This window comes from Fistularia commersonii, chromosome 27, assembly GCF_037954325.1.
Source record: "Fistularia commersonii isolate RoL2024-O1a breed Wild chromosome 27, RoL_Fcom_v1.0, whole genome shotgun sequence".
Lineage (NCBI taxonomy): Eukaryota > Metazoa > Chordata > Actinopteri > Syngnathiformes > Fistulariidae > Fistularia > Fistularia commersonii.
The window spans coordinates 6,833,574-6,949,167 of record NC_141310.1 but is presented as its reverse complement, the minus strand read 5'-3'; the positions used below and the strand labels follow the sequence as shown (position 1 = coordinate 6,949,167).

General features: G+C 41.0%; 5 protein-coding genes across 7 annotated transcripts in view; 4 read left to right on the top strand and 1 right to left on the bottom strand.

Annotated features, from left to right (window-relative positions):
- The first annotated feature begins 1,059 nt into the window (after window positions 1-1,059).
- urb2 (URB2 ribosome biogenesis homolog) lies at window positions 1,060-16,200 on the top strand. The gene is made up of 12 exons (XM_086175255.1): window positions 1,060-1,115; window positions 1,773-1,929; window positions 2,302-2,478; window positions 3,078-4,186; window positions 4,281-4,419; window positions 4,525-7,006; window positions 7,514-7,674; window positions 7,891-8,001; window positions 10,752-10,994; window positions 12,135-12,231; window positions 13,275-13,408; window positions 15,712-16,200. Exons 2-12 carry the CDS (start codon window positions 1,804-1,806, stop codon window positions 15,907-15,909), a joined length of 4,977 nt encoding a protein of 1,658 aa, XP_086031381.1. The 5' UTR covers window positions 1,060-1,115; window positions 1,773-1,803; the 3' UTR covers window positions 15,910-16,200.
- Window positions 16,201-20,278: 4,078 nt separating this feature from the next.
- galnt2 (UDP-N-acetyl-alpha-D-galactosamine:polypeptide N-acetylgalactosaminyltransferase 2) lies at window positions 20,279-79,992 on the top strand. 3 transcript variants are annotated; one of them, XM_086175072.1, is made up of 17 exons: window positions 20,279-20,863; window positions 22,889-22,989; window positions 52,679-52,766; window positions 59,614-59,767; window positions 63,328-63,426; window positions 63,536-63,603; window positions 63,708-63,773; window positions 63,869-63,990; window positions 66,112-66,199; window positions 67,103-67,190; window positions 67,335-67,438; window positions 69,022-69,148; window positions 70,710-70,802; window positions 72,363-72,446; window positions 73,637-73,763; window positions 75,307-75,426; window positions 75,581-79,992. In XM_086175072.1, the coding sequence occupies exons 2-17, from the start codon at window positions 22,900-22,902 to the stop codon at window positions 75,734-75,736; spliced, it is 1,674 nt and encodes a 557-aa protein (XP_086031198.1). In that variant the 5' UTR covers window positions 20,279-20,863; window positions 22,889-22,899; the 3' UTR covers window positions 75,737-79,992. The 3 variants fall into 3 exon arrangements, with proteins under 3 accessions (XP_086031198.1, XP_086031199.1, XP_086031197.1); XM_086175073.1 differs by having other exon boundaries at window positions 22,889-22,993; XM_086175071.1 differs by lacking the exon at window positions 22,889-22,989.
- Window positions 79,993-80,506: 514 nt separating this feature from the next.
- On the top strand, window positions 80,507-90,015 carry smyd2a (SET and MYND domain containing 2a). The gene is made up of 12 exons (XM_086175181.1): window positions 80,507-80,758; window positions 82,026-82,089; window positions 82,169-82,279; window positions 83,038-83,098; window positions 84,371-84,498; window positions 85,314-85,381; window positions 85,754-85,856; window positions 85,965-86,075; window positions 86,399-86,519; window positions 86,649-86,823; window positions 87,317-87,425; window positions 87,700-90,015. Exons 1-12 carry the CDS (start codon window positions 80,586-80,588, stop codon window positions 87,781-87,783), a joined length of 1,308 nt encoding a protein of 435 aa, XP_086031307.1. The 5' UTR covers window positions 80,507-80,585; the 3' UTR covers window positions 87,784-90,015.
- Window positions 90,016-91,286: 1,271 nt separating this feature from the next.
- On the top strand, window positions 91,287-108,937 carry cenpf (centromere protein F). The gene is made up of 37 exons (XM_086175120.1): window positions 91,287-91,448; window positions 92,037-92,162; window positions 92,568-92,638; window positions 92,808-92,935; window positions 93,126-93,217; window positions 93,292-93,565; window positions 93,716-93,918; window positions 94,003-94,128; window positions 94,230-94,358; window positions 94,615-94,737; window positions 95,017-95,152; window positions 95,234-95,363; window positions 95,454-95,733; window positions 95,911-96,117; window positions 96,254-96,462; window positions 96,589-96,718; window positions 96,841-97,110; window positions 97,294-97,881; window positions 97,978-98,151; window positions 98,521-99,404; window positions 99,505-99,719; window positions 99,818-99,929; window positions 100,033-100,168; window positions 100,381-100,489; window positions 100,602-100,861; window positions 100,980-101,088; window positions 101,274-101,479; window positions 102,437-102,655; window positions 102,796-102,939; window positions 103,334-103,523; window positions 103,599-103,696; window positions 103,800-103,841; window positions 103,953-105,053; window positions 105,643-105,772; window positions 105,907-106,524; window positions 106,786-106,907; window positions 108,107-108,937. Exons 1-37 carry the CDS (start codon window positions 91,287-91,289, stop codon window positions 108,290-108,292), a joined length of 8,439 nt encoding a protein of 2,812 aa, XP_086031246.1. The 3' UTR covers window positions 108,293-108,937.
- A 5,677-nt stretch (window positions 108,938-114,614) lies between these two features.
- kcnk2a (potassium channel, subfamily K, member 2a) overlaps window positions 114,615-115,594 on the bottom strand; it is an 11,363-nt gene continuing 10,383 nt past the window's right edge. Inside the window, exon 9 of the mRNA XM_086175231.1 lies at window positions 114,615-115,594. This exon is cut by the window's right edge and continues 2,157 nt beyond it. The gene's annotated coding sequence lies outside the window, so the exon portion shown is untranslated.

Here is a 115,594-nt window from a genome sequence, read left to right as displayed (position 1 = left end):
CAACTGTACCACTATCTTTTCTAAGTCTATAGGGGAAGTTTCTCTTTTGTGACGACTGTATGATGCCCTACTTGCTGACGTTTTGTTGACAACTCCATAATCAGCCTTTTCTCCACCCGTCGACACCACGTGGTTGTCACACCTCTAAAGCTCCACAGTAATCTAATGTTACAGACTTATAGTCATGGAACACGAGTGAATTTTCACTGACCTAAATGGCTAATATTATAAAATAAATGAAACTACTAGAAACATGCTTTCTTCACAAATATTTCTAGAGCTATTGTATTGATGTCAGTTGCAGACTTACGTGTTACGATTAGGTTTAATGTAAATGTAAATGCATCAAACGGACAATTAAAAATGAAATGTGGTGGTGCACAAGTTAAATAATTATATAGAATGAATGAATAATCTCCACACCTGGGGGTAGGGGGTAGTTTTGGTTGGAAAACTGAACGTAAAGTATCAACAAAAATGGCATAAGGAGGTTTAAGTCCTCAATGAATTGAAATTTCATTGACAACCTCAAGGGAAAATGAATTTAAGACAGCAGCCACATCAGGTTAAAGTAGAGGCCATTTAGATCATTTGATCAGCACACTTTAACAGTTGAGACAATTGTTTTGTCCTCTTTTATGCTATTATGCTCTCCACCTTGGTCTCAAAGTAATGTGACTGTTTATTGTTATCTAGCTTTAACATATGTAATATCTCAAAATTAACATAACGTGCAAATGTCTAGAGTCAAGCGATGCACTTTGGAGGCTGACAGCTTTTGATTCGTACGTTCGGCACGGCAACGACACGAACCGCCTTCAGACGTGACGCATGCGCATTACTCTTATGAAGTTGCAAATTCTTTTATTGCACTGGTCTATCTTTTCTACAATTATTCGATAAAGACAAATAATTATTCTTCCTCTAAAGTATCGAGGTTTGATGAGAGGCCGACATTACGTATTATTTTGTCATTTCTGCGACGTATGGCTAACAGCCGTGCTAATCGTGGATCGATTAATTCGTGCGACTTTCTATTGCTTTTGCCTGGCCCGCGGGTTGAAAGTTGAAAGTTCATGCAAGGAGGAAAACAAGAGGCACGTGGAATTTTTGTTGTAAGTTAAATTGATGTAGATTGAATCGAAGATAGATTTGTTGCTTAGACGACGGTGAAGCCTAGGCTTAATGACAGTTCCTGGCAGACACGGAGAATTATGCAACTGCATTCGTCTCGTCTGGTGGAGCAAATTGTTGGCTAACTATGCTAACTGGCTCTAGAGACAGCATGATACTCTGACAGGCTTATTGATGAGGAAATCAGATTTGCTCTGATCTTTGAGACTGACATTTATTGATTTCTAACGAGTTGCTAACATAGACATTTATTTTACAAAAATAGAAAATCGTACGTACCTGTACAAATGACTTATCGGAAACTTACGGAATACTTCGGTTGTGTACGTTCTATATGAACACATCATTCTGTGTATTTTGTAGTGAAGAAGTATTCCCTGTATATTATTGTCGGTTGGAGATGGTGGCTCTTTGCATTAATATGAATAATACAATGAGATTGAAGATCTCTTAAAAATGTACTTTTAATTTCCCCAAGTTAAAGATGATTGACCTGCGAATCAAATATCTGTTTTGTATGCGTCCATCTAGCACTTTCCAACATCCAGTGAATGCACCACTCCCTGTATTTGAGTAGTATTTAGATTGATTTCTTATAAAAGTCAGCCAATGTTTTTTTTCAACTCTCCCTCCCTCAGCATTAGCCTTGAGGAAGAGCCCTGTGAAGTGATGGCTGCCATTTACTCAGGTATTCATCTGAAACTGAAGAGTTCTAAGACTCCCTGGGAGGACAAACTGAAGCTGGCACGATTTGCCTGGATCTCCTCTCAGTGCTTGCTTCCCAACAAAGAACAGGTAGCAGTTGAAGTTGTTTCACTTGACACGAATGGTTTTTTTGGTTTTTATTTGTTATTTTACTCCATGGATTTAAGTAAACAATGCAGTTTTACTGATAAATATCAGCAAATGTAATCAAGATGAATTATGCTTCCACCGATACATTTAAAAAATGCTGTGTGTTCCACAAAAGCAGCATGTCAAGGAAGGTGCTAAATTTCAAAACAGCAGAAAATTAGAGCATTCTGGGGTACAGAATATGAAATAATGATCATTTCCTTATATCATGCTTCTTGAAAATAGCTCAAATTTGGTTTAAGGGGCTTAATCTTTTCTTCCCTCTATGCATTTATTTATTTGTTAAATCTTTCTCATTTTCTGTCCCTGTAGGTCCTGCTAGACTGGTGCAACCATGCTCTCACTGGCTGGTATAATCAAAAAGTCGAGTTTTCTGAAAATGTATTGGAGGGCCTGTGGTGCTACCTCGATGACTTGCTACACAGCAGAAAGCTTCACACCGCTCTTAAGCAGGGCAAGACCATCAGTGTGAGGCTCAACATGGCACAGGTATGTGGAAGCAGTGACATAAAATCCCCAAATGGAAGTGCGAAAAAGTGGAAAGCAATGTAAAGCTATGCGTTTGTCTGATAGCAGAGACGTCTCCCGTTTTCGTCAGAAAATTAGTGTCCTTCATGGTCCAGATGGGGGAGCTATAAGAACAACTTTTTTTTCTATAACTTTGTAATTTTCTATTCCCAAGTAAATGCTTATTCATAGGAGTATATAGTAGCAACCTCATATGGTGGACACATTGTGACCTTGTATACAGAACAATCTGGCAACAGAGGAGAGATATGATGAACACATGATTGCGCATGATTCATGTCAAAATATTATAACACAACAGCTTTTGGACATTTAACATTTCCAAACATTTCTAATTAAGTGTTGTTATTACATCCAAGTGCTTAAGATGAGAATTAAGAATTAAGAACAATTACTGTATCAATGTATTTTATAATTCCACATTTCCCTAGTTGGCTTTGCACGTTGTTTGTCATATAGACAGACCAGCTCTAATATCTACCTCGTGCCAAGATATTTAAGAATTAAAAGAATCACAAATGGATCTTTCACTGGCTTCTCTTCCTTTTGTTTGTATCCAGCTGCTGCTTGACCGTCTCCAGGAGTGTGTAGGTGTTGGCACCAGGCCACCAGTGAATGTGCCCACCCTGCTTAGCGTGTGTCAGGTCATCCTCTCGTCTCCTGCTCTTTCGTCCGTCTTCACCACGAAGTACGAACTCCTGGTCAATCTGCTGGCCAAGGTCTGCTGCTTTGTCTGTCATGAGCTACAGAAACCATCTCTCACAGGAGCTGCTCCGCCTGAGCAAAGCGATCTTGACACTTCCCAAGTCGATCATCAAGATTGCTCAGTGATCACAGAGGACGCGGCCCCTTCTAAGCCAAAGGAAAGCCTTGCTTCATCTAGTCTGTTTGAGTTGATGCTTCAGGTGTTGTCAACTTATTTATCAGTTCAGCGACAACAAGCCAACGTAAACAGAGTCTTTACTTCAGTAACCAACCAGCTGATCCAGCCTTTAGCGGTCCTCAGACACTTGGTAACCTCAGGGGAACACACAGCAGTGCACACACATCTGCAGCTCCGTCAGCAGCTTTGGAAAGACATTCGGGTCAAGATAGACCTCATCCTGCAGTCTGCTTTATTCCCTGCCGAGCACCTAATGTTTTACATGGCGGAGCTTCTCCCTTCCAAAGACGATAGTGGGAAACGCGGCTCTGGAACAGCAAAAGGGCAGTTAAAGCCTGTCAGCACTTTGCTTTGTAAGCTAAGTAATGAGGGCTACTGTGAACCACCAATGCACTACTCAGTTAAGTCAAACACAGTGTCTTTGCTTTTTAAGTTCTTTCTGGAAAGCTACAGAAAACGTAGAGGTGATATCAAGGAGGAGCACGAGATGCTGTGTTTCCATTTCCTCACCAGACTGGTGCAGGCCCTGGATTTTGATTCCGATGGGTTCTTATTTCCAAGAGCTGACCGTACTTTCTCGTCATCCCTGGGCAAAAAATCTCTCCCAGCCTCAGGTTTAACCCCAGAAAACTGGACCCTGGCCCTTCTAGCTCTCGAGTCCCTGCTAAGCCAGGCTTTATCTGGTGATATCTATAATGTAGCAGCTGACAGGATAAGACATGGAGGGGTCCAGCTTAACTTTTACCAAGCTCTGGGAAAAATCCTCTTCAAGCAGGCCCTGCCAAGGTAACAGGGATTTTTTTTATTCACTCCCAAGCAAAATAGCCTTGTCTGCGTGATATCACGTTATAACCCATGTCTCTCCTGTCTTATCTGACAGCACACCCGCATGGTACCGCTGCTTGAAATTGCTGATGAGCCTCAACCATCTGATTCTTGAACCAGACCTGGACCAGCTGCTTTCTTCAGCCTGGGTCGATGCTGACTGTATGGAAGCGCGAGTCCAACGCGCCAGACAGGTTCTGATAGTTCACTGTACATTCCAGTACTTCATTATGATTTGAATGTTTAGTTGTAAATGTATTATGGTTTACTGAGGGGTAAAATATGCTGTTTCCCAACAGCTTTTGTTGTGCAGTCTGTTCCAGACGTACACCAAACTCCGTCAGCTGCCTCGCTTCTTCTCTGAGCTCTTGTCTGTGATCTGTCAGCCGACCCCAGACAAGCCGCGGTGTTCTCTCCTGTCCGATGGGGTGTCTGCCTCTCTCAGGACCTGCATTATTGACACACCCCCTTCCCAGGGACATGAGATCTGCTCATTAGTGCTGGGAAGCATTCGGACCTGTGTTCTACCTGACCTGATAGCAAAGGACAGAGAGACAGAGAAGATGGATGTCGATGCAGTTGAAGGTGGTGAGAAGAAACTGATAAAGGTGGATCAGGAGAGAGAAGAGGCATCTGTGAAGCTCTGCTCCCTCAGCCAGCTTCTTCACGTTGTCTTATTTAGTCTGAAGACACTAGACAATGCATCTCCTCTTCCTCTAATCAAGCAGTCCCAACGCCTGATGGAGGAAATGCAGCAGGTCATCTGTGACTTACTGCAGGTACTGATAACAGAGAAGAAGGGAGTAAAAACCCCTGGTCGCAGGCTCCAGAGGAACAGCAAAAACAACAAGGGCCAAATTGACCATGTGACACATTGGCAGCAGAGGACTCAGGAGGCTGCTCTCCTACTAAGATACTCCTGGGTGGAGGTCGACACGCTCTTTCATATCAGTTGCGGCAAATTCACCTCTTTCGACTCAGCCGGCATCGAAACTAATAGCGAGACCGACCGGCCCCTGGCCCTGACGCATATTGAGAGTATTCTCTCTGGCAAGGTTCTTTCGGTTCCTCTCGCGCTGGCAGCAATTTCTCCCTCCTCCAGCCCAAGGAGCTGTTTGGGGCTCAAACTCCTAATGCTGCAACAGATGAAGAAGCTCATGTTAGATACAGCCTCACTCTCCGAACCTAGTGCCACAGCACTGCTAACCAGGGCAGCTTGGTTCGTTTTAGGTAAAGATGAGAGCAAGCTGAAATCGGGGGAGCAGGTCTGGGACAGGCAGATAGGCAGTGTGGATGCCAACTCATATCCTGTAGCACACTGGTATCTTGTCACATCCAATTTGCCTTTGATTACTCCCTACCTGGGTGATGAAGATGTGGCCGACATAGCGAGCGTACTTGTCGATTCACTACTCAGCGGCCCAACAGCCAACTCCAAAGACTGTCTGACTGTCTCCGTCATATCGTCGCACCTTCTGGAAAGCGCCATTTTACCCGAGTTGCCGTCACTGTTCTCTGCCACAGTTTGTTCCCTGGCTCAAAGGATTATGGAAGTTCTTGTGGCAGCGTGTGCACCTCAAGTTTGTCAGACGCTGTTGAAAGCTAAGGGTGAAATGGGAAGAATTGAAGAAAGGACAGAGGGCAGCCAATGTCTGTCATCGTTGGTGAATAAAGAGGCTATAATCCAGGATATATTAGCCTCATCAGAGAACAGAGAGATATCTGTACTGCTGAGTGACGCACAGACCAAAGGGCTGGTCAGTGTGCTGCAAATCTTAATAAACCTCAACCCAGACGGGATGAGCTCAGAGGATCTCGCTTCCATTTTCCTCCTCCTCCTCTTTGTTTTCACATCTACCTCCTGTCATTCAGACCCCGGGGACAAGAACCCTCCCGAGTCTGAAAGCGATGCCGTTTTCAAGGGAAAGATCCTCAGAATACTGGCTCATATGGCGGCAGGAAAACATTTTCCAGGTGTCCTGAAGCTCATTCGTGGCAGCACCCTCCTGCAAGCTGTTGTATCCTCACTTCTCAAACACTGCAGTGTCAGAAGATTTCACTCCACCGGCAGCGCCGATTGGTTGGATTTTATCAAAGCAGTGCAGGACTTTATCAGCTCTATGGTCCATATGTTTATAGTAAGAAGCAGCAGTGTTCGCCTAAATCTCGACCACTTTGCCTCTTACCTCACCACCACTGCGAACATCGAGATTTCCAGTAAGCAAGATTCTGGGTCGTCCATTTTGTCCGTTCACCTACTGCTTGCATCGTTGACCTGCTTCTCCAAGGCAATGGTTTCTAACCTGGGAAGGAATCAAACACTGGATCAAATTTTGACCCAAACGCTCACGAGAACAGCGTCCTCTCTGGGAACGGCCGTGGAGTCTGTGTTGAAGGCCCAGGCAGTCGGTCAGTCAGCGCCCCAGCCAACTTGCACTCTCAGTCCAGCCTTTCTCGTGGAAGTCGTCACCGTCATGCTGCAGTGTGAACTCTCATCGCTGCCAGAGATGGACAAGAGCGATGGCGCCGCGACCGAGCTCATCCTGATTCACGCGACCCTCTATTGGAGCTTCTGCCGGCAGACCCTGAAAGAAATCAGCTCTGCTGCCAGACCCAAGGACTTTCTGCTTTCATCTCTCCGTTTTCTGTCAACGTTCTACACAGCAGTGGAGAGGACTACAGGAAAGCAGCAGGAGGATCAAGGAGAATCAAACAAGGGAGAAAATGATAGAGATGAGTTGTATGATCAAATACTGCAAAATGTGCATCGACTTCTTGCTGGTAAGAGAGCCATTATCAAACTGCATTGGTCAATATCACTTGAAAATGACAATATTTACTCACAGCGATAAGAAGTCTGCTGTCAAGTAAAGCATAATCATTTTGCAGCTGCAGTCTTAAGTTGTTTTAGAGTATTTTACTTGATAACTGAATCGATAAGGTGAAATGAAAGTTGTACAAATATACTTATTAGTTCATCATGTCTAGGAAAAAAATATGTTCGTCCATCACACATCTTTTTTCCTTCCCTAGTCTTTTAATCTATAAAGTTAACTGTCTCTTAAGTGTTTGTTTACGGCTCACAAAAAGCAAATTTTATTTATTTATGTATTTATTTTCCCTTCTAATTTGTTGTGAAGTAGAATTTAACTTGCATGGTTTTGGTGCATCTGTTCTGGACAGTCAGAGGAGCACATTAACCTCAATGCAGTTGTTTTGGCTATTTATTGACACTGGTTATATTTGACCAAATTTTAGTACTTTAATGTTCATCATTTGTCGCCACAGCTCCTTGGTTAGATGTGTCTGAGGCATGTGAGCTGGAGCCTGCCATCCAGGAGCTGCTCCGCCACCTGGTGGAGAAGAGCACTACAAGTCAGTTCAACTTGCTGATGACAATGATAAGACAAGGCCTGGATCCCGGCAAGCTGATGGCAGGAGAACACAAGGTGATGCATTGATATTCATCTTGCACATTTTGTGCGTGCCGATTTTCATTTTACACTTGCGTGTGTCACACGGACATCATAAACTCCTCGGGAGGAACAGTTGTCGCAGCCATGATGCTTTGTTGAGACCATGCATGAGTTATGCTGTCACGGAGCATCTGCCTCTGTCAAATGAAATGTTTTCTCACATTACCCTGATCCTTTACTGTTTTCCAGGAAGCGCTTTCTGCAGTAATCATCATTAAGCTGCTGTCCTGTTGTCAGCTGCCAGAATCCTCCTCTAAAGCTTTGTGGCTCATTGCACCACAAATTATATCTGCAATGGTGGTGAGAACAGCACACTCGCAAAACAAAAAAATTTGGCTAAGTGAAAACACAGATTCAGTCAGGGACACACTTGATTCCTAGACACGTGCACACAGTCATTTTTTCAAGATGTTGCTTGGGTCTGTCAGTAACTGTTCGTAAAACTTGCCCTGTTAGACTAGACTGGATATATTTGGGTTTCAGAACTTCCCACATTGGTGCTCAAACCATTTTAAACTTTTGAACTTTATCAAATACCAGCCAGAGGCATTTTTTTCCCTCATTTTGAATAAGGAAAGGTCAGTTTAATGAAGATTGGTTTCCGTGTTGTCATTGAACTAGGTGGGCAACCCACAGAATGTTTAGGAATTACTATCTGTAAATAGTTAGTATTAAGGAGTCTCAATGATGAATGCACAAAGCTTGACGTCCCCAGGGTTTTAAGTGAAAGTGCTCTGTTTCTACTGTCTGAAGGTAAATGCTTCTATTATTTCTGTAGTGAGTGAATGGCTATGGATAAAGAAGCAAACATAGACAACCAATTTGATTTACTTGAAAGTCCTTGTGCACTAAAATGGTTCATACAACCATTAAAATGGCCGTCAGAGCATTCAGATGTGATGCGTCACAATATGTCTTTGGTCATCGTAAACTTAACTGATCACCTCTCTGAGCTGAAAGCCTCCAATCTGCATAATTCCAGGATATATTTTTTTTGATCTTCAAAGATTTATCAACCCGTCTGACCTGTTACCATCAATCCCTCAGCTTTATCCACTGCACAATGTGAAGAGTTTGTCCCATTTTTCCAAGTAAAAAAAAAAACGGGCATCCCTGACTACTCTATCATTCTCTCCTTTTGATTGACAGTTGGTCAGTTTGTGGCCTGCTTAAAAGAAGAGTTACAGTTAGCCTTCATTTTGTCAAAAGGACATTATCCCAAATAAACTGTTCAGAGAAGTGATTGATGAAATTGGCAGTTTAATGCTCACACTTTCGAAGGGCTTCCTGCACAATGGATGTGAACCAGAGTTTTATAGCCTGTTTTCTGCCAAAGCTGAAGGGAACTGGCCTCTATCCATTTACTTTGAATCATTTCGGGCCAGTCTCAAAAATCATTTGTGAAATTCCTGAAAATATGCTTTTCAACGACTTCGAGAAGTGCCCAAATGCAACATCTTTCACGAGTTTCAACCTTGCATTCTCCACCCAGAGACCTGATCATTTGTCTTTTAAGACTGAAATCACCTGAATGCAACCAGGTGTTTGTGCTAGATTGTGCTAGATTACACAAAAGATTTTCCAGCGTATTTCTGATAAATAATACTGAGCACTTACATGCATTTACACGCTTAACTTAAAATTTGTGAACTGCCAGGGATTTCTGTCGAATCTTGACTCAAAAACAGGAGAAACATCTCTTCATAAAGTAGCCTTGTCCTTTGCCTCTCTGCTCTGGTTAACCATTTTTTATTTATAAATGCCTTAAAATGTTAGTCTTACCTGACAGGGCTTGCCAGGCACAAGGACACATGAGTGAGGTCCCGCCTCTTCTTTTTGAAGCAAAGGGCCTTTTAGCTCTTCTAAATGAGGCCGGCGCTGTTCCAGAATCCAGCTTGAGGTCAAAAGGGGATCAAGCTTTTTACAGGCTTCCAATTAGTATTTGGTCTGCTCACAGTGTTTTTGTACTTAATTCCTGTTTTAAGGCACATCTCTTTGGACTTGCCCTTTTCTAGACCGTTAGTTTAAACTATGCACATGTATAATTATTATTATCAATAAGAAAAAATGGAAGTGGCGGTTTCTCAAAGTAGTAATTTAATAATTTGACTATACATTTGTCCTCATGTTCTCAATTCGTACTTGCAACTTTTTGTTTTACTCTAATTGCATGCAGTCTGGCCATTCAAATGAAATTATCATTATTTATTCACTTTTCACACCCGCCATCACCAGAAGCTGCCTTGTGCCAGCCAGCTCATCAGGAGCAATTAGGGCGCTTCAGCATGCTCCCTAAAGGAGCTGAAGATCAAACCAGTAACCTTCCATTTATTAGACAGCCACTCTCCTTCCTGAGTCATTCCACCTGACTGAACATTTTTAAAAATGTCTTAATGTGTTGTCAGAGGGAAAAATCACAAAGCTAAACTGCTCACTATAATTAGCTCAACTTCAGCAGTCAAGACAATCTGGGAGAGTATTTTTTCTGTTTGTTCCGAGGCCTTCCCTCTGTTATCATTTAGTGACCGTGCTGGATGGAACTGCGACAGCTGTCTTCTGTGACTCAGCAGCCAATTGACAATCATACTGTCTCAGTATCTGTCCGTTGTTGTTTTTGACCGGGGCTGTTGTGTTCAATATGTTTTCCATCAGGCCCTGCTGGGTGAAGCAATCACATCAGTCTGCTGAATGTTCATCTCATCATACACACAACATAACACACACACCAGTTTGATCTGCTATAATCTCTCATCTGTCTGATAATGACAGAAATTCTCCTAATTAAGGACTTTAATTCCCTAAATGTAAGACTAACAGTGATAAAGACTTTATATTTGTGCAGTTCCCTAAAGGCCTCTGTTGGTTCAATATGCTTTCAAGATGGTTTCATCATAACTCTTTCAAACTTTTAACCTATGGCAAACAGTTTCATATCTATAATTAAGTTGGTTTGGGGTTAAATGATTGTTTAACCTGGAGGACGTCATATTTTGCGGAGTGCAATGTACGCACGGGCCGTTTTACCCTAATTCATGCATTCTCTCTGTCAGTCGGTGGTGAGGTCGTCCAGTCAGGACACTTCCCTGACCCGTCCCTTTACCGTTCCCGTGGTAAACGCGCTGACGTCACTGCTGCGCCAGGGACAGGGCCTCATCGCCAACCCCCATCATGTGACCTTGGTCCTCGGGGCACTGCAGTCACTGCCCCTTGTCCATTTAACCCCGATCGTCTACAAGTCTGCATTCTTGGCCATTCACGAAGCACTTTTCACCATCATCCAATGCCATCCCCAGGTAAGGAGAGGAAATGAAAGTGGCAATCAAATGAAATTTTATGTAAATATATTGTATGTAACTTTAAAGGCTCACCAAGAAAGTTTACTGACAATATGTAGCTTGATCAATATGAGACCATAAACCTTCCACACAAGAACAGCTCAATGTGCCTAAAGTGTCATTTTTGCTACATTTTTAGTTTTTGCTTCATTGGCTCGACTCACTGTTTAATAGACAATGTGGTGTGTGTCTTTAAACTGCTGAGCCCACATGATGCCCCAGAGGAATGTCCCATTAAACCACGGCATATTACAGCTGCATGAAAAGCTCACAGTGTCCACATTTTCAGTGTTTGTGCAATACGCTTTTTTTCTGTTAAGTGAAATCAACCCCATTTCCACACACACACACACACATAAACACTTTTGACTTTATATTGTAGATAGCTGTTTAAATGGTTTACCACCTCTGTTTGTACTAAAATAGTGTAATGAGTGATCATTTTTGAGTTTGTTCCCATGATAGAGCTGAAGGCAACAGGGGCAGCTGCGTCAAATATTTCAGGGCAAGAACCGGTTTACTGGTTTCAGATGTTTGTTGGGACAAAAGACAACAGTGAAAGAGACCGGCAAGGGGGAGCGAGCTGAGGAGAGGTGTGATAGGACAGGCAGGAGGGAGGAATGGGAGCTGGCACACACTTCAAGTTGGCATGGATCTGGTTGACATCATCACACACGTTTTTATTTGCTCACCCTCATCCTCCCTTTGTCAGTCCGCTGAAATGGAGAACTCATGGTTGGAGATGCAAACAGAGCTCGAGGAGAAATTAAACTTTCAACTAGAATTGCTGTGTTTTGCATGCTTTTCAAAGTACGATAACAAAAATCCATCCTTAAGACTTGCTTGTACAATTTTCTCTGCTGTTCTTAATTGTCATGCAGTGCTACTCCTTGACAAGGGAAACTCTTGACAGCTTACTCACCTTTCAATTGTTTTTTTTTTTTTTGAGACATTTCTTTTTTTTCCCAGTCTCCATCTATCAGTGAGGCAGGATGAAAGTATCATTATGATGTTTAACCAAGATTTGGTGTGTTTTAGTAGCAGATAAAGGACGGCGAACAGATTTGTACCTCATTTGATCCTCCTTATGTTTATCAGGTCATGTTGAATGCGGCACCATCATTCCTGAATGTCTTTTACCGTCTGGTGGTGTCAGTGATGCAGGAGGGTCGACAGAGAGGAGACAACAACACAGGTGACATAAGACATGTTCAAACTGAAAATGACAAAAAGCTCGAGGAGGTCCTGATCTTTTTGCATGAGACCAAATATACTTTGGTGTGCCTGAATACTTTTTCATATGAACCGGGAGATGAATTCATCAAAAGACTGACACATTTTTACACTGTTTTATTTATTTTATTTTTATGTGTGTGTGTGTGTGTGTGTGTGTGTGTGTGTGTGTGTGTGCGTGCGTGCGCTTTTAACCATGTCTATTTGACTGAGCTGTGTGTTTTGATGTGTTCATGTGACGCTGTGAGCATGTATGAGACCAATTTCATTGAAGACAAAACTCACATTGCATTTGCAATATACAATGAAAATGAAGCTTTTCTTTTCTGCTGAATATGAAGACTACATTTTTTTTCAAATATTAGCGGAAAGAACGGGATCTTACTGCTATCTGTCAAAATATTTTAGATATAATTTTTATTGACTCATCTTTCAGTTTAAATCCATTTCATGCTTATTGACAAGTTACCTGCCCACGGAGAGGTGGGCGTGCTGTGTCAAGACTGTACACATGTCAGCATGTCAAAAGTCATGGCCCCACTTGACATTCAGTTCCATTTTGCCATGGCTTGAGAAATGTCAAGAAATTGAACATTTTTCACTCAAAAATCAATGTAAACCTCTAAAGTCAGCTATGGCAATCCACACAACCTTCACAGAAATTACTTCTCACAAGCCAGCAGGACAGCTGTGCCAGCAAGGATGATTTATTTTGACCTTTATCCATGAAGTTGACATCTTTTTATCTAATCACCCCATTTCTTCATGACTTCGAAATAGCTTTATTACTTAAAATGTTCCAAATTTTACCAGGCAATTACACTGTTGTATCACATGATTAATAAAGTAAAGGAAACTTAACAATATGAAAGGCTTTGGAGCAAATTCAGAACAGTCTGTCTCTCTATTTTGGTCTACATTTACTTGTGGGTTTGGTGTTAACCAGTTCCAGTTTTTGCACATAAAACAGGATAAATGAAGTGACATGAATGTCCTTGTTTTAAGTTCCAGACAGTGACGTGTATCTTCAGTGCGCCAGACTGATAGAAAGGATGTACTCGCACATTGCTGTCATCGCTGAGAACTCCACCACGCTGTCAGTTTTCATGGTGGCTCAGTACGTCACTGAACTGCAAAAGGTACGCACGCACACACACACTCGTACTTTACAATGCTCCCTGTGTTTTATTTTTGCCAGTATTTGCATTGGAAAATCCCCCCCCCAAATGACTTTTAAAACTTGGTGACAGCGCAAAGAAAATGCACGACCAGACAAACACATCATACAGAATCCTCAGTCATAAGGCATGTCCTTCTGTCATCCACAGAATATGTCTCTAACTTACACACACACACACACACACACACACACACAATGAAACAGGGAACCATTTGATTGGTCCAGGTGTCTCAGTCTGCGTTTAGTTGAGCTGAATGACAGAGGACAAAGTAGATCTGGGATTCACCATCATCTTTATTATAAATGTTCATAAAACTCGGCGAACCAAAATAACTGTAACTCCACACGCTGGGAGCCAGCTTACGGGTGGACAGACCTTCAAAGCAGTGAGTCACGTCTGGTGCATGAACACCTCCACTCTCTTTTACTTTACTGTAGTTCACGCTACTCCGGCCTGACTCAGCTTTTTCCAGCAGAATTAGGCATTGAGATGAGGACGTGCACCCAGTCAGAGAGACAGACAGATGATTGAGCAGGGGGAGAGAAAAAATGCACGAGAAGGTATCTGGCTGTTTTTGTGCCGTGACGAGGCTTATAATGAGAGCCGCCGAACAAAGTTAGAACAGGATTTGTGTCTCTTAGTGGGGCCTCTCAAAGAGACAGACACTTATTGTCACAGGTAATTTACCTCTTTTTACCTCAGTGTCTCTGTGAAAGCTACTTCTAATGGCTCTTAGCCTGAAATGAACTTCCCACATTGCCGCCAGATGATGTTTGATCAAAGGAAATTGCATGAAATGTGCCTTTTGTCTGTAGTCACTCAGGGTAACAAGCTGTTCTCTCATCTGACTAAGCTGTCAACCCTCTGTGCTGCTTTTCAATAACTTTTTTTGCATAGACTGTAACTGGTTCTCACAAGGAGGGAGATTTTCCCTGACCAATACCCATAGATCAAAGCAACCCACCCAAATCTTACATCGTTCAAAGTCGTGAAGAATGCAGCAAACGCTTCCCCTTTGAGCGAAGGACCACAAGTTAGTCCACAAGTACATGGTTTGACAACAACATTGTGCCACTTCAGATTCCAAACCCCTCTTTGGAAATATCTGTTGGGGCCAATTGGCTAATTGTTAGCCCATTTGGGACCTCAATGGATAATGACCTCTTTTCAACCAAGAATCCGCAGCCATGTGTCTTTTGACGCCAGACCAGAGTCAACCACCTCAGACAGGTGGGAGAGATTCCAGGTCTGGACCCTGGCAAGCTGTTAGTAACCGCATTGGAGCTGTAGATGGTAATGGAACCAGATGTTGAACTGGATAGTTTCAAAAATGGAGCATTTCAATGTCTGTAATCATACTGTGTAAATTTTATTTATATAGAAAAAAAATATATGTATGTATTAATTTTCTAAATTCAAAGCTTTCTAACTCTATGCAGAAAATGCAATGGGACTAAGAGTTTTCATGTCTCTTTTTCCTCCTCCACCGTTATTTGAAATGAGACACATGTACACGTATTTACATTACCCCAAAACTGGAGGGACAAGTACAGTCTTTAGATTCCTTTTAAGAGTAATCGAAATAATTAAATGATTTCATATGAACCAGATTAGCCATGATTGCATCTTCGATGACCTACTGTATTGTTCACACTGACACACTGTCCTATTCTTTGTTTTTTCAAAATGATTTTTCCTTTTCAAACCGCAGTAGTGCAGTGTTTTGCCAGCTTCAATGTCAGCATTACCGTCAGACTAAAATTAATGTTTCCATCACCGGAGTCCACTGCTGCTTGGCAAAAGTTTGTCTGCTGCTCTAATAAATATATATATACACATATAAAAGTGTGTGTTTGTGTGTGTGTGTAGCTGAGAAGAGAAATGGTTCATTTTTATTTTATCACTTATCTGAGCAGCAAGTTATCTCCACGCCGCAGAAATGGAAGATAAAGCGCCTGGAAGACATTTTTACATTCTCATGCCACAAAACATCAGATTTTCAGTCTCAAAAGTGAATTCAGTTGTCAGTGTGCTGAAACTGCGCCGTGCTATTCCTTAGGCTGTTGAGAATACGCACAGCCTGTCAAGTTTGCATGTTATTTTATTTAACTGGGAAAGATGAACAGATGCAAGTGTGGAAAATTGCCCAGTAGTGTATATGCTAAAACTGTTTGAACCATATCTTGATTCGTGTTAACGTTTTTATCTTTTTCAGTGTGTATTCTTTCCAGCTGTGTAACAGCCTCTAATTGCTTCTTCAGGTTACCCTCCGACCAGACATCAAGCTGCATTTAACAGAGGGGATCTATGGGATACTGGACCTGTGTTTAGAGCAGGATATCAAATTTCTAATGGCCGGATTGCAGACGGGAGTCCGAGAGGTGTTTAATGAGCTCCACAGCAACTATACTCACTATCACAAAGCCCAGAGACAAGGAGAAGACAAGTACACAGTTTGAACAGCCTTTAGTTAAGGCCCACTTGAAATAGAGGAAATACTCTTTTTTCCAAATATGGTTGTCTGTAATGAACAATATCTTTTTCATCTTTTTCAACAGAGGGGAGTTTTGTGATTCTCTGTAGATTTGTTTCTAATGGCAGACAGTGTACTGCTGATTGTGTATTAATTGTCTTGATTTTATTATAATGCAAAAAACAAAACATGGATACATAACTGGTACTTTGTTTTAAAAGTATTTTATGTGTATTTTTTGTTAATAAATTGACTCAATACCTGTATTGAATACCTATACGTGATCCACTTGTTTTCCTTGAGTATTTTGATTTGAAGCAGAAACATGGCCGACACACAGAAAACCAAAATAATGGAGTTGCTGTACTCGTGTATGTAGAGACTAAAGTGATTTGCGCTGCCCAGTTTGTCAACAGTTCCACATGAGATACATTAGTTTGTCTCAGAGATAAAAGTAAAATGGTTTTAGGATGGTTATGGTCCTAGTCATGTTGGTGAAAGGTGTGATAGGACCATACCAAAGCGGTACCATGTCTCCACTCCTTCACCAAGAGTCCTGTCTCATATAAGGAGTGAAAGTGACCTTATTAGTTTCTGACCAATACCAGCACACTAATTGATCCTATTACAAGATTAAAACATTTCAAAATGATAGATTTGATTATTCATATCTGTAATAGGGTAAACGTGAGAAGCTCTGGGTGAATCTTCACCATGCATTGGCTCCATGTTTAGCTCTCAGTCATTTGACATCCTGTTTTATGCAGAAACTCTTACTTCCCGGACCTCTTACAATCCTTGGAATGTTTGATTTGAACAGCTGGAGAATCTTTTCAAAGATAGTTTAAACTTTGAGATAGAAGCTGGCTTAAGTGCCCATCCTTCCTGTAAGGCCCTTGGCCTGACTGCATGAACTTCTCCATATTGAAGAATAATTCCATTCTCAAATGAATCACGTTCCCACCTCTCCCGCATGAGCTTAAGACAACTGCTTATGTAAATGTTTGCCGAGCTGCAAAACACCAGCACTGCGGTGTAGGGGTTGGGGGGGGGGTGCTGGGTCCTAAATGGCATGTCACTGACATTTGACTCAGCTTTGGGTCATCCAAGGAAACGAGTGCAGGTTGGAAGTTCTGCGTCACGTGCTCTGTTATCCATCGACATTATGTCGAATCACGACAGGAAAGGATGACAAGGCGATGAAATTAGTTTTTTCTGGAGGGTGACTCAGCTCAGCCCCCGAGATGTGGTGGGGAGCTGGAATGTTCGGAGGAGGCTCAGTGGGTCATTCATCTGACTAGAGTTTCACTAGAGAGCCTCCTCTTGTGTTCCCAGGATGCCACTCTAGTGGAAGACCTGGCAGAAGACCATGAAAATACCAGAGATAGCATGTGTGGGTTCCCTGTCCCAGATATTCATTTTCCTAAAGTGACTTTTACTGAAACGTAATAGATGAAGAAGAGCAAGTCAGCCGCTCCAGAATAGGCACATACAAAACTTGGTAGCCTACCATTTGTATTATATTCACCCATATTCATTTGCCCATTAAAACAGTTTCCTTTACTAGTTGTCTCTTTTTTCTTATTTATTGAATATTTTCAGAAAAAAATTATTTCAATCCTTTTAGCGCCTGAAGTCCAGTAACATCCTGCTATAATTTTGTGGTTGGCTTTTAACCTTTTGATCAATAAGCAAGAAATTTGTCTTCCGGTAGATCATGGGGGGGAGGTTGCTCTCCAAATTACAAAAAAAAAAAAAAAATTTAAACAACCAAAGTTCCCATTTTATCTTATAAATCACTGCAACTTCTAGTTTAGAGTATTGGTAAAGAGTACTACATGAAATGTATGCCCTACAGTGTGCCTTGCTTTCCACTGTCAGAGGACCAAAATAAAACTTTAAAAATGTTAACTTATTGCAGTTCTTTAGACAGACAACAAATTCAGTCAAGACACACACATGAGCCTCTCTTTCTGGAGGTCAAGTAGAATCCTCTACAGGCCAAACCCAATCCTCTTCGAGAGTAATTCGAGACCCTCCAAACAAATATTCAGGACATTTGAAGAAAAAAAGCAACACAGACAAATCTTTCCAACATCTGTGCCGCTATAAGAGCATAACTGTTTTTCTGCTTTCTCCCCCCTCCACCTCTCTTGGTTTGACTTCCACCCATCCATGCTCCCGACACCACCGTGGGTAACGTAAACACTCTTTCAACCACTGTAGCGCAGTGTTCTCATAATCCTACTGGGACACTGGGAGGCAGAACACAAAGTGTATATTGATGGCAATTTTTACTCTTGACAGCAGGGCATTTCACTTGGGGGTCTCCAAATCATGTTGTGATACCATTCATAAACATTGGTTGCAGAAGAAGGCGTTCCCTTCTAGATGTTCAGCCAAATGTGTCTAAGCAGAGAAATAATCTAAGCAACACAAATGCCATCACTTTTGCTTAAAAATAGTTAAACGTTTGTGAGTGGGGGTATTTAACAGTCTTAACGTTAATAGTGCATCACCTGGAAGATCAAGAGAAGAGCTAATGCTCCCTCTTCTTAAACTAAAATATTTCCATCACTGTTAACTGGAGGCCCCTTTCCAGCACTTGGCTTAATCTCTGTGAACTTCATTATTGTGACATCTTTTTTTATTAGGAGTTTTTGTACAACTCATTATAGGATGGCACCCAATTCATTCAAACCATAACCTTTACGTTACATCACATCACATTACAGTCATTTGGCAGATGCTTTTATTTAAAGCGACTTACAAAAAGTGCATTTCAGTCACCGAAGATCCAAAGTACCCATAGTCGGAAGTCAGAAGTGACCACTCAACCAAATAGCCATCTCAGAATCATATACATACATATATACATTCATTTCACCGTTAATGTTTTTTTTCTCGGGGGGGGTTGGGGGCAAAGTGCGATTAGTAGGGTAGTGCTTGGTGAAGAGGTATGTTTTCAGCTCATGGCGAAAGATGGGCAACGACCCCGCTGTTCTGACCTTTTTCGGGAGTTCGTTCCACCACTGAGGAGCCAAGTCCGAGAAGAGCCAAGACCGTTTCGATCTGCAGCCGGGGGCTCTGAGTGATGGGGTGGACGGTCGCCGAGAGGTGACAGATCAGAGGGGACGGGTAGGGACATGTGGCTTGACTATATCCTGGAGATAAGACGGGGCTGTCCTATTCACTGCCCGGTGGACGAGCACCAGGGTCTTGAACTTGATGTGGGCGGCTACCGGTAGCCGGTGTAGGGACATAAGAAGGGGACTTGCGTGGGAGAATTTGGGACGGTTGACCACCAGGCGGGCTGCCGCTTTCTGAATAAGCTCCAGAGGCCTGATGGTCACCGCTGGGGCACCGGCAAAGAGGGAGTTGCAGTAGTCCAAATGAGACATGACTAGAGTCTGCGCCGTATCCTCCGAGAGGAATATGCGAATCTTCCTGATGTTGTAGAGGAGGAGCAGGAATGTGCAACTGCATCGACGTTTGCTGAGAATGACTGTTGGTTGTCTCGGACCACATCCAGGTTTCTCGCAGTTGTGGATGCCCTTACCACGGTGTTGTGGATGGTGATGCCCAGGTCTCTGTGCGGACAACCTTTCCCTGGGAACCTCTCCTCTCAGGAGGGATTTGGTTGTTCATATGTGACCAGGAAAAGGGACTCTACAATATACAAATATCGCAGAGAAAAAGTTGTAGTCAGAGCTTGTGAAACAATTTTCGTCTTCCTGAAAACATGGGTGGGGAGTGGGGGGAATCCCCAGGTTTTAAATGTATTAGATTAATTTTCTTTGACTGCACATGCTGAATGGAGGGGGGGGGGGGGGGGGGTTCAATTCAGAAATCAAAGCAATTCATCGATTTGAGGAAAATAGGGAAAGAGAAAGTGCAGAATGGGTGAAAATCAGAAGCATACACATATTATAGTCAAATATTTACCTGTGGGATTACAGATTACCAGCATATATAACACCTTTACTTTAGGGTTTGAACCAATATTGATAATGTTTATGTTAACATTGCATGTATTATAAGAACTTTGATAGAATGAAAAGCATCCTGTGGATATTTGGGGTCTGGTATAAAAAGGAAATGTTATATATTCGACCTGGAAAATTATTTATTGCTCATTTTGGACCTTGCCAATAGATATTATCCATGCGGAGCATCTTCTAGTCCCTCCATCCAAAATGTGATTCCTGTCTGTATTTCTATTCTTCCACGAACAATCTCTCAGAGGAGGAGGAGTGATGCTTTTCAGGCGGCTGTATGTGAACGCCTCCTCCCGGGGTAGAGCGGACTGAACCGCCGCCCCGTTCCCTCCCACTCCAGTCGGGTTGTGGTGTCTCTGGCGCCCCTAGCCCCTCCCTCCTCCGGGTAAGTCGGCCGCGAACGGTGAATTCTCCGCGCTGGACGAGCGCGGATCCCCGTCGAACAGCACACGTTACCGGGAAATGCTCCTGCTGATCGGGGCGCAGCGGTGGTGACTGTCCCCTCCCATCAGCGCTCCGGCTCGGCTCGGCTCGCCGCTCGCCTGAGCCCTCCTCGAGGGCTCGTCTCCTCCGGAGTGTGATTGGATTAGAGCCGGTGAGCACTTTGCCCTCTCACCCCCGCCGATGTCGGCAGGCTGCTTCCTGCTCCGTCCGCTCCGCTAACCGACCGACGAAGCCCGCCGGAGCTGCACGGCGAAGCGCCCCGCGCGGACACGGACGACCGGGACGAGCCGCTACCGACCAAAGCAGCAGACGGGGAGCCGCGGAGGGGGCAGGCGGACGGAGGAGAAATAATAATAATAACAATAACATAAACCTTCCAAACTAAACAGCAAACGAAGAACCATGCGGAGGAAATCGCGGATATTGTTGTGCTTCGCGGTGCTGTGGGTGCTGGGGATCGCCTACTACTTCTACTCGGGGACAGCGCTCAGTCGGAAGGTAGGTCCCCGTCCTCCGCCGCCTGGTTGTCGGCCGCGAGGTCCGGATCGGTGCCGGTGCAGAGGGGGGCGGGCGTTGGCGGGGGGTTCTTCTGGGACAAAGCGAAGATGGATCAGCAAACCACGGCGCTTAGAAGCTTCTGATATTTTTTACTTATTAATTTATGCATTTTTTTATCGTTTGGCTTCCCGGCGGCTGCCGCACCGATGCTGCGAGAGCTGAGGTGACGGGCCTGCTCGTGTCGGCGGGGCGGTGAGTGAGGACGGACGGACGGAGGAGGAGGAGGAGGTGGGGGCGGCCGGGTTGGCCGGGCGGCGAGCACCGGGCTCCCGCTGTGCCGCCGGATCGCCGTAATAACGGCGGCGAGAGCGGAGCTCAGCACCGGGCGGCGTGTTAACAACTCAACGGTTCCGGTAGCAAGAGGGGGGCGGGTTTAAGGTGAAAGCATGCCGAGTAATTGTTCCGAACAGCGGGCTGCCGGCCTGCCTCCCAGGCCGGGGGCTCCGCTCGGAGAGCACGTCAGCATTTACCGGCGGCTCGTCGGTGAAATGAAAGAATCAGGAAGTGATCGGGGTTAAAGAGCCGCCACAGCATGCCATCTTTTCCTTTATTTTTCGGTTTCCCCCCCTTTCCTCTTCTTTTTTTTTGACAGAAGTGGCTTAAAAACACGAGTTTAGTAACCTGGATTCAGCATAACACCCACCGCCGGGGGAAAAACAGGGGTGCTGGGCTGTGACGTTTTCCATTATCCCTGAACACATAGGGCTTTGACCTGATAAAACAACATTTACACTCACTTTTCTGCTTCTCACCGCCCACATCAATAAGTGTATCGAACAATTGGGAAATCATCAATTTAACAGCTGCACAGAAACGTGTATTTTATCAACTGATGACTAATCCATGCCATTTCTAATTAAATGAAAAACGTGCAAATCTATTTCCTGTCACTGTTTTAACTTCTCCTGAGCTGATGGAGTCAATTTATTTCAAGGGTAGTTGTAGTCAGCATAGTAGCAGCAGTAGTAGTGAGTTGAAATGGACTTGCTGTATGTGGAGACCTGGATTCCAGAAGTGCCAGGCCTATACATGTAGCTGTATGTCACAAATGACAGAGCCAGTCAATGCTCTCCAAGTGTTCATATGTAGGGGAAGACACGTTTCCTACCCTAGGAATACTCATCGTTTGTGTCTGAGCGAGACGCCAAGTGACGCACAGATGGAGCGCAGTCCCTTTTTGTGCGGCAAGAAACCTTCATCTGTGTGTTTTGCCTTGAAGAATACAAGCCGGATATGTATCTGTGGAGGTTCTCAGTCATCCAGGTCATGGTGAATTCTTGTCCAAATCTTCTTGTCCTTGCAACTGGACTTGAATTTCTTCACTTTAAGATGTTTCACCCCTCAACCGAGAGGCTTCTTCAATTCAGAACTGTTAAGACAAGAAGATTTGGACAAGAAGCCGGATATGACTTAAAAAAAAAAAAACGGTTTGGTCTGGAATCTAGATCCTGGTCTGGTTTGCTGAATCCACTGAAAATCCAAATGGTCTTGAGTATCTTTTACCGACTGCAAATAGATGATACCTGTCTTGCGTGCTAACTATGTGGTTAAACTTTTACTTAGAAACAGTGACAGCGAAGATGAAGAGTCAGCCGGCAGCGTGTCCTCATTTTATTGACCGAGGTGACAGCAGAGCTTGTTGCAGTGTAAGACATAATAATAAAAAAGATTGCAGTGGTTCTGAAAAGCTGTGTGGGCCCCGTCTCGCGACAGTAAACAGGAGGGGGTACTTATGGATCTCCGATCATCTGGGGAATTTCAAATTCGATGTAGTTCTCTGAAGCTTAGTGAGCCTGTGTTTTTGAAGCAGCAACCGTTACTCTTCGCTCATTCATTTGTATTAACTAGAACCTTTATGGAAATGAAGGACAATCCGGTATGACGTGACAAATATGACAAAGACCGGATAAATTGTTGTCACTGTAAAATAAAGGATTTTTGCTTTTGTGCTGCTTATGTCTTCAGAAACATATGGCATGAACTTGCCACCATCTTTGATCTGGTTTGAAGACCATGAGCAGACGGACAGACAGAGCGACAACAGTACAACCTACCCAAGAAGTCGGGTTGGTTATACTATGTATATTTTTTTGCACTGTGATTGTTTGCACCCGGTGTTGGTCATGAAAGCTGGAAGAGTGCCTTCAGTCTAGAAGGGAATACACTCTTGAGAAAACTGATCAGGAATCACTGAGGGGATCAATAATGAAACAGGCAGATAGGCATACTTTATCAATGGCAATGTTAATCAGAGGCCGCACGGTAGTGTGATTAAGGATGTCATCGCTAAAGCTGAAAAATGGATTTTGACGTGACACAACGTAACAGGAAGCCGTAATTTTTCAATTTGCTGTAGTTGTGTTGACCATTACGCTCAGTGGTTTGCTTTCACACATCTAATTCCATATTTTGCACCTTAACCTACAGAATGAAGAAGCAGAAAAAAGTGGTTTGTTTTATAATAGGAAGAAGTGAAAACTCTTAAGATCTTTATTCGATGCCATCTTTCCTTTGGATTTTGAGCTGATGAAGCCGCAAGCGTAAGTTCAGAGATGATTGCTTGGTAAACTCATACCACGTCTTGTACTTCCGGCCTCTTCGTGGGCAGTTTGTGCGTGACAGCCTCTTGTTTGAGTCTTGGAATAAACATATCATCCCGCTGCCTTCGGTTGCCAGAGACTGGAGATGAACTTTTAAGTGGTTACTGCAACATTTGACTGTGAAACTGAACCAGTGCCCACACCAAAGAGACAGAGCCTGGTTCGGGAAAGAAAACCCCACTACTAGTTACCCTGTAAACCTTGCAATGATATTTTATATGGCATCTCCAGAGCATTAACAACATCTGAACCCACGTAGCTGTCCGATCGAAGAATCAGTTTCCTATTTCTAGATTAAATGACATCAAGGTTAGTGACCGAACCTTTTTCTCACAAGTCGAGAAGGGAGTCGGAAATCTCTTGTCACTTTTTCTGCGACAGTCGGTTAGATTAGATGTCGGGGACGTGACATAGAGACATTTGCTTTGATCGACAGTTTTTAGCTTCTCTCATACGCTAGAATACCAACCAAGGAATGGAGGCTCCTTCCTGTACATTTTTCAATAAAAAAACCCCGCATAAAATGGCTGAAATCCATATATTTCCGGGGTTCTATAAGCTATGAAATACCTGCAGTATGTATGTGCATAAGTATAAATAGCAGCTGACTTTTAAGGTTGTGACCCAGCAGTGGGGTTGTGCAGAACACCATTATGTATCATTTTTTTCTAGAATCTACAAGTGTTGACCTCTACCAAAGGGAAGGTCCCTGCACTTCTAAAGCATTTGGTTCATGTGGCGATGGGGGCGGAGCGCTATCCAACACAGGTATCAGATTGATAGGCTGCCCATGGTGTGTGTGTGTGCGCGTGTGCGTGCCTGCGCGCACGTCACCTGTCTCTTGTCTTATATCGGTTACCATGTGTTTACTTTGCTCCAGTTACCCAGAGCAGCCTTTTTTACTTTCCCATTAGACCGATAACTGTGTTTGTGTGCTTGGGTGTAATGGTTGTTGAAGGACAAAATGAGAAAGAAAAGCTGGGTTTGCAGATCAAGTCCATATCAGAGCTTAAGAAACAAAAAAAGTATCAAGTTGTTTTTTTTGGTTGGTTGGTTTGTTTTCAGTTTTGAAATTCTGGTGATTTTGTGAAATATGACAGCATTTTTTTTCATGTATTTTTATTTTTGGATCACTGGATTTATTCTGGTTTACTCTGTTGTCAACTAATTTTGATGTCAACATGTACTGAAGGCTTTGCCATTATCATGAAATAATTCCAAATGGTGGTGGCGCAAAATGCGCAAAGGTGCTAAGAGTGTCCAATGCTGTGTGTAAGTGTGTTGTGTAGTGGCCTTGGGAAGTTCTACAGGAAAACATCTACAGGTAAACATCAGGAAAAATAATTAAGACCTGCTTGTTCTAGTATGAGTTATTCTTAGCTTAAGTGTCTTTACAGGGGGTGATTTCTTTAGCTTAAATAAAGGTTGGTGCCCCCCAGGTAACGGTTTCCCGTTAAAGCAGAGCAATTTAAGTACTTTTCAAGTGCCTTAATGAAATTAACTTATAATAAATATCTTTAATTGAGGCATCTTTTTATAAATTCTGTGAATTCATGGCTCATGATTCTTGGACTCTGAAATGTGTAAATTTGACACTGTAACTAGGAGCGGTGTACTAAATAATATTGGATTTTGTTACTGTTTGAATTGATCAGAATGAAAATCAGGATAGATGTTGTTCATAAAATGATACTTGCTCTGCAGTCATAAACTTGCCTGCATGTCTTCAACATAGGAATATTCCATCTTCCGGAAGGAGAGATGTTCAATAGCTAAGCACTTCTTTATTTATTCTAAATGAAAATTCTAAAAAAGATGTGTCTATAAGTTAGGCTGAAAAATTGCTGTTCAGATTGCCCCATCCAAGGGTTTGGCGTCACGGAGCTCGGTGCTGCTGTGTCATCGCCTCTGACGAGGTTTGTGGTGGGTCCAGATTTTCTGGTCCAGCAGCTCCATTGTCTAGCGGCCTGGCAGGTCTTACTCTATCATAGCAGCTAATTCAAATGCCCGCTTCCGAAAAAACTGCAGGGCAGAGTCTCTGGCAATGCGGCGTGTTCAGCTGGCTCCCGCGTCTCTGCTACACAAAAAACACGATTCTGTGGCTTCAGATCCAACACCGCCCCCTCCCCTGCCCACCTCCATTCGCCTGCAACAACAGCCTTTCCACCCAAATGGCACAAATGCAACCCATTTGAGAGAGATGTGTCAACTGTTTGAGTGCCAGTTTGGATATGGATATATATATATATATATATATATGTTTTTTTTTTTTCCAAGTCGGAATCATAGCCCCGTGACCGAGAGCTGTCTAGTTCATGTGCAAGAAGAAGTGATTGTGACAATTTTTCCCTGTCCGCTCTTTCAGCAAAGCAATACATTTAAGCCCACATGTCTTTGTCTATAGCACATCTCTTTTTTTTTTTTGACAAGATGTTCTTAGTACTGATCATAAAAGCGGAGCTGCTGAATGTCAATAAAAAGGTTTTTCTTTTTCTCTGTTCTGATACTCCGTGGTGTTAACAGCCTCAGAGAGACTGTGTCAGCCTTGGGATTTTTACAATATGGGGACAAGGAACTCCAGCTGAATCCCCCATGAGCAGTTTACATTTAGCACTGCATGCCTCACTGTGAATGTATAATAATGCCCTTTTTTTTAAATCTGGGAGATTGGAAAGTCAAAAACATCAACAGGAATACTTTTCCATCTCTAGAAAAAAATTTATATATATTTTTCAATATTGAAATTGTTTTTGTTGGGTCAGCCTCGGTTTTTAACCCCTGTTAGCATTTTCCTGTGGATTTGTTTAAAACGGAGACTTCTCTTAACAGATATTAGAGCAAGGATTGTATTTATTTATTTACCCCTTTTTTAACAGGCAACTGTTGAGTCTCTTTCTGCTCAGCAGCAGCAGAAAGTGCGGGGTGGCGCTGAATGGCACGAAAACGTAGCGGTAGAACGTCACAAGTTGTTTTACGCGAGACAGATGGTAACTGAAAGCTGTTAACAGTTTGGGTAATGTGACCGCTTGTCAGCCAAGATGTTAGGTCGATGTGAGTAGAATGTAAAAATTCGGGTTGTGCAAGCAAACCTAAAGTACCGCCGCCAACTGTAGGATTTAATCATATAGCAATACACTATTCAGATATTTAGCTCGGTGTATTGGTGTAATGAATATTGCCATAACCTCTAATAAAGTGAATAATCAGTTTAAAATTAATTTCTTTTCTCTGTCTTGTCCTGATTACTGTGATATGATAAAGCTTTCAGGGAGCACTAAATCATTTTTGTTTTAAATCCAAACAGCCCCCGGTTTTAATGATGACACAAGGGAGCAGAAATACGACACAGTATTGTAGGACAATATTTTGACAAATTCTTTTGTGCTTAAGTACTTAAATAGCTGGCATAGTACTTTTGAACTGGAGTTATTATAGTTCAAGAAAAAGGAGGCCATCTGTGTGTTCAGTAAACTAGTGTTTAAAAAGAAAACAGAGAAAGAATAAGAAACATTGTGCTTCTTGTTTCCACCGTATTAAACCGTGAACTCCAAACTGAATTAAGTGCTCAAGTGAAATGTTTGTGTTCCATTACAACGCTTGTAAAAACCCCCTCATGTGAGTATCTGCTAGATTCACATTGACAGAACAATAGTGAGAAGAATGAGTGAGAAGCTAAGCACATACACACACACACACACACACACACACACACACACACACACACACACACTGCACAGAGATGTACAAGACACATTGTTCCGTTTGGATGCGGGGCTCATCCCCCAACCCAAGGTGGATCACAGCAGTGACTTGTGGGCATTTCTGACTCGGCGGTGCGAAGCCAGAGGTTTTTCCTCGGTTTTCCTGTGGGTGACGGAGGTGTGAGGCATCGGCAGGATCCAAAGACATCTGTGCTTTTTCTCAAAAAAAAAAAAAGTAGAGCGCACGCAAATCCCCTCAGTCGGCTTCTGAATGTGTAACACTCACTGGTCCAGAACTTGTGAGTCTGTTGTCTGCCGCTTGTGGCGTTTCATTTCCTCTCGTCTGCACACGTCTCGAACACTGGCCCTATCAATTCATATATCTCTCATCGTTGTTGGTGTGACTTCGCTAACTCTCATTGCTCCGCTTGTTAAAGGCAGAAAATGTTTGAAAAAAACATGAGCAGCCCTCAGATCAGTCAAGGCAGGACAAGAGGGTGATGAAGAGGAGCCCTGTGTTGTTTTGGACTGCTGTTAGGGATCGTTGTTCACCGAAAAACAAGCGAAAGGTTAGAAATCAATCTTCAGAAATGCCTCGGTCGTAATTAAAAATCTACAGCGGTCTGCTTGAGCTCCATCTCACATACACACAGACACACAACGTTAAATCAGGCGGAGACGTTTGCTCTGGATTTCTCCCCCCGTAAACAGTCATATCTTAATGTGCATGCAGGTCTGCTCACACACTCAGCGTGTGTTCTCCTGTTGTGTAACTGCAGTCATGTGGCTCAAAGACGTGAGGATCAGAAACAACCAGAGCCCTCGGCAGCTCAGTGCGTTCCAAAGGGCAGGGTATCTTGTCATTTCTGCGGGTGAGCGTAGAAAGTATCGCTGAGTAAATGTACCTTCATAGCTTCAGCAAACACTGAATCAATAAAGCTTAAATGAAGCTGGGGATCTCTGGGTACTGGATCGTCCTCAGAAACACACTTTGAAGTATTGACTCGTGTGTGTTTATGTAAAAATAAAAAACAAATGATCACTTCTTGCAGATGCTTGACTCACCGGGGATGTGAACACAAACAACAGACCTCTTAAAAAAAAAAAAAAAAAAAAAAAAAATTTGAAAAGGATGCCATTTTTGAATGTACAGTTAAAATCCTCAATTCCTGGCCGGGCTGAACTCCTGGGACTGCTTGTCAGAGAAAGTCCATCCTTCCTCAACTCCATTTGCCCACCCAAGGTTTCCCCAGCTGATATTTGGAAACAGATTAGTTGCTAGTCTCATGAAGGGGAGAGATGGAGGGAGAATGATGAGAAGGTGGAAAAAAGGGTTGCAGGAAGAGATCCAAGTGAGGAGGGATGTCTGGTTTCTGCCGGTCTGGCAGGTTTTATTTCCATCAGTCAGAGGGAGTTAGCTCTCCTTCAACTGGCACGACAACTATTGCCTTTCAGCCCCGGAAAGACAAGTAGTTAACAGCACCGCGAAGGAGGGTGTTTATATCGAGTTGTCATTCGTCACTTTATCCGGCTCTGCAGCCGAGCTGCTTTTTTTTATCGACTCATTTTGCAGAGCTTCCCCCTCATTCCCTTATTTTTCGTCCCTCTATCTCTCCTGTATCCACTCTCTTCGTCATCGATAGGTTCTCTGAGGTTCAACGCCCCGCTATTTTGCATCTGTGGAACCAAATTGTTTCCTGCCGATGATGTTCCTCTCTTGCAAACACCTGGAAAAATCTAAAGGGGGGATGCACACATTGGAGGAGAGAAAAAAACGCTCTTGAAAAAGAAAAAGGAAAAAAAAATATGGAACCTCAATTCAATTTTTGTAAATCCATGAGTCAAGTCATAGCCACCAAATGATAATAATATTAGTAATATTAAAGTGGTTCTGAACTTCCCAGTGGACCAAATCAAAAGCAGTCTGCATCCCCTTTATCAGCCTACGCCATTCAAATAAGTCCAGCTGACAGTGCAGGTGGTCACAATCTTCTGTATGTGGCCTTTATCAAACAGCGGCATTCAAATGAATAAATATTCTCAAAGACGGGGGTTCAGCTGATTGCAGTAGTTCCTCTTTCTCTCGAACCTACCGACTATGATAATGTTTTAATCTCACAGAACAATTAAGCAGATAAATGCAGGATTTCTTGAAAGAAATGGTGGTTTAAGTAACCACCTGAAGGACGCCGTGCTGTACTGATAGGGCGCTTTACAAAAAAACAGTGAATTTGAAAATTTTAAGGTTACGGTGCTTTACTTTTTGACTCTTTACAATCAGCAGTCGTGATCGCTTTCTGCTTGAAACCCAGTGAAAGACAAACAGTCAGGGACTGTGCCAGCACCACAAAAAATAGTTCGGTTCATCTGGATTCAGCGTGTCTTTTAAAGGATGTTGTATCCTTGTGGGCCCTACCATCAGCCGGGTGTCTGTTTGGTTAATTTACCCCTGACTGACGACAGATAGAAAACTTTCTGGATGGGTGATAAGATTACAATACTGCAATTACCTAATATCCCATATTTGTCAATACTTGATACTTGATAGCCTTGAGCTATGTGAAAATTGTAATCAAACAATTTTTAGAAGTGGAATTTGAATTATATGTATCATGACGTGGTTGTATTGAATTTTCACTCAACCCTAGATTATAGCTGGTGCTTCATGTTGACTGTACCCAGGTCAGAACCAAAGCTATGTGGAAGATCCGCAGCCACCAAAGTTTTGTATGTAATTATTCAATTTCCAAAGTGTCACGTTAATATCTACCTGTCTGCTTTAGTGAAGGAGGTGATAAATTATCATGATAAATCACATCATGGATGTGATTTTAATTATGACTTTCTTCCTACTTAATAAGAATCCACTTGCTGTTAATTCTAGCATGGGACATTCTTGAGGTATTTTATTTTATTCTCATTGCTTTTCTGCATGTTTGCACTAAGATATGATATAAGGCCCCTAGTAAACCCCTAGTTTATTTTATAAAAGTGCGGTATGGGCCTTTGCTGTTGGTTGACCATGTACAATTCTGGAGTGGTTGGTGTAAAGAGGAAGTATTAGATATGTGTAACTCCGCGAAGGATGCGTACAACAAGAAAAAGTTCAGAGGTCACTGGTACTCTGTAGTCCTATTGGCAAATACAGCCAAATGGAGAAGTGTATAAGCTTATTTTACAGTATACTGAAATGAGGTTCAGGAAGTGAAAGGTGCTGACTCAACTCTTGGTGTTTCTCATGAAAGGGAAGTATCCTGGAGAATTGTTTGATTGGTTGCTTGACTGAAGGCAAAATCCTCATTTTAAACAATATTTATCTGCCTATTTGAGCCCGTTATGACTTGAACATATGAAGAATTGGCACACTGTTTGTTCTTCAATCACATGTTCTCTCACTGTGTTGTGTTCTTTTTCTTTTTTTTTCTGGTCCATGTACAAGGCCAGGTCTCCTCCAAGGGGCTATATTTTTGAGACTTTCCCATGTTTATAACCCAGTTATTACCCCATCTGACAACACGAGACAGAGAAGGTTTATTTCTACAGCAAACCCCACTCGCTATGCCTTGAATACAGAGTGAACAGGAGTGTGTCCAAGGTTGAAGGTGAGGTGGCTTAAAAGCATGATATTTGCATTTTCTACGAAAAAGAAACGAAAAAAACTCCCAGACGCTAGACTCAGACTGCGCTGGCATAAAGCTGCGGTTAAAAACACAACAACCTTGGACCGCAGTTCTGTTAAAGAGAAGCATGTATATAATCTGATTGTAAAGTATGAGCTGGTTTTTTTTTAATGAAACTTCCCTTTAAATGAATTGAGTCCAACGTTTCTGTCAGCCGAATTTATGAGTCACATAATTCCTCCTCTGCACAGTCCTTGCCACTAATCGTGTGATTTCACATACAGTAAACTATACAAAAGCATTTGTTACTTGAAACCCAACATTATGGCCATTGGTTTCAGCCAGAAATACCATGTATCTTGCTAAAGCTAAGATTAGAACTGGATTTCTTGGTGCTTATATTTCTTGATTTCTTTTTTTTTTCCTTTTTTTATCAGTAGGGGGTAGTTGAAGAAAATTAATGTTTGTTTGATCATAATAGCACGTTTGTTTTTCTTGTATGTTGTAAAAATGTTTACATTCAGCTCACTGGCTCATTAACTTAGACCATGACTAATTCTGGGTGGACCTTGACTAATTCCAATGTTTGGAAAGAAAAAATTAAACAGGGATAAAACTGACTGTATTTGTACTGTGTGCGAGTGAATAAACACAATAGTTGATATGGACAGACGATATTGTTTGATACAAGTTGTGCGCAAACTTCAACGCAAAACCTGAAAGATGCCAGCGTAACATTGGAGAGACTGCGGCCAAGTCAGATGTTGAATTTTTGTCTGAAATGAAATTCACTTTGATGTTCAAGTCCAGTGTTTAACTGAAAACAAATGAATTTCTGTCATCTCTTTTCGAAGTTTGTGGAAATTTTAAGTTTGGAAGAACTTGCTAAAAACACAGTACATGACTAACAGCTGTTGCTGGCTTCTGATTGTTTTAGATTTGGCATCCTGACATTGGAGTCACAACCTGTGTTCAACCACATTCAGCATCAACCATCAATAGCAACATCTACAAGTACTTACTTTGAAACAAAGTTTTCATTTTTTCCGATGTTTCGGACATAGATTTAGATTAGTTGCAAAGAATGCTGATTTTCTCAAAATATTAATAGTACGTTTTTGGTTTGAGCCTCTAACTGAATGGATTTCCATCATTGGGCATTACATTTTTTTTTTAACAGTGAAAGCTGACAATGATTGATGACAGAAAATTTTGACGACCTGTAGATTCTAAATTCTGGATCTGAAGCAAGAACGCAATTTTTGCTTGATTTTTAACAGGCCATGTGGTAAAGAATTCACTTCCTTTTCAACCACCTCTCCTGGTGTACTGTCACATTTGGTCTTGCCCGACACTTACTTTCTTTGATTTTGCTCAAGTCTGCTCTTAATCTTGATGACATGCTTTTTTGCTCTAAATGGGGCATGAATTCAGCCAGTCACCTCGGGAGCAGGTAATGTAAACATTCTCTTCACGTATGGGCCCACTTGAGGCTCCCTGTGACCCACTTTCGGGCTTCACCCACAGTTTTTGGAATCCTTTGCATTGACAGAATAACAGAATTTCCAGAGCTGTTGGGCTTCCAGGCATCATATTCTGTTTTCTGTGTTTTTTCGAGTGTGTGTGTGTGTGTGTGTTTATGCCTTAAAAGGTAAAGCTCAATTCACTGTTTGTGCTTTTAGCTTGGCGGGGGTGAGGTAGAAGTGATCATCACTTCGGTCTAAGAATAGCTGGATCTTTCGAACACATCGGCTGGACCTGGTTTGAAACGGGGCATTTCTGGGCTCAGAATGGATCCGCTGGGGTCTGAAGTCATCGAGGAAATGAAGCCAAGTCAGCGGCGAATGTAAAGTTTAATGGAGGTGCAATTGGTTGAGGGAAGGAGGTGTTTGGATGGTGTGGCGCATGATCTACCCTCCCTCTCCATGGACGTGTTGGTTACGTCAGTACAATATTCTGTGCATCGGCAATGTTTTGTGGTATCATACCTCGCTGTGGTGTCCTTATAGTGTGTCAGCTGTGGACTATGAGATATTCTCAAAGGTCAAGGTTCGCAATCCTCCCCTCCCTCAGATGGCTTACCTATAAGCCAATCGGCTTATAGGTGGCTGTGTGGCTCATGTCACCTGACTGATTTAAAATGCAGTCATTACTTATTCATAACAGGAGAGCCCTTGCAGCTTCCACCACATCTTGAACATCTGCAGTTTCTTTGCGGTCACAGCAGATTTGTTTGTTACAGTACAACATCGCCGTGAGCCATCTTTCTGTGTACGTGGTTGTTGGGTCGAGGTGACAATTCCAAGCAGGTGAAGAAAAGGCGAGGTGTTTGTATCTAAAAAGAAGCTTCTTTAGTGAAAATCTAAACCAAACAAAAATATATACTTCAGTCACCATAAACATGAAGCCACCCAACAGGATAAAAATTGCTGTAGTTTTTTACATCATAGACCTGAAAATGTCATTTCAAAAAATCCAGTTCTGTCCTTCCATTGTATCCAAAACCGATGTAATTAACAGAAATTGCATTTTGATATACACTGTTTTCTGGATATGAAATAGCCTGTTTGAGACTTTTTGTTAGATTACACAGCTTTATATGGTAATATCTTTGAAATGAGTCTGCAATGAATATAGTATCACAAAAAAAAAGCAACTCAACAATAATCAAATACTGACACAAATAATGTCTGAAGCATCTGGATACATGCATACCTTAGTGAAAAAACAGTAATCAGATTGTTTTTGTTTTTGCAGTGTTTGGAAGATGTTATGTTTCAGTTTCAAAGATATTGACAAGATGTACAATCATGTGACTAACACAGCCAATCACAGACACAGCGATAAATACTGTGTTAAGTTCGATGCAGCACACCCTTTCTATGTATGTGAAACAGTTTCATACATTGCGTTGTTAGTCTGGTTTTCAGCCACTCTGCTGGGTTGTTTTATGTGCAGAGAGGGTGACAACAGTTCAATATCAATCAATGCAAAAATCTCCCATGAAGTTATAAGGATATATGTTCTTTGAACGAAGGCTACAGCTGATAAGTGAACAAGCTAAATTGGTGTAATATATTATGCTGCTCATCTCATTTCAAGATTGTTTAGCAATGGGCTGTGAATGTCAACTGCAACTGGAAACTTTGTGCTCACAAAAGACAATAACAGCATCATTGGATGTTGTTATTTCAGGCCTTTTAATTTCACATTCAATTAAGTCGCCGTTGCTGAAAGTCAGCCATAAATTAGATTCAATATGGATGAATAAATTAATTTGGTTATGTTTCAAATTTGGCCAGCCACAGTCGGATCACACTTTCATCTTTTTTTGGGAATGTCATCATTGCAAAGTGGACCACAATTCACATGTGTACCCTTGTGTTGTGTTCACACTGTACCAAACCCCTGACCGGTTTAATCAGTCTGAATTGATCCAAGGCTGTGAACAAAGCAGAGAAAAATGGTCCACAACGGAAATAAACTGCAAATAAATTGCCCAAGTGAACATGAATATTTGTGCAGTTGATGTGGAATTAAAGGTGTCATGTTAAAAACTTGAATCCCTGCAGCCAGTATGACCAAATATAATCAGTTAGCCCTTTTCAAGGGAGTTTTTCCCTTTTTATGGTTGTGCCCCTATGGGTTGATGTGTCCCAACTGTCTACATTCGTGGAGATCTTTCTGAAATAAAAAGAATCTTTCCCGAAGCAGAAAAGTGGCAGGGTAGACACTCCAGTTGATCAGCGTGCAGCTGAAACCCAATCGTGCCCCTTTTAAAAATCCCTTATGACTTACAAACATCAACTCAACTGCAACTTAGTTGAACTGACCAGCCAACGGGCTCTTGCCAGGGAATGTTGCTCCTCTGTTGCCATTCTGCAGCCAGATTTGCTAAGTAGCTGGATATAAACCTACTTCTGCATTTTAATTCAGTCCTTTAGTTGGGGGTGAGGTCATTTCTTTGCAAAAAAAAAAATCAGGACAAATGACACACTGTCTGCACATGACCTTAGTTGAAGCACCTTGCTTGGTTCGTTTTAGGATGCAGTAACATGGCACTGCCAGCCTGCCAGCTGCTGTCAACCAGATGCTGACATATTCCTCCAGCTATCCCAGGCGGAGAGGAGAATTTTCAGCTGGATCCAAAAAAAAAAAAATCTTTTGCTTTTAGTGAATTAATATAAAACGAGAATAAAAAATCTTGACTGCAACCTGTGACTTCATTTGGACTTCATGCCGTGTTTGACATTTTAATTGCATGGTAACTACCTCAAACCTTTTTCATTTTTTAATGATTCTAAACAACCGTAATATAGTAGCTTTCAACATGAACTGTCCTTTTACTGTCTCGAATCGTCAATTTTCATGCCTTAATAAGCTGAAGATATGTGGTCAGTGACCAGCTGGATCACCAGACTTCATCACATTTAATTTCAAGAATTATCACTCAGTCAGTCTGGCAAGATTTCAGTAAATCCAGCTGCACATTGGACGGAATTCAGCTCAATACCTCGATGAGATGATGATTTAAGACATGGCAGAAATTATTAAATTAGAAAGCACTAATCAAGTCGAATATCAGTCTGTTTGAGAGTTTTGATCTTTTCATAAATGAGCAAGCGGGTATGTTACTTGCTTGTATGTCGCTGGAGTTGGGATAAGGACGCTGCTTTTTCAAATGGCTCAGCAGCATAGTAGAGAATGATAAATGAAACATACCAAGATCTAAATAAGACCTGAAAATGGTTCTTGATAAAAGCCTGTTTTATGTCACTGCCTGCTTACTTCAACGATAGGTTGTAATAACTCAAAATGAGATGTATGTCTTTCTCTCGGGGAGAGCTGCATGAAAGCAATAGTTTCTTTCAAAGCGGCCTGTATCCAATTACAACTAAGATGCCCTTTCTGTGCCAAAGGAGTTCTAGATCAAGAGTTGAAGTGTAATTATTCCTCATTAAAAAGTCTGACATCTGCTTAACGTCTGCAGCCTCACCCGTCGAGGATGTTTGTGAAGGTTAACGTATTTAAAGGGTTGGGGCTCATGTTGTGATCTTGGCGTGCGGCGAGAAGCTGTGTTTCGAGTGTTCTAACGCAAACAGTGACAAACGCAGACACTTTCACACGCCGTCCGATCTCCTTTGGGACCTAATGTATTAATAAAGACTAAGTTTATACGTCGACGTTTTAGTCGACTGATAACTCTTTCACTTCCCCCTTTATGGACACTGACTGGCATTTGGGTCGACTTTGTGTTTTCAGTGTGCACCTTTTCACTGCATCTTAACAGGTTTCAAAAGCTAATAATCATAATTAATATCAAGTTTCTGAGTTTTAAGGGCAACAATTCCCATATTAAAAAGGACAGCTGGAGGGGACGGTTGAAGGTAGACAGAGGACAATCGTCATCTCCAAGGGACACTGCAAACCTGCTGAGGGAAGATTCAGGGATGCGGAGAAGACCAAGGTCGATCTGAGAGATTGAGTCGTCTTGAGGTCAGAGAGAGGAGGTTGACGAAGGACTTTGTTGGTGAATAGCAATATTTTCGCCATTGACTGTATTGCAGTGATCCAAAAGGGAGAAGAAGGTTCAATGAAGTCAAATCTTTCTGCAGTTTGCCATAATGCCAAATTCTTAAAAGATTCAACATTTTAAATAATGCATAATGAATTATGCATTTCAATATATTTGTTTAAATTGATATACACTCGTACCCTGTGAGCTTCAAAATGATACGGTGATAGAAAGTCGAGGCAAAACAATCCCAGCCTTCTCCATACATTAAGAATTTAGACGATTTTAGTGCTGCATCTTTACTCCAACATTTCTTGCATCTTTTGAAGCAGAAAAAGGGGTTGCGATAAACTTCCGAACCAATTTAGTCATACGGTTGGTGCCCATTTTATATTAATTACCACGAGAAAAATAGTTTCTTACACCGCTGGTCATATTTCACCGTGACAATTCCTCCGAGGTTTTTATGTGTATTAAAGAATCACACATCAGTGCCTTTGGGGAAAGGGATTGTGGTTAGTAAAAAATACCATTACAGGTATTGAGGGAAAATGAATGCAGTGCAAGGAAGCAAGCCATTGGCCAATGTATTTCACATCTGTGAAACTCCTACTTGAATAAACACTGGGATATACCCAGGGGATCATCGCGTTACCTTTCTAGCAGATTTTCAATCTATAGCAGTGTGTATTAACAGAATGATTGCTTTGGCTTTTTATAGACATAGCCATGGTTGAAATTACCTGGTTCATATCCAGGCGGAGGTTTTTCAGCAGACATTAGAACACAAAAGCGGGAGAGGCAAACAGCCCTCTGCAACTGTAAGTAATAACTACAAGAAGCATTACTGTGCATATATAGAACATGTAATTCTTTGGACCTATACGTAATGCATTATGCAGAGCGCGTATGTCAACATCGTCATGGAAAATGAACTCTTGGCTGTGGATCAACCTGCACACATTTAAACACCTCACTACATCCATACATGAATCAAACTCAGGAAAATGCACATTCCCTGCTGGCAGGCATACAGCAAACTTCTATCCTTATATGGGGAACGAAATATTTATAGAATTACAACATCTTACTCTACCAACCCCACTGCCTTCACATGCCTGATATGGGATCACATGACTGCTATCTGTACCATAGCATCAATGACCTCAGTCTGGATTGAAGGGTTTAATGTAAATTGACTTCAAACCTGCTAAAATCTATTACTCTTATCCATTTCACAGCGGTGTAGTGCATTGTACAGCTCTCTGGCAAACAGCAGGATTTTTTTTTTTTAGGAACCACTATTATTTTCATCTAAAAACGTAGATGGGACTGCACTTCCCAACATGTAAGAAGAAGGCTGGGTGGTTGTAATCACAGACTTTCCACTGTGGTGGAGGAGGGGGCAGCCATTTACTTATGTAGGGTGGAGGCAGAGGAGGGAGAGGGGCATCAAGGCTGGCCGGGAGGAAGAAGGGGGTGCAGGGAAAGAAAAGAGAGGAAGCAAGCGGTTGATGAAAGAGTTTGTACAACTGAATTGGGGATTTTAACATCCCCACCCTGTGCGCCCACCACCCTGACCTACTTTTCCCCGAAACTGACACTCGGATGATTCAGCTCCTCAGTCCTTCTCCTGCTACTCTCTCCTCCTCCCACTCTTTTTCTTTCGTTGTCACAAGCACCCCCCCCCCCCCCCCCCCCCGCCCTCCCTCCCTCCCCTATCCAACGCCAAATTCAAAAGTTAAATTTGCAATTCTCTGAATGAGGTTATCGTGGAGCCCTGGGTATATTACAAAATTCAGAAACCTCTATTTCTATCTTTGTTTATCCAGTCAAGTAGATTGGTCATTTTTTCATTGGGAGAATTTTAGTCACTTTACCTCAGCATTACCACAATGGCGAGGAAATGTAACCATCGTCGGTGTTTGAGCTGTAGCTACCTTTTAATTCAAAGAGTTTGATAAGATTCTTGCATCAACTGTTATCGACATTAGCGCATTTGCATGAGGTCGATTGCAAGACAAACAAAGATGAATTAAAAGGTATTGTTTGATACGTCGCAGTATTCCTACAGAGTTGACATGGGCTTTTAAGGCGGCGACCTTAAGATGCTGCTTCGCTGTCATGATAATAGCCTCTATTTCGTCTTCAGTAATGAAAAAACATGTCCTTCTCCCCCCCCCCCAAGGTGACTGACTTGGCCATTGAAGAATATCCCATTTCCTCTCTGTCTGCATCGTGAACCGTGCTCTGTCAATTTACTTTTGTAACGTTTTGCAGGATTGAAGCAGAGAGTGCAGCTTAAAGCACTTCAGAATTAATTTAGCTGTTTTCAGTGGTCACATCGTAACAAAACCCCTGTGGCCTGGTAGCCATACATGTCAGTATGTTAAACTTCCTCCAGTATGTTTTGGTACACTTCAAATCATAGGCTACACCCTTTCTTTTCCATACGTTCCCCCTCCTGTCATTCTGGTACCAGTAAATCCAGGGTTTGTCTGTCCCAAGAATTTTTATGGCTGAACTGTAGGGGCTTTTTAAAGGTTTTCTGTCAAAGTCTAATCTGGCTTTCCTGTTCTAAGTGTTGCCAGCTGTTCGAACCTCATTTTAAACCTCCTGTTTAGATTGATTAGAAAGATTTCATTAAACTGATTGTAGAGTCAGACAGTTATCCTTCCACCTCCAGGGCGCTTTGACTTGATCAAAATTTTTAGCGAGGGTTTTTCCTCACCAAGGGAAGAATTCTTCGATCATCTCCTCTAGTTTCGGTCATGCTCCTCCATTGATTTAGCTGTTCTGGGGCTTGACAGTGAACTTGTTTTTAATAACATACCAAATTGTTAATTCACCCATTTGTTATGGTTTCGCTATCAATTTGATAGATTTATTTTTGCTTCCTGAATTATCATTTTTCCCCTTGACAAATCTTTGGACCTCATGTTGACAGTTCTCGAGAGCAGTTTTCAAATTCAATACTTGGAATAAACTGGCGTTTTTTTATCTGCTAAAGTTATGGACTATCAAGAGAACAACATGTAATTCCTGTGATACTGATTCATCAGCACCAGAAAGTAAGGGTCTGTTTCTGAAAAGATTATTCCAATATTTTCATTTAACTTCTCACATTATACAGTTAAGTCAACCTTTCAGTCACATCTTAAAAATAATCAGAAAATGTGTTATTGGCAAACTTACAAGCCAATAAATCACATGCTAGATACAAAACAGAATTAAAACGTGTCAAAGGTCACTTCAGCTTGAAGAGCGATTTAATTACTCTTTTAAAGGAGATTTTCGTTCTGATTTCTTTTTTGATAATCTTAAGTTATTCATCATTGTTTTTTTGTTTTTTTTCAAGTTCCTCGGTACGTTTTTGGCTGTGAACCCCCTGCTTTGAACTGATCACAGATAACACAGATTAGGGATGAGGGGTTCTAGTTAGTTAAGACTTGGATCTTTCAGCCGTTTTTGCAGTACACGCAAGGGTTTCCAGGTTGGATGCTTTCACGCAACAATTTTGGCCCCATAGAAACAAACAGCAATTTATCTTGTTTCTCCCCAGTGCATCCGTCAACACCTTTGAATCACCTCTTCTGCCGAGCTATGGTTTATGTGCTCTTTTTCCACTTTGTTTTGGATGCCGTTTCCTGTCAGTCCCTCAGAAAACAGAGCAGGTCCAATTGTTCATCCCTGTTAGTGAACATAGAAAGATCTGCCAGTATGCTTGAAGGATTGCTGTAGTGATACAATAAAAGATGTAATCCACACTAAGACAACATGAACTCTTCTTACTGTGCCTGTCGAAGCATCTTGGGTAGTGTTGAGGCAGAAGAACTGGCAGTTGTTTGTCCTCGATTGTGGGATGACAGAACAAAATGTCCGTCCTTGATGCTTATTCTGTTTTTGATTATTCTGTTTTGGGTCAAAAATGTATAATCAAGATAATTGTGTATAGTCCAAAATGACCTTGTGAAGAGAGGATTATTTGTTTGGTTTACAGATTACAGATGTCAGTGGTATATTTCTCTCCAGCTGTCGTGACCGTAAAGATCTGGTATGTATTCTATTGCAAAAACAAAATGCCATGGTGTGCATATTTAATAAATGGAGAACAAGACCGTGTGTCACCACTTTGCCGTCAGAAACATAAATCAAACAGATATAACTGCCAGGGTCAAATTTCATTTCACTCAGATTTGTCTCACCCCTCCAATTAAGTCCAATTTCCCCAAATTAAGTGAAGACCGGGGCCTATCAAATGCTTATCTTGGCTGGGCGGGTTTGATAAGACTACTGCTCAATAGTTATTGATGAGGGGAAATTCCAAATGAGGCAGGCCCTTTTTTTTTTTTTTTTTTTTTTGGATAAACACAACATAGCTGCCTCTGCCACCATAGAAGTAAATTGAATGATGTGGATGGCTTATTTACTTTAAATTATTAAAACTCCCCCCACAATAATATCAATGAGAGGTAACATTTGGTTGCCGCACAGTATTCCATGGCTCTTATTTGTTGTTGTGTCGTGTACTCATCTCTGGTTCTGGGTCAAGCCCATTGTGACCCAGGCAGTGTTTAATGTGTGTGTGACCATTTTTATCACTGACTAAAACCTTAAAATGAATGGAAAGGAGACCTGAGCTTGAGTGGTTCAGGGCAACAACGGCAGGTTACACAAGCATTCGTAGTTTACTTTGCACTTTTCTGTAATACCTGTACAACTCATAACTACGTTGTCTTAATCAAATTTATGCCTAAAGAGCTGGATAAAGTAATAGCTGGGGTCTCAGGGGGATTACGTGACACTAACAACTTCCATTACAACAGTTTGGTGCACTAGAGAGCAAAGTGACATCACTGCCTTAATGGTCTACGGAGGTTAAATGCTCAGGTCTTAGTACCAGTTAGCCAGAAATAAAGAAGCTTCATGGACGGTATTGTCTGACTTTTCTCCGATATTCAGATTATGTGTGGCTGTTTTTTTTTTCTGCTGAAAGAATGATTCAGGGTTACTTCATGACAAAGCTGGTATGAAGCTGGCAGCATGTCATGCACTGTGCAGCTCAAGCTGACTTGTGTCCAAGTGAATTTGTCTCAGTGTGGCAAATGCAAATCACACACAGATGCTAAGATCCACCTTCCGCTTTCAAATCTGCTGTGTGAGGAACATTTCAGTGGATCAGATGAGGATAACCTGGCTTGGACTCCTTTTCAACTCTGTAATGTATGTTTACATTACAGCTTTACATTACATTTCGTGAAGACATTTCAATGATAACCTGCCAATAATTCTGTGATCTTATTCAATGTAACTGTTTGTTTTCCAAAATACTCACATGTAGTGCTTAAAACATTACACTTGAGCATCTAAATAAATCAGAAGTCCAGGGTAGAGCATTGACGTCAATTTTTATTTTTATTGTATTTTCATTTTTTCATTGACTGTGTTCAAGAGTGTTTGATGGGCCTCTTATGGTTTTGTAATTTGTAATCACTTAATTGGGTTATGTGAAGTGGAGTTTTTAATATTTTGTTCAAAATAGTTTAAATTCATCAAGCAGACAGAAAGATTTAAAAAGAAAATAAAAAAAATGTTAAAATTCCTGCAAACCAACATTCGTTTAAACTAAATAATAATCTTAGTAGGGTTTTTTAAGACCTCAGTGAGCGTGTGCCATCACTGTGTGCATCTCACAAAATTTTACTTCGTCCCAATAAATTGCAAACGGTGGAGCGTGTAGATTTCTTTTTCCGATTTTGTTGCGGAACCAATTTTAACCAAGTCATTGTGTTGAGTGTGGGTTTAACCTTGTGTGAAAGGCTCGGGGGTCTGATTGGGTTTGCCGGTGTTCATCAGTGAAGCGAATCCACAGAAATCAAGCTGATTTTGTGTCAATCGCTGGCTTTTTGTGTCCGTGCGTTTAAACGCGTTTATACAGCTATGCGTTTTATACGTGGGAGAGTGTGTTTTTTTTGTATGCCTCTTCTCTCTCCTTCCGTGTGCGCGTTTGTACGTGCACGCGTGAGCCTGTGTAAGATGCTGATGGGTTTTTTGGGAACGACTCCTGACACATACAAATGGTCCATTGAGCACTCAGAGTCAAACATACACTTTCTCCAAAAAGCCTGGGTGTGACTTGTCACAGTTTGCTCAGCGGTGTATGAAATCTCCAACAAGTGAAGTCAAAGCAGCTCAGGGGAAGATGTCTTGTGGATTTAACCTCTTTTTTTGTTGTTTTCATTGTTGTTTCTTTTTATGGAGATTTGACATTACTCTAAATTTGCACAACCCCCATGGGCTCCTTGACTTTTTTGTACTGGAGCAGTTGTTACTTCAGCATACACACTACTGATAGCACTGGCATGTTTTTGATATCTTCTACCATCTCTTGTGACTCATTACATGCTGCAGAAACAGAGAGACAACTAGTGTGTGCACATTCTTCCTAGTCTTTCACCAGTTGTAGTGAGCCCACATACTTCTCTGCATTTGACTAATCTTTACCTACTAGCACTATTGCTGTAGGATGACCATTTTTTTTGTTTACTCGTATCATAGCAGGCATATACGCTCGTGTATCTTTGATGATCCCCTCATCAGTGATGCTTCTGCCCATTTTCCTGTATTAACCAGACCTTAAAGGCTTAAATATGGATGAATGAAAGCTTGTTTCACAAATTGACATTACAATTACAATACAATACATTACAATACAATAGATATGATCTATATTGGGTTCAATTATATTGAGAAAGGGCTGAGGGGAAAAAAACAACTTTAATTTATATGTAAGATTTAAAAATAAAGGAAATAAGTAATAAAAACCCACCAATACACCCTACACAAAAACTAAAACGCAGACAAACATTGCCATTGGCTAAATGTGAATTTTAAACACCCCGCGAGCCCTGAATTTGAAATTGACGCGACTCCGACTTCTGTCACCCCTGCAGTCGCTTCATGTTAACACACTGGCAGAAAATAAAGTGTGTGTGTGTGTGTGTGTGTGTGTGTGTGTGTGTGTGTGTGTGTGTGTGTGTGTGTGTGTGTGTGTGTGTGTGTGTGTGTGTGTGTGTGTGTGTGTGTGTGTGTGTGTGTGTGTGTGTGTGTGTGTGTGTGTGTGTGTGTGTGTGTGTGTGTGTGTGTGGTCTCGGGACAAATAGCCTGTACGGGAAATAGTTACTTGTTCTTTGTTTTAGAATCTCTCATAGACAAGCAGCTTGCCAAGGACATTGGCGTAGCTGCAGGAAGGTTGATGCAGGGACAGTAACGCTGACATTATGTGAACGCAGGAGCTCCGACTCAATTGTTCACCGCTGTCACATTGATTTTGAAGTTCGACTGATCCGGGTCACCATTTGTGTTTCTTTCATTTTTTTTTCATAATCAAAGGAGAATTTTTTACCGAAAACGGTGATGAAAACAGTGAAAACAGAACCTAGCTAATTCATCTACGTGTCAATATTGTCAGACAATGTGAGGATGATCCATTGTAGGGTTTCATGGCCTCAGTGTGACATTGTAAAAAGGAGATTTTATTCGGGTTATGAGAGTGGATGTGTAGTTTATCGTTCAGGATGTAGACCAAATATGCACCCAATGTAGAATGAGTGCAATTCCACAATGGACCAACCTTTTCTTGGTAGCTCTGTGTCATTCTTGACTAGCTGGGTGTACGAACCTTGCGATCTCCGTCATAAAGGGCCTGTAGAACATGGCTTTACAGTAACCAATGGAGTATCACAATTCAAGATTTCACTTGTCGTATATTATGCGTATTATATTTGCAAATCAAGCAAGAATTTGGAAATCCTGTTCGTAAGGAAAAGGCACGGTGTAATTACGCAGTGTATCAGATCATTTACTCCATTGTATTCATTTAGAATGTTGACTGATCAAATGGAAAAACAATCTGTATTTCTACATCGATCTGAATCAATGTTTTGCTTTTATAAGTAATAATCGGTGCAAATGGAAAACATCAACAATATTATCATTTCACATTTATTTTGATTAAATAGTATTTGCAGTTACGTGTTACATACAGAACCGCAGATTTTTTTATTTTTTTATTTTTTTTTCAGATTTTATCTGCTTATCGATTTAGAGTTAATATTATTTGAGTAGATTTTTGTTGCTACCTTTCTTTTGATTCTATTTTATCTGATGTGTTAAGTGGACAATTAACCTCAGAGGAGATATTCAGGCTCCTGATTTGAATCTTGAATCTTGTATTGTGGTGACATTATAATGCTAGTATTATCAACCCTATGACTAATAATTCCAACTCTTTACAATGACCAGATTTTGTTTTTCACCCTCCCTCAGTATCCAGATAATAGGCAAATGTCATTTGTATATTCCAATTGTAATGGTCATCATTTTCTCACCTCACACTCACAGAGTTTCAAATGCAAATGATTGACTCGCATGCCGTCTGAAGAGAGGTCTGGTCAGGTGTGTCATTTTGATGTGATGAAAATTGACAAAGAAAAAGCACATCCAAAGGCCGCGTCACGCAGTCAGCTAGTTATTGTTTATGCTGTGATGCAAGATGGTCAGAGACTCACAATGGGAAGTTTTCTTTTAAACATGTTTGAGGATTATCTCAACAGACAGATCAGTTTTCAACTTTTGAAGTAAGAATCAGTAAATATCAATAGTGATGTTTCCCTGTTTTCTGTGTCCAGGAACGCTCATCTTTGATGCTCCAGGGGCAAAACAACAAATAAAATAACTGCATGTATTTTTTTTTTGTGTTTTGGCTTCTAAACTTCAGGAGAATGTTTCTCACTTGACTTCCCAGGAAGGTCAGGGGCTGGGCTCACCGAGCCGCGACCAAACACAGATGCTGCCTGTCGTAAGGCCTCGAACTTAAACTCTCAACAAGAGCACTGGCTGTCGTATGGATGAATGCATTTGCAACCAACACACAACTGAACAGAATGTTCATTGTCTTTATTGGACCAATGAAATCATACTTTCGTGTGAGCTTATCTTAAGAGGTATGGAAAATTTGAGTGAATCCCGTACCGTACCTTCAAAATGAATCAGTTTAGAGGAATAAATTAAATTATTTTTTTCCCCTTGATTGGGTTCTGTTCTTAGTCGAAAAAACAAATGTTTTTGTGGAAACTCCAGGCGAGTCTTGGCTCTCAACCAGCACAGGATATAACAGAGTAACAAATTCAGCAGGCTTTTCAGTAGTCATGCCAACATTGTGTGCTGCTGTCCATTAGTGTGTCTCATTCACTCCTCGCCCTGCTGTTCTGGATAGTTGATGTGCTAGCCCGGTATCTCTGTGAGAATTTTTTTTTTTTTTTTTTAAAGCCTGCAAAGCAAATCAGATCGTTTGTGCTCATTATTATGTAAGAGACGCAGCTTAATCTGGATGTAGAATTTGAAATCCACACAAATTCTGCTTTGAGTTAAAAATTATGGAAGTAAAAATCTGTTTCCTTATTTTTAACACCCCCCCAATTTGGTCTGGACTCTCATGTGACTGACTTTACAGAATATGAATTCACTTTCTGTGGGTTCTGTGTGTCGAATCTCGGCTCCTCTTTTAGTTACTCTATCAGTGGATGTTTTCAGATTACGGGGGGATTATATTTTCGATATTAAATCCCAGAACAAGAATGAAAAGCATGCAAAGATATGGAGTCTGCTAAAAAGTGCACTTTTATATTTGAGCTTGAGCAGCAGGTTTGAAACGCCCATCAGTGGGGCAGAGAACACAAAAAAGCTACTTCTGAAAATTTTACATTTAAAACTGCTATTAATTTGTATCTGTAATTTTAATCATGAATATAATAAATTTGCTGATAAGGGTCCAGTCGAATAAATTAGTTCAACTTCCACATCAACTTAAGAAATAGAAAAAAGAAAATAACTTAATGTTGACATATTCATTTCTGGAAAAGGCATGAAAAAGATGTCAAAAATTCGCAAAATTTTGTGTAAAAATGACCAAACCACCTTAATATTAATGCAGCCATTTCTCAAATTCTAACCTTTATTAAAAGCCACCTGTCTCTCTTGATTCAGTAAAATGATGATCATCGCAATCTTTATGAAGTAAGTTTTTATTGAAAACATGAATTGTCTTTTTCATTTGATAATTTGCAAGGTACAACAAATATTTGTAAGCGGGTGTACTACGAAGATGTTTGGAGGGGATTTGCTTCCCCGATGTTATAAGTAAGTAAAAATTGGGTTGGAGTGTTTTGCATTTTGACTAAGTGTAAATTAAAAGTTTTCCACGGTGCTCAGAGCAGGAGTGAACCGCGCCGCTGAGCTGTCTTTTAAAGACTAGAGACTGAGTGAGGATGAGGAGTCAGGCATGCGTTCAGTCAGATCGGGTGTAAATGAACTGGCTGCTTTTGATGTGTTCAGCGGGGAGATTCAGGCAAAAAACGCATTTCACCTGTTCGGCATCTGATTTGAATATTGAAATTAGTCCTGACAGCATCAGTATATGTTCTTTGTTAGCCGAGGATTTAGGTGCTTTGACGCAGCACATGTACCTGTCACATCGGAAGACTCTTGTTTGTTACTTGTCACATTTTATTTTTCACGGCCTGCTTATCATTTTCCTGTTCCGTTGCAGCGTGGCACCAAAAGTTGTTTTTCTTTTCATTAGGAATAAACAAGAAGTCTCCGCGGCAATAAGATACTCTGTATTTTCTTTGACTTTACGAAAAATACATTTTTCTTGTTTCCATTTGTCTTGAGGCCCAGAACGCACTGACTTCGCATTACTTTATCGACGTGGTAGATTTTCATGCATTTCTCAAGAAATGGATGCGTGGGCAAATCCTCTGCAAACGTCATTCGATCCAGTGCGTCCTGGGCCTGGAGGGGGAGCGTTGCAGAACCGACGGTCTCACAGTGTTTGTCCGGATTGGCTGTTTTTCTTAGTGCTTCAGGTTCACTGTGGTCAGGCTGGGACATCATCAGGGAGAGATGAGATGGTCCAATCTGCAACTTGAGGGCTGCTAGCTGGTGGTGGCGTCTGCTGCAGGGAGAGAAGAGTGGCAGATTCTCCGCTATCGGTGACTGTCCAAAAATCCACTGGGAGGTTATGTTTTTGTTGTTTTTTTTTTGAACCCTTTAAACTCTTCAAAACCAGTTAATGGCAGCCAATGTGACACATCAGAGAAGAAAGAGAGATTCTGAAAAACCGAGAAAACTACAAACACAAAAATCGTTGAAGAAGCACAGAAGCCAAAGCAAGAAGTGCAATAAGAATCTAAAATGTTTGATATTAACGTTGATATTTGAACAACCTGCTTAGCTGCATCCAGCAGATGACTGGATCTAAAAACAAACAGGCCAGGGGAAAAAAAAAAGCAGCTGGGAAAAACTGTGACTCTTAGTTGATGATTCACATTTCTAAATGTATTTGTTAGTTCATGTTCATTCTTTTTCCTGCTTTTTATTCCGGCAGTGAGGAGAGAGTATTTGGAAAGTTCCGAGATGAAATTGTTGACACTGAAAATGTTTGTCTCAGTTATGAGAGAGGACTCTCAATCATTGTACCGCCAATCATCACGGATCTGAATCGTTGAAGAATATAACTTTTCGTAGCCCACTTGTTACAAACCGAATCAATGGCAGCTCTAACGGGTTTAGTTAAATCTAAACAGCATAATTTTTAAACTGTGTTGATGTTTGCTCAGTATTTGCAAACATACGTATTCAGTGGCTATAAATCCGTGTTTATTATGTTCCACAGATGTTTCAGGGTTGTCAGGAACTTGTGTTACTGTACATATAAAAAAACTTGACAATGTTTATCAGCTACAGGTATTAACCTTCAATGGTTTAAATTACAACCCACAGTATTATGGAGCTCAGTACAACTTTGCGCAACAAAAAACTGTGTTCCCGGCAAACTGACAAATGTAAAATGGAGACCATTTGTTGGTATTAAAATTTGATCATTGACCAACAGTTAGCCTCTTGTACTTTTATAATTTCCTACATTTCCCATGAAAAAAAAAAAAAAAAATCATTTGAGATTATCCTATCTCCTTCAAATACCAACAAAAAATACTGAAAGTACAGCAATAAATGGCCCTGAAATCGGTAAAAAAAATAATTAAAACAACAAAAGAAACTGACTAAAAACCAGGGAAACATTTTTGGATCGATCACATTAGTCGCCATGCAAATGGCACAGCTGCCTTTTTGTATTTTCAGCTGCATATAAATCAGTGTTAATGCAAAACATCATCTGTGCAGTATCTGCATTGTATATTTCTACATACAACAATTGAATATTTCAGCCTTCACACTGGCAGGCAGAGTTTTTTTTTTCCTGTTATACTTTTTACCTCTGACATCAGTATCGCCTCCAAAAATGTCTACCAGTGAGGTCCTAACAACAACCATCTGTTCTTAAATCATGAATATATGTTCTGAAAGCACTCGGTGTCTTCATCTCCCTTTGTCTTCTGTCCCGGTGCGATCTGCGATGGATCTGCAATCTAAATAAATTTCCAGGAGGTTTAGTCAGGAAATGGGCAACTCTTCTGTCGTTGTCTCCCACAGCTCTTCTTCCTTAACCTCATTCTCCCCTTCTCGTGCCTTGTTCTATGTTGTGTATTCAGTTGTAAAACCTCAAATGAGTTTGTTGATAAAAGCAGCAAACGTGCATCCATGCACACATTTAGTCATGCAAATGTGTGCACATACATTCATGCAATATTTGCATTTATTTTATTTTATTTTACCTTGACTGATCCTCTGAATTTAAGGTAGTTCTCTTCAAGCACCCCTCTATCTGTGTGACACATTTTATTTTGCAATTTGAGGAACAGATTCTAATTTTACGGTAAATAAATACACAATTCCCATTGCTTCCCTTTTTCTTGTATTTATTTTTCAGTTATACTGATGTATCATGGATGAAATGTTTGAGTTGGATTGAGTCTCTGTTGATTTTCAGCTAAATGTTTGTAATCGGCTTGCAAAAAAAAAACAAAAAACTACTCATTAATGGTCCAACTGCTTTGTGCTGAAGGTGTTTTCACATGGGAGGCAGAGTTTCCACAACAGTTTCTAAATGTAGCTTCTTCTGGGTGGGACTGAGGAACTTCAAGAAGACCAAGAAAAGTCATGGGACAAAATGATACAAATTATCAATTGGATATGAGAGGTAGAGACTCCTTGGCTGACCGTTGCAGCTGCTATATCAGGTCACAGCTGATTATACGGGCCTTGAAATAAAAAAAAGGATAAATGACTACAGCATTGAAAGTTGCAACATTTGGTGACGATTATGCTTTTTACTAGAAGCCATTGGTGTCAATGCACTTTCTCTATTGTTGAGCTTCCTATTACCTTATAAGTAATTGATATTCCGTGTGTGTGTGTGGAGGGGGGGCGGGGGGGATTAAGAAATAATTGGATTTGATCCAAATGACCCAGAGGTATTACCTCCGGGGAAGTATCAAGCAGCAGCTTTTTTGTGCTTTTCCAAAAAAACATTAACATCATGGAAACATTATGCAAATTAGTCCTGTAGATGGCACAGAGATTCTCCTTGCCTCACCCTTTTTAAGTTTTCTGCAAAAATCCTCAACAATGCCTTGACCTAACCATTGGTCCATCAGTCATAAACTTGCTTTTATGACTCAGTCTTGAAGTGCAAAGAAATTTAATAGTCCAGAACACCATCAACCAAAAACTGCAGCTGTAAATGTCCTTTGATAAATGGAAAAATCCTTCGGGCACGAAGGCCAATCAGACATGCTCAGTCCTGCAGGCTCCACCCCATATAGTGAATATATTCTGAGCAAGGAGCTTTTGGTGCTGTTAAGGTGCTGCAAAACTACTCCAGATCCTAGTTCCTGCTGTGAAAACAAAAAGGTACCTAGATCCATGCACCTTATGCATTATGGAGCTGTTTTATAATCAGTGTTAAAATTGATTTTATATAGTGTGTGTGTGTGTGTGTGTGTTTGTGTGTGTTTGTGTGTGTTTGTGTGTGTGTGTGTGTGTGTGTGTGTGTGTGGTGGTGGTTCAGGTATACAAGAAAATCTCTGCTGTTTTACTTGGAACTGATTAAAAATTGGTCAAAGTAAACTATTTGTAAAGCATCAATTTGCATTTTCTTCGTCAAAAAAGGAATACATGTTTCCCGAATGTTATTAAAAGGCGGGATATTTATTCTATGTAACCAACAAGCTGCTCTTTGGCCAAGAAAGGGCACTTGGGAGTAGAGTGTCAAATACATGACATTCCTGGAATTAAAGCCCACGTTACACACAGAGATGTTTCAACAAGTTGTTGCTATTTCGACATTTACTTGAAAAGATTGTTTTACGGAACTTACTACCGGGGCCGATTTGAAGCCGCACATCGGTCCACGTCTCCTCCATGTTTTCGCACCACTTAAGTACACAAGTTTGCCTTCTAACTGTCACACAAGTCGTAATTGAAAGGCAAGATGGAACTAGATCTCCAGCAGGTTCTCTCTTCAGATCCCAATGAGAAGAAAATGAGAAGACAAAAGCAACTGAAACCGGCAGAGCTGCTGAATTATTTTCGGTTTGAAAAGCACGACTTTTAAATGTCATGCTGAGACCAGAGCATTTTCTACAAATAAATAAATAAATAAATCCCAAAAAGAAAAAAAAATAAATAAAAAGCCTGAAGCAAAATTTGATCTGTATCTTACCTGAAAAGTCTCCTGTTATTGTTTAGAATCCATCAAACTGAATTTAGACAACAGATGTATAGCTTTGTTTTCCATTCCACCATGAGCGTCACCATCCAACTGTGCACATATCTGGCTTTTAAGAAAAAAAAAAAAGATACAAAAGGATCTTTTATAGTAGATTTGTGTATTTGACAGTTCAGTACTGTTCCAGGCTCTAAAAAATGGCTGTCCAGATGGACACCGTTGCCAAAACAGATGAATTGACATGCTGGCAAGCACACAACCACTGACAGCAGCAGAAGTTATTTTGCTTCTTGGGATTTAAAGGCAGGAAAAGAAAGGAAAAAAAGAACAATCAGCCATCCTGAATGCTATATGGAAATGTTTTTGCAACATCTTAGATGTAGAGAGCTGTTGGAACTTAGCGTCTGATCACTTGGCTGAAGCGGCGGTTGCCGAAGTTACGTTGTAACGGTGGTTTGAAAGGCAGCGAAGAGAAGAACAGATCAATACGACATCTCAGAAGTGGTGAAAGAGAACTACTGGACAAATGAGAGCTCTGAATGTTAGTTTCCTGAGGTAAAGAGCACTAACAGCCCTGCCTGCACACGTATTGATTTTGTGGGTTTTAATAGTAGCTTAGATGAACAGAAGGAATGAAGGCCTCTAAACACAGAGAACAGAATATGACTCAACTCATTGATGAAACTACCGGGATAGCATGGGGTGGTGGTGGTGGGGGGTCTGGTGAATGAATGAAAGCCTATGTGGAGGAATGAGCTGGTATGGATTTATAAATAACTTTTGAAGAGTGCTCTTATTTTTTAGTGTAGCCAACAGTGCGTGTTTGCGAGCCTTTTAGTTATCTAAATGGTCTCCAAAAACCATGTAACATTAAAATGTTTTACTTGTTTGGTGGTGAGCGTGCCATGGAGAGATTATGATTAAATGCAGACTATCTTGTTAGCATATCTAGAGGGGATCTTTTTCAATTTAAAGTTGCCCTCCAGTGGCAGCTAGAATTTAATATTCAAACCTCTCTCTGTGGCTGTTATCATTTTAGGTGACAACATTTTTCATTTTGACCTTTCTGGGGCTGGCCCAAGACCGTCATGTGTGACGTTCAAAGTATTTTGAAGCACCTGATCACATATTTAGCCACCTCAAGTCTAAAAATAAAATGAAGGTGCTTTTAATTTTTTTTTGTTCCCCAGCCATTATATACTTTCCAAATAGGGAATACTCACTCATTTACATAATCAGCAATTCTTATTGGGTTGAAGATGTAAGGAAAGTAATGTGATTATGCTCTAAGCAGTCTGTTAAAAACTTGCCACATACCTGCATTAGTATTTGATAAGCCTTCACACTAGTATGAAGTTATTCTTTAGAGGAGATCACTAAAATTGTTTTTCATTTTTAATTTAAATTGTATTTCCATATCAGTCTGAACCGTGCAACCTTTCAGAACTATTTAAGGTCCAATTATTGGGCTCCTCCCGTCTCAAAATGTAATCCTTGCATCTCAGTTGTTTTTTTTTCTACGCTGTTGTTTAATTAACATTCATTTAGTTAACACAACCAAATATTTGCTTAGTTTCGGGTGTGTGGACATGCGTGTGCTAATGTGTGCATGTCTTGTTTGTACCAGGATGACTGGGGAGCCAGTGACTCATCCAAAAGAAACAATGCACACAACTCCGATGACAAAGCCCACAGCCTGGAGACTCTGCCGCCAGGTAGGAATCGTCATCTCTCATAATGCAACAAATCACGAAGTTCAAGTTATCACACGGCCCCACACACTAAGTTCATGAGTATTCACACGTTTGGAACTGGAATGATGTGTGAAATGTAAGTTGTTATTTTCCAACATTGCATGCTATTATCTAAAATTTACAAATGTTTTCCACCTCTCTCACCCCTGTCACATGATCAAGCCCCTCTTGGGGGACCACGAGGCGTTCCCAGGCCAGCCTGGAGACATAGTCTGTCCAGCGTGTCCTTGGTCTTCCCCGTGGTCTCCACCCAGGTGGACATCCCTGGAATACCTCCCCAAGGAGGCATCCAGGAGGCATCCTGACCAGATGCCCGAGTCGCCTCATCTGATTCCTCTCCATGCATCTGAGCAGCGGCTCTACTCCGAGCTCCTCCCAGATGACTGAACTTCTCACCATATCTCTATGGGGGAGTCCAGCCACCCAGCGGAGGAAACTCATTTCGGCCACTTGTAGCCGCAATCTTGTTCTTTCGGTTACTACCCACAGCTTGTGACCATAGGTGAAGGAGGGAACGTAGATTGACCAGTAAATTGAGAGCTTCACCTTTTCGCTCAGCTCCTTCTAGACAGACCAGTACAGAGTCTGCATCGGTGCAGACGCCACAGTGATCCGCTTGTTGATCTCCCGCTCCATCCTTCCCTCACTCGTGAACAAGACCCCAAGATACTTTAACTCCTCCACTTGGGGCAGAACGTCTTCCCCAAGCCGTTTCCATTTGAACACCATGGTCTCAGATTTGGAGGTGCTTATCCTCATCCTTCACACTTGGCTGTGAACCGTTCCAGTGAGAGCTGAAGATTATGGCCTGATGAAACCAACAGGACCAGATCATCTGCAAAAAGCAGAGACTCTCCTCTCCAGAGTCCCCCGGCTCTGCTTCCTCATTGGAAGGCGTTTCAACAGGGTTGAGGAGGTCTCGGAAGTATTTCTGCCCCCAATCTACAACGTCTTGAGTTGAGGTCAGCAGCGCCCCGACGTCTCGAGTTGAGGTCAGCAGCGCCCCACTCCCACCGTACAGTGTTGATGGAGCACGTTTGGGTCTGCCGGGTCTGACCGGCATCCTCCCCACCAGCCAGCTCACCACCAGTTGGTGATCAGTTTACAGCTCTGCCCCTCTCTTCAGCCGAGTGTCCAGAACATGCAGCCGCAAGTCCGATGATACGACCACAAGGTCGAGCAAAGAACTGTGGCCTAAGTTGTGTTGGTGCCAAGTGCACATGTGGACATTTATATGCCTGAACATGGTGTTTGTTATGGACAATCCATGACGAGCACAGAAGTCCAATAACAAAACACCATTTGGGCTCAGATCGGGGGGGGCTGTTCCTCCCAATCCCGCCCTTCCAAGTCGCACTGTCATTGCACACGTGAACGTTGAAGTCTCCCAGTATAATGAGGGAGTCCCCGGTACTAGCGCTCTCTAGCAGCCCCTTTAGGGACCCCAAGAAGGGTGGATAAACTGAACTGTTGTTGGATGCATAACCACAAACAACAGTCAGAACCTGTCCCACCACCTGAAGGCGGAGGGAGGCTACTCTGTTGTCCACTGGGTTGAACCCCAAAGTGCAGGCGCCGAGACAGGGTGCAATCAGTATGCCCACACCTTCCCGGCATCTCTCACCAGCGGCAACTCCAGAATAGAAAAGAGTCCTGCCACTCTCGAGAGGCCTTGTACCAGACCCCACACTGTGTGTCGAAGTCAGTCTGACTATATCTACTCAGAATCTCTCAGCCTCGTGCACGAGCTCGGGCTCCTTCCCTGCCAGAGAGGGTACAATCCATGTCCCAAGAGCCAGCCTCTGCAGCCGAGGATCGGACCACCAAGGCCCCCGCTCACACTACACCCAACCCCCTTTGCTCTTCCTGTGGGTGGTGAGCCCAGGGGAAGAGGGACCCATGTCGTTCCTTCGGGCTGTGCCTGGCTTAGCCCCATGGATAAAGACCCGGCCATCAGGTGCTCGCTGCTGAGCCCCATCCCTGGGCCTGGCTCCGGGGTGGGGGTCGGTGAGACTGCCCGGGCAAGGGAAAACTGGGTCCAATGATTTTCTTCTTCATGGGGGGTCGCCTGAGCCACACTTTGTCTGGTCCCTCACCTGGGGCCTGTTTGCCTTGGGTGACCCTTCCAGGGGCATCAAGCCCTCGGCAACATAGCTCCCAGGATCACTGGGACATGCAAACCCCTCCACCGGGGTAAGGTGGCAGCTCAGGGAAGGGACCGATGTTTTGTCCTCCTGTAAATCTCTGTCCTCATCAACCCATGAATGGCATTTCCAACAGTCTTGCACAATTAAACACATGGATTATTTTTGCTCTACTGTTCAAGGCCTTTGCAATCTCATGTCGAGCGTAGTAGCTGTGACTATCAGCTCACAAACGTAAGAGTGAGATGATATGAATTAATCCAAGACTGAGTTCATTAAAATGTGGTGAAAGACAGTTCTTCACCAAGCAACAGACTCAGACAAATTCTCAGAGGGATATAAAACGTGGATTAATGTTGTTTCACAAGGTACCAAAAGGTTAACTTCTTTGTTTCATACATTGTCGATTCTGAATGATCTGGAAATGCCAATAAGACTTTCTTACATCTAGTAATGTATAAATTAAATTAGTTTTTTGAAAAAAATCATACATTGATTTAACCAGATTTTACCAGTTTTTATGACGTTTTTAATAATGTTTAGGTGGTTTCTTAACACCTTCTTTATAGCTTTTTTTAAATTAATCTTGTCTTGGAATTAATGACACATCGAATATGGTCTGGGACAGTGACTCAGTCAAAGCAGTCAGTTAGTATGAAAGCCTGAATCACTCCGAGTTTTTTCAAGTTAAAAGCCGTTCGACGTGAAGTTCTTCGGCCTTTATAACCTTTCAATGTTTCTACATGCAGACAGGGGGATGACAATTCAATTTCATCAGAACTACGACTGGAAATCCTGTTTAATCTGCTTGCAAACCCGACTATTCGTGTCCACCCACACCTCTGAGAGTCATTGTTTGAGCGCGGCAGCCGAGCAGAGAAGTCCCAGCAGAGCGAGCCGACGAGAAGCCATTTCTCATTCAGCTCTCGTCCTCGCCTTGCTCACTGCAGCCCTCCCCAACCCCTCCCTCACAGGCCAGCGACCTGCGAAAGTTGAACACACACTCTTTTATCTGATCAGCGGTGGAAATGGATTCTAATTTAAATGTTGAAATGGGAGCATTTCAACTTCAGGGTGACTTTACACTTAACGATGACAGTCTATCACAACATTACCTCCAATACACACTCAAAGGGCTGTGGGAGAGGTGGAGTAAAAGAATGAGAAATGGAGAAGAAGGGAGCAGTGGAGTAGATGAAACAGAGAAATTTTTAAATTTAAAGCGAAAGGGGAAAAGGTGGCTCAGGGTGAATAATAAGAACACGGATGATATTTAAAAAGGTGAAATTTAAGAGCCAGTCGGAGGAGGCGCTCCGCTCATCAGAAGGGTATAAACGCTTTGTTAGATACTAACAAGGTAGGCGTGTACCTGACCCCATCACTGTCATTTGAAACTACTATCAAAAAAGCACTTTGAGAGGGGAAAATAAAAGAATGAGTCCAGAATCTTTTCTGGTAAAGTTTCATAATGTTTTGCTCTGTGCAGCCATTTCACTTTTCAAAAATTATATTCATGCTCAGGATGAAGTAGTCAGATGCCTTTTGAATGCACGTTATTACATTTTATCGATCCTTTACCAGGATGAAAAAAAGTCCCCTTGAATTAATAGCGGTTTGCATGTGTGTATAATGTGTGCAACAAGAGGTGCGGGCATGTGAGTGAAAGACGTATGCAGGCAAAAACTCAGCATGGATAAATAAAGTTAGCAGCGTCAGTGTGACCATAGACATCTTTCATTTCGAGGATGTAATTAAAAAATTTTTCCATTAATTACTTGATCTGTCGTGACCCCTTCACCGTTAATCAGTACTTAATCTTCATGATCCCAAAACCATGTCTATGACTGCAAAATGTTTTTAATACTTTATCCTTAATAAGGCTTTTTTATAGCTATGTCATGCCCAAAGCATTTAAATAAAAAAATAAAAAAATAAAAATGAAGGAATTTGCTAATATAACGATATCATTTTAATATTAAAACCCTAAGTCAATTAAAACGTTGTAATTAGAAATATAGACAAAGTAGACAATATGATCTATTATAATACAAAAGAACCAGGAAACAAGTCATTTTTTAATATTTGCTATTTGTCTTTTTCTTCCAAATTTGTAAATATTTTGTTGAGAGTAAGTGTTTTGTTGTTTCTTTTAGATACAGTACATCCCCTTTCCCAAAATCCCTGGGAATTGAGCCTGTGACAATTTTTTTTGAATAAAGCTGAAAAAGTGTGACAGAAAGAAACAACATTTTACCTTAGAACGTGAGCAATATATCAGAAATGATCCCAAATATCAAAAGAAATTGCCTCTAAATTTTACAGAAGTCACCTCCCTAAATTCCGAATTGAGCTGCTCCCTGCTGCCTTATGCAAGGAACTGTTAATTTAATTTCTGTGATTTTATTTTCTTATGTTTCTTTTTTACCCATGCTCATCTTGTTCTTGAGATGAATAGCTTTTTTTTATTTTTTATTTATACCCTTTTCAGGGCAATGTTTGTTCAGAAGATTCCTCTGGTTCAGGCTCCAAACACAGCTGTTTGCTCATGATCTGAAATGTTTCTCAGATCACTGGTGTGGTCCACCAAGCCCAACAAGAGCTCAATTTGGAAGCATTTTTTCCAGTTTAATCCCGACAGGCCTTCACGGAAACCATAATTTGGCCCATTTCCCTGTGTGGTGGTTCATTTATTCTTTAACTCTTTTTTTTTACCTCCATTGCATTGGATGATGGGTTGAATTTTTTGAAGCTATTGTAATGTATGGTGATAGTGAAAAGGATGCCGCTGAGCACCCAGGATATCTCAACCACCGATCTAAAGCAGTAAACTGCCGAGGGACGCAATGATGGTCCCGATAAAGTTGCCTCAGAGGGAGCTGTAAAAATGCCCAGTGTCTGTGATACCCCAGCAGTAAATCTCGACTGTGTGTGTTCCGGTATCCAAAGTGGGATTTCGGACCTGTGCGGCGTGGAGCTAAAGACGGGGCGAAATGTGATGAAACATTAATTTCTCGACATTAATTACTCCCTGCCTTTGATATCGCAGTTATCAGCAAGGACATCAAACGCTCTGACACTTGCCACCGTGTCTCCGAGGCAGTGTTATGGATTCACAGGCAGATCATCACAAGCATTTGATAATTAGCATTCAAGACACATACACATGCTGTCAGGCCAGACACACACACATACTCACGCACCCCTACACAAACACACACACACTCGTGCACGCAAACGCACACACACACACACACACACACTCGTACACGCAGACACACACACACACACACACACACACACACACACACACACACACTCCGGATCTTCACAGCTCCTGAGGCTCCATTTCTCTCTCTTGCTGTCTGTCTGTCTGCCTGTCGCGCACACACTCATCCATACTGACGGATCGTGTAATCTCACACTGCCATATGTTTAACACAGGTCATTAGCATAGCAGCTGCACCCGGCTAATTAGTTGCATTATTATTGGTGTATGAGTGTGTATCAGTACTCAGTGATAAACTGTGAAATTAAACATGACAATTTTCTTTGTCTAGCATGCCTGGTGATCTTGTAATATGTATTGGCAGATCCACCGTTCGAAAAGCGATAATACACTATGATCTACACCCCCCCCCCCAATCCCTCTAAAAAAAATAAAAGGAAAACATAAAAGTATATTTAAAGCAGATGAAAAATTTTGAACTGTGAACTCAACGAATGATTAATAATTTCTTGTGTTTTCTTGCTTCGCCAAAAACAGTCTGGTCATATAGCCGGAATTTAGCTCTGCATATGTTTGAATATAAATTTCATGTTCGCTTTCCTCCCTGCCTTGCGGTGCAGCAGCTTGAAGCGTCGGGCTTCCTTTCCTGTCTGCTCTGAGGGATTCTTTCATCAGCCAGACTGCTCTTTGCATTTTATTTTCCCACTCATGTATAATCCCATTCTTTACTGAGATGCATTGTAGCCTTTGTGTAGGTTCACAAATAATCCTTTGTGGTGGCTTTTTATATTTTCCGGATGCACTGTGCAACCACGTTTATGTGAATTCATCTCAAACGGTTCGAGCTCCTCAATAAAAACCCAATACACCTGGTCGGCACCGCCGATTTCAGCCTTCAAAATGAACATCGAATAAATCAGCATCTCTCAGAGACATATTCGATAGAAACTGAACTTCATAATCCTTGTGTAGTGAGAATTTATGGTGGGGCTGTTTATTGCTGTGCACTGGTTTTTATCGAGGCACATCTCATAAATTGTCAAGTGAGTGTATGATTTGTTTTGTACTGGTTAATATTTATGTGGCCATTTTAAAACATTCAGTGGGAAGTGGAAAAATGCTTGCAGCTGATGTGACTTTACCTATTCTCATTGGCTCCTAAATGTACAATGTACAGAGATAAGACGTCCTGGGTCAATGATCAGGGACATTTAAAAAAAACAAAAAACATCATAAAATACATTTATTAAAAGAAAAAAAAAACCCATGAGCTTAGCAAGGAGAGTTGAGCAACAGCTGAAAGAGTGAAGGTAAATGCCAGTGTGTATTTAAAAACCATGACATACTTTAAACTGTGAGCTATGAAATCTTTGCATGTGTTCAATAGTCAGTCCTAGTAGTGTTTCTGTGGTTAATGTGTCAAAATGTGTGTGTGCAGGCAAGGTGCGCTGGCAGGATTTTGACCAGGATCTGTATGTGGGCGCCACGGTGGTTCGACCGGGGCAGGACCCGTACGCCAGAAACAAGTTCAACCAGGTGGAGAGCGATAAACTTCGTATGGACAGAGCTGTACCTGATACCAGACATGACCAGTACGTATCTATTGTATAGCACAAAGCATCTACCATGGACACACCAACACACACACACACACACCTTTATCAGGATTAAGAAGACTCTCAATCCTCACAAGAGTTAATCTGATTGTAAACCAATATGCTGTTCCTTTTAACCTTCATTTTCCCTGTGTGATCGCCCAGACTGCGTTTATACGCAGCCTTTGTTGCTCGCCTGTTTAACTAATTGCTTCTAGAATGGATAAGATCTGCTGGAAACTCCCTCTATTGTGATCCATCAGATGACACAGGAAATAGCCGACAGAAACACACTGTTCTCGGCTTGTTCAATTTGTAACACAGGCTCCTGCTTAAGGCTGTCGATTGTCTGCGTTTTAAGTGGATGATGGGAAACAAAATGGAAAGAATCCAAAGCTGATGCCGACAGGCTGGTCCTCATTAGAATATATTTCTCAGATAGTCACAACCATTTCCTATGTCAATGTACGTGTTACCTCCTCAATTACTAAAGGATATGGTCTCATACAAACGATAAACATCTCATTTTAATTCTGAATGCTGCCTGAGACCCATCACATCGAGGTCAAAGAAGGTGAAGTCTATCTCTATGGCACTGGCAGTGAATGAGTCATAGCACCTGTTACTATCTTTTTGAATGAAAAAAAAAATTCAAATTGGATTATGCATGGCTGTATTGCAAATTTAAAAGAATGCTAATTTCCCTTTAAAACATAAGAGCATTTGTTTCCCACATGGAAAATGAAGCTGAACTTTGAAATACTACATATACATATATGCTCCGCCTCATTTTCCAATCCCACTTCCTTCAAAGCAAATGACTTTTGAGTGTTTTAAATGCATTACACAGGTACAATGTTCAGAATCTTAATTGTTGTATAATTAAACATTAGATTTTCTTGAATCTGACACCACATGTATCTACTACAGCCCTACCTCTTTTCCATCAAAAGCCCATATTTTGTACACAGGTGCTTTTACAGTTCTTTTTTTTCTGAAGGTGATTGAAGTTGATCTTTCTAGCCCGTGTGTTTGTGACACCGCAGGTCCTCATTGTACATATTTTGCCATTTGGCTGCTAAGCAATTGTGGTAATTTGTTCATCCAAATTTAACCAACAAAGGAGCCCCAAAATCCCTGAACCTTTTCTCAGAAAACCTGGTGATACTATTTTCTTGCCCTCCTGTACGCAAGAGGAAATCATTGTTTCCTGGCTGTGTTTCAACCTGCTTTGGAGTCAGATGGGAACACTAATGGCTGCAAACAATTACTCTTCATATAAAAACTGATAAATCCCTTGTGGTTCTTATTCGTGCTGGAAATCGGATTGGATGTGATTGCAACTACCTACAGTTGCACTGTCGTGACTCCCGCAGTGTTTCACCTTATGTTGTCAGACTATTTTTATAAAGGCAGTGTTGTGGCTTCATTGATGTGCTGACCTGATGAGAACACCCAGGGCCATTAGCCCACTAAAAGAGCATGAATGTTTCTCCTATTGATTTGCTGGTGATGTGTCATTTTGCGGAGCTGTGACTGACTGTGAAGGAAATGGTTGGGCTTCTTTGGCCACATCGTCCGTGCTTTCAACACAATACCAAAAGGGATTCAAGTTTTATTGTATCAATAAATAATTCACATAGAAACTGGCTTTTTTTGGCTGCTACAAAGAGGGTAAAAGAAAGTATTGACTGAAGATTGATGCAGTTGCGTATTGACTATTTCCCCACTTCCAAGCTGATGCTGCTTTGACAGTTATGGATCAGGCAGAAATGGACTGTAAACATCCAAGCCAATTCAATGACACATTAAAATAGCGCTGTCACAGCAAAAGTGGCCCTGGGGTTCTCTAACCCTTCACACCCTGGCTAAAACAATAGTGACATAGAAGGATCACGACCCCAGGCACTCTCAAATAGGCCCTTACAAAATTTCAACTGTGATTATTTTCATCCTTACTATTTTTATTTGCATTTGTACAGTTTTTTTTCTTTCTTGTCTCTAGTTTTTTTCGGGATGTGTCTTTAAATGACGTTTAAGTAGTCTCATCTAATATTTAACAACAATAATAATAATAATGATAATGATTTAGCCTTTATTAATCCCTCGTGGGGAAATTTGTTCTCTCCAATTAACCCATCATAGATGAACCACGAGCAGTAGCCTGCCGTCTACCAGTGCCAGGGGAGCAGTTTGGGGTTCAGTGTCTTGCTCAACAACACTTCGACATACTAGCAGGAGCCGGGAACCAAACCAAAAATGATTGACAACATTCTCAATTGTTTTTTGGGCAAACTCTGTCTACTTTTTCGATAGAGAATTTTCCCAGTTGAGTGATTCCAAACATTTATTAATAAAGGACACTTTCTTTACATGTGTTAGACATTTTTTTTCTTTGTCTTTTGTGAAACTTTGGCTAAAGTAGGCCAATGGTGGATTTCAAAAAACTCCTTTAGTTACAGTACCTCCCACCGGGGTTGATCTTGTGCATGCGTGCCATTACAGTCTGTTAAGGCCACATGTAAATGTTTGATTTGTGTGAATGACAGTTCATCCGTGCGATGCTCAGAAATTCAAAGAGCATTGGGTTTTAACTCTGAATACATAGGATGGTGTAGCCACACTGTACATGTGATGGTGGATGGTAAGGAGGTCATGCTGCGCTTGCAATGTTTTTTTTTTCTCTCTTCATCCTCTTTTCTTCACCCTCTTCCCTCTCCGCTCTTGTCGTTCTTGTTCCATGAGCCTGACTTTTTAAGTCAAGGCAAGATTTGTTTCTGTCACACGCACACGCACAGGCATGCACACTCACAATCTCGTGAATCTCATGGTATTTTGTCCTGCAGTCTGTGAAACTCACTGTCAATCCCAGCCTCAGCAGAGCATTACTCTTCATCCCTCATGTGTATGCGTGTGAGTGTCAGTGTGTAGTGAATCCCGTTTGTTGGGTTCTTGCCAGTCAAAATTGGTTTAGCGAGGGTTAGAGTTAGTTTTCAGCCTGCAGCTCAGCTCACACATCCAGCTGTCGTTCAGGTTTGTTAAAGACCGCAGACTGCCATCCGACAGGATTTTTTGCTAAAAAAGGAATCCTCGCAGATATTTTGGTCGAGACCGCATTCAGACATCGTGCGGAAGAATTCACTCACCAGAAATCTGATCCGGCATCACCGGTCCTGCCCTCAAAGACGATCAATTATTTGTGTTGTAATTTTTTGGGGGGTAAATTGTCTCTTTTTTTGCTCCTTTTTGCTCGTACCCTTTTACCCATCCAAAACATTTTACTATTCTCAAATACACTGGAAACTGCCAGGAGTGTTTTCTGCCCAAATCCCTGAAACTTAGCAAGAAATTGATCAAAACAATGTAATTCTTTACAGATAGGAACGGCTTTCTTTCAAATAATTAACAATGAGGAACAGCTTTCTAGTGTTTACATTAATATATGCCTCCATAAGTCTTGTGTGGACCGTATCTCAAGAACTGACAGGCAAATATAGTAAGGAGTGTAAGTGTTTACTTGTAAGTATTAATCTGTTTTTATGATTGGGTGTGTACAGTTGCAGGCATAAACAGTGGAAGTTGGATCTGCCTGCCTCAAGTGTTGTCATCACCTTCCACAATGAAGCTCGCTCTGCTCTGTTGCGTACTGTGGTCAGGTGGGTGAATGATTTTTTGCTGTTGTGCTTAAAAATATCAGATTTCAATCTGAAGGCTGTGGCTTGCTTTCATTGCCTCTTTGTCAATATCTCTGCTTCCTGTTTTCAGTGTCTTGAAGAAAAGTCCTTCCCACTTGGTCAAAGAGATCATTTTGGTTGATGACTACAGTGACAATCGTAAGCATGGCACAGTCTGCACACACACACGCCCACACACACTCACACACAAATAATATTGTGTAGAATCTTGTGAAACTGACAGTTTTGTTTGTTCATTTTAGCGGAGGACGGCGCGCTGCTGGGGAAGATTGAGAAAGTGCGTGTGCTGAGGAACGATCGCAGGGAAGGTAATTAAAAAATGGGGGTTGCTATGAAGAAAAAGTGTTTGAAAGAGCATTGTGTTCTGGTTGTTTTTCTTTCTCACAACTGATCTCTCCCCCAGGTCTGATGCGATCGCGGGTGCGCGGCGCAGACGCTGCCACAGCGCCAGTCCTCACCTTCCTGGACTCCCACTGTGAATGTAACGACCATTGGCTGGAGCCTCTGCTGGAGAGGGTGGCTGAGGTAAACACTTGTACCAAATTTTTCACTATGTTTTCATATTTGTATCCATTTCTAACCTAAAAGCCCAAATCAGACACTAACTAATTGATATTCTTCTCAGTGTGATGGAATTCAAATGATATCTTCTACAAACAATATTCCCTAAATGTCTGGTCCTTTCACAAACCGGCCGAACACCTGAGAACCCCTGGAAGTGACACTAAGTGGGGAGGGGAGAGAGAGACACACACCACTCACAGAGGAGCCACACAGCGAGTGTGTCTTGCTCTTTCCAAGTGAAAGCAAATCTCTGTCTCACAGCAGCATTTGATGTCAAGAGAGCGATCAATCACATTTTCACACTCAAGCTTGATTCGGGCCTTGAAACATTAATTATTTGCTTGTTGTGTTTTTTTTTATCTGAATCATGACTTCTTGATCAGACACAATCATGAGACTGAGATATAAGAATTTGGAAGTATTGAAAAAAAATAATCCAAAATCGGTTGTTATTCCACAACATCAAAACTTGTCTGCAAAATGTAAATGCTCACATTCTGCAGAAAAGCCTGTTTTTTATTGATAGCATACACTAACACACACACACACACACACATATATATATATATATATATATATATATATATATATATATATATATATATATATATATATATATATATATATATATATGTATGTGATGGATGAGCAGCATCAAAACTGACATTTGTGCATTTAGACATATTTTGCCTAGAGTTAGTGTAATTTAGTGTTATTTCGTGTTAAGGAACCCTCCGTTTCTTCACATGGCACCATGCAGTTTCAATGCCAGCTGTTATGGTTTGGACTAACGTAGTGTATGCTCAGCCTGAAAAGGAGTGGAAAAACAATTTAAATATTGGTGTTTAAAACAGAGTTTAATTTGCCTTTGCATATAAGTCCTCAACACCTTGCACATCCTTGGTACAGTTCTTTTTTTTTTTATAAACTGTCAGGGATGAAATAGAAGGAGCCGGATCTTATAATCTGGCCTACATTTATTCAGTTGCCAAGCAGTGATAAGAAAAACACACCAACCAAACCCCAAAGAGCCCTGTGTCAAATTTCAATGACACAATAAAGTTTTATCAAGTTACACTACATTGCATTACATTACAGTCATTTAGCAGACGCTTTTATCTAAAGGGACTTACAAAAGTTGAACCGCTCCCCTCACTGTATCTCTGATTTGAAATGCATGCTGCTTTTCAGTTCTTTCAGTGGCTTCATAAAATCTACTTTAGATCTTTGTTGTCTTTTGCTCCTTCACATAGAGGTCAGAGGTCAGCTATGCACCCCTGGGGCTGTTTGGTATAGTCAGTGTCTTGTTAAGATAATTTTGAAAAATGCGTCTTTAGGAATGTATATTCTCTCATTTCTAAAAGAGATACTCTGATTTCCCTGTATTGACCACATGGGCTTGACAGTTTATCTTGTTTTTAATAATATAAAGATGTGAGGCATTGTGTTGACACATCCTATTTTTTTGGTAGAAACACTTATGTGATACATATCACAGTTGTCAGTTCAAGACACTGTTTTTATTTGTCTTTGAAAAGCTGAAGCTTCCATAGGCATTTTTCCATCTTCACCACAATGAGATGGGAAAGAAAAATCCTTTAACAGAAGAAACATAAGTAGAACTCCCATCATAGATTCAAGGTCTGTTTGTAGTCATTTAGCATTCAAGGGATGACTGCAGAGGAGGCGTTGTGATCAAATTAAATCTTAATTCAACGTGGGACCCCTTTTGCAAAGAGAAGGTTAAACTTTTATGTGATTGAACATTCTTGTTTCTAGAAGAGTCCTGCCAAAGGTGTTTGGATTCATTCGTCATTCCCATGGTAAAAAGGGCCTTCTAAATATACAACTATTTGCTGTAAGGGTGATCAATGTTTCCCTTGAAATAATATCACTTCAAAGGGAGGAAATAAGTGTCCTGTGTCATATTCAAAATTACTTTTTTTTCTGCTGATTTGAAGAGGCAAACAAAGGTAGGACATAGGCAGGCCCATTACGTTTTTTTTTTTTGTTTGTTTGTTTGTTTTCTTGAGACACAAAGGTGCATTTAATGTTTCTTTTTTCTCCATCTTTACTTTCCAGGATAAGACCAGAGTAGTTTCTCCTATTATTGATGTCATCAATATGGACAACTTCCAATATGTAGGAGCATCAGCTGATCTAAAAGGAGGTACATAACAACAAAGAGGAACACACACACATACAGTGAGCATAGGGCTTATAGAATGTGATGATGCTGTTTTTTGTTTGGCAGAGCTGATCCATGTTTTTTCACACTAAATATTCTGCCTGCAAAAATGAAATGCTTACTATTCTGATGGTAAACCGACTTGGGGTGCAAATTCGTAGTGAGATTTCAGAATGCGGTTATCAGTAAGTACTGTAGTACATCGAAGTTTGTTGGGTCTTATGTCGGGATGAAGGAGGTTCCCGTACTCGGGACTCGTCAGATAAGTTGTATCAAGGCATCATTCTCCACCCAAGACATCATTTTTTGTGAAAGTAGCAGACTGTTATGAGACACCTCCCGCCGACCCATCAGCCATGGTTGAAGTTTCTCTACAGATGAAACTTGCACTTTCATTAGTTAGTGATCAACCAAAACATTTTTTTTCTGGCTCAAACTGTCTGTGACACCTCAGAAAATATCCACCTGAAAATGCTTGAGCGCAATGTTTTATTTATATTATCTAAAGACAAGGTACTGCCTGTGGGTGGCTGTAATTGAAATTATCTGTGGGAGCGAAATTGTCTATTAAGAAGGTCCAACCCTGACTTTTTATCTGGATAAAATAAAGCCGGAACCTTGTGCGTTGGTTTGCTTTAAAACTACAGCAAAGAAAAACCTTTGAATACACATTTCGCCTTGATGAACTACAAGGTTCTAGCTTATATATTACTTTTCTTTTCCTCTTTGAGTACATTTTGAGTTGATACTTCTATTTCTGTGTGAACTTTTTCACGATCAAACACACTTGGCTGACATGCAGTCTAATATTTTGATTATGCTGAAAGGAATTATGTAACCAGAGTGTTCTTAATCCTGTGTGCGTGTGTGTGTTTGTGGGGGTAGGTTTTGACTGGAATCTGGTGTTTAAATGGGATTACATGACTCTGGACCAGAGACGAGCCAGACAAGGCAACCCCATCGCACCCATAAAGTATGAATATACCACTCCACAGATGTGATTATACCACTGCTCATACGAAACTGGCACACCTTTGTTTGTCTGCTGTAACAAGCCCTCTACAAATTATGCCAATGTTTTTACTGATTAATCCTTCTCCTCTTGTTGCCAAACCAGGACTCCTATGATAGCTGGAGGCCTATTTGTCATGGATAAGGAATACTTTGAAAAGCTGGGGAAGTATGACATGATGATGGATGTGTGGGGAGGAGAAAACCTGGGTGAGTGCAGAGCTTGTTTCCATGTAAATGTCACAGTGGATCTTAATTGATAGACAGGCATTAGTCTGGCATGGGTGTCTTCAAGTTACAAGGCAATTCTGCTTATCACGGTACAGATAAAACTTGAAAACTATGAATTTATGTAAAGTGACAAAGAAGAACCGTTAACATTGCCGCTGATGAGGGCAGTGCTTGCTGCAAGTTAGGACATACTGTACAAAGCACATAGTGTATGCAGAGCTGTGCAAGTCGCAGGGTTTCAGATCATGTATCCTGAAACAAAGGAGCCAAAGATGCGTTACACAGTGTACACACACACACACACACACACACGTACACACACACGCACACACTCACACACACACCAGCCCATCTGAATGTTACATATAACAATATTTATTTCAGTCATTTGTAAATGTTATTTTTGTTGTAATTGTGTTAGTTTTTGTTGATTTGAGGTGGCAGAGTTTTATTTAGTCATTTATTTAGACTTTTAAAATAATGGGTTGAATTTGTGGAGAGCCTAAGTAAGCCAATGATGGGGAAAAAAAGTTCTGAAGTTTCAAAAAAAAAACAAAAAACAAACATAGGATAATTAGCAAAAAGTAATATCTTATTTTCTAGGTAATCTCTCAATTTCCATTTTGCAATAATAATGGCATAAGCGGGCTAGTCCAAAATGATTGTTACATGTTTTCATCATTGAAATTAATAATAGTAATAATAATTCATTCTTTATCAATTCCCATGGGGAAATTCATTCTCTGCAATTAACCCATCATGGATGAACCATGAGCAGGAGGCAGGCTGTTGACCAGCGTCAGGGGAGCAGTTAGGGGTTCAGTGTCTTGCTCAACACCACTTCGACACACGGAGGAGCCGGGAATCAAACCAGGAATGTTCGGTTCCAAAGATGATTGCTCTACCTCCTGCGCCACACCGCCCCTAAATTCATCACGCAACTCCCGAAAACTTCCCAGATTTCCACTAAAGAGCTTAACTGACTTTACTGTTAGATGAATTCATATTATGCTTACCCACAAACCTCAACACGTCGCTCTTCCTGCCGAACAAACATTGGCATTCCTGTTATAAGTCCACTGTCCCGTGAGAGTTGTTGCTTAAATTACACCCTGGACGTTTCCTGCTGTGATTAAGGCATGATGTCATCAGTGTCTCCAGGCCAAACACATGAGAAATAGCAGCAGTGCTCAGGTCACATTGAGTCAAAGTCTTCTGGAAACCAGTTGATCTGCAAACATTATTGCAATAATGTGAAAATGATTCTTTGTGCAGAACAGAGATCACTGGCAAATGTTGCGAGGCGGTAATAACAGCTGTGTCCCCCCTCTTTCAGTCATTTGAATTTAATTGGAAAAATGTTGAAAAGTCACAGCTGCAAGAATGAATCATAATATAGAAGTGGATTTTTAGTTTTGACACTCACTTTACTGTTTTCATTCATTTGATGGATTCGGGCGCTGGAACCTGACAGTTCTAGTATCCTGGAAACATTCACAGGATGCCGAAGCCTTAGCTTGCTCACTGGCTTGAATTAACTGTGCACGTCTGTTGCGTTTCAGAGATCTCATTCCGTGTGTGGCAGTGTGGTGGAAGCCTCGAGATCATCCCATGCAGCAGAGTTGGACACGTCTTCAGAAAACAACATCCTTATACCTTCCCCGGGGGGAGCGGCACGGTGTTTGCAAGGTGACACAAACACGGCACGATGGACAAAACACTCACCAAAACAGACATGGAGCGCTACTCTTTATTTCTCTCCTGGGTGTCTTCAGTTCTGTAATGGCATCCACTGAGACTTCAATAAGAATTGAGGAAATGTTGGCATTTCCTCAATTTGTAATTGAAGCCCTTTATAGCCCTATGAGAAGGTACTTGAACATTTTCTCCTTTCAGTTTCTAGATATTTCATGGCATGAGTTTGCCCGGTTGTTGTACCAGTGCAATTCACATTTCTCCACCCCGATTCCTCATAAAACCCATTTAGAAAATGATCTGATCCAACTGATCAGTCAACAGCTGTACTGTGACCCTCTGGATTGGCCACTGTTGAGTTAATATTGTAAGCCATATTTTCTTCAACAATAATTTTTCAAGATTATTCTTTTCATTTACCCACTAAATATGGAGGATCTGTCTTTGCGTGTGTTGCTCTTCAGTGTGCTGCAAAATCGGATGGTCGCTGATCAACAGTGTTCTATTGTAGGGCTGACTTCTCAGAAAACCGATTGTTGATGTTTTGTTTTTTATGTTCTGCTTAGTTGCATCGACCACATTGTCATTAGATCCCTCGTCTGTTACATAAAGTTAAGCTTGGTAGTTACATAATCCTTTCCAACAAGTCAAGATATTATTTATTTATTGATGAGCACTGGGGTGTTTTATACGTCAGCAATAATGAGGCCTCCGACTGCGGAACGGCTGTGCTTTTGGAGGCATTTAGTTTTACATCTTGGCTTCAAGTATTATGAAAAGACGCACATCCCTGCTTTCTCTGTTGGCAGGCATCCTGTGTACATGCATGCGTGTGTGGTTGGGGGGGCGTCATTTATTTGGATGACTTTTTATTTTTTCTTACAGGCGTATACTATATATCACACCAGACATGCTAGATAGACGTATAAAAATTAGTGTAAAAGCACTTTTAGGTACACAAAGTCCTAGCTGGGACAATACATCTGTATTCAGGGTAAAATCGGGTTGAACTACAGAGACTTCTGCCGGTAGCATTGTTATGCTGGTCTCGACTGACAATAATGAAAGATTTCATGCATAAAGTGGAAGGAACTCTTTAGGATCAAATTACTGTTGGAATATTTAAAACTGCATCTGGTGTCGTTCTCAGTCGTGGTCAAACTGAATATTGAATTCAGTGCACATTTCAGCCCCTAGAATCCGATTAAAAATTATTCATCTAGAAAGTAATGTGGTTTTGGTAATGATTTCTGACATCATGATCAGAAAGGATATACTGACAAAAATCCTGCTGATAGCGGCTGCTTACATGACATCCCAAAGATGTTACTCTGCTCCAATCCGACACATTCCTCCATCCCGCTGACCTTGATTTCTGTCTCACTCTGCTGGCCACTTTCTCCATTCTATCTCATGGTTTTCATTCTTATTTCCCTCCTTATCTTCGTCTCCCTGGCTTGTTTTTTCTCTCTTTCACTAACTTGAATCCCTCATGTCTTGTTATGTCGTCCGTCACACCGCCTTCCATGTTTTTCCTTTCTTCCCTTCCTCTCAGGAACACAAGGAGAGCAGCAGAGGTGTGGATGGACGAGTACAAAAACTTCTACTACGCCGCCGTCCCTTCTGCGAGAAACGTGCCCTACGGCAAGTAAGTTCCCCTATGACTGAACCCCTCGGATGTGGTTAGACAAATGCAGCTAAAATTGGAAAATTCAAAGGCTGCCACAAGCACGGGGTCATTAACTGGGTTTCTAATTAGCGCTATGTCCACCGTAAAAAGGAGCCATTTACAGCTTTTAGGCAGCTAATGTGCCTCTAAAGAAGCTAAAATGTGGGCGCCTCATTTGCGATGATCAAGACTGCCTCATTGTCTGATGTGCAGGGGTAAGAGCGTTGAAAGTCTTTCTGCATTTTTTTCAAAGAGGAGAAAGTCAAAATTAACTGCGAGGATTAATGAGAGGATGGATGGATTCTGAACACGATGCATTAAGTTTGAAGGCTTGAAGTGAATCAATTTGTGTCTGTATTAAAGTATTTCGAACGCTTGAACTTACATCACTAGCCATGGTGAGGAAATTAATGTAGATCTGACTGTAGCATCAGTTGGCTTCATCTCCAACCTTTGTGTTCATATGGGTTTATTATGTCAACAGCCATTTGACATTTTTTGTAAAATGCCTGCCTTTGCGATAATATTTGATTTATCGTATCACTTTCTTCCAAAATTAAAGGACAAGAATAATGGCATTCCCTTTCTCCATGGTTGTTATTTATTACTAACAAGCAAGTGTAACTTGATAAAGTAAGAGGATTACGAATGTAATCTGCTGTTTGATTTTTTTTTTTGGGGGGGGGAATTGAAATAAATTGAATAATTAAAATGGATGGGAAATAATATAGTTATAATAGTGTAACTACTGAATTATAAGAATACTAAATTTAACATTTTTGTTTTGTTTTTTAGAATCTGTAGTATTTATATTACTCAATAATGCTACCTAAAAATCGGCTTTGTATGGTCCAGTGTTGGTGTCGGCATTTAGTTAAAGTTCCACAGTTCATAGTTAAAGTCTGACAGATCTTGAACATGGCTGCAGCATTTTTTTTTGCCTCATTTATAAATTTAGCATTACAAAAGAAATCACAGTATTTCAGGAGACTGAACCCAGCTGCCAAATGCAGTTATAATAAATGTCATTGTTTTACATTCTGGTGAAAGGCAGCCTGTCAGAGTTGGAGTGCAAAGCCTTCGCTTCCAAACAGCGACCCATACTTTGCCCTCTGAACAAGGTTTCGGTGTCACACAATGTTTAATTTCAATAAATGTGGATCCACTATTTCAGAACAAATTAAAGATGAGAGGAAGATACAGGTATATATGTAATCATTTAACGACGCTGTGTGTAATATGTCAACCTAATGGGCCAGTTTTTGTCTTTACATGAAAAATGTTTGCTTTTTTTCTATTTATACTGATGTACTTTTATATTAGTAAATGCTGCCGTGAAGCAGTTTCACTTTAGCGCAGAATTTCTACCCAAACTTCCAGCGGAAACACATAAGGCCTTTCCCTTCCAACTACAGATGAGAAAAGGGACTCCCTATTCTGTCTTTTCAGTAGAGCTATAATTCAGTCACATTTGGAAAAACCACAAGTGAGTAACCTTCTCTTTCTTGTTCTCTTTCTCTTCCTTCCTCTCCCCGTCAGTATTCAGAGTCGCTTGGAGATGAAGAAGAGATTAGCCTGCAAGCCCTTTAAATGGTACCTGGAGAATGTTTACCCAGAGCTGCGGTAAGACAATGAGTGTTTGAGCTTAGTAAGCTAAGGTACCTATTGTGGAATTACATACTTCATGGACGCATGTAGTGAGGCTGTTTTTCCGGTTGTAATCAATTTCTGCGTTTGTCTGAGCTGCGGCTGCTGCTGGCTCTTCGGTCTTTAACTTAATTTTACCACTAAACTATTAGATAAACAAACATGTAAGTCATATGAAGATCTCTTTCCTAAGCTTACATTTCTTGCTTACGTTTCCTTTTTAAAAGTGATATTTATTTAAATGTCACTGATAAGATTTATTCAAGAAATACTTCCCTTTTGGATTAACTCAATACTACTAGAGTAAATACTTTTGGAATTACTGTGCTATTACAGCCATACCTACTATGTAGCACTCAAATGCCGTCCGGGTTGGATTTCAACGGTATGTTTAATGGCAATGTAACAGTTCTGGGTGTCCACTTAACATATAGATTCCATAATAAGCTCTGTGTAAATAATCATGTGACCAGTTGGTGTGTCATGACGCACAGCTCTTGGCTAAATTATCCGTACCAGCTATATTTTGAATTAGAAGAAGGATTTACACTCGCTGCTGTATTCTATCCTTCTGGTGTTCTTTTGGATCTTCACCCAAAACCTGCCATGGAGACTTTGGGTTGAACATGTCACTTACCTCCTTCAGACACTCTAGGCGTGCACATTAACAGGCTCAAAAACCGGTGACCTAGTTTCAACCACAAAATAATTTAACAAGTACAAGCAAATGTAGTTGCCATTCTGAATGTTAAGATGAAATGTATTTTCTAGTTGTCGGTAATTACAACATATCTATTCTGAACCACTCACTTACCGACACTTTGATGACAACAATAGTGTTTTCCACCAGACCAACACCAGATCCTGACCTAGAGTCATTAAGATAATAGATTTGTGCTTCATCATGAATGCAGGCGTTGAATCTGTTCAGTGAATCTGTAATTAATCAGTAATTTCATTGAATCCGTAATCAATTCAGTAGTCAAAATTAACCGAAGACTTTTTTTCCATGTACTTGTTCCCTCTTCTTGCTTAATTGCTGCCAGAGACAGGTGACGTGTCCATCACACACCATAATGTGTTTATCAATGACATCTGTCTGAAAAGCAAGAAGAAAGATTGAGCCTTGCTCAATTTACGCTCTGCCTCCTTTTTGTCCTCCCCAGGGTCCCGGATCACCAGGACATCGCGTTTGGAGCCTTGCAGCAGGGAGGGAACTGTCTGGACACCCTGGGTCACTTTGCTGACGGGGTGGTGGGCGTTTATGAGTGTCACAATGCAGGGGGAAACCAGGTAGTGTTACCACAAAGACAGACACAGGTCAGCTTGTTCGAACATTACTCTGGATACCTGGGTGACGGGTGGTGGCACCTGTGGTGAAAAGACAAGTACGTATCTGTAAGGTGAACTGTACTGACACCACAAACCCTGTGTGAAATATACAGTTAGTACCGTAATGCTGTGCCTTTAAGGCTTGTAATGACAGTGGATTTACACGGTCATAAACTAAATGCCTGCTTGGAGGTTGCAGAGCAGTGGACATCTCCTGTATTTCAATTAACCGCTAGGACTTAGTGAGTGAGGGGGTGTTCTGATATCGGCTTTGCTGATACAGCCCTTACCCACTTTGCCAGCACCGTGGGAAGCAATAGGTGTGGTCAGGCGCCTTGTGGGTGCATTCCTGTCATAATGCAGCATTTTATTAATTTCTCCAGCAAGGAACAAAAGAGGTAGAGTTCACTGTGCCATATTTTTACTGCTCTTTAAAGAGCACAGTCAAATACACAAGGATTGGCAAGTGCACAACATGCTTATATTTGGTATATTCCACACACGGAGGGTGCCTCTGCCTGCACAAGATTTCAAGTAACACTCAACAACATGTAACATTATTTTGGGTTCAGCTCAGGTTTGGTAACTTCCTGTCAATAACAAACTTGCATGTTTACTGAAGTCGCAGATAAATGACTGGTGTTGATATGGTTTGTCGGGAAGTGATCACCTCTGGGAGCACTCTAGATATGGAATGCACATGCTAAGTATGAGTGTCACAAAGTGGAGGAATGCGACAGTGTGTTGATGTCTTCATGTTTTGAAATAGTTCATTCCTGAAATAGACTGGCTGGTGTATACGCCTCGCACAACAGAAACGGCATTGCTTATTTTTATACTGCTGCCTATGTGTGTGTGTCGCAGCAAAATGCATTTATGTCAGTCACTGCAAGTCAAAGACATTCGCTATTTAAACTCACCAATTTTGAGAGAGGACAAGGACTTACTTATGAGTTTTAAGTAATCAGAGAGAGGATAGTGTTTCAAATGTCTTCTCTGCGTGAACTGTGTTCATTGCTTTCATTGTTTCATTAAAAACACATTTTCACACAGCCCATTATAAAAAAAAGTCTGAACTTGTTTTGCCAGAGTTTAAATAGAGCCCACATCAGTGTGAAGAATCTGCTTCTCAACACTCTTTTCAAGGGATGTTGCCACAGGCCCCCAATCAAAACTACTGCAGAGTTATTAATACTGCAACACCTGCGGGCCATCCGCTCACTCATCTTCTCACCCACTGTGTTATTTAATTCTCCATTAAATAGCAAAGAAAGTCGTAGATATTAATTGACTACTAATTCTCCCATTAAATTTGCATCCTCGGCATTATTTTTCAGGTAATAGACTTAGTCATCGCATGTGAATTTTACCGACAAATGTTCTCGTATTTCATGTGTTTGCAGCAACAGAAAATTAAGAAAAACAGGGTCTCGTTTGACCCTAGGTTTATGGAGGTTGAAGAATATTGTATTGATTGATGTTTGCGCTCGTATTTTTTGTGAAGGAATGGGCCCTCACCAAGGACAAGTCAGTCAAGCACATGGACTTGTGTCTGACGGTGGTGGACAGAACAGCCGGCTCGCTCATCAAACTACAAGGCTGTCGAGAAAATGATAGCAGACAGGTAAACCACTGCCCTTCACTGCTGCTGCACTTTTCAATCAAAACACGGGGCAAAAAAAAAACCTGTACACAAAACCAAAAGTGCTTTGCATTTTTTTCTCTGATATTTTCACTGTCAAAAATCTGTCGTTACATTGTCATAAACCTGTCACCAGAAATGGGAGCAAATAGAGTCAAACTCGAAGCTTCGTCACGTGGGCAGCAACCTGTGTCTGGACAGCCGCAGTGCCAGGATGGGCGGACTCACTGTGGAGGTCTGCAGCCCCAGCCTCAACCAGCAGTGGAAGTTCACCCTGAACTTACAATCCTAGAGTCCAGCAGTGAAAAGAGACACCAACAGACTCAGACATGTATCAGAGGATGGATGTAAACTCAAGGAGAAAGACAATCTCGGCAGATGAATTAATCCTTCTCGTCAGTCAAAGATGCAGCCGATGATGTCTATACCCCTCTCCACCCCTCCACCTCGTCCTTCTCAACAAAGAGCCACACACATTGGGGGAGAGGGGGTTTAGACCCGGTTGGACTCAAGATGAAGCTGACTGTTAGGTGGATGGGGATGATGAGGAAAAAAAAAAAGCATTGATGAGGCTTTCCATCCAAACCACATACCTCAGTGTTTGTTCATTGATGGTTCCAGAGGCAAACAATGTGTGAATTTTCTTTTCATTTTCTTTAGTGCTGGGGACTTTGAACTCTTTCATGTTTTTACTTTATGATAATTTTATTTTCTTAATATTTTTATTTCTTTCGGTTAATTGTCTATTTGGGGACGCAGATGCTGTTTCCCTGTCTCAAAAGAATCATGTGTTGTCGCACCTCCTGGCCTGTAACGACAGACGGCCCTTGGGTTCTTCAGGTTGTCAAGAAGGTTGCGGAGTCTTGTGAGTGCTGGAAAATGTCTCAGTTCCCCCAAGCTTTTCCTTCTCCTTCCATCTATTCTTAGTGGTTAACCGGATCAACAGAGAAGATGGATGGTTCTCAGAGAAAATCAAGTGATCTGTTTATTTTCCTAAATTGTATCTGAAGCGTCTGACAAAGTTAGGTGTTAAGGAAGGGGGACCAGCACTTGTTTGGTTTGGGTTGTAGAGTTCCTAAGGAACTCTGGCAGACCCTCGGAGCCCACGCTGATAATTCTTTTGTCCCCAGGCTGTAGCACTGGCTGCTACGCCACAGCATCTTTGCTCCTAGGTCACATCTCGAGAGAGACTACACTGAGAAAAAGACGTCTTTTTTTTTTTTCACCTTTGTTCAAAAGTGGAACCGAATTTCAAAAGGAAATATTGCGTGCTCCCCTGGAAAACAAAATCTTTTTGATGCTTATTCTTCATTGATGCTGCTGTGATTGTTCGTCGAGGAGCGGCTGTTTTCAGCGTAGGCCACTTCTAATCACACCCCCACTTTCCCTCCAGAGTTAACAAGAATTGCTCATCATTGCATCTATAATATCGCAATAATGAGGTATCCCATAAGATACAGATTCATATTACACACTGCCTGTTCTCACAGGTCCCACCTTCTCTTTAAAGCCTCAATTACTCAAGCTTGCCTGGGGAGAAAAATGTAACAAGAAAAATTCATGGGATTTGTATCATAATTAATTATGTAATCTCTTCATGTTAAAAAATATTGTCAGCTAATCCATCATGTTATTTTTGAAAACTTGGACATTAATGCGGGCCTTAACCATCCAACAACAATCTGGTGCTTAACTCGGTCAGTGGTGTTTTTGGTTAATGCTCTTCTTTCCTTTTTCTTCCTTTCGTTTGTAGCGTGACAAAAAAGCCCACATTTTTTTTGTACATTTTAAAGTGCCACAAAATGTTACTGTCTCTGCTCAAACTGTACTTAGTTGTGATCGTACAAGCAGGACAATGCGGGATTATTTGAGCAACCCCCGTTTACTAAAACCATTAAAACAATTCCCATACTTTCCAGTATGTTTAAGACTGGATCTCTAATGGAATGTTGTCACTTCTTAGTTTAACTTAACCTAAAAGTGTCACTAGGACCATCGGCAGCACTTGACTCTCTCCAATTTCATGATCTCAGTGCAACTTGTAACTATTCTTTCATGAGTTTTACTGTCACTTTTTAGTCACGGCTCTTAAACCGGATAGTTGCTCACTAATCGGAAAACAGTAATGGTGGAGGACTTACCACTTGGCAGCTTGAAGGAACCTGCATTTACACAAAACTTCTTTCAAGTTATATTTGAGACAGATATTGCCCAAAAATTGCATTTTCCATATCCTACTATAGTTCAGCCTCAAGGATCATTAATATCAAATATCCCGTATTTGCATCTTTTCTTGTAAATGCTTCTTTGTTCTTGTTGTTTTCTTGAACTCCCAAATCTGACAGATGGCTGTGTTTGATGTATTATAACTCTCATGCCATTCTCTACCTTTTTTCTTTTGCCTTGTCTTACATTCTTATACACACACCCGTCTAGATAGAGTGAAAGGGGTTCAGAAGGTTAGCTGAAACAGCAGCTGCTTAAAAAGCCTGTCCTGTGACTTGATAGGTTACTGCATTGTGCTACATGTGTGGCCAGAGTGGGACCCACCCGCTACCCCGGCTTCGATGTCAGAAAAGGGGAGAATGGACAGTGATCAGAGACAAAGTCGCAAATCAGATTTAAGTTAAGATAATGGAAGAGAATATTTTTGTGAATCTGTTTGCAAGAGAAAATTATGCCTAAGTTGTCTGTATTTTTGCATATGTATAAAATATTACAGAGAAGTTGCTCAATTGTGAATCGGGTGGTAATTAGAACATTGGTTGACACACAGTCCCTTTCCATGGACCAAGTGTGAAGATGGCGGTGTCCCATTCACATAAATTCCCATTTACTGCTACATGGTGCTGCACATGCATACTACTTCAGTGAGGCTTGCGATGTTTTGCAGAAAATGTTTATTTTACATCCTTTTCTCTTTTTGAGCATTGTAGTTCATATGTTGTTGAGCTGATCTAAAGTCTTACAGGGGTTAGTCAGGTGCATTTGGTATTGTTGTCAAGTTTTCACTGAAATCTCCTTCACTGGTGTGAGAACAATTGTCATGTCTCAAGCGCGTAGTGGAATGCACTGATAACATCGAAGAATGAAGCATCCATGATGGCTGCAATAGCACAGTAGCAGGTTGTTTCCTCACAGCAAGAACATTGCAGGATATCAGATTTGAGTCTTTATCTCTGAAGCTTGTTTCTAAAGGATGAAATGCTGTTGCTGTTTTGTTTTTTTCTTTTCAGGGTGTGTAGCGCCCTCTATCGTTATGTGTTTTGGAGAACCAGAAAAGGGTACTCGAGATAATAAACCAATGATCCACCACAACAGCATTTCATACTTTATTCCCATCCCCTTTTTTGTAAACTGTTCTTCAATCCTGCTCATGTGGCCAGATGATGGAGAGCCTATTAATGCCACAGAACAGGAACCAACTGCACACACCTGAATGACCATTGCAATAGTATCTGCTACGGTGGTTTATTCAAAGCCTTTTGATTTTTATTCTTATGATGATGAAATTTGGGTTGTTTTTTTTTTATTTTTCTTTAAATACACAAAGGAAATGACTGTAATAATTAAGTTGTCCAGCGCCTGATTTTTGATAGGATGATTAAATGTTTACATCTTTAGCACAATGTGCCAAAGTCCCTTCCTGTTTTTTCTGTGTGAGGAATACTGAGAAGGGTGAAAACAGAAAATACAGGATGAGTTGCACATAACTCATTCAGTGTTGTCACATTACAGTATGGTGTGTATTTCATAGTTCTTTCTGGACTCAGTTCGACCTTGGCGGCTCTCAGCTGCTGGAAATGTGTCAGTTTTACACTTCACCATGAGTATAAAACTTGCAGCTTCCTGATTTAATGTGACAAACACCCTGCAATATAAGGCATCCTAATGGGCAAATGTGTTTGAAACTAAGGATGCTGGCCCAACTCTGGGCATGTGTAACACTGTGGAAGTGGCTTAATGCATCGTTGTAATACGGAAAAGAAGAACGTTAAACTTGCAGACAAGCATCTTCTATAAAGTGAATATGAGCAAATTCAACGCTGGGATATAAAATAGGATTGATATATCTCACAGAAGACAGTCCTGCTGAGAGATTTAGCTCAGGACTGATTAAGCTCAGCTCAATTCATCATCTTTTAGTTTGACTGAAAACACTAAACGTGTGCTGGGTCAGGAGGGTTGAACGTAAACAACAAACCAAATTAGTCAACCAACAATGACTGACAATGAGATGAAATGGTAAACCAGTGGGAAGAGCATGAGCTACTGGGTGATGTGGAATGTGGCTTCTTGTTAAAATTATGAGGTGAAAGATACAACATGAGGAGTCACACTTGTAAAAGTGTATATTTTTGTATATACCTACATCAGTGTGTGTACAGTATGTACATATATACACAGTGTACTCAGCCGCAGGTTCCTAGTTTTGTTGTCAGACTGTACAGCGCTTCTAACTGTTCCCTGTTTTATAGATACTGCAGAAATTCAACTTTGAATGAAGAGAAATGATTAACTTAAATAAATGCATTTATATACATAAAAGTGTTGGTGTTCTGGTCTGCTTTAGTTGGTGACGGTAATTATAGTTACATGGGGCTTTTGGGTATTGCATTTTTGCAAACTTTGAGTTGAGAATTTTCAACAAGAAAAGTGACTGTCTTCAAAATAGTAGGAATAGTCTAAATAGTAGAAATGTAAGTTTGTTAATCACTTTGGGCTGGAGAGCAAACTGAATCTTCCCTACTGCTCCTCCACAGCATCACTTACAAGGGGACACACAGGGGGTCAAGGTGCATTGTGTATTGTTTTCTGGTTGGTATATAAAAGCAATTCAACTTTCACACGTGAAAATGCCTCAAAGAGAATACATGAAAAGTAAACATTGCAATTACCGTTATGGAAGGATACTTTGGGGATTATATTCTTGTTTTCTAGCTGGTGAGGGTCTCCGTGTGCAGGGTTTGTTGTCGCCTGTCCAGCAGGGGGCGACAAAACCAACCCCAGACACGGAGAGTACCGGAGAGGAAGAAGGCGCTCCGCCTGCCCTGAAGCTGATTAGTGAGCCCAGTCAGCAGAAACAGGTGTAGTGTCTTTCTTACTCTCGTCAAACCGTGGACCCGTAAACAGAACAAACTATGAAGAACGAAGGTATCGAGGGGACAGAGAGGTTCCTGAGTCCGGACAGAGGTCGGGGCCTGAGGGCGCTGAGGGTTTTCGCGGTGGGGGAGCTGGTGTTCTCCTGCCCAGCGTACGCCTACGTGCTGACTGTGAATGAGCGGGGAGCGCACTGTGAACACTGCTTCACCAGGTACCACAGCACATCACTTCCTCCCCAAGTGGCAGAAAACACACTTTTGTATCTATTACCTTCCGGCTGCTCTCGCTTTCTTTTTTGAAATTTGTCTCTATCGTAACGTAAACTTCAAGTAAGTTTCGAGCCATGAGCTCTCCACTTAAGTGCTGGCTATCCCTCTTACCTTGCTAGGTTAGCTTGCAACCTTCTGGACCCCTGCCTCGCTGGTGCAGACTTTAAATGGGTCATTGCAGTGAGGCTGCTCACCTGACGGACGCATTGCAGCGCACAGAATATTGTCTTTCGATTTTGAGCTGAAATAATACAATCCGGCTTTATACACGCACAAGAAATACACAACTCGTTCCCATCCACTCAATGAAAACTTATGCAAAGTATACTTGGCTTAGGGAACAGATTTTTCTCCTAGTTTTCTGACTAAGACAAGTACTACGTCTTTCGCTATCTGGCCTAATGTCATAAAAGGAAGAGTCGAGACTTTATGCTTTCCCTTGTTGACGAATTACAACCCGACGTTTAGTGTCTTCATTGATATTTTCTGCCCATCTTTATACCAGAATAGATCATTGGAGACAGCGAGGAGGCATCAGGAGTCCAAACTGTGTGTTTTCTGGATGAGGACAGAGGACAGACATTTTCAAGGTTCAGAATGCAGTGACAGTTAAATCGGTTTCCATTCAATACACGTTCATATTTTGTTCTCACACACACTTGTCCTACCAAAGCTGTATAAAGGTTTGTAGAGCAGTAAAAGGTTAGGGTGCTAAATATAGTTACCCATGTGTCCAAGGAGAGGAGGGGCCAAGAGATGAGAAGGCCAGGGGTGCCTGTGTCCAATTGGGCCTCAGCTTTGTGTCTTAACGTTTGCCCCTATACAGAGGAGAAAGTACTCTGCTCATGTTCATCGTGTTTCTACATAAGTTGTTTCCGTTTTGTAGTCACTTCCTGCACAAATCCTCTGTGGTTTAACTCTCATGGAGGGTGTCAAAGGTTTTTGATAAAGGATTGATTCCATCAGATGAAAACTTTCTTCAAGCATTTGATTTGAGAAATGATGTGACAGCAAAGTCAGTCGTGTCTCATAGTAGAGAATTTATGGTGCCCTAACCAGCCACCTGTTGAAAGCTAAGGTTGAAAAATGAATATGCACAGTGGATTATGTGGTAACTCTATGATAAAACTGCCCCAGCCACTTCTTCATCACATCACATTGAATCATTGGGTTAATAGACTAACATGTTGTCTTTTTACATTATTACAGAAAAGAGGACCTTTCCAAGTGTGGCAAATGCAAGCAGGCCTATTACTGCAATGTTGACTGCCAGGTAGTGTGTGTGTGTGTGTGTGTGTGTGTGTGTGTGTGTTTTCCTTGTAGGCCATTAACCACTTTGTGTTTTTTCACAGAGGGGTGATTGGCCTATGCATAAACTCGAATGTGTGGCGATGGTTGCCCATGGGGAAAACTGGTGTCCCTCAGAGACAGTCAGATTGGTTGCCAGAATCATCACAAAACAGGTAAATATTAAAAGATAAAACCATCAAAAATGGGTTTATCAGTTATTTTGCACAGAGTGACATCAGTGATCAATATGAATGAAGCTTGCATAAAAGCAGTAATTCAACAGTAAGCACAACTGCTACTTTTTTCCAGCAATTTTATTTCTAAATTATGGACAGGCCTGATAAATTCAGCCTCGGGGGGGGACAAGGCAGTATCTGTCGGAGCAGGTCGCAAGTTCAACTACATGTAGAGGGTTGCTTTGGGAAGGGTATCAAGCATAAAACTTGTGCCAAAACAAAATATATGAATTGAACTTACAAATCTCATAACGGATCTGTCGAGGCCCGGGTTAACAACAACAGCCTTTGGCGCTGTTAACCTACAGGGTACTTGAGGAAATTGGTACGTGTTGAAGAAGAAAGTGTTTTCGGAAGCAGAGAGAGTCGAAAATGCAAGAGTCTAGGACTGAGAGTAGGGACCATGAATATTGGGACGACAAAATGTAGAAATCTTCACAATGGAGAAGCGAGTACATTTTTACTTTCCCCACAAAAACATAAGTACATACAATTATTGACTAATCGTATATCAATTATAGTGTCAGACAGCCTGTAGACCACACACTAACACCCTACAAAGTCCACCTGTGTTTTACGTCTTCTGAACAAACATCACAGAAAACAGATGAAAAAGCAGGTTATTTATCTTGTTTTATGATTAATTGTACCTTTCGTGACAACACTGATTGCGTGTTGTGTTCCTTTTGTTTCAGAGAGTCACAACAGAGCGCACTCCTTCAGAAAGACTGCTACTACTCAAAGAGTTTGAATCACGTAAGTGTGTGTGTGTGTATATATCAAAATATTCACTAATATACCCAGTTAATTGGTATAAAGGAACTCAGTTCTCTTTCCAGTTGAATGAACTGTGTAAAAATGGTTTGGTTTTAATTATTTGTTTATTGTCATTATTTATTGTGACTTGTTGCAGCTTAACTGCACCGGGTTACGTTGACAGACACTCATGCTAATGTGGTTGATTTTTTTTTTATACAATGATGCTTTAAAGATAAGAAAACACATCTCTTTTATTCTGTGTAGTTCAATTGCACCACATGTTTTACAGCCTTTCAAATATGTGTGCGCTTTTGTGTTTAGTTACATATGCGAGCACTCTTACTTACAAAGTGTGTGTTTGCCTGTGTGTGTGCGTGCGTGCATGTGTGTGCGCGAGAGAGAGATATTTTTGCGTCTCTGCAGTCATTTCAGTGAGTCTATTAATAGGCTTGGCTGTAGCCTCCAGTCCTGGTTCTGTCTCTTTCATTCATTCAAAGTCTGCGTAGCATTGGGACTTAAATCCCAAGTCTTATTGTGCTGTAATTTCGTGTTCCCCTCCCCAAAACTAATGCCTCTGTGCCCTTAAGCAAGGTGCTCAACAAGATCGTTTTTCATGGTTCTCAGTTTCTAGGGATTCTTTGAGATGTAATGAATTAGCTTATATTTGTATGTGTGAAACACAATAAACACAATAATTGCAAAGATCCTATTTTGAATTTGAAACTGCTAGAAATTAACCAAATGCGTATTGTCTAAGCTCCCGTACATTAGGTTTTATTGTTTCATCTAAGTTGTTGTTGAAGGCTCAGATGTGTCATCAGAAGATTGTTATGAAATCATCACCTGTTTGTTGTGCACACGAAGCAAAGCCTGGCTCAGCTGCTGTCGTCTTCCACCTGTGTTTGTATGACTGACAGTAACATGTGGCCAACTGCTGTGACATGCTGTATCTGAATGACTAAGTCATGGCCATGTGTAGACAAAACAGGAATAAAGTCCTCTGTCATTTTTATTCTCAAATCATCTATTTATTTTGTAATCGCTATTACAAAACATGCACAAAGAAGTGCCACCCTAGTGTATGTTTGCATTATCATTTAGATTGTCTTTACAGGCAGAAAATTTAAATTTTCAAGTCACCTTGGAGGCTCACAAGAGCTTAGAGTGTTAAGTAAATCTTATTTTATTCTTCTATTCTTGTTTGATGTCCCGGTCTCCTCTTTTGTGGCCCTTATTCAGCTCCTGTCTGTGTTTCATTTCCTCTTCCAGATTTAGATAAAATGGACAGTGAGAAGGAGGAAATGAACCAGACTGATATTGCAGCCCTGCACCACTTCTACTCCAGACACATCAGTAACCTCCCAGATGACCAGGCTCTCACTGAACTTTTTGCACAGGTTAATATGAATCCTTGTTTTTAGTGGAAAAGGGTCACACTCCCCCAATTATTGATTGCTGCTTTGGAATTGAAAAAACAAAAGACAAATAAATAGATGATATACATAATGCTTCTCAAGTTCGATAAGGTTATTTGATGTTTGCATGTGCTGTCAGTTTTCCTGCAGCTTGGCTTTAGGTCATTTAAAATCTTTTTTTATTTTAATACCCTTAACATTTGAACATTTGCCTGGTTATAGATGCATCTAATTGTCTAGTTCTATCTGAAATTATTGGAATTTGAACCACATTTTTGGAATACTAAAAGTAAAAAATACAAATATTCATGCAATGCATTGACCAAAGCATGGTAGAAATCAGTTCTGCTTTTTTAATGTGTCAGCAAGAGTCATCCATAAATTATACAATGAGAAGCTGAAGCTTCCAATATTTGCAGCAGCATTCTCAGCAGCATTATGCAGCACAAATCGAGTAAATAAAGGAAACATAACAGGAAAGCCTCGCTGACCCCACCCCCCTTTAACACCATACAAGGGACCACATCTTATTTCAATGAAACATCCTGTTCCTCATTTCACTTCAGGGTCTTCAGTTGGGTTTGCCCTGCTACTGGAGGCTTTACTTGACTATCTCAAAACTTGGCTTTCACCCCCCCATCCCTTGCAGAAACTGATTAGTTCCATAGCACACAGTTGCATTTGATCTCTTGTCCTGCTGTAGCACTGGAGGTGACATGATGATGCAAGTGTAATTACACCACCACTGCTTACCTGTGCCCACCTTGTCTGCCCCTTAACTTATTTTGTGTCTTCAGGTTAACTGTAATGGTTTTACCATAGAGGATGAGGAACTCTCCCATTTGGGTTCAGCTGTTTTCCCTGAGTAAGTTTCACATGCCTACACATCATTACTTTTCAGTACTCCCGTTATCTATTCAGTGTTTTTGTTTTCTTTTTTTGTACACACTGAGAAAGGCAGGCTTACAGAAAACATTTGGAAAGAAAAATGGAAAAAATCACATTGTTATTTATTCTTGTAACCTTTCCCACAAACACACCAAATGATTAGATTGGTGGAGATTTTCTGCAAATATGAATGGTCCACCACATTGTAAATGTAATCAGTCATGCATGTTTTACCACGTCAGTCTCCTTGCTTCCACTTATTCTTTTTCCTGTCTCGGGTTGAAATTACACTTCTTCAATATTACACTTAATTGCATCCTGGATTTTGTACTTTTTTTTTTTCTTTTAGTGTTGCACTAATGAACCACAGCTGTAGCCCGAATGTCATAGTGACCTATAAAGGCACAATGGCTGAGGTTAGAGCTGTGAAGGAGATAAACCCAGGAGATGAGGTAAGTGTCTCACAGCAATGGTGCTAAAAGTGCAAATACTGAAACAAAAAGCTATAGTTGCTTGTTTTGATGTGCATCTTGAATTTGGTATTTATCTTCTCTCCTTAGATCTTTAACAGTTACATAGACCTGCTGTATCCTACAGAAGATAGGAAAGAGAGGTTATTGGATTCTTACTTCTTCACATGCCAGTGTACTGAGTGCACCACCAAGTCTAAGGTATCAGTTCCTTTTTGAATTACTGGTAGGTGCTGCTGTGGTACAATTAATAATTAGTTTGGTCGCTTGAAGACCATTTAATGCCTGATCCAACTTATTCTGTAATTTTCTTTTAAACATATGGGCATCTGGGCAAAGCCCACACAAAATGTGTGTGTGTAAAAAGGTGTTTTCTTAGGGTGTTTTCATATTTAGCTTTTTGATTACAGACTCTAAACAACATTCGTCAGTGTTGATGTTTACCTGGCAAAGTCAATGTTCTGTTACTGAATTGTATGGCATAACTGTGTCTCTGATTTTTTTTTTTTTACACCTCTTTGTAGGACAAAGAAAAAATGAAGATCAGGAAGCTGAGTTCTCTGCCAGAATCAGAAGAAATTCAATCCATGGTCCGTTATGCCAAGAATGTAATTGAAGAGTTTAGGAGGGCAAAACACTACAAGAATATCCTTTCCTCTCTCGTATTTTTCTCAGATTTAATCACATTCTGGTACCAAACAAATTTGGTCTTAGCTTTTTCTTATCAGTATTTCTCTCCATTACTCATGTTATTATTCCCTGACTCTTGGGCACCTCCCAGCGAGCTCCTTGAAATGTGTGAATTTAGCCAGGAGAAGATGGGTGCTATATTCGATGACACCAATGTCTATGTGTTGCACATGATGTATCAGGCCATGGGTGTCTGTCTTTACATGCAAGACTGGGACGGAGCTATGAGTTACGGAGAGAAGATCATTCAACCATATAGGTAACTTGATCTCTGAGGGACTTGCCCTAAATCAACTGTACAACATGGCTTTGGCTATTCCAGCATAGATATCCACTGCAAACCAGTTGGACTGTAAGACCTCGGGCTCTGTCTGACATGGTTTTTGAGCTGGGCAAATTTGGCCAGACAGCAGAGACTTTATGGGAGCAATTCTTTTTCTGTTAGTCATATGCTGTTTAAAGCCATTTAAACCTCAAATCCACAAAAGCGCTACCCTTTACGATGTATTAAGTATATAATGGTGTAAATTATGTTTTATATACGTAATAAGAATTTGTGTCAGAAAAACAATCAGTAATTTTATTTTACTCCCTATTTCACTGGGTTCTTTTATTTTTGATTTATTATTCTAAACATGTTTTGCAATCCCCAAACAGATTTGGACTGGGTTGATTTTAGAAGTACTTTTATACCTTGTTTCCTCCAAAATATCAGCACTCACTTCAGTATATGATATATTTTTACTCTGCAGCATACACTATCCAGCCTACTCCCTGAATGTGGCGTCTATGTATCTGAAGCTGGGACGTCTATATTTGGGTTTGGAGAGAAAGACCCAAGGAGTCAGGGCTCTGAAGAAGGTACAGTAACATTTGGTGATGTATCGTGTCAGACAATAAGGGACTCTGGGCAAAAAAAAATGCCACTCTGAAAAGGTTTTAACAGAAATGAAGAGACAGAAATGACCTGTAAACTCTTAACATCAGTCAGAATAATTTTAAGAAACTCAGAGAAGTTTAGAAAGCCAATTTGAGATTTCAAACAGAATAATCCAATAATGTGCCAGCAAGAGAGGAGGTTTTACCATTCTTGTCACTGTTTTTTCCTTGGTAATTATTTTCTTTTTGCCTCCAGGCGCTGGCAATCATGGAGGTTGCTCATGGGAAAGATCACCATTATGTAGCAGAGGTCAAACGAGAAATTGAAGAGCAAAACTAAAAGATGAGAGAATTATAAGGAAAAAATAGGGAACACTTCAAAAAAATCAACAATCGTGACCACAAGGCATGCATCTTTAACTTTTAATACATGTTGAATGATTGCTGCATTTTTTCCTGCTGCATCAGGCAAGATTTCAATTAATTCTCTTTTCTACATATTTTGGAAGAGGGTGAGCTAATGAACCACTGACTGCCGTTATACTGTCATCCTGAACGTTCAATCTGAAGGAACAGGCCAAGCTTTAGAAATATGTCATCAATTTCTCTTGGACGAATATAGATGCATTTCTTATTTACACCTCAAGCAGTTATGTTGCATTTTTTGTATAACATCCTCACATATGCAGTTAAGCATTTTGTATTAAACAGATATAAAGATTTAATTTATATGTCCAGAAGCTCAATAGTCTTACTTAACAATTTGTGACTCAAGCAAAGATCATCAGAAGAAAACAAATTGAAAACTGACCTAAATGAAACCGCATACAGCTTTTTTAAGGCAAGTTGTTGAATTTGACTTTCCCAAGGGTTTTTATTCCTTTTTTTTTTTTTTTGCTTGAGTCAGAAATTGTGTTGATCTTCTGGTCTCTTTACTTGGATCTATACAACCTTGTTCAAAAGGCTATGCCCTTTATGAAACGGTATATTTGTTAATGAGGGCATAACTTAATATTGCACAAATACATTTTAGTTCCATCAAAAATATTGTTTACTGCTTTTCTTATTTAAATTAGATTAAATAACAAATATGCATCAGGCACTGCAGCATTAAAGGATCAAATGCAAACTTATCCTGAATGAATAACAGGTGGGCTGTATTGCTTGTCACTTTTTGTTTTGAAAGAAACTACACTAAGTGTTGCATGCTTTATAGATTCTTTTGTGTATTGTGTGCTATTTTTTTTTGTTGTGCTTGTTTTTACCTTCCCATGAGCCTTGTTGACCAAAAGCACCATGGGGTCAAATGAAAAGAAACCAGCTCCAGTCAATCATGCAGAGTCAATCCTCAGACACTGTTCTGATCAATGTCTGAACACTCCCTTCAGTCATGGTAAATATAGTGGTACTATAATCCAACAATTGATTTGGGGTCAGACTCCCATTGCTTTGAGAAGGTTTATAAGGTTTATAATTGAAGCAGTTTTAACCATTGGCACGGTTCTCTTCATGAGTCTACATTGTCACTGCTGGTGACAGACCATCAAGTCAACTCAGCGAGACTGGAAATCCAGGATCTACCTTCAAGCCTATTTAACCATAATGACCCGCAATACACATTTTTGGAGTTATGTAAGAAATTTACTTAGCAGTAACCAAAGCTTTGCACTCTAGTAAGATAAACAAGATATTCAGTATTTATCAATGTACCAATATAACATTTGAGGGGATAGAAGTTTTCTTGATTCTGATGTCAAAATAGCAGTGTAACATTTGGAATTTTTTTTTTTTTTAAGAGTTTCTTTTGTTTTAAATGTGTGCTTTTGGGAATCATGACCATAAAGGAGGGGTATCTGAGGTAAAAAAAAACCAACTTATTTAAAGGTTCATGTTGCACTCAAATTTTGTACAGTTGTGTTTTACAGTGCTAAAATAGGAAGTAAGCAACACTTTATTCTGTTAACTGCCCGGGAAATGTCCGTCACAGATTAAATTCCATTTCATGCTCATAAGTTCATATCTACAGTGGATTAGTGAATTCTGGAAAAAGCTTTTGGTCATGAGATCCTGTGGTCACAATCTGTAGCAGCTACCAGAAAAGAGACCGGTCGTCTCACCTGGAAAAAATATATCCATTTGGTGCCTGTCTTACAGCTTTGTGGAGGTTATCCAAAAAACACCTTTTTAAAAGTCACGTTTATATTTTGTGTACATTTTTGCAAAAGAAAGACACAAAAGGGACTTTCTAGAATGGTTAACACCAGCATCTAATATCTCTGCTTTCCAGTACACTGTATACATTTGGCGTTTCTGACCTGATGGTAAAAACAAAAAACTGCGTTTGCTTGAATTATCAGTGGTGTTGAGACAAAATCTGTGGCAAAGGGTCAAGGTATAATCCATGTTACTGCATGTTTGGCAGCAGATGAACTGCCATCCACAAGATGTTAAGAATTGAAATTTCATCTGGCATGAATGTTTTTCTAATGGAATGCATAAGTAAATGAATCCAGTGTCTGATATTTGCTGTACCATACAAGTAAATCTAATTAAACAACAGAATGACTCTCCATTGATTCCTGCAAACTATTATTCAGCAGCAACTGTTACTGCATTTTTGCTGATGCTTTGAGGGCTCCCCTTCTGATTACTTTGACAAGGAAAGTACATAATCATGTTTCTCGGCAGCAAAGAAGGTTTTGAAGGGAACAACATAAACACCCTGGAAGCCTTGATGATGTTTATAATTATTAAGAAGCAGTCCAGTATTTGAAATCTTGTGGTATAAACCAAATATATGATCTTTTCACAATTAAGATGCAAATATGTGTGATTGTTTCAAATCACTTGGGCATTCATTTTTTTAAACAACTACTCGGATTATGCTCTTTCAAACGAATGATGTGCCACAAGGTGGCACTGTTTCAAATCTAGCAAGGGAACCAATGATGTTCAATGTTTCATGTGAAGTCACTAACATGAGCCAATTGGAATCGAGCTAGGTGAATTGCGGTTTCCTTGGTGAAATTTGAAATTTCCAACGAGTGCACTCCGACGAAGTTTGAGCACGACTGACGCGTCGTGCCGATGTAAGTGTCTATTTAATGCTATAAATATGTTGAGGAACTAGTTTATTTTTTAATTATTATTCACATGTTTATTCAAACCCAAGTTTTGCAACTAGTTTAGAATTAAAAATGTATCAACGAAACAGAATAAATGTCGTCTCCAACTGTGTTCTGTGATAGTCTTTGCAACCATTAGCTGAAATCGTTCTTCACTTGGGTGAATATTGAAACGTACTTTTAATCGTTTTATATCAATTACCTCTAATCAACGAATGCCAGTCAGAGTCACTTTGAAATTGAACATCCACCTGGTAGTTTTAACCTCTTAAAAACAATTTAACTTTGCGGATTCGATAACAAATCGTCCTGTCAGCGGGTCTTTTCACGTTGCTCAAGTTCCTTCCCCAATAACGATAACAAATTTAAACAAGCGATATGTTGACCTCGGGTTAATGTGACACATAATATTATCAATTTTGGGTGATTATAACGTTTCCTTCATGCTTGTGGGGATTTGCTTCGAGGTCACAACTAAAGTCTCCGTTAGCTTTAAGTGACGTAAACATTTAACGTCTACTTTGTCAACTCCGGTTCACATGATCCTCTTTCCAACACCAGGACTGGCGGGATTTCAAACATTGCATCCCCTTCTTTGTGTCATAGTTGCCCGACGTGGGTCAAAATACTTAATTTAATTCAAATTGAAGTTTCCAGCTGATGGATTTAGTGTTCGTACATTAACCGAAGCGATGTGTCTCTAGCCGGGTTGTAAACAATGAGTTGGGCGGTGGAGGAGTGGAAGGATGGGCTTCCTGGGAAAGCCCTGCAGAAAATCCAGGAGATGGAAGGGCAGCTGGACAAACTGAAGAAAGAACGGAACCAGAAGCAGTTCCAGCTGGACTCTTTGGAGGCAGCTTTGCAAAAACAGAAACAAAAGGTCAGTGCTACGGCGGCGAATTTGAAACTGACCACTTATTTGCATTGGATGGAAGTCCAGACCAAGTTATCTAATGGTTAATATTTCTTTCTGTATTTGCCGAGTGTGATCAATTTCATACTGTCATTATCTGTAATTCTGTATATGAAGGATTTGTTTTCTTTAATAATGGTTTCTCAGATACCCAAGATTAAATTCCAATTCTGTTATGTTACAATATATGAGTTATGCTGGAGCTTTGATCAAAACCAGAATTCAAAAAGATCAATTGCTCAGAAGAAATATTTGTTCCTCATTCCTTAAACAGCACTAAATTGAATCTGTTCTTCAATTTAGTTCTGTTAACTTCCATTCTATATTGAAGAAGGCTGGAATTTAAACTGTTTTATGATTTGAATATCAAGAGAATGGAATTTAGTAGAATATTTGTTTGCAAGTGTCTGTTCTCCTAAGATATCGGTAGGTACGGCTCATGTACAAATGTACAATTTGAGAAAATTATATGAAATCCGTATCACTGAAGTGGCAAGCCATTTAGGAAATGAGGGGAAAAAATAACACATTACTTTCTGTTTTTTGCCTTGCCAGGTGGACAGTGAACGCAATGAGGCGTCTGTATTGAAAAGAGAGAATCAGTCCTTAGTGGAGTCTTGTGACTCAGTGGACAAAGCACGTCAGAAGGCTATCCATGATCTGGGGGTCAAAGAGCAACAGGTCATTTTAACTAACTGAGAGAAACAAAGCTATGCACCTTTTCCTTTTTTAGAGTTTTTAATTTTTATTTTCCTAGGGCGTGTTTTTTTTTTTTTGCGTTTGCTATTACTAGGTGTTAAGTTCAGTTTATATCTTGTGATTTTGTGCTACAATTACACACAAAACTATGGTTTGTTTGTGTAGAGTAGCTCTGTACATTAGATTACAGGCTACACATTTGTCAACTTGAATGGATAGTTATGTACCAGTACAATAAAAGCTATATATAGGCTCATAAGAAGAAAACCTTTATTTGTTTTGTTGGTCATGAAAGTACATGAGTAAAATGAAAATCTAGAGATTTGTGCTATTAAACATGCAATGTAATTATTCTGAGATCAACTCACAAACCCTTTCTGAACCTAGGTGAGCTACCTGGAGGGCCAGCTCAACTCCTGCAGGAAGACGATAGAGCGGCTGGAACAGGAGCTTAAAAAGTATGCTTAACAGAGCTCATGACAGATGTGATGTCTAATGAAAACAGGGCAGGGGGGTTGTAAATGTTGCAGAATGTTTCTTACATAAGAAATGAATAGTGCTTTAAATAAATAAACTTTATTTTGGCTACACTGAAAACACCATAACCTTGTCTTTGCTTCTGCTCAGGTATAAAAATGAACTAGATCGTTCTCAGCCTGCCGGCTCTTGCTCATCAGCCTCCACCTCGGAGCTTCAGCCATACATGACACCACAAAAGAGTTTCCTCACACCAGCCCCACCTCACAGACAGCATGGTACCTCCGTTTATCCTCTCTCAAAATCTCCTAGTACGCCACAAATTAATGGTTACATTCATTACGATTTGTTTGCGCAAGTACTGTTCTGCTTGTACTTGTGCATGTCTTCTATCTGCTTATTATTCTAAAATGTGGCTTGTCAATACTGAGTCTGCAAAACATGTTTTGTCTTTTGTTTTTCCTACAGATAATAGACTCGAAGATCTTCAAGAGAAATACCACCAGGAGGTAGAAGAAAGGAAAAGGCTGGAGAGTGAACTTAAAATTATGCAGGTTAAAGTGAGTACATTAGTTGCATTTATAAAGTCTGTTCGTCTTTATAGGGTTCATAATGTTGGCTTGTGTTTTTCTAGCTCCTGAATCAGTCATCAGTCAGTGTAAGCCACAAGGACATTGCTGCACGCCAAGCTGGATCCTCTGTATTTCCATGGCAACAGTCAGATCAAGCCCACTCCTGGAACACTCAGGATCCCATGGAAACGCCGCTTAAGAGGCATGGCACATCTCTTTGGGACACCCATGAGGAGACTCCCATCAAACCCAGCCAACGGATGAGCTGTCCCAGAGTAATGCAGAGTCCTAGTGGATCCTCACAGAAAATGGAGCAGTTGAAGGCCCTCAACCAAGGTGAAATATTGATATTCACTCATTCATGCATAGTATCCTGACATTTTTCCAGGTCAAATTTTAGGCTTTTCACTTGTTATAGTTGTGAAATGTTGTTCAATTTATATAAATTGTTTGGTTACACACTGTAATTTGCACTGTCCTTATTAGAGCTGCGTGGCCGTGTGTCAGAACTGGAGAGAAGTCTCGCCAGTCAAGAGAAAGAAGTAAATAGCCAGGCCTCCAAGCTGCAGGAACTTCAGTCCCAACTGAACCAGGCTCGCAAAGAACTGACGGAACGAGACAGACATCTTGCCAAGACGAGCCAGGACCTAAGCCAAACCACAGACAAACACCAGCAGCTAGAAGTGAAGGTGCATACTGTTCATTCTAGGGAAGCGTGTGTGCGTTTAGCATAGGTGGTTAACATTTTGCTCTTTCTTCGTTCTCTGGTGCAGTATTCATCAGTTGAGCAGAGGCTGAAGCAAGTCACAGAGGAGATGAACTGTCAGAGACACAATGCCGAGAGCTGCAGACGAGCCCTGGAGCAGAAACTCAAGGACCAGGAGAGGGACAGTCAGAAGGTCCCTAATATGGAGTTACCCTATCATTACAACTCAGATGTTTACGATAAAAGTTTGACTGATTTCATCTGAATATTTTCTGTCTGATACAATTGATGCAGGAGTTAGCCCAGCTGCAAGGTTCCCATCATGCTTTGGAGCAGCAACTGAATCAGACCAAAACTAAGTTAACACAAGAACTCCAACAGTCTAAAAAAGACTACAACATACTTCAGGCAGACACAGAAAAGGTACATGTGACATGCTTGCTTTCATGCATCATCTACTGTCTTTCAGCTCAACCGTCTTTCACATTTGGGGAACAAACTTAGACGCCATATTATGCTTAATTAAGTATAAGTTGTATCAGAATGTGAGAAAATGCTTGAATCCCTGATCCCATTATAATGCTTTGCACTTTGTCAGGCACTGTTGAATGAGGGGGGGAAACTATGATTCAAATTTTCTCACATTTTCCTCCCCTTGCCTTTGCTCTTGCGCCCACAGATGTCTTTCCAGAAGAGTCAAATGGAGAGGGAGGTTGAGGAGCAGAAACAAAAGCTCCTGAGGTCAGAGCAGAGCCTCCAGGCCAGCCAAACCAAAGAGCTGGACCTTCGGAAGAAAATGGAAGTAGGTATCCTATTGTGCTTCTGGAACATGCATTGCAAGGATTTACATGTTTTGCTTTTGAAGTCAGAGATATCGATTCTCACAGGAAAGCAGAAATCACAACTGTTAAGCAAGACATCTGTTGCCTATACTGTCATCTGTAGAACAGCTTGCTCTTGCTCACATTACACCACATTGCCTGTTTCATGAATGTTTTTTTGGCTGTATTTTGCCTGCAATCAGTCTACATATCCCATAATTATTTTGTGTCAAACCATTTCTCTCTGTTCCTGACGCAAGGAGCTGCAGAGGGAGAAGAACAGTGTGTCCGTCCAGTTGGATCAAACCAACAGACGTCTGTCACAGGTGGCGGAAGAGAATAAGAGTCTAGACCAGAGTCGAAGATGTACCCAGGGGCTGCTAGATGATCTCAAAGGTAAAAATAGTGAGAGGCAGGTCTTTTTAAAAAACACATTATTATTATTATCAAATCTTGATTTGTGTTCTAACTCCTCAGCTAAATCAGAGGGGAAACAGGAGGAGTTGAAGAAACTCCAGTCCAAATTGGATCACCAGAGCCAGGCCTCATCCCAGGAGCTTGAAAACTTAAAGAAGACACTTTCTGACACAGAGGCCACAAATGACAGGTAGTCAAAATAGCATTGTTTGATGTTGAAGAAAATTAAGTCTCCCTTTTTGGGAAAAAACTAACACATTTTGTTCGTTTCACACTTTAGGTCTCAGAAGGAACTGAAGAAACAAAAACAGGAATCGGAGCAACTGATGCATAGGTTAACAACAGTGGAAAAGGAGAGCCAAGAATTAAAAAACAGTCTTGCTACTTCTCAGAGTCAACACAAGGAACTGACAGAGGAATATCAGGCTCTGCTGGAGTGGAAGAAAGAGAAGGTCACTCTGATTAATGATGCCGAGGCTGTACAAAAGGCGCTAACTGACAAAATAGGCAGCTTGGATGAAACCCTCCGATCCCAGAATGAGGCAAACAATGACCTTAAGGTACAGTGCAGCGGTAACCCAGTATTTGACCTGCTCAAACAATATCACTGCAACTACTTTATAATACATCGGACTTATAACCAGTTTACGTTTTTTTTTTTTTAAAGGTGCAAGAATATAGGTTACCAGAAGTCATTATTTCCATCTCACATTTGATATTTTTCCTCACCCTTGTAGAAGCAGCTCAGCAGTGTTGAGGGAGACAATGCTAGTCTGTCTGCCTATGTTGACTCTTTGAAGGGAGAACTCCTTGTGAAGAGCACCGAACTGGAGGAGAGGCTGCATCAGTACGAAGAGCTTTGCTCCAAATTTTCTGAGGTTGAACAGAAACATAACAAGGACATGGAGAATGTTTGTATTCAAGTGTCACAGCTTGAAGCACAGGTGACCAAGTATTTCTTTCTTCTGTTTTTTTTTAATCTTGTGTTGTGTACATACTGGAAAAGTTCCAGGATACTGAATGCAATGGCCTTGCTGTCAAACCAATAGCGAGTTGAGTCAGATGTGTTTGTCCGATCAGGTAAAAGACCTGGAGTGTCAATTGAATAAAGAGATTGCGAGAGCGGAACAGGCTGAGAGGACCAACACCCAGCTGCTGGAAGAGCACCAAGCTGCCTGTGACTTGGTCCGTTCCAAAGACCAGCTATTAGATCTGGGCCAGGCTGAAGTCAGCCAGCTGAGAGAGAGCCTTGCCCAAGCCGCTGCAGAGTATGAGGAGCAGAGTAGCAGGTGAAAGTTTTTTTTTGTTGTTGTTTTCACTCAATTTCACATAACGTAATAGGGATTAAATGTAAAACAAATTAAAATATATGTATTAATATATTTTATTTCTATTTAATCCCTGGTGTCTATTAGACTTATTAAGGAGAAAACCACCCTGATCAAGGAATGTGAGGAGACCATTTCAGCAAAAGCAGAGGAAGCAGAGCAACTCCAGCTGCATTTGGAGGAATCTCAGCAGGAGCTAATATTGACCAAAAATCAGGTTGGTTTTTCTGGATTAGAGCCGAACCCCCTAAAATTTCTAGACCACGATGCTCTCTTTCTTTCTATATTACATTTTCTTTAACAATTAAAAGCTATAATAGATTGCTCTTCATGTTTTAGGTCAGCTCTGTGGATCAGTTGCTGAAGGTCCAGGAACAACTGGGAGCTGAGCTGCAGAAACAAATGAGGGTGCAGTCAGAGGAGCACACTAAACTACAGGAGGAGAACTCAGTGAAGTTCAAGCAGATGGAGGAAGAAGCAAAGAGACTTCATTGCCTGATTGAGGAGAAAGAGAATCATATCAGAGAAGATAAAGTTCAAATTTTGTCTCTCGAGAACCAAAAGACTGAGCTTGAAATTGCTGCTGAGGTTATGAAGAATGAAGTAGAGGTACACTAAGAAGTCATTTTTCAGAATGATCCTTCAGATGACACAAAGAACATTGATTTTCCTGTTTAATGTAGAATCTAAAATTGTTTAATCTGTCCATATGTCATAATTTCTCTCTTTCATATATACTGTTGAAGTCATTCAAATGTAAATAATTATATTCCCCTGTTTTTTTTTATTTAGCACCTCAAGCAAAATCATGCTGAACAGATGAACATCCTTGAGCAGCAGATATCTTCCTTAGGGAACGAAGTAAATGCAAGCAAAGATGCTGCCAAGAAGCTCCCGGTGTTGACGGATGAACTGAATGAGCTCAATCGATCGCATGCTGACCTGAAAAGGTCTCTAGAAGCTCTTGAGAAGAGTCACTACTCCACTACTGACACCAAGACCAACTTAGAGAACACACTGACTGAGAAAATGACCCTAATCTCTGCTCTGGAAAATGATATTACTGAGCTCAAGGAGAAGCTGAGCAAACAGTCTGAAAGTCACGCTTTGGAGAATGAATGTTTCATTAGCAAAGAGATGAGCCTGAAAGCACAGCTGGAAACTGCTGAGAAAGCAGTGACATGTGCCAGAGAAGAATCAAGTTCCCTTTTGGTGGAATTCAAGGGCATGAAGGCAACTCTGTCTGCAGCCTCCCAAGGCTTAGAAGAAAGGGACAACGCGATAAAGAGTCTAGAAGAGAGGCTCCACAAAGCAGAGGCTGAACAAGTCAAAGCTGCTGATCTTCTGAAAGAGAAGATGATTGCTATGAACAAAATCAAGGTTTGAATGATAAATTAATGGAGTTCAAGTCTTATTTTCCTGTACAGTGTTTCTACTTTGCTGCATTATATTTTCTTTAATGTAAATGACTTATAGGTGCAAATGGAGATGCTTCAGATGGACCTGGAGGACAATGAGACAGCCATGAATTCCCATGACAGTCAGTTGGAGGAGCTCAAAGAAACCATGCGGTCAATGGAGGTTCTGTTGTCCAAAAATCAAACCGAAATATCTGAAATGGAGGCCCGGCTAGAAGAGAGCAAAGCTCAGGTAGGTCCATTTTTAGTGGAGATAAAGTATTTTATTTAGTCCACTTTTGAAAAAAAAAAAAAAAGATTAAATTTCGCTGGTAGTTTAATCTGATATGAGGCCTTTCTTTTTTACTATCCATGAAATTTATATTGTTTGTGGTCGCTGGCACAGATGGACTTGATGGAGTTGATTAAATAAAACTGCTGTTACTGGAATGTTTCTCATCCTTTCCCTGTTTGTTTACAGTTACTGTAATAAACCATGAGCTTGATTTTAATATAATGATTCATTTAATTTCTGTTGTGTCTAGCTCGCACGCAGATGTCACCAGTCAAAACAAGATAGCACATCAGATATCAAGAAATGTTTCAAAATTCTGTGTTTTAGGTTTCAGTCTTGGAAACCCGGTTAGAAGAGGTGCAATCTCAGAACTCCATGCTGGAGACGCAGTACGTAACAGCAAGGGACGAGCTGATGGAGAGAACCTGTGAAATAACTCGCCTCGAAGAGGATGCCGCGAAACGAAGCCAGCTTGAGGATGAGGTTGCTGCATTGGAGTTTAAACTGAGTCAAATCACAGAGGAAAAAGGCACCTTGGAGACGTCACTCAACCAGAACATCAGTGACAAAGACAGCTGTATCAGCCAGTTACTTCAAGAGAAAAATCATTTTGAGGCTGCATTAAAACAGTTGGGTGATGAGAAAGAGAAACTGGATGCTGATTTGATGCATGTAAACCTGGAGAAGACACAGTTAGAAGCCACTATTGACATGCTGGACAAGCAGAACAAACAGCTGCAGGCCAACATTGATCTACTGACTGAAGAAAAACAGCAAACAGAAGCAAAGATTGAACGAGTACTTGCAGAGAAACAAGAATCTGAATTTACCCTGCAACCACTTATTGAAGAGAAAGACCACCTCAAGGTTACTGTTAAGGGATTGAACGAGGAAAAAGCTCAGCTAGAAGCAAAAATAAGCAAATTGACAGCTCAGAAAAACGAGTTGGCAACGGAGCTGAATCAAGTAGCTGAAGAAAAGCTTCAGCTGGAAATTCAGAATAACCACGTGAATGAAGAGAACATCAAACTGATGTCAAATCTGGATCAAGTAATGGAGGAGAGGTTGCATCTGCAAGAGAGTGTTGGGAGGCATGAATATGAGGTTGCTTCCATTAGAGATGAGAAGGAGCACATTGAGAGCTCCCTCCTGTCCTTACAGCAGGAGCACCAGAGGCTGAAGGAGCAGCTGGAGAACAGAGACGCAGAGAGGTAAAACTTAGTCAGCATTCTGCCATGAAGTTTTATATCTGCTCATTTGTTGACAGCTGCTCTGATAAAATTGTAAATGTACCGAATTTCTGATTCATAGCAGCAGCCAAAATTTTGAGACTGAACAGGCCGAACTGCATGAGAAACTGGCGAGCCTACAGCAAGAACTGGCTGTGTTCAAAAAGCAGTATGACTCAATGCTGAAGCAGGTGGGCCATCAGCACCAATCCATACAACAGTTTTTCGAGTCCCAGGGAAACCAAAGCCTGCAAGAAGAGCCAAACCACATGGACTCTGAGGAGTTAGAAACAGAAGGTAAAAGAACCCTTAAATTATGTTGTGTTTAATTAAAACGTTCAATGATGTTTATCACATACACTGACATTAAGCTACCTGTGATGTTTTCATACTAGAACCAGTGGCTCCGATCAAAATTGAGGACAGTCTGGATCACATTCCAGAGCAGGATCACCCGAGTGCTGTTGAGCCCAAACTGTATCGATCTTCCCACCAGTCTAATCTCAGGTTCAATATCATTCATACTTATTATAGTATATTGCTACAATATCTCACTATATTGAATTGTCTAAGGGGATAAGTGCAGCTAACCTATCACAAAACCCCACAGTGGGACAGAGTTGGCCTTCAATGAAGACATCAGTGAACAAGAGAGGATCCATGAGAGAGTGGAAGAAGAGAGGGACTCTTGTGTAACTGAAGCGGACATGAGTTATGAAGAGTGTCCACATCAAAGATTAGATCAGGTAGAAAAAAATTTGTTTATTAATTCTTAATGTTTTGTTTGGGGTTTTTTTTGACACAGATCTTAATAGCTTGCGTTACCGATCTCAATGTGGCAATGTCTTTTAGTGTTCCCTATTCCACTAATACACAATGGGATTTAATATGCAATGCTTAGGAGAAGTCCAACAGAGTGCTTAATTTTTTTATGATCATTCATCTTTTCAACTTGCAGATTTCCGGGGATCTCTGTCCTCAAGATGTTGTTGAAAGTAATTCTGAACATGGTGAGCTGGCTCTACCCTTGTCCTCACCAGATGAACGCAAAGATTTAAAATACTCTGGTGAGCCCATATCCTTCTTTTATAGTATCACGCCAGAGAGTAATTCCCAGAAATTTGACACTTGCTGACTGTTGCATATATATATTAAACTTGTGTGTGTCTATCCCTGCAGTGAGTGACTCGATTCAATCAAAAATTGATCTGGAACAGTACAAGGAAACAATCACAAAACAAGAAAACAAACTCCAGATGCTGTGCTCGGACCTTGACCTTCTGAACTCAGAACTTGAACTGAGAAAGGAGTTGACGTCTGACCTGGAAGTCCAAGTCCAAAACCTGGAGAAGAAACTCCATGCAGCAGAGGAAGAGGCTAACAGTGCACTACGCAAACTGAACACTGCTCTAGAAGAAAACAAAGACAGTGCTACTCAGGTGGAGCAGAGAAACTGCCATGTACCCCTTCATGGCTGCTGTACAAATCCTGATTTTACTTTATTTTTTTTTAGATTTATTTATTTATTTTATCATTGTACTTTGTGTTTATGTTTAGGTATCTAAGCTGTCAGAGGAGAGAGAGACATTAAATCTGCAGCTGCAAACTGCTAAATGCCAGCTGGCTGATATTATGGAGATGATGGGAGAAATGGAAATGGCCAAAGGTAAATACCAGCTTACTTCAAGTCACTGAGAAATAAAGTCCAAAAGTATATAACTTACAGTTTGTACACTCACAAATGTAAAATCACCATAGTATATCCATTTGCAATAGTTTACGTTCAAGTAAAAAATGCGTGCCATTTACGGTTTTGTTATTGATTTGATATTTTTGTTTTATTTCACGCAGGTGGATGGGATGAGAAGTTCCTGCAGCAGGAGAGTGAGCTGAAGAAGGTGCGCTCTGAGAAAGCTAACCTGGAGCAGCACATTCTGGGCATGGAGGCGGAACTGGAAACACTACAAGAGGAAAGAGCCCATCTGAAGGAGGAGGCAGAGACTCAGAAGAGGACATGTTCTGGCTTGGAGCAGCGAATAGATGCACTCACGACTGAGGTGAGCACTCAGTTTCAAGCCAGCCTGTTAAAACATCAATATTCAGAGGAACTTACGAACGAATCGGCCCACGGACACTGTTTTTGAACAAATTTTGAATCAACCCACGAACAACCCCTCAGTGCACGAACAGGTGCATACAAACAAATTCGCGGGCTTTCCGCCTTGTCACGTTCTAGCATAGCAGCAGTTGTGCTTGGCACTTGCCTCATTTACATTATTCATTGTTGTGTACTCCTCTTACTATGTTTTATGTGTGTGTGCATTTTGCATTAAATTAGCCCTCATTATGGCTTCAAGAAAGTGAAAGGTGCCAGTGATAGTGGTGTTAAGAAGCCTAAGCGTATTACAGTAAATCTGAGGAAGAAAATTTGAGCTCAATGTGACAATGGTGTTCGTTTTACTTATTTTGCCAAGCATGTTGACCCAGCCAAGTCAACATCTGCACTATCCTCAACAACATTGACGTGCTAAAGCAGCTGATAGAGCGAAAGGAGTGACTATGTTAAAGTTTTGAAAAAGTATGTTTTTGAAGCTGGAGAACGGACCAACGGGATTTACATTCATTTCAATGGGAAAAATCAATTTGGTTCAAGAATGGAGTCAAAGAACAAATGAAATTCGTTGGCCGAGGTGCCACTCGGTGCCATCTATGTGTAAATGGCTATATGTACATGGTGTATTTTAGAACAAAAATATATAAAAACAATAATTTACCCCAACTTTGTTTGCTTGAAAGTTTCTGTGGGGTTTTTTAATAAGCCCTAACAAAATGTTTCACATTGACATATCAGAGATCAATAGCAAGTTTCTGCAAATTACCTCTTACTCTCCCTTCTTTTTTTCTACTTGAAATTTACCTCCCATTTGCCTTAGTCGTGTTAGATGGACAAAACCGGTTTCAAATTTAAGACCATCATACTGTGATTATAATTCCACCTTTAATTACTATTGCAGACAATGCACTTGAGATCTGAACTGGTTTCCTGCACTGAGGATCGAGACGAGTTAAACCAGTCATTAAGCCAGTGGAGAGACAACGTTCGCAACCTGGAAAGGACAAACTCCGACACCAGAAACTTGATTTCCATCCTGGAGGATGACATCCGAGCAGGAAAGAAGGAATATGAAGTTCTGCAAGGAGACATGGTGAAACTGACTACAGAAAACCAGCAGGTACATTAATAAGAAATTGAGGCTAAGGCCCTCCCTCAGCACACAGTCTGCCTTTCTAATATGTTGTCTGTAGATTTGCCAAAATCCATACGTGCCAAATTTGGTTAATTATCATCTTGTGTATTGTTTTTCCCCTGAAGCTCTTGGAGCAAATGAAGACCCTGGAGGTGGCGATCTTTCAACAAAATGGAGAAAAAGAGCAGCTCATTGGGCAGCTGGACAGGGTCAGGGAGGACCACACATCTGCCAATCAAAATACAGAGTCCATGATCAGCAAAATACAGGTACAATACAAAGTTGGTGACTACTATTTGTTACACTGGTCCCCAAACAATACTAGCAGGAAAAAGGAGCTGTCACTTAATAGTAATTTTAAACAAGAGGTGGTTTTAGATGTTTATTATTTCATGTAATTGTCTACACAAGGACAACTTTTGATATTTTGTGTTACATACAGAACGCTCTCTTATCAAAGTTTACATTGAACAAGTGATCTCAGTTTTGAGGAAATTTTGTGTGTGTGTGTGTGTGTGTGTGTGTGTGTGTGTGTGTGTGTGTGTGTGTGTGTGTGTGTGTGTGTGTGTGTGTGTGTGTGTGTGTGTGTGTGTGGGCGTGCGTCCTTTCATTGCAAGCAAACTTGTAAATGAGAATTATGTCTCCTCCGATTTCTTTTCTTAGACTTTAGAGGGAGAAGTGAGTCACCTGTCCCAGTCTCTGGAAGCTTCTCTCCTCGAAAAGGGGGAGATTGCCTCTCGTCTTAACTCCACCCAAGAGGAAGTCCAGCAAATGCGAACTGGCATTGAAAAGCTCCGCGTCCGGATAGAATCTGATGAGAGGAAGAAAAAAAAGATGGGGGAGCTGCTCAAAGGTGACCCCTCATATCTCTTTTAAATACCTCTTGGATTTGATGAAAAGTTACTTGACTTTGACTTCATCTCTGCAGATGCTCAGAGAAAATCAGACTCACTCCAGGATCGCATCGAGGCCCTGGAGCGAGAGAAAGACCAAACAGAGCAAGATCTAGAAGAAGCAGTGCTGCAGGTACTCTGACAGGAGATTTCATGTCAAATATACAATAAGCATTACTTTTTATTTAATTCACATTTATGTTAAAATCATCCCAATGTTCTGTCTTCCTAAAAAGGCTGAAAACACCAAATCTGAGCTGGAGGAGGAAAGAAGACAGGTTTGTATGGTTATTTGATTGAGCTGTTCTTGTCCAGATTTAGATATTGCAAAAATATCTGTTGTACACCAGTCTGTATAATAAGCTCTCAATTTTTCCATGTGACTTCAGGTGGAGGAGGAGAAGCAAGAACTCAATGAGAAACTCTCAAAGCTTTCTGCCACTTTAGTCGACCTTAGATGTGAGAAAGACCAAATGGAGCAACTGCTGAATACAAAAAATGCTGAGATTGAGCAGCTGAAAGCAGCTAAGGAGGAGCTGGAGAAGGGGTTAGAAAAGGCAGAGATGGAGCGAAGAGAGCAGGAGGACAAACAGAAATCTAGGGTAGATGAGTTACAGAAAGGGATGAAAGAAGAAGCAGAAAGACAAATGAGGCAAGTTTCTGACCTCCAGGCGCAATTGGAAGCAGCTCAGCAACGCGAGACCTCCCTCAAAATGACTTTTTGTGAGATGGAGAGAATACAAAGCAAGGTCACAGACTTGGAACAGGAGAAACAATGTTTGCAGAGCTCTCTGGTGAGATGTCAAACAGAAGAAGAGTCTCTCCGCACTCAGGGAGAGGTGTGGGAGAAGGAGAAAAATAATCTCTTGTCTCATAATGTAGCTCTGGAAAAAGAAATTGATAGCCTTAAAGCTCTTGTAAAAGCGAAAGATGAAGAGAAGGAAGCACTGAAAAAGGAGAAAGAGGCAGATCAGATACAAGCCTCCACACAATCCGTTACCTCCCTTATGGAGGAGAAAAAACGCACAGAGGGAGAAATCAGTCAACTCGTAGAAGAAAAAGAAAAGTTGCACTCGAGCCTGTTGCTGGTAGAACGAGAGCGGGATGATCTCTGCACCTCCCTTCACGATGTTGAGGCGGAAAAACAGAGACTGGAGCAAGAGATAAGGAAGCTTGCAGAGGAGAGGGAGAAAGAGGTAGACGACATGCAGCAAACCTTATCTGCCCTAAAGCAAGAGAAAGACAGGATAGAGGAGGGCAGGCAGAGTTTGAAGGACGAGAACGAGGAGTTGCAGGCCTCTCTGTCGCTGGGTAAAAGGGAGAAGGAGTCCTTATCTTCAGCTCTTTCTTCAATGGAACAAGAGAAGCAGAGAGCTGAAGAAGAGCGAGCAAAGCTCTCAGAGGAACATTGTAGCCTCCAGTCTACCACCACATCTATGGAGAAACAACTGGAAGCACATCAGCTGTCCGTGTCAAAGCTTAATGAGCAGGTCTGTGCAAGGAGACATGACTGTTTATTCCACATTGTGTTTTCTTTTGTAACTATAGTATGTTTTTTTTTTTTCCACTCCACTTACATTGTTGGTCATTTCGTAACACGGTCTACCCTCATCTTTGAGTTGAAACTATTTCCCCTCCAAGTTCAGTAACACCACACAATGCTTATCCTTTGAAAGAAACCAAGAAGCTATTATGCCTCCAGCTATTGGAGAAACAGACAACAGGGCTGAGTGGAAATCCTTTTTTGAACAAAACTTTTACAGAAACAAGCCAGATAAATTGAGATAACAATATTTTGTATGAGTCTACAAAAAAATTTGTTCAAGTGGCAAAATGCCTAAATTTTGCCCAAGTGCTTTCTTTCTCACACCCTCTATATCCCCAGGTTTGTCACTTACTATAGTTATAAAGACAAGGTTTTTGCATAAATGAATTATATTGGAATCTTTTTTTTTCTTTCAATTCTGTTACACTGGAAGACTTTAGAACTTGTCCCGATGGTAGAGCACGTGGTATGAGTTAAGATGGTGAATATTCACAATTTCAGTTGCCCTTGCTGATTATCTCTCTCATTTCAAGGTGTTAGAGCTTTCATCTCGTGCCACTCGCCTGTCAAAAGAGAGAGACTCTGCCCTCAGCAAGATCAGTCTTTGGATGAAAACCTGCAAACAGCTAGAGCAGGAGAAGCAGATGATGGCGAGCAGCTCTGGTAAGCACACAGCTCACACTGAACATTGTCAATGAATCTCCTTTTTCCCATTTTCTTAAGAGTTTAATTCAAGCTCTCTGTCAGGCAATAGTGCAAAATTAATGGAAGTCAACGGTTCACCTTGTTTCTCACAGAAGGTGGCAACAATGAAGACTTGCAGGTGGAGTTGAACCAGCTGAGAATGCAGGCAGAGGAGGGACAGGGAGAAGTGGAGGAGTTGAAAACATCGCTGGAGGAGAAGACCAAGGAGGTGGAGGAACTCAAGGCAGTCCTTGAGGAAAGAAAGGGTGAACTGGAGCAGGCAAACGGCAAATCACACGAACTTAACCAACTCCTGGAGGAGAAAAGCAAGGAGGCCGACGAGAGCATGAATAAATACTGCTTCTTGATGGTTGAGGTCCACAAACTGGAAGAGACAAATGAGGCTCTGACAGCTCGGCTGCAGCAGATAAGTGCTGGTAAACAAGTCGCCGAGGCTAACAGCCGTAGCCGTCGACAATCAGTGAGGAAATCCGCCTCCAAACATCAGGAAATTAAAGTCAATGAAAACACAGAGAACACAGCACCTTCATCACCTCAGGGATCACCCCCAGGAAAGCGGGGTCACAGAGATATCAGTGACAAAGACAGCGCCCAGGAGGCACTTCACAACCTTACCAAGAAAATCAGAGCCCACGTTACAACCACCCCCAAGCCCGGGACTGAAGAAGAGGAGTTCAAGCCCGAGGGCCTTCCAGAGCTGGTGCAGAAAGGTATTTGTGTGCTAAATGATTCACACTATCCAATCAAAACACATCTTTGAAAAAAAAAAAATCACAATGGATCACCAAAATCCATTAGACCAGGGCAGAATCCGAAAAATAAGGCGAAATAGAGGTGAACAAACCAGACCTGGCATTTCAAATTTATTTTCTGGCTTTTCAGTGACGATCAGTGTTGTGTCAGTCTAACACCTTAGACACGCAGCATTTTCAGTCATCATGAGAATAATTTTCTCTGCTTCCTGTTCCCAGGGTTTGCTGATATTCCTCTCGGGGAAGCCAGTCCTTTCATCATGAGGAGAACCACAGTGAGGCGCTGCAGCCCTCGGCTGGCTGCCAGACAGACCTGCACCACCCCTGCGTTGGACAGCAAGGTGAGCAACACGTTCTCATTCTTTGTCTGCAAACAGAGTTCCCCATTCATCCACGCACAAGCTCACATCATCTTTTGAGTTTGCCCAAGTGATTCTAAACCGGCGAGGGCATGTACAATGAGGCACTGAATGGCAGTACAGTGTAGGGTCATTTCAGTCATATGCTGCAGGCTAAAGAAGTGGCTCAGGACTGAGAAGGCCTTTCATTTAGTTCCCTGGACTGGCTGAAAAATGCGCTTGGAGTGAATGACCTCTGCATTCTATTTTGCCCATCATCATTAGTGAAGTGCCTTTTAGTGCTTTGGAACCAAACCCCTGCCTTATGTTTGAGTGCTGGTTCTTCCCACCATATTGGGTGTGCATTCACTTCTCAATGAGGGAATATATTTACATTTCTCTGCTTTAATTAGCGATCTCTAGGAAAAAAAAGCTGCCGCTATTTATGTATTTAGTGGTTCAAAGTAAAGTATTTCCAAATCAAACATACTAGAGTTACCCCTTTTCCTTCGCCATTAAAAACACCTGTTAACCCAGTGCCAACTGTTGACCAGAAAAATTACTATCAAGACAGGATGAAGGTTTGTGTCCTGGAAACACTTAAAAGCCATTATAAGAGGCTCACATACATAAGCAGTGCCTTCATGACTGCACTTTAAAACAGTGATGCAAGGTGTGCTGTTTAACTGATGAAAATGTATTAATAAAAGCCTGGTTGTTGATTTAAGAAACAAGGTTGTTGATTAATTGTAAAAGTGGTTCACAGTTACATCCAGACCTTTTCCCTCAAGGGACTAATAATCTTGACTCTGCAGTGTAAATGTCAAATGCGTGTCCCGTAACTCGGCATCTTCCGAAGGCAAATGCACTTGGGGCCAGTAAGTGTGTGCGTCTTTACTTGGTTTGCAAGTTTCCTGATGCTCACAGGTCTCCAGGTCAGGTCAAATTCATGGAGCATGAAACCTGTTCAACTTCACCAATGATGGATTTAGAGGTATATAGAGGTTTCGGATCAAAAGGTCAATAGGAAAGAATGTAACTCAGGTTCATGTGTGACTGACGTCCTGCTGTGCGTCTTAACATATAGCTGTGCACTCTGAAGACAGGAGGCCCAGCAATTGGGATTTTGCCAGCAATACCCTTTTTCTCTCCTGTTTAACATATCTGTACTGTTTTTTTTGTTTTTCTTTCCCACCTGACAGGTTTTGGGGCATCTAAACTTCCAAAGTCCCTCAGCTGAGGTGGCAGGCAGCTCTGGCTGGAAGAGCCCAAGTAGCGAAGACAGAGCTTTACCTTGCTCAGCGGCTCTCCAGAAGCAGCCAGATCAGAGAGACATGCAGCTTTTAAAGGAACAGGCTGAGCAAGGAAACAACTGCCATGTTCAGTAGCTCAGTACAAACACACTCTGGCACAAGTTAATTATTTGTGGAACAGATTTATACCCACATAACAACTACATTCCGCCTTATATCAGTTTAATTAAGACTTCATAATTCATCACTACAGTATATCATTATGAGCTTTTTAGTTTGTTTTTAACTGGACTTTTGTCCCCTGATAGTTTAGCTTTCATCAAATACAAACACGCCGTACTTCCCTTATTACTCCAGACGTCATTTTGAGAAATGTAAGTAATTATTAAGTTGGTTAATGGCCTGTGAATGCGAACCAGCTTTTTCCATTTCTTTCTTTTCATCACATAACCACGTAACTGTTTAGATTTTACTTTCTGTGACTGTGGTATGTAAAAAAACAGAGGATATCATCCCCACTATGTTTGTTTCCTCTTTTAGCCCTTTTAACAAATCACCGGACAGCTTACGGCAGCTAACAACAAGTACATTGTTTTTGTAGTTCAGATATTTCTATAACTTTAGAGTTTCTGTTGACTTTGCATTGGTGTTATCTTTGCTTTCTAATATCTCTGTTTTCTAATATTTTCTATTTTTCCTTGCTTGGAATATACTGTTACATATACATTTGATGGATAACTTGTAAATACTTTGTGCCATTTTTTACTAAATGTTTTAATTTCAAAAAGTTTGTGTGGTCTTTGTCACACACATATGGTTCTCTCATAATAACAGCTGCATTGCTTGGTCTATTTATTTTAACCACAAAGGTGATAGGATTCTGCTGCTAGAGATTCTGATCTCTGGAAAAGACAGAAAAGAAGTAGCCCCTAAAAAGTGACTCAGCAGGACTGTGGTATGCCAGGCAGAATCTTGGCCTGGGTAACAGTAGCACAAGTCCAAAGGATGTGGCTGCCGGTTTCACAGCTTCACCACAAGGTGGAGAACCAGACATTGAGAGGAAGAGATGTTGGATTTCATAGCAGCGGAAGATTTTACTTCATTGAAAATACCCTCAGTTCATGTTATTCACAAACAACTCTTCCAGCCCTTCAGTCCAGCCTGAATCCTCTGAGCTTTCCAGTGAGTTAGGGCCTTGGTTTAAGTATTTGATTTCTCTGTTATTTTTAAAAAGAAAATTATTCTACACAAATGAAAAACTTCACTCCTTGCTGCCCTAGTTTTCTGAGGTTTGTTTCAGAAACTGCATGAGATTTATAGAGTCGATATTGGAGGTAAGACCTGGAGTGGTCTCAGATCAGTGAGCTGACCTTCTGACCTTTTGCTCAGGTCAAGGCTAATACTCCATCCATCCATTGACATTGATCACGTTTGTTCTTTTGCTCTTTGACTCGATGACTGCCACGAGGCATGGAGACAGTAGGTTATGGGAACAGCGAGGCAATGACACAGTCACACACCTCAAAGCGGATGCGGTCCTGTTCCTGATATCTCTGGCTAGAGCTGTTAGCGGAAGCTGCTGTGCCAGAACCAACTGTGACTGAGGACACGGGAAATGCAGGGACTGGTCCACTGAGCTATGTTATCACTGGCACCCAGACTGAAGAGTGTGTGTTTGTGTATGCATGTGTGGGTATGTCTGTCTGTAAAACGGACAGACTGACTCACTGTAGATCCCCGTGCTGTATGCATGATTTGTCCCATTCTTCACCCAGCAACACTATGTAAGCAGCAGCTCTCTGGTCCAATGGAGAATCACTGGCTGAGAAGAACTCATTTCATGGTATGAAATTTTATTTACCTTAAAGGGACAGTTCATTCAAAATAAACAAAATACATAGCCAAGAGTTGACATCCATCTGTAATATTTTGGTGTCCGTTGTGAAGATTGTTGAAATGGAGCGGTGGAGCCACCTGAAATGTTGTTTGTAGTGCTCAGGTTGCCAAAATTAACGGGATGGGTACTTTTCTCACTTGATTCTCTGTCACTCCCTTGTTTTTGGCCAATAGGACTGCAAATTAGCAGTGCCCTTGGGTCAACATAGAGTTGTGCGTTGTGTTAAAATGACCTCGACAGGTCATTTTAGACACGTTCCACCAAAGTGTAATCATGGCTTAAACTCCAGGCCTTGTTGCTCCTTAGGCACAAGGCCAAGGTCCAATTCATTCACATGGCCAGTTTTTATCCTTCACATGAACTCCGGGGATAGAAAGTTATATCTTTAATTATTGGCATTGCTTTGATGGGTTCTTTCCCTCTGTATCTTAATTCATTGGGCATTTTTCTGTCAACTTGATAAACCATAAATAGGCAGTCAAAGAATGTGGACTGCCATGTTAATGTTTAGTTTCACCTTCAATTTGTTTAGTTTCGGCCTAAACAGTTGCTTATATTTTAAGTAGGATTTCTTTGCAAAACGTATCATTGTTTTTATTAATCAGTGCCATAGAGATATTTGAACTTTGTTGAAAAGGTGTGCACTTGCTCCTGATCATCATGCCACCATCACACCCACCGATTGTGTCACTTTTTACTTTTCATATCTGTTGATTTAGATTTTTCAGTAAGATAGCCTGTCACCTTCCAGTGTTCACGTTCTAAATCACATCTTCAGTCATGCGGTCATGATCTGCTTCCCTCATTCTTCCCTAAGAAAAGAAAGATGACACTGACAGAAACCATGGGATTTATGATTTTGAGCATATTTTTTTAAGAAATTACTTTCTGCTATTATCCTCTTAAATGTTGTGTCTTGGCCACTAACATCAGCTGACAACACCCATCCCTTGGTGTCCACTTTGAATGAGGCCTTGGTGCAGGTCCAGGATGTCGGACATCCCACCCGCATTCCCCTCTGCCTGTCAAACCTCCAACTGACTGCTCGTATTGTTTGGCAGAGGTGCTGGAATGGAGCTGGAGAAAAGCTCAGCATTCTTCCCCTCACTATCTCTCTTCCTCAACACTAGGACATGAAAGAATCAGCCAACTCGTGCAATCATTCAGGTGAATTAGATGGCTCTTATTCTAACTGTAGAGCTCTTTGCACGCAGCTGCTGCTTCTGCGTGGGAAACTGGTGATCTTAAACATGAGGGCTCTCCATTTGTTGAGTGCAGCACAATTCTGGTCACCACCACCTTTGACATGATTTTTGTATTCCTCCACTCTCACCACCAAAGAGAGGGGAACCACTGCAAGGTCTTCTGGTTCCGAGTCAATGGAAAAACTCCTAGTTTAGTCTCATCGTGCTGTTTTGGCAGTACGAAAAACTGGATGGGGAGCCTTTTTTCTTCTTGTTTTAATACCCAGAGTAGTCAGAGTTGATGAAACTTAAAGAAACCTCAGGACTAAAAAAGTTTTTTTTTATTATACTTTAATCCCTTGCAGGAAATTCCCCTGCATTTAACCCATCACGGGTGAACCATAAGCAGCGGCGCCAGCGGAGCAGTTACAGGTTCAGTGTCTTGCTCAGCAACACTGACACACCGGAAGGAGCCGGGAATCGAACCAGGAATGTTCGGTTCCAAGGACGATCGCTCAAAGCATCACAAAATGCTTTCAGGAGCACATCATTGGGCAGCAATCTACTGTGGTTTAGTCTATGGGACTGAAAAACAAACTGCCCACTCATTTAGGGGTCAAGGAGATTTACTCACACTCTGCAGGTGTTTACCGACATTTCCCATTCCTCTTTTCTCAGTGACCAAACTGCTCATGACACATGATGTACCCTTACATGTTTGCGTGGTTTGTACTTGGTGGTTTGGACCTCCGTATTCTACTTTGCCGTTGGTGTTTTGACCTGGTCATGATGTCAGCGTCCTGTGAGACACCACAAAAGATGGTATCCTAGCAGCAATAATTTTGGAATGGCATCTAAGGCCTGTCGGTCTATGAGGGAGAGACTTAGTTCTGACCTTGCGGAGGATAGAGCAGAGAAAGCATCTCCGCACACTGCTCCAAGGTCCAGCCTGTTGACATGGAAGAAGCTGGGTGGGGATTCCCTTTCCTGCTGATTTTTACCACTGTGGAATCAGTTGGTGCTCTCTCCAGCACCTGCCCCAATAAAACCGCTAAACTAACCGGTCTTACCAGCAGCATCTTTCTTTCAGCCATTTTCTCCGTAATTCTTGTCCTCAGAGGAGGAATACTGCACTCCTGCATATTGACTGTTTATTGTGGCTCACCCGCAGGGTCACCACTGCACAAGTTTTGTACAAATATCGATGCATAATTGCACAGAAGAACAACCAGGGTTTGCACTCGGCTGTTGCTCTGAGTACTATCCGTGTCCGTGTGTGTTTGCGTGTTCTCCCCATACCCTCTCACACCACAAACGGAGCAAAGCAACTGTGGGGTTAGGATTTAAGTTATCCAGTTATTTTAAGTACCTGTGGAGGCTGGATCTACAGAGACAGAAATGGAGCTTTGTCATTTCATGGCCTTGTTAAGCATTTTCCTTGGCCTTTAAGGCCGTCTTTGTTCTCACCTCAACAACGACATGAATATTGATGTTTTTCAAGGTACTCAGTTGAAATGAAAAATTCCAGTGTTGTGACAGCAGGGCTCCTCAACCTCATGGATGGAGGAATACGGTGCATAATGTTCATGACGCATACAAAAAGCATGGGTTATTTTTAATCACTAGTGTCCCCAGGCGTTTTCACAGCAAAAGAATGCTTCTACATTTATGGAATTAAAAATAGAAAAAAGAAAAAGCCTCTGGATGTTTTCAGTTCAACCGACTTCTGTGGTTACAATGTTTTGAAACATTAAACCCCCTCAGGAGAATAATTTTCAAAGACCTGTGTTAAACAAGGTCAACACTGAAGAGGGCCACAAATATAGAGCTGCAGCTCAAAGAGAAAAATATTGTCTGCTATAAGAGCATTCAGTAAAATCACAGAAAGTCTTACATCTATAACCAGAGGGCAGCACGCAACTTGGAAATCTACCTTTCTTCTGTTTAATTGTTATAAAACTTCAGAAACTCAAATACATAGAATTGGTTTAATATGAACATTTCTGTTGTTTGTACTTCAGCTGGACATCCCTAACAGAGGCGTTGGGCCTGTCCTCAGACCAAGAGTAAGGTCAAGTAACCCCCTCTTGTTTACTTTTCTGTTTAAGTATTACAAGTAACCTATTCAATTTGAGACGTTTGATGTTTGAATAAGGAAACAGACTAGTCCCAAATACTTCTCCATTACTAAAAGTGTGAAACAGCTGTTTTTCTCATTTAACTTAACAGCCACTTTAATACCGCTATCAATGCTGTAAAAATAAGCTGCTAAACCACACTTTGTGTGGTTGGATGAACTGAGATTCTATAAAGCCTCTCTAAAGTCTGTTTCAAAATTGTGTCTCCCCTTCATCCTCAGGTTTAAGATGCGGAGAACAACCTTGCTTTTTCCCGTTTATCTTAAAACTCATCAAGGCTACAAGGTAAATCACAGCTTTCGGGAAAGCTCATTTTAACTGTACATGGTCAGATTTGAAATCACCAATTCAAACAATTCAAAATTTAAAAAATGGAAACAGAAAGAAAATTAGCCACCATTTTCTGTCACAAATGTTCAGATTTTTGACCGATCTTTGATTCGAGCTATTATTCCATCTTCATGCTTTAATGGACAAGATATCACAAGTCTTCAGTTATCACAAAGTTCACGTTTTCAGAAATCCCTATGTCACACCCATTGAATTATTTTAATTTATTCTATTTAAATTATATATACACACACACATATATATATATATATTTCCTTCTTAAAATTTTTTTTTTATAAAACATTACTTCTTTTAAGAAGGTGATTACACACTCGCTATATGTCTGTATTTCTTTCAGCCAAGTATATATGTATTTTTTCTTCTAACTACTCTGCCTCTTGAATTATTAATTTTCCAATCTCCAATTTATATATTTTATTTTCCATTTCACTTGTGTCTCTAGCCCAGACTGGTCCTTGTTCTCTCCGTTGCTGCTGCCTGATGGTACGGCTCTTACAAAGGAGGTAAATCTGCGCGGTGTTGATTCTGGTCTGCACTTCCTGTTTTCATAACGTCCCCTCATGGATCACAATGCCTGGAGCCACTAGCATGTCACTCTCATCTGAACCCTCCACCATCCAGGAAGTTTAATCAACACTCGGTGGTTCATCGCCTGTGAACTGTGTGGGAGGAACAGAAAACATGAGTCCATTGATAAATGCGCTTCCAATTACTTGATAAATGGCTGTCTAGTCAGGATGACATCACATTTGTGGCAACAAGAAGTGTGACGTCAATTTGGTCCTAACTGCACATTCTCTCTAATATAGCGACTAATTTTTGCAAGTAGAAATTGAGAAAATTGTTGGAATGAAGACCATTCTGAAAACATGTCAAAACCCGTCAACATTGCTATTATTGAGCGTCAAATATCAATTTTAATGAATGACCCAACACACAACCAAATGTCCTTCTTTTTTAAGCTTTATGTTGTACAAAAACATTTCTTACACTGTGTTTAGGCTCTACAGACATTCATACACACCGACATCAGTGTAGAAATAATTGAAAAGCTCAAATATTCGCTATTGAAAATGCCTTCATGAAATAGTCAGGAAAAAATAAGAAAGAAGAGAAGAAACTTCTCTCAAAGTTAGAATGTTCATTTTAGCGCAGCTAAAAATACTTTATGAAACACTGTCATATATTTTCTAACAAACTGGACAGCAAAAAGAGAAGGCAGAAAGTCCAACCGGCCACCATGGTGTACAGCCACTGCGGTTTCTGGTCTACATTAGTACTCCATATTCTGGTCTGAGTTAATGTGGATCTATAAACTCCTTAGAAATGCTCTAAACCATTCATAAAGCGTCAGTTTGAAATAAAGTACCTCTCTTCTAATATTGTTAAGTAGTTTGACGTCCAGGTCTACAAGATAAGTTAGTTTGCAAAAAAAAAAAAAAACTTTTTCGGTTATTAGTCTAATCCCCAACACTTGGTCATCTGGCTTTTAGATGAAAGTATGTATGAAAAATGAATGTATCCGTTGATTGTCTCTTGAGACGATGGCACACCATGCCCCGTCTGCACGTTGTCCTTAACCAAACACCCAAAGTTTGTTGCACAAGCATGTTGTTTCTTTGAAAAACTGTTAAATCAAAGCGCAGTTTGAACTGCAGGTGTAAGAAGCTTCCATGTGTGTGGTTGAAAGACAGCTGACAATTAAATTTTCTCTCTGAATTGGAGGTTTAGTCAAAATATTTGAAGCCTTTTTGTCCAGTGACTTTAAATTAGATGAATGAGATGCGTCAAAGAGAACCACCTCAGTTTTGATTTTCATTTTGTGCCAGTCATCTATTAAAACGGGTAAACAAAATACAATGGAAAA

Bases quoted from the DNA above. Each gene is read 5' to 3' on its own strand.
- smyd2a (XM_086175181.1), top strand. From the start codon at position 80,586: ATGAAGAACGAAGGTATCGAGGGGACAGAGAGGTTCCTGAGTCCGGAC. The intron at 80,759-82,025 runs GTACCACAGCAC...ACATTATTACAG, and splicing joins TGTGAACACTGCTTCACCAG to AAAAGAGGACCTTTCCAAGT. The intron at 86,520-86,648 runs ATATCCTTTCCT...ACTCTTGGGCAC, and splicing joins GAGGGCAAAACACTACAAGA to CTCCCAGCGAGCTCCTTGAA.
- urb2 (XM_086175255.1), top strand. From the start codon at position 1,804: ATGGCTGCCATTTACTCAGGTATTCATCTGAAACTGAAGAGTTCTAAG. The intron at 10,995-12,134 runs GTAAGGAGAGGA...TATGTTTATCAG, and splicing joins TCATCCAATGCCATCCCCAG to GTCATGTTGAATGCGGCACC. The intron at 12,232-13,274 runs GTGACATAAGAC...CCTTGTTTTAAG, and splicing joins GAGAGGAGACAACAACACAG to TTCCAGACAGTGACGTGTAT.
- galnt2 (XM_086175071.1), top strand. From the start codon at position 20,768: ATGCGGAGGAAATCGCGGATATTGTTGTGCTTCGCGGTGCTGTGGGTG. The intron at 69,149-70,709 runs GTGACACAAACA...CCTTCCTCTCAG, and splicing joins AGCGGCACGGTGTTTGCAAG to GAACACAAGGAGAGCAGCAG. The intron at 75,427-75,580 runs GTAAACCACTGC...ACCTGTCACCAG, and splicing joins GAGAAAATGATAGCAGACAG to AAATGGGAGCAAATAGAGTC.
- cenpf (XM_086175120.1), top strand. From the start codon at position 91,287: ATGAGTTGGGCGGTGGAGGAGTGGAAGGATGGGCTTCCTGGGAAAGCC. The intron at 92,639-92,807 runs GTATGCTTAACA...GCTTCTGCTCAG, and splicing joins CTGGAACAGGAGCTTAAAAA to GTATAAAAATGAACTAGATC. The intron at 96,118-96,253 runs GTGACCAAGTAT...TTGTCCGATCAG, and splicing joins TGTCACAGCTTGAAGCACAG to GTAAAAGACCTGGAGTGTCA.